The sequence below is a fragment of the Phaseolus vulgaris genome, chromosome 4 (assembly GCF_000499845.2).
Source record: "Phaseolus vulgaris cultivar G19833 chromosome 4, P. vulgaris v2.0, whole genome shotgun sequence".
Taxonomy (NCBI): domain Eukaryota; kingdom Viridiplantae; phylum Streptophyta; class Magnoliopsida; order Fabales; family Fabaceae; genus Phaseolus; species Phaseolus vulgaris.
The window spans coordinates 2,381,332-2,483,624 of record NC_023756.2 but is presented as its reverse complement, the minus strand read 5'-3'; the positions used below and the strand labels follow the sequence as shown (position 1 = coordinate 2,483,624).

Sequence of the window (102,293 nt, the reverse complement as noted above, 5' to 3'; positions counted from 1 at the left end):
GATTGATTATTGGTATTGTTGTTTTACTTTTAACTTTCCGTGACAAATTGATAGTCTTAAATCTAACCGAGAGGTATTTTTAGGGTTCAAACCTGAACAACAATACTTAACATATTTGAGTGTTAAGGATAAACTTGAAATGTTAATTGACATTAACGTCTCAATGGGATTCTAAGTTGTTTTTATAAATATGCAAGGGATCGATATTTAGGAAACATTTTTAAGGATTTTATATGCGAGGGATCGATAAAAATGAATTTTTTATGGCCATCAATTTCAATCAAAGAACTTAATATTAACATCCTAATCAAAATACATGAGAGTGAGAAAAATGAAACCTAATCCCTATTTTTTCAATTCAAGCAACTAATTCTTTGTTTATTTTATTATTGATCGGTGTCAACACAATCACTTCAAAACTCTTTTTATTGTTCTGTTGTTATATTTAGCGAATTTTGTACTCAATAATTCACTTCATTGTTCCTTGTGGATTGATATTCGTTCTTAGGGACAATTATTACTTCTGACAAACACAGTGCACTTGCCGTAAAAAGTCATCAACAACCCAAGAGAACACTTGGAGATTATGCTATGCACCAGAGGCCATCATTTCTCTAGTATTGCAATACCTTCTACCACCAACGCCTTGGAGATGAAACCTGCATTCCTCAGTCTGATAAGTACCCATCAATTTACAACAATGGACCATGAGGATCCATATACACATTTGTCTACATTTTATGAATTGGTAGGAACAATAGACTTTCAATCAGGTGATATTGAAACTGTTTATCTACGTTTATTTCCTTTCTCATTGACAGGAAAAGCTAAAGAATGATTCAAATCACATCCAAATCAGAGCCTTACTAGTTGGAAGGATGTATAGAGGAAAAAAATTTACAAAGATTTATTTCCATAAGAGGGACTTGAAAAATATAAAGAAAATATCGATAAAGAAGGAATAAAGTAGTGAGAATATGCGGTGTAATTATTCTTTTTATTAATGATATATTTGAAAGAGTTTCAAAGTTTACAAAGATAAGCTATAAATCTATCAAGTACATTAAAGGAAAATTAAAATATATCAAGCACTTTGAACAAAAATACAAAGATAGCAAAGACTTTGAACGATACTTTGAATGAAAATAAATTGTGACCGCATAACTAGCACATGGATTAGTTGTTTTCATAACAACTAAAAGATAGGTGTGGTTTAATAAGAATCTCAAGTGGAGTGGCTTTGGTGTTGGCTAATCCAAAGTTTTCGGTCATGTCAATAGGATCAGGTGATGAACTTAAAAATTCAAAAGAGTGCAAAATACTAGCAAGAGAGAATTGCACTACTTCAAGGCCAAAGGATATTCCTGGACACATTCTTCTACCACCTCCAAATGGTATTAGCTCAAAATGATGACCTTTAACATCGAGATCTTTGTAAGTTGTAAGAAACCTTTCAGGTTTGAACTCCAATGGATCTTCCCAAACATTCTTGTCTGTGTGAATCTTCCAAAGATTTGTGATTAGTCGAGTTCCTTTTTTTATATTATAACCACCTAAAGTGCAATTCTCTGTGAATTCACGAGGTGTCGCAAGAGGACCCGGAGGATATAATCTTAAAGTTTCTTTGACTATGGCTTGAAGATATGTTAACTTACTCATATCAGACTCACTTACGCATTTCTCTTTTCCAATATGAATGTCTAGTTCGGCTTGCACTTTTTCCAATACCAAAGGATTTCCCAAAATCAAACACATTGCCCACACAAGAACAACACTACTTGTGTCAGTTCCTCCTGCAATCAGTGTCTGCAAATTAAACAAATTAAGAATATGGTTTTATTCACAAGTTCTTCTATAAAACAAAAAAAAAATCATATATTAAAATCAATTTACATAAAATATTATTTTTAATTCATATATAAACTAATTTTAATTCATAAATTTATTTAATTTCTTCATCTTATTTATTTCTTCTAGCAACCTCTTATTCTCAAAAGTTGTAAAATTATTTATTTCAAATTCAATAATCTAGTATACAAATTTGTATTTTGGATTGTACAATCTGAAATAATGTACAATCCCAAAACAAATTTTAACTTCCAAATTAAATGTCACATTTCGGAATTAAAGAAAAATGCCAAAGCATAATTTGAGTATTTTTTGTATAATGGGATGCAAGAAGAAAGGCATGGAGATGCAGGAAGAATCTACACTCAATCCCTAATTTATATCACCCTCACAAAATTCAATAATGATTTTTTAATAAATGGTGTTTTTTATCTTTCTAAAAAGTATATTTTTTTTGTCAACAAAAAATAAAATTGAATTAAAAGGGACATTTCAAAAAAAAAAAATACCTTAGTCTTTTTTATAATAAAATTTAAAGGTTGTATTATATATATAAATATATTATTTTTCAAATTAATAGTAATAATGTATTTACCTTTAAAAAAATGTATATATTTAATAAAATATTTTATTAAATAATTTATTATTATAATCAAAATTCAAATTTTATTGAAAATCAGAACATTGTTATATTATTTTTTAATTTAAAAATATTATTATAATGATTTGTTAAATTGTATGTATTTTATTTTTGGATGTTAAAGAAATCTTTTCCTTAGAGATAAACCAATAGAATTAATCTGTACTTTTTAACAGGACATATCTATCTAGAATGGGTTGACTCAGATCGTTATCCCTAATATACACTATTCAACCATGCTATACTGTGCCATGCAGAAAACAAAATTAGAAAGAAAAATAAAATACTAGACGGTTGAAGTTTGAAAGGATTATAATGTTCATATTGAAGATACATACCAGTATGGTGGATTTGATAACGGTATCTGCATCGACCCCATCAGTAATTGTTCCATCAAACAAGGAAATCATCACATCAATGAAATCTTTAGCTTCACCCAAACCCTTCCTTTTTCTGTGTTCCTCTAACTCCTCACCAAGAATAATATCCAACTCTTTAGCAATTTCTTTCATAGCCTTCTCATTCCCTCCCAAATCAAACCGTCTCAACCAAGGAACAGCGTCTCCCACTGTGAACACCCCCATCAGACGCATCAACTCCTCCACAGTCCTCACACATCTCTGTGCCTTCTCATCGTCTACAGTTGCTGCACTGAAATATCGCTTCCCTGTAATCATTTGAAGGACCATGTTGAATATCAGATGAGAAAACCATTGCTTCAAGTCCACCAAGGCATAGCCGCTCTCATTCTTGTTGCTGCGCCAAAGGTCAAAGAGCTCCTTGATCGATTCTTGAACCTCTGACTCAAAAAGATGACGTTGCTGCCTCACTTGCTGAGGGGAGAGAATCTCTGAAATTGTAAGCTTTCTTATTTTTCGCCAATAGGGACCATAGGGTGCTAAGGCAAACATGGCTTGGTTGTAGCTCATGAGTTCCACCGAAACAAGCTTGGGGCGACCGAAAACGACTGTGTCGTTTGTGGTGAAGCATTCCTTTGCTATTTCCCAGTTGTTGATTACCACAGCCCTTTTCGCACCAAGTTTGATGGTGAAAATGGGTCCATATTTGTCGGCCAAAGCACCCAAAGTTCTGTGGGGTGACTTTGAACCACTCATCAATGGAAGGTGACCAAGTATTGGCCATGCACCTGCAACTGTGGGAGGTTCTTTCCCTCGAGAAAATTTGAAGAGACCATAGAGAAAGAAACAGAAGAGAATTAGAGAAGCGAGTGCAATGGTGGTTGCATTCAAGGAATTTACAACCAAATCCATTTGAGCGAGTTGAGGCTCTGTGTGTTTCAGGTAGGGTAAAGTAGGAGTGGTTAAATAGATCCTTCATTCCTTCAGAGAGAAGGAAAAGTCAAACTTTTCAAAGACTAAGTATGATTTTACTTGGAAATTGTGTTGTAATTTTTATAAGATATAACTACCACTAATAATAATAATTAATAACTATTTTCAAAGTTTGCTGCCATAAAAAATATTTAAAATATATAAGGTTAAGTTTCAAAATATTAAAATTTAAATTATTATGCAGTGAATTGTAATTACTAATTTAAATCATACTTTATAACATTTTTATACGTGCGTTTATAACTTTGTCACATCATGTCACCACTTCCTCCTCTTTATGTTAATTTAATAAAACAGATCAAATTGTATATTTTTTTTTAAAAATAAGACAAAATTTATTTTTTTTAAAAATCAAAATACTATGAATTTAGGGTTCAAGGTCTAGGTTATTTTTATTAAATAGTATTAAAAAAAAAATTGAATTTTTTTTTTTGTTTAATTTTGTGTGGTTTACATTACTTTTATTTTATTCCATTACTCTGCTACTTGTTTCCACATATTAAAAATGTGATGTTTTGTGTTTAATATAAAACTAAATTGTGATTAATGTAAATTGAAAAGTGATTTTTATTATTTTCATTGAAAAAGTGTTTGATAATTGCTATTTATATCAATGGTGATGATCTTTTTTTTATGGTATATGATGACATGAAAATTACAACTAAAAAAACATGATAAACTCGTTATCTAATAATTCTTTTATGAAAAAATAAAGTTAGTTAAGCTTATTGTTTTACATTAACTATAATATTGTTTTACATTAACCGCAAGTTCATAAGATGGTAAGAAAAATAATAATCATGTCACTTAATTAATAAAAAATTAAAAGATAAAAAATCAATTAAAAAATATATTTTTTAAAAATATTTAATTAAAAAAATCAATTAAAAATAGTTAAGGATATATTTTAAGGATTTGTTGAGAAAAAAAAATATTTTGTTATGAACACAAATATTGACCTTAATAGTTGATATTTGTTGTATCCTCCAAGGTTAATTGATATTTGAGAAAAAAGATGGAAAATAGATCGTTCATTCCTTTATAGAGAAGGAAAAGTCAAACTTTTATTATAACTACCAGTAATAATAATAATTAATAGCTATTTTCAAATTTTGCTGCCATAAAAATAATAAAAATATTTAATTAACAAAAGAGATCAATTGTATATCTTTTAAAAAAAAATAGAAAATCTAGGATAATTTTTTTTTAAAAAAAAATCACTGAATTTGACTGTTGACCCTTAATGGATCAATGAGGTAATCAAGCTTATTTTTTATTTCAAAAAATTATATTTTTTAATTTAGTTCTTTTTTAATTCTGTGTGGTTTACATTACTTTTATTTTATTCCATTACCCTCCTTACTTGTTTTCACATGTTAAAAATGTGATGTTGTGTACTTAATATAAAACTAAATTGTGGTTAATGTAAATCGAAAAGTGAATTTTATTATTTTTGTTGATAATGTGTTGGATAACAAGAAACTATCACCACCATTGTTATTTATTATTTATATCAATGGTGATGATGATGGTAAGGATCCTTTTGTTAGTATATATACTATAAGAAAATTATAAAATAAAAACTAATTTTAAAAACAAAAAATAATTAGTTTTTATAATAGTTAAATTAGAAATCATTGTAGAGGTTAAAAAAAAATTGGTTTCTAAATTAGTTTCTAAATTTGTATTTAATTAGCTACCAATGTTTTAACTACCAATATTATTTAGATTATAAATTTGGTAGCAAAAACCTTAGTAGTTAATTAAATATCATTTTAGAAATCATTTAACAATAATATAAACTAATTTAGAAACCAATTTTTTTTTTAGTTTCTAAAATGGTCTCGAATTTAGTCACTATAGCAACTAATCATTTTTTGTTTTTAAAATTAATTTTTATTTCATGATTTTCTTGTAGTGGTATATGATGACATGAAAACTATAACTATAAGAAAACATGATAAACTCGTTATCCAATAAATTTTTAATGAAAAAATGAAAGTTAGTTAAGTTTATTAACTATAATATTATTTTATATTAACCGCAAGATGGTAAGAAAAATAATAATCATGTCACTTAATTAATAAAAAATTAAACGATAAAAAACAATTAAAAAATATATGTTTTAAAATATTTAATTAAAAATAGTTAAGGATATATTTTAAGGATTTGTTGAGAAAAAAATATTGTGTTATGAACACAAGATATTGACCTTAATAGCTTGATATTTGTTGTATATATCTTCCAAGGTTAATTGATATTTAAGAAAAAAGATGTTCATAAGTGAATTGTGAATGTGGGTAGGTTAAGGTGTATAATTTAGACCAGAATCAATAAAGTCCAAGTTCATGTAAAAGAAATAAATTAAAATAATATAAGGTTCGCATATATTATATATATGATGTCTTCAGCCACAAATATTGAACCACTCAACAATAAAGTAGTGAATGGGACAAAATTGCTCCAGTAATACTGAATAATATTTTTACATATAAGTCAAAATTTTCATTCTATTACTGCTAAGAAAATTCAAAAAACAAGACTTTGTTCCTCGTGGTACATATGAGAAAATTGGAAAAATGCAAAGAATCCCCGACTAAAGATAAGACGCACAAATCAAGAGAAGACTTTTAAAACTAATAGAAAAAAAGTATAGAGATATAATTAAAATTAAAACACGTTATACTAACACATCATTTTGCAGTGTAGGTCATTTGAATATTAATATAATATGAAAGCATAAGAAAATGATGTGTTATAATCGTAAGCTCATTGACCAATGAGGCATTTAATCAAAGGGTACATAAATATTAAAGTAGTACGTGACTTACCTGAAAAAAGAGATGTGGTGCATGTAAAAATGGCACCCACCCGTTGAAGGATTTGCAAAACTCTTTCTATGTGAAACTGTTATGCATCACTTTCTTATTATTTGCTAAGCTAATTAGTGCACTCTGTATTTTGCCTCTGGTTTCCAATTATTGCACACCTTCATCAGTCACGGTTAACCAATTAAGCAATTCATTAATTGTATCGACTAATGTAATCTCTCGAGACTTATCAGTGACCGATCGAGATCGTAATCCACATTAATGAACTGATCGACAACATAAATACAATTACGTTCAAATAGGATTAATCACTTCAATCCGCGATTAAGAATTAAGCAATGAATCTCTAAATACGGTCCAACTCTCTAACCTGACTCAATAAAGAAAGTCTACTAAAAATAATATATATTTGAAAGAGTTTCAAAGTTTACCAAGATAAACTATAAATATATCAAGTACTTTGAAGGAAAGTACAAATATATCAAGCACTTTGAATGAAAATACAAAGATAACAAAGACTTTGAACAATATTATAGAAAAAAAGTACTTTAAATGAAAACAAATTGTGACAGCATAGCTAGCACATGGATTAGTTGTTTTCGTTACAACTAAAAGATAGACGTGGTTTAATAAGAATCTCAAGTGGAGTGCCTTTGGTGTTGGTTAATCCAAAGGTTTCGGTCATGTCAATAGGATCAGGTGATGAACTTAAAAATTCAAAAGAGTGCAAAATACTAGCAAGAGAGAATTGCACTACTTCAAGGCCAAAGGATATTCCTGGACACATTCTTCTACCACCTCCAAATGGTATTAGCTCAAAATGATGACCTTTGACATCGAGATCTTTGTAAGTTGTAAGAAACCTTTCAGGTTTGAACTCCAATGGATCTTCCCAAACATTCTTGTCTGTGTGAATCTTCCAAAGATTTGTGATTAGACGAGTTCCTTTTTTTATATTATAACCACTTAAAATGCAGTCCTCTATAATTTCATGAGGTGCCAAAAGAGGACCAGGAGGATACAATCTTAATGTTTCCTTGACTATGGCTTGAAGATATGTTAACTTGCTTATATGAGACTCACTTACACATTTCTCTTTTCCAACATGAATGTCTAGTTCAACTTTTACTTTTTCCAATACCAAAGGATTTCTCAAAATCAAAGATATTACCCACGTAAGAAGAGTACTACTTGTGTCAGTTCCTCCTGCAATCACTAACTACAAAATAAGGATATGATCTTATTCACAAGTTCTTCTATAACATAAACAAATCATCAGTACAAGAAAATCATTAAATAGAAACTAATTTTATAGACAAAAAATAATTAATTACTATATTGACTAAATTAGAGACCATTTTAGAGACTAAACAAATTTTTGGTTTCTAAATTAGTTTCTATTATTGTTAAATATTTTCTAAATTTGTATCTAATTAGCTACAAAGTTTTTGCTACCAAATTTAGAATTTAAATCATTTCGCCTAACCCGCATAAGCCAAGTGTGAGACAGGTGATCTATCCCCATAATCCTCATTTTTAAAAATTTAAAAGTTTATTTCTTCATCTCATAATTTATCTTGCAGTCTTATATTCGTAAAAAATTCTAAAATTATTCATTTTAAATTCTATAATTTGATATAAAAAATTGTATTTTGAATTATACAATCTGAAATTTTGAATTGTACAATCAGAAATATTGTAAAATCCCAAACACAAATTTTAACTTCTAAATTTTATAAATCAGGAAGTTAACGTGCATATTCCGAAATTAAAGAAAAAATATTTAATAAAAAATATTAAAAGATAATTTGAGTATTTTTCAAAGTATGAAATCTAAGAAGAAAGTGATAGAGATACAAGAAAAAATTACACTAAATCCCTAATTCATAACATCTTCACAACATTTTGGTTATTTAATATTTAATATTATTTGTTTATCTTTCTCAAATTCATAAATGGTTTTGGTTTTAATACCTTAATTTTTGTACAATAAAATTTAAAGTTATAATGTGATTTAATAAAAAAAATAAGATGCAATAAAGATCCATACCAGTACAGTGGATTTGATGACGGTATCTGCATCGAACCCATCAATAGTTATTCCATCAAACAATGAAATCATCACATCCATGAAATCTTGAACTTCATCATCCTTCTCACCCAAACCCTTCCTTTTTCTGTGTTCCTCTAACTCCTCACCAAGAATAATATCCAACTCTTTTGCAGTTTCTTTCATTGCCTTCTCATGCCCTCCAAAATCAAACCATCTCAACCATGGAACAGCATCTCCCACTGTGAACACCCCGAACAGGCGCATGAACTCCTCCACAGCCCTCACAAATCTCTGTGCCTTCTCATCATCCACAGTTGCTGCACTAAAATATCGCTTCCCTGTAATCATTTGAAGGACCATGTTGAATATCAGATGAGAAAACCATTGCTTCAACTCCACCAAGGCATAACCGCTCTCATTCTTGTTGCTGCACCAAAAGTTAGAGAGCTCCTTGATCGATTCTTCAACTTCTGACTCAAAAACATGACGTAGTTGCTTCACTCGCTGAGGGGAGAGAATCTCTGAGACTGTAATCTTTCTTATTTTTTGCCAATAGGGACCACAGGGTGCTAAGGCAAACATGGCTTTGTTGTAGCTCATGTGTTCTGCGGCAACAAGCTTGGGGCGAGAGGAAACGACGATGTCGTTTGTTGTGAAGCATTCCTTTGCCGTTTCCCAGTTGTTGATTACCAAAGCTTTTTTGGCACCAAGTTTGATGGTGAAAATGGGTCCATATTTGTCAGCCAAAGCACCCAAGGTTCTGTGGGGTGACTTTGAAGCACTCATCAATGGAAGGTGACCAAGTATTGGCCATGCACCTGCAACTGTGGGAGCTTCTTTTCCTTGAGAAAATTTGAAGTGGCCATAGAAAAAGAAACAGAAGACGATTAGAGAAACAAGTCCAATTGCAGAAACATTTAGATCCATTATTTTATCCAAGAGAAGATTGTGTATCCCATGCTCTATGTTACACAAATTGGATTTTAATATGTATATGCAAGTGGTAAGGACATTTTTTTTTATTATTCATGTAAGATGTGATTTATTTTTTAATTTTATAGTATATTTTAAAAAAATTATTATTTAATTTATTGTTGTGTTTTTATAAATATATTTTTTTTGTAATTATTATATTTATGAGTTATAATTTGTTATAAAACTCTTTTTTATTATTGTTAATTAGATTATACTTTTGTTGTTGTAATATTTTTATTTTTCATTAGATAGTTTTTAATATTAAAAAATAATATTTTTTATTTATGTAAGATCTAATTTATTTTCTGATTTATTTTTTTAATATTTCAAATTACTTCACTTTCTTTACACTTTCTTCTCACGCACTCACACATCCATTTCCTCAAAATCTTACACATATTTTCCTCTCCTCTCACATCTCTTCTTCAAATCCTCACATATCCCCTTCCAATCTAAGTGTAGGTTTCCGCATGAATACTCTTCATGTGGATAGAAAAGCAAAGAATAATTATTTTTTTTCCTTGTGTCTTTGAAGAGATTCTGGAAAAAATCGATATAGAGTAAATGCTATTACATTTTGGCCCTATGGAAAAGTTTAAATATTTTTCTTCCAAATTGTATTTATTTAGAATTTTTAATAATTTAATAATTTTATTTATATATATTAAATAATTTAGAATTTATATTTGTTAATTTTTTAAAAAAATTAACCATTTTATTTGTACTAAATATATATATCAAAAAATTTGTAAAGTATTTTTACATATTTTTTATTTATTTATACATAAAACAATTTAATCATATTTTAATTTAATTTAATATTAACTAGATATATTTGTAATCTTACACTTTTATTTATTACAAAATAATATTTTATCAATAACACATATCACATCATTCATTAACTTTTTTTAAACTTTTTCTTTATTTCTTATCATCTTCTATTAATCCAAATAACCCCATTTTCACATCAAATCTTTTCAAATCCATAAGAATGATATTAATTAAAGAAAAATAATACATACCCTAATATTAATTGAAGAAAAATAATACTTTTAAAAACCATACATCCATTTTTACAATATTATTACTTTAATATTTTTTATTATATATATATATATATATATATATATATATTTTTAAACAATTTACATTAATAACTATATAAATCTTAAGAATTGTAAGAATATAAGCAACACCAATAACGAATATGAGCATAGCATAGGATAAGTGGCACAGAAAGTAAGGCTACAACTGTACCACTTAATTATTGTTCCGGACGATAAGATTCTACAAACAATAAAGTAGTGAATGAGACAAAAATCTCCAAGAATACTGAATATTTTAAAATAAATAAAAAAATAAATTATTCTATTATTGGTAAGAAAATTGAAAAGACAAGAATTTATGGTTGTGTTTGTATGAGCAGAGGATTTAATGTTTCATTGTCTTTCTTTTTCCTTCTCAAATCAGTCTTTTTCAATCCTTTTAATTAATTGAAAACAAACAAAAACACATTTATTGCTTTTCTATCCTAGTGAACAAAGAATTCCCAAAAATAACAACTTTTTAAATTTAGTAGAAAAGTATAGAGATATAATAAAAATTAAGACATGTTATATTAATAGATAAATTGTGTTTGAATCCAAATTTTTGAAAATCAAACCTAAATTAAGATGGACTAATTTAACAACAATTTCAAAACTTAGCTTTATTTTAAAAAAAATTAAGATACTTTTGAATTTGGTAATATTATATCCATATCTAAAAATCTAAGTCAAATGAAGATGAAATTTAAAATATAATAATTAAATTGAACTCAAAATATCAATAAAAATGTAAAAATATAAGTTTTCTTCAAGGATTGGGTTATGATTTATTGACACCAACATTACTCTGAATTTCTGAGTATATATATAATTCTCATATTTAATTATAATAGATATAGAGATTTACTTTCATTCACAAGAATAACTTAAATAGTTTTTTCAATCTTATTTTCTTAATCTATTTTATAGTAAGTTTTGTGTTGTAAAAGTTTATCATGATGGTCAACTAACGATTTTTGCAAAGACAAAACCATGTTTTTTTTTTCTCAATCTTTATCAAATTGATTACTATTAAGTTTTTAAAAGATAAATTCTCATACAAATTAATCACTACAAGAAACTAACAAATTAATTTTAGAGACAAAAATAATTATTTGTTATAGTTACTAAATTAGAGATTATTTTAGAAACTAACAAATTTTTTAATTTCTAAATTAGTTTCTATTATTGTTAAATAGTTTCTAAATTGGTATATAATTAGCTACCAAAATTTTAACTACCAATTATTTAGATTTTAAATTAATATAAATGAAAGCATAAGAAAACGATGTGTAATAATTTTAAGCTCACATTCGTCAATGAACATTTATTAAAAGGTACATATGTTTTATTTGATTTGAGAAGTAAAAAGTTGAGGGTGTGAGAGAGTATAAATGTAAATATTTGATAAAAAAAAGTGTGAAGAAAGTTTACATTATTTGGATTAGAGTATCTTACATTAGATGGGTGAGGAAAGTTTATTAAAATATGTGAGTGATGTGATAGTTGTAAGGATATTTTGAATTATTTTTAATTGTATAAATTATAAGATTACAAGTTTACTTTTTTTATAAAAAAAGAAATAAATAATAATTAATTTTGTGTATATTTTAGTTAATTAAAATAATTTAAAATTTTAATTATAAATAAAAGAATAAAACAATGTAGAATTAAAATAAATAAATAAATAAATTTTAAAATTTAAATTTAAATATAATTATAATTATATAATTTTTTATTTATTAATTTAAAATAATTTTGTTAGTTAAATTAATGTATTTATATAATTTTAATATTAAAAAATTAATACATTTTAAAAGTAAATCAGTATTTAAAATTTGGCTAAGAAATTTTTTGTGCATCTTTAAAATTTAAAAATATTATGATATATAAATTAATAATATTATGAAATTTAATTATCTATTATATTAAAAAATACAATTTAATGTATTCATAAAAACTACATTAACATGTTAAAAAAAAGTATCATTACATATTATATTACATAAAGTTAATAGTAATGTTAATTTTAGTAGTGAATTAATACCACTATTCCTTATCCTCATTTTGTTTCCTTTCTCAATTTATTATTATTGATCCCTTTTTCCCAATTAAAGATATAATTTCCTAGACCAATAAAACTATTCACATAATATCTCAGTCCATCTAAAATTATTATTATTATTAAAAGATTGTCTCGTTTATTTGATATTTATCTAACTATTTTGGATTTGTTGTGTTGGAAAAAAGAGGATATAATTAAAAAAAGAGTAAAGAAAGATGTAGGAAACAAACCACGGATGACAGGATGAAGAAGGAAGAACAGAACAAAAATCGATTATCTTCTATTCTCTTTCATCCATAATCGATTATCAATTTAAAGAGGTGAGTCAGGGTCTAAAATCAGGTTGAAAGGCATAATCGATGGATAACAGGTGAATATTCATGTACTATCTTTTGTTGGTCTCGAGAGACGGAGGAAGCTAGGTTAATCGAAAGATGGTTACCAGTTCAAGGACGCATGGTGCCCTTGCTTTTTAAGGGTAAGAAGAGGTAGAGAAAATGTCTCGAGCTAAAATTTGAGTACCAGACACTCAACACCAAAGTAATCCATGTCATACTCCTAGAAAAAGCTCGAACGACCTTCAACAAATGGATATCTATACCTGAAACCAACACATATGGGTAAGTAGAGATCACCTAGGACGTGAGACAACTCTCTTTAAGAAACTCGACAAAATATAATTGATTATCTTTCATAATTTTACATATTTATAATTGATTATCCACCTAAAAAAAAAGAAAAACATAATCAATTGTTGATTCGGAGTATTAATAACTCTGATTCCAAATTTCAAAAATATTTCTTGCTGACTTTCTATACTATTGAGAGAGAAGAAACAAATGATCTCTCACTCATTTTTCCATCTTCACACTCTTTTTAAATTTACAGATCAAAACACTGATGATCCCTACTGTTCTGTCATCGTGAAAAAAGATAGAAGGAAACAAAGTACGTGACTTAGTTGAACAAAGTATGAGTACTTTCTAATCCAAATAGGTCCCTTACACAGTTGAATTCTATGCACCATTTAATTATTGTTCCGGACGATAAGATTCTATCAAACAATAAAGTAGTGAACGGACAAAAATGCTCCAATAATACTGAATATTTTTAAATAAGTCAAATTTTTCATTCTATTATTGCTAAGAAAAATGAAAAGACAAGACTTTATATGGGAAAATTGGAAAAAAAATACAAAGAATTCCCCAAGAAATAACACGCAAATATCAAGACAAGACTTTTAAAACTTAGAAAAAAAATATAGAAATATAATTAAAGACCTTTGGATGGTTTTTTTCTTAAAAGCATCATATTCTTTTGTCAAGTGGCTTATTCATGTCCTATCATAAATCTACCATTTTCTGTTAGAAACTTATATAATTATGAATCGTTTGAATTTGTATATTTTTTTTTTGGTTTGGGGTTAGGATCCATCCATAGTTGTTAATTCATCACCAGTACAAAATCTTATGGCCATTGCAATTGCAACTTGTTATTAGTACAATATGGTTTTTAATTCTGCATAATTACGCAGAAGAATGTAGAATTTGGTTTATCTATCAACGCACTGAATTGGGTTTAGCAACTCTAAAGGCTCATGGAGAGTGAAGGGAGCGGAAGAGTGTTGCTGGTTTTTTATGCAGAAAAAGTGGGTGTGTTGGCCGTGGGTTGTAAAGCTATTTAGGAAGCTTAAGCTTGTTACATGTTGTGCTATAAATTCAGCTAATTTTAATTTTAGTTTAAGCTAGCTAATAATGAAATATGTAAAAGGGTTGGAACACTCTTAAAGTGTCCCTTTATCTTAATTTAATTATTCTTTGTCCATAAAAAAAACTGTCAATCCATTCTTTTAATTTTGATATTAATTTATACATTTTCACTCAAGATAAAGAAGTTAACTTAGAAAAATTTGTACCTCCATCATTACTTTTTCCTCTTTCACTTAATTATCTACTCTTTCTTTAATAACAAAGTCAGTGTAATATAATATTTTTTTATAACAAAATATGAAATAATCTTAAAATTTTGAAAAGAAAAAGGTATAAATGAATGGGTAAGTTATATTGGTAAATAAACAAAGCATTTATTTATTTTTTATTTTTTAGTATAAAGATATTATCATGAGTTCTTAATTTTGATAAAAGAGGTTTACATATTTTCAAACCGGAAATGGAAGGTTACCACATGTGTTGGTTTTAATGAAGACAAAAACCTAACATATATATAAATTTTCGCTTCTAATTGAAAAAAGTGTGGTCGTATTTATTTTCTAATTTGTAATAGAATTTTACAAATTTATATTACAATAATAATTTTCCAGTTTATTAACATGACATGACATTAAATTAAAGTTTTATTTTTCTTTTAATTTCTTTAAGATCAGAAAGTGATATATATATATATATATATATTTATATAATTAGTACATACACAAAATGAGGGTGAAAAAATAATCACTCTAAGTGGAACATAAGTACTTACTACCCCTCCCCTTAACCAAATCCAACAACCCCAATAGCCAAACACCTTTACTTTTCAAGCTTCAATTGTGGATTTTGCAGTTTAGATCATTTGTCCTATAGTTCACTGTTATGCATCACTTTCTTATTATTTGCTACGCTAATTAGTACACTCTCTATTTTGCCTCTGGTTTCCAATTATTGCACAGACAACTTCATCACTCACGGTTAACCAATTAAGCAATTCATTCATAGAATAAATCCAAAGCACCCTCGGAAATTGGGAATGAACAACTTCATCTCATTTATTCTTTTATGATAATATCTTCTCCAAAAAATCACAAACCCATACAGTGATACAAATAAATTTATTACAAGATCACATTTATTTCATGACAGCTAAATACGTGTGACATAAATCTGCCTAGGAACAAAACTATCACAAGTTCACATAACTTAGAATAGACCACAAACCATGATTCGATTTGAACACATACAACATATAAGACTCACAAAACCGTAGTTCTAAATTGAAGTTAACAACTGCAACTTCAGCCGCAAAATAAAGGTTTTTCAACTCATCACAATCACTTAGTCCGCATTTGTCCACAATTTCCTGTAATGTCAAGTTTTGCGAGGAAATTGTAACTGCAACCGCAACCATAACTTTGAACCATGGACAATGCCTTACATAAGGATTATAAAGCTTCATAGTAGTTTGGAGATAGGCGTGGCTTAACCAAAACCTCAAGTGGAGTAGCTCTGGTATTGGTAAATCCAAAGAACTCGGTCATATCAATAGGTTCAGCCGAAGGATTCGAGATGTCAAAGCAATGCAACATGTTAGCCAAACTGAAATGGATCACGTTTAAGCCAAGGGACATTCCAGCACAAATTCTTCTCCCACTTCCAAAGGGTAGCAACTCAAAATGGCGACCCCTAAGATCCACATGTTTGTGAGTGGTGAGGAACCTTTCTGGTTTGAATTCTAATGGATCTGACCAAACACTGGGGTCTCTGTGGATCTTCCACAAGTTATGCATCAGTCGAGTTCCCTTTTTGATGTGGTAGCCACCTAAGGTGCAATTTTCTATGAATTCACGAGGTGATGAAAGAGGTGCTGGTGGATACAATCTCAATGTCTCTTTAACTACGGCTTGAAGATACACAAGTTTGCTTATATCTGACTCTTTTACGTGTCCATCTTTGCCAATATGCATGTCAATTTCTTCTTTAGCCTTTTCCATTGCAAGAGGATTTCGTAATAGCAGACTTAGTGCCCATGTAAGAGTAACAGCAGCTGTATCAGTTCCACCCAAAATCAATTCCTGCAAATATGTTCAAGTTTCATCAAAAGGGTCCTCTCATTCAAAACAGAGAAATAAAGTGGAATACATTCAATCTTTGAAATGATGGCAAGTATTTAAATATATTGTAGTACTAACCAGGGAAGTGGCTTTGCATATTGTATCAGCATCAAACCCTTCAAGCTGAGCCCCATTCAGTGCTGAAATCATCACATCCATAAAGTCTCCATCACCCTTCTTCTCACGGTGCTCCTCCAACCACTCACTCAACAGCTTGTCCATTTCCTTAGCGGTTGCTTTCATGGCCTTCTCATAGCCCCCGAAATCAAACCACCTCAAGCAAGGAACTCCATCAGCCACAGTGAAAGTCCCCATCAAATTCATGAACTCCTCTAAGTTCTTCAGAAACCTTTCTGCCTTCTCCTTTCCCTCCACATGCACCACACCAAAGTACCTCTTCCCCACCACCATCCTCACTATAATGTTGAAAGTCAAATGTGCAAACCACTCCTTCATGTCCACCAAAGTAGCAGCACTATAAGATTCATTCTCCTTTTTGTTCTTGTTGTTTACACTAGTATAACATAAATTGCAGAGCTCTTTCATAGAGGTTTGAACCTCTGAGACACGAATGTGGCTGAGTTGCGCTATTTTGCGGTTGGAGAGAAACTCAGAAGTCACAATCTTTCGAAGCTCTCGCCAATAAGATCCGTATGGTGACAACCCTACAAAGGCTTGGTTGTAGGACATGACTTCCACGGCAACGAGTTTAGGACGTGATGAAACGGCAAGGTCGTTGGTGGTGAAGAGTTCCCTGGACATTTCCCAGTTGCTGAGCACCAAGGCCTCTTTGACACCGAACTTGATGGTGAACAAGGGTCCATAGTTGTCAGCCAAAGCACCCAAAGTCCAATGGGGTGTTTGTGAGGCATTCAAGAGTGAAAGATGACCAAGTATTGGCCATGCACCTTTCACTATTGGAGCCTGTTTTCCACGAGAATTTCTCCGATATAGATAGAAAATGAAGAAGTATAGAGAAAGGAAGGATACAATAAGAGTGGTGATTTTTAAGGTGAAGCAATTTAGGAGAAAGTCCATTTTTGCTTGTTATGGTGGAATATATTTGAACTTGTTTTCCTTTCTGGTTTTATAGGGAGAAGATGCGTATAGGGTCTTGTGCATGGCCGCATGGTTGGACCAATATGAGGTCATTTTGTTTAACATGTCACCCCATGTTGGTGTGCTTGATCTGCAAGTATTAGAATCTATTAGTATGTTCTGCATAATGGAGACAAAAATTGTTATTTTAAGGTGGCTGAAACATATTTGTTTTTATTTCATAAAGTTGAAGAATAGTCAATAATTTGAGAACCTTGGTGAGCAAGGATAGTTGACCAGGAAGATAAGATTCTATGGTCACTCTGACTCATGTGGACCAAAAACAAGAGCAGCGCATATGCAGACGGTTGGTAATAATGATCAACTAGGAAGAAAAGGAAAGTGGGAAATTGCTTCCTGCATCCTTTCTATAATTTCTTTATGTACTTTTTTTAGTATAGTAGAAAGATGAAAAAAATGACATTTTAAATCTTTATATTTTTTGGAAAATACAATTTGAAATGTACTTAAAACCTTGGAATTACATATTTTAGAAAATTTATGAAAAAACATACTTACGAATGAAGATTTTGAATGTGTACTTGATTTTAAAATAAAAAATATTAGCATGGATCAATGCTAAATTCAATAAATTTTAAAATAAAAAAACATTATTAGGGTGATGATGAAAATCCAATCTAAATCCAAATCTAAATAAATGGATTAAATTTAAAATTCATAATTATATCAAATTTATTTGAATTTTTTTAAAATCCATTTAAAGTGGATTAAATTTAGATTAAATCCACTTTGTTAATTAGATTAAATTCACTTTATCAATTACATTAAATTTATTTTGATATAGACACAGACTAATTTGGCTCCAACTATGCCTAAGCCGACTCAACTTGGATGCGGACCAACTCGGCTGGACATCGGCCCGGGCCCAGACAACTCGAAATTGGCCCAGGCCCAAACGACTCGACATTGACCTGGGCCTAGACGAATCGACATCGACTTGGGACCAGACGACTCGACATCGGCTCGGACCCGGAAGTCTCGACATCAGCCCGGGCCAGAACGATTTTACATCGACTCGGGTTCTAACGACTCGACATTGGCCCGGGCCCGGATGACTCGACATCGGCCCGAGCTCGCTCGACTCAATATCGGTCTTGGCCCGCTCGGCTCGACATCGGCCCGGACGTGCTCGACTCAACATCGAGCTGGGCCAGCTCGACTCGACATCAGCCATGGCCTGGTCGTTTGGATATCAGCCCGAGCCCGCTCAACTTCATATTGGACCCGAAAAACTCAGCTCGACATGGGCCCGGAACGGGTAGACTAGATATTGGCATGGGCCAACTCGGCTTGATATCAGCCCCGGCTGACTCGGGTCGACTCAATATCGGCCACTCAGCTCGACTTGGTCTAGGGTTGACTCGGCTCGACTTTGGTCCATACCATTTGATTCGACTTGGGCCCGGACGACTAGGCTCGACGTGGACTTTGGTCGACTTTGTTCAACCTGGGCCCGGAGTGTCTTGGCTCAACCTGGATCGGGTCAAGTCAAAATCCAACCCAAAATGCAATTTGGATAATCCAAAAATGTATCCAATCTATATTTAATCCACATCCAGTTAGATAGATTGGATTTAAAATCCAAAAATATGAATTTGGATAATTATGGATTGGATTTCGTAATTTGGATTTTTTGCCCACACTTAAACATTATAGTGTCAACCAAACCAACACTAAATTATTTTAATTAAAAATGAATGACAAATTAGCGTCGGTTACTTAGAGTCTCAATATTAATGATTTAGTATCAACGATTTTAAAATCACACATGCATCCAACTCTATTAGTTAATTAGTGTCTTCTTTGGATATGTTAAATAATAACTATTTTCTTGTAGTTTGTTGTGTATGATTGAAGGAGTTTCATTCCCAATTGATTTGAATGCTGCTTGTGGTATATTATTTTTACAAGCTAATGCTTTGGGAATCTATTTTTTATAAGCTAATACAAACAATGACATTCTCAAGAATAAAAACCTAGGTAAGGTAAAAAAAAAAGTTTATCATTTTTTAACAAACTGTTTGTGACAATAATATAAAATCTTCCAAAGTGAAGTTTTATTGGTTCTTATATAAGAGTTGAAATATCCTTAAAGTGTTTCCTTTTAATTTATTTATTCATTATTGATAAACAAAACTACTTACATTAATGTTGGTGAAATCGACACAATTTAAATTGATATTAAAAATAGTTTTTATATAGTTTGTAGTTCACATTAAATTAAATAAATTTTAAAATAAAAATTATTAGTGAGACTCAAACACACACTAAATTAAATAAATTTTAAAATAAAAAAATATCTTGTGGATAAAGCAAACGTTAAATTAAATAAACTTTAAAATAAATAAAAAATATTAATGTGGGTGAAACTGACGTTAAATTAAATAAATTTTAAAATAAAAAACATTAGCTTTCGACATGGATTTAAATGGTTATGATATATTATTTATACAAGCTAATGCTTCTATTTCATTAAAATTGTCAAACAAGGACCTTTCTTAAGAATAAAAACTTAGTTAAGGAAAAAAAAAGTATATATTTTTTTCCCAAGTCTTCAAATGTGTTGTGATGTTAAGTTTTTTTTCCCTCCCCTGTTTTGACAAATCTACCTCTACACTATCACTAGTTAAAAAACCTGAACACATAAAGCTTCAACAAGAACTATCCTAAGTACTCAAGCTTTAGCAAGTACTCAATCTTTGGGAGTGAATCCATTTCTCCCAAAGATGAAAACAGTGGCAAGGTAGTAAAGGATTTTTTTAAACTTTATAAATCTCCCTAACACCATCAGACCTATTAAAAGCACACTAAAACATGTAATTCCAGATCCAAAAACAGTACCAAGATTACTTTGTTCTCAACTGCACGACAAACCAACACTCAGAATTATGCAGCAGAACTATAAAACTGCATCAAAACCCTGAACTTGGAACTGCTGTTGTTAGACCAAGTACATGCTAGCAAAAGTATGTTGAGATAAATGTGTGGAACAAATATGTCCAGTGTTGAGATAATCTCTATCCTTCACTCACTTCCACTGATAGAAATTCCAATGGCAATCTTTAACAATGTTGAAGATTACAAATTACACACTGAACTGATTTATTGAAACAGATGAAGAGTGATCCTATCTGACAGTATACTGCTACCACATCACAAGGATTCATAATACTTAGAAGACAAACGTGGTTTAACTAGAATCTCAAGTGGAGTAGCTTTTTCATTGGTCATTCCAAGGGCTTCACTCATATCAATAGGCTCATTGGGTTTATTAAGTATTTCAAAAGAGTGCAAAAAATTAGCTAGAGTCAAATGAATCATGTTAAGGCCAAAGGATATTCCTGGGCATATTCTTCTTCCACTTCCAAATGGTAACAACTCAAAACTTTGACCCTTAACATCAACATCTCTGTGAGTAGTAAGGAATCTTTCTGGCTTGAACATCAATGGATCTAACCAGATATTAGGATCTGTTTGGATCTTCCACAAGTTTGTGATTAATCGAGTTCCTTTTTTTACATGATAGCCACCTAACATGCAATCTTGTGTGAATTCACGAGGTGCTGAGAGAGGACCTGGTGGATACAACCTCAGTGTCTCTTTGACTACTGCTTGAAGGTACACTAACTTGTTCACATCTGACTCACTAATGAATCTCTCTTCCCCTATTTGAGTGTTGATCTCTTCTTTTACTTTCTCTAATATAAGAGGATTTTTCAATAGGAAACACATCACCCATGTAAGAGTAACTGTGCTTGTATCAGTGGCACCCAAGATCAGTGCCTGCAATTCAAGTTCAAGTTCTCTAATTCAGAAGAATGTTCTCTAGCAAACAAAAATATACATGACTAGTGAATTTGTAGGTTAAGATAAGAGTAAATATATGTTCCAACAATAAAAAAAAAGGTTTTACAATATTTTCAGTCAAAATTACTTATCCGGAAAGTTATATTCAATTTTCTGATTAAGTAACAGTAAAAATATTTAGTTCCAAATATATATATATATATGAATAGTAAATTCTTAAAGAAATTAATTTAAGTGATTTTTTAAAACTATTAAATAACTAGGGACTAAAAAGTCTAACTTGGATAATAGTTTAGATACTAAAAAATTATTGATGTCTAAAATAATTTTTATTATTAATAAATAAATTTTAAATTGGTATTTATTGTAACTAACAAGGTTTTATCTATTAATATTTTAGATTTTAAATTAGCATGTACAAAATTAATAAAAATTAATTTAAAATATAAAATAGTTAATAGTTTAAATCTGGTTAATAGTTAAATATTAATCTAAAAACTATTTTATAAATTTTTATTAATAATTAAAACTAGTTTAAATATCAATAATATTTTTAGTTTATCAAATATCTTTAATTTAGTTAGTATAATAAACCGGTTATTTTGATTTTTAAAATTTTTTTTTAATAATTTTTTATATTCAAATTTAATTATTTGTAAGGATTATCTATAAAATAAAACTTTTTTTCTAAATGGAATATTGATTCTATAATTTGTCCTTTTTATACTTTTAAATTGGCTTTTGTAAGACTTAGTTTATTGATTGAGGACCACTTGTACCATGTTCTCTTAATAGATTTTTGTTTAGTAAAAATTTCATGTAAGAAAAAAATTAGTTATCAGTTAAAGTATAATGAGGGTTTTAAATTAAGCAGAAATGGTTTAAGAAGCAACAAGAGGGACAAATTTTATATGCAAGATATACCAATGTTGTGGCTTTGTTTATTGTAGCAGCATCAAATCCATCGATGGGGGCACTCTCAAGCTGTGAAAGCATCATATCCATGAAGTCTTGGTCCTCACTTTCAACACCTTTTTCACCTAAACCCCTCTTTTTGCTGTGCTCCACCAACCACTCATCTAAGATCAAATCCAGTTCTTTGGCAGTTTCTTTCATGGCTTTCACTCCCAAATTCATCCATCTCAGAACAGGAACAGCATCAGCCACTGTGCACACCCCCAACATCTGCATGAACTTCCTCAAACCCTTCACACACTTCTCTGCTTCTTTCTCACTAACCACTGCACTTTTACCTAATGGAAAACAAATCTCTGTTTAACGATGTTATCTTTAAATTTAAACAAGAAAAATTATAACAACACTCTTTTAATCATACTTTCTATATCTCTTAATCATACTTTCTATGTTTTATTCGTGTTGGAGAGAATGATGAAACTGAAAACTTGAATCTGTGTGAATTTTACCAAATAATCGCTTCCCAGCCATGGTTTGGAAAACTATATTGAACACCAACTCCGTGAACCACTGCTTCATCTCCACCACCACACACTCTTCACTGCCCTTCTTCTCCGACCAAACATGAAAGAGCTCTTTGACAGAACTTCGAATCTCAGAAACCCTAACGCGGCTTAGAAGCTCCGTTTTGCGGTTGGAGAGGAACACGGTCACAATCTTCCGTATCTCACGCCAATAAGGACCATAGGGTGCGAACCCAAAACTTGCTTGGTTGTATGCCACGTGTTCGATGGCCACGAGCTTGGAGCGAGAGGACACAACGGCGTCGTTTGTGGTGTAACATTCCTTCGCCATTTTCCAGTTGCTGAGAACCAAAGCGCGTTTGGAACCGAGCTTGATGGTGAAGAGGGGTCCGTATTTGTCAGCCATGGCTCCCAACGTCTTGTGGGGCGTTGGTGAGCCCCCGAGAAGCATGAGGTGGCCTAGTATGGGCCATGCACGTGAGGCCATTGGAGGTTCTCTCAGATCACTACCAGCTTTGGAGGGACGACAGAGAAACACAGAGAAGGCTAAGAGTAATGTTAGGGAAAGGAGAGCAAGTGCAGTGTTGTTTAGGGTACTCACAAGGAACAAATCCATTTTGGTTAGTTGAAGTTCTTGTGTGGAGAGTTGATAGGGTTGATGGAGGAATGTTATATGTTTAGAATGTGGAATAATGCGTACCTTCTTATATACAATATCATTATTATAATTAAAAAGAGAAATAATCTTTTATTGACATATGAATTCTATATAAAGTGATTGGAAAATTGTATTTTACTACATTAATCAATCATTCGGAGAAAAAAAAACACTTTTCAAATTTTAAGATCCCTAAGTAAGTAAGTAAGTGAGTCAATAAGGTTGTGAATTAAATTTGAGATTGAGTGTGAATAACAGTTATTAGTAAATTGTGAAGACATAAAAATTACAAGATTTTTAAGAATGGAAAGATAGATCATATTGAAATCTTTATAATTATACAATTGAAGGTATGGTTGTGGATTTTAGGGTTTAGATATAGTCATGTATTTTTTTCAAGATTCGTTTAGCTAGTTTTTCTTATTTTGACTGGTGTCTTAAAGTCGTTAATTTGTATGAAATCTATCCAAAGTATTAAGTAGGATAGTGAAGACTTAGGTGGTTGTTTGTTTTGAAACTCTTTCTTATATGTTAGAAAGTTTGAAAATCTTGTTTGTATAAAAGTTGAGATATCCCTAAAATACATTTGTTATTTATTTTTTTAACCGTTATTTTTTATCAGTTTAATTATTTTGTTTTTCTTATTTTAAGTTTGGGTCAATATAATAGTTAATGGTGCATTGCTTTTAAAAAATTTCAAATTAAAAAAATCAATAAATAAAAAAATAGCAGTTCTTTTGAAATTATTGTGGTTCATAACACTTGCACCAGTACTTTAATAAGAATGTCACTTTTGGTATTTGTTCAGCAGAAGTGTTGCAGACTGAAGGATAAGACATCTAAACAACTGAACAATCCAAAACAGACAAATAGAGAAAGAGAAAGAGTTGTTCAATGCTTATTTTAAGCTTAGATTAGATAGATGAAAATAGTTAAGTCGGCTGAGAATAAAATGCATCAATAGAGACAATAAAGAAGAACAAGATGGGAACAAAAATCCAAAACACACAAGTTAAACTGGGAGAATTTACCTATGGAGGTGCTGTTTCTAAGCAGAGGGATTTAGTTTTTATATATCAGATTTTGAATTTTAATTATCATAAAATAGCTGAACCTTCCATAACTCAATTATGCAGCAAAGATTGATGCAGCACTGTCATGTACACAACCAATCGTTCTGATTTAAAAACAAAATGGATATTCCAATAATGCTTTTATTCATTTATTTCTATGATATGTGTTTGATTTATTTTATATAATTAATTCTTTTGTTAATTGATACTCTGTTGCTGCATGTATAAGTTGAAAGGTTCACATTATTTTTCTGATTCCACTACATATATCAGTAAAGGATCATTTTGTTCTTAAATCAGAGCCTTCCATTTTCTATTTTCTTATTCACAATAATAAATAAATTGATTAAAATGGAACATCAGGTCCTTCAATCTATTTATACCATGTATATAGTTTTTGTACGAAGGAAGTCAAATTTTTTCCCAAATTACAATTTTAAATAAAAAAATTACAAAAAATGAGTAAGCATTAGTATGCTGTATTTACCTTAAAAATTCATATGTAATGTCCAGTTTTATTTTCACATCTCAGCTTTAACAAAATGAACTTTTTTTCAGGCATAACATATATTTAAAATCGTGATAAAATGATTTTTAAATTATAAAATATTATAATATTAAAAAAATAGTAAAATATTCAAATATAGTTAAGAAAATATTTAATAAAAATAAATTCAATGTTAGTAAAAAATTTCTTAACAAACTAATAATTATTATAATCATCACTAAATGAATTGTGTTGTTGGTCATAATTGTTGTCATATTAGCTGATTTGTTGTTAAGTATTTAGTTTGTTGAAAATTATTTTGTGTAACTACTACCGCTTGAACCAGTAGATTTTGAATTATAAAATTTTAAAATGATTAAAACTAGAAACTCATGTATTGAATAATTTTTGTTAAATCAATTTGTTGATTAGAAGATGCTTGCGTTCGTTGTAAATAACGATCAAGACAATTATCCTAACAATCGAGACATTCAATCATGTATACTCATTTCTTATACCTCTAACCTACGGTTAATAACCAACAATAATAATTTTTTTAATTTTTCCTCCTCAATATAATCTAGTGGAGTGCATAGCTGAGGTACCCATAAAAGCTGACTCAAATAACACTTTGAGAAAATTTAATTTCAAAATCTTCCTATTCAAATAAAAAAATATTTGTTATAAAATAGTAAGAAATGTACATCTAAAAAAAGTTGAAAGATTGTTGAACCAGTTGGTGTGAATACAAAAAGTGTGGCAAACAGTAGAAATGTTTGAACAGCGGAATGGACCGAGGCTTTTAAGAAAGGTGTAGATATAAGAACTATGGTGCAGATAGTAAAAGTGTTGGGGTGAAAATATTAAAATGACGAGTCTGAAAAGCAACTAAAAACCATGGGACCACAAACCAATTGCATGCACATTTAGTTCCAATTCATACCAAATAAATGTGGACCCCACAAGCATTTAATGTACATAAATATTTTAATTCTTTGATACAAAAGAACAAATAAATAAGTAAACGATTTATTTGACATTTCAAGACACAATTTGACTATTTCAAGACCGGCAGCGGTGATATTTCTACATCATACACAATAATAAACATATACAGAATATATAATAAATATATACTTTATAAATAATTAATTAATTAATATTTTAATTATATTTAATTTATTTTTTAATTTAAAATATTATTATATTATTAAAATAATTTGTCAATTATATGTATTTTATTTTGGTGTTAACAAAATCTTTTTCTTTCAATATAAAACACAAAATCCTAGAAAGAAAGCAGAAGCACAAAAACCAGATATGATTGCATGTTTGGGAAAGAACTGATATAATTGAATAATGAATAAAATTAAGAGTCAGCAAGTATTGATGAGAAATAGAGATCAAACAGACCAAATCACAAATATTGACAAATATACGATAATCAACAAAACCATATTCTAAACTTAAAAGAGACTTATCTTTATCTTCACCATTTTTTTTATCAATGAATCACTTAAAATGGGTGATCAAACTCATTAACAAAGAAAACAATAACAACATAATTGTTTTTGCTAAATTAAGAGAAGAGTATTTTGGTGAAATAGATGGCAACAGGCATGGTTAATTTAGTATAGTTGGAAATGATTGTTATTTTAAGCATATTGTAAACACTAATTGTTTCCTAAGCTAAATTAAGAGTTTCATAGGTAGATGTAAATGCTTTCTGTTTTTGAGTGAGATGTATTTATTGGTTGGTTCATAGTTGTATTTATTTTAGTCCTAGTACTTTCATTTATTTTTTATAAAAAAATCAACTTACTTATTGAGAAGGTAAGTTCCTCTCCATTATGGCCATTTGTCTTAGTAAGTTATTTATTTAAGTTACAAGTATATATCTTTGACCTAATTATTTAATTAAAAGTTTTGAAATTTTGATAGGAAACTTTATTTTGTTAGGGATATTAAAAAAAGGAAAATTAATTATTTCATTCAATAAGCTTTTCCATGCCAATGAAAAAAAAATGAGAGTTTAGGTTTGATTTTCATTTGTTAAGAAGTGGACTTTAAGCCTAACTCAACCCCATAAAACCGACTCAATGAGGTGAGGTTTGCACCCACTTATATACTATGAAAGACTCTAATCTCTAGTCGATGTGGGATCTCCAACATCATTTCCTATTTCCTCTTTAAATAAAGTTTTTGTTCCTAAAAGAACTTCGGATTTCCATTATTCTTGAATTACTTGACCTAAGCATACCAAGTCTACTTATTTGTGCAAAGGCATCACTATTAAAAGCAATACATTATCTTCCTCTTGGTTTGCTATGGTCAGAGTCATTTCTGTAATTACATTTTATTTTTTTATTTTTTTGATAAGCAATGAATAAATAAAATTAAGGGGATACTTCAGGGGTATCCCAACCCATATACAGTAGCCCAGAAGTGGACTTCCTACATCATCCACACAAAAGACTCTCCGCAGAGCAACCTTAAAGTGAGACAACCATACCCAAAAAACAGCCAACAGGTTACCTTATATTAGCAAAAAATAATGTAATTAAAAGAAGACATTTCAGAAGTATCCAAATCTTTATACAAAACTAATCCCAGAGTGATTACGTTTTGTTAAATAAAGTTATTTTTGGTTTATGTTGCTTCATGATGTATTATTTATTAAAAAAATTATTTTCACAAGAAAGAGTAATGCATTAACCAATTACTTGGTAATTCATTTAATTGGTATAATAGGTTTCCATCTAGTCTGTTCTTAAAATTATTTATGAATAAGTATAATTTACTTATATATCGTTTTTGTTAACATATCTGTTTTGGTATAATTCTTCCATATTTTTTTATTTATTTTGTATTTCATTTAATGACAAACAATTATTGTTACCTGAGGTGTCAGTATAGCAGAGATGTCAAGTTCCATAATAACGTCTAATATGAAAACTTTTATATATAAAAAAAAAACCTTGGCAAAGGCCATTTTTTATTAGAAGTGTGTGGCTTATTTAATTATTGCTTAATACATGCAATTAACTGGTTTGAGCATCAAGTAAATTGACACCTTGCACACACATGCTACGCTTATTCTCAAGTTCTAGTATATCCTAAAACCCATATAGATTTTTCAAACCATCCTTATCATCTTGGGCTAGACTTCGTCGTATCCCTGGATATATAGGTTCCATAATAGCGCCAGCAACGTTACTGTGTCCAAGCCCTAGAATGTGACCAATTTCATGCAAACATACAGTTTCAAAATCAATGCCTGGCCCATTAGTGCTCCACCTTTCATCTGCATCATAGTGTAATCTTCCATCTTGTGGGGCAAAAGCATGAGCCAGAACCCCACTTGGCCCGTCAAACGGATACCCATCACCGTGGTTTCCACGGTGGAAGCCATACACTATGTCAGAAGCACGACTGACTTCAGTGAAGGTGAACCTGTTGTTGTGTTTCCACGTTTGAAAGGCATTCGCCATTGCTTGTCTCACAGCATTCAAGCTGAGGGGACTTGGAACAGATGAACTGTATCGATAGGTTAATGCAAATTTCCTCCATCTTGGTGCCCCTGGAAAGTAACTGTAGTTTTGAGCAGCATTAGGGTTAGGGTTAGGGTTAGGAATGGTTGGGATATCAGGCAATCCACAACGTGGGAGGCTCATGGTTTCGATAGTTTTGTCATCCACCACACCACTGGTTGGCAAGTGATGGAATGCTTGGTAGTGTTTGAGAGCAGATTCAACGTTTTCATCGAAGTTGTTGGAAGAAGATTGTTCGTTTACTTGGTAACCTAAATGTTTGAGGTGGCTTCTGAGTGTGCCTACGCCATTGGCGTTTTGTCCCTTGCGAAGGCCCCTCAGGTTTTGGAGAGTTCTGGTGAAGGGAGTTGCAGAGGCTCCTGGCACAGCAGAGGGAAATGGATTCACCAGACAGAGTACGAGGAACAAGATTGGATATTTTAGAATATTCAGAGACATGGTTGAAAAACAAATGGAACTAGGGTTTTGGTTTTGTGAAGGTTTGATTTGATGTGTATTTTGGTGCATGCATGCATGGCAATTTATAGAAGGAGAGATAGGCTATTTTAATTGGTGTGGTCACCTATTAAGGAGATTTTTTTCATGTAAAATTTAATATATCCTTGGATCATAATCACTTTGTAAATCCACAAAGTCTAATATTCTTTTAACATGTTGGGTCACACCTAAAAATATATTAGGTACGTCTAAGACAATTTGGTGATATATTAAACATGTAAATTAAACTTCAGAATTTTATAAACATCTATTTACAAGTTTTACGATTTGAAAAATGTTTAATTGTTGTTTAATTTGATCAAGGTAATTTTGATTTAGTTAATATCACTGCAATTACAAATGTTGATTAACTATCAGGAATAAATGTGGATTAAAAGAGGATGTAAATAATGTTGACCAAACTCATAAGCGGATGCAAAGAAAGTAACATGCAAAAAAAAAAGAATACAATTTTTAAAAAAATAAGTAATGTTTTTATTTGTGCGACGCAAGAAATAATACTATTTTTAGAGTTTTAGATAGTATAGTATTAGTTTTTGTCAACACAAAACTAAAATATAAATTTAATTAAATATAATTAAAATAATTTAATTGTTGATTAAAGGGTTAAAAGTAAATTGATGTATGATTATTTTTTTATATAATTAAATAAGAAGTTTCAATATTACAATTATTTAAAAAAAATATTTGAAAAGGTTAAAAAGGAAATGGAAAAATTGGGAAATAATAATTCAGTAAAGAAAAGAGTAGGTAAAACGAGCATTTAAAATAAATGAATAAATGAGTGAGAGAAAAAATTTGAAAAAAATTGGAATATCATTAAAATGAAATAAACATGTGGTGATATTTATAAAATTAAAATAAATAATTATAACTTTGCAAATTTTATATAAAATACTACCCACGTTTTAGAGATGTTAATTTGAGATTAATTGTTTAATTTAACGATTAACTTTCAAACTTAAAAATAAGGAACGAATTATCGCGATTTTTTTTATCAGTAATGAATTAATAAAATAAAAGTGAGACATTTAAGGGGTGTCCCAACCCTTATATATACAAACGAATTATGGTGGTAATATAAACAAATCTTGGAAAAGAAATAGACAAGTAAAACCTTGTTTGGGTAATTATTTTTAATATGAATAATGTAATTAAATCCAAATTTAAATTAAATTCATAAAATTTGTTTAATTTTGTTATATAGTCACTCTTGTTGATTTAAAACTTTTGTGAAAAATCTTTCAATTTTAATCCACAATAAGTGATCATATGCATAACATGAATAAAAATAAGAAAATGAAAGAAATTAAAAAGGAGTTAAAAGAAATTAGGAGTGAAATCTTTAAATTAATTAATTTCTTAGGTCTAGTCCAAAAGATAGCCTCATCCACTACTCCTTTCCCTATATCCAAACTCTCCTTAACCTAAACCTAAGAGAGTCCAATTTTGTTTTATCCACTAAATTCTACACATCAGCATTCATTGAACTCTTCCGATATCATGACCATCAATCTTTACAAAATTATTCTAATTCAAATTTAATTTTCTAAAATCTTGATGATAAAAGTTCGATACTCCACCTTCATTCCATAAGAGGAAAGTTACAATACTAAAATATAAAATATAACATATCTCACTATCACATACTAAAATATAACATTTCTGATTCTTTAAATTATATATAATGTTTCGTGTACACTTCGTAATCGATGAAATACGTGTTCTAATTACTGTGAGAAAATCGAGTTTAGGATTACTCATATTTTTCGTGAAAGAGATGTGTGTGCTGATAAGTTAGCTAATTTTAGATTTATTCATAAAGAATATTTTCATTGGTATAATAGGCTACCATCTAATCTACCTACGTATCGTTTTTGTTAATATATGGATTTTGATCTAGTTCTCCCATATTTTTGTATTTTCTTTCTTCTTAAGTGTCGGTTTTCATCTTCTTATATTTATTTTTTTGTCGATGTTAAATCACGTTTTTTTTTTGTGATATTTATAAATAAAAAGAGTTGACAAAAATTACTTTATGAAAGAAAAAAATTTGCGTATTATTTAAATTTAGGTCGTAAAATTGACTGAATGTTAACAAAGTTCTCACTTTTATATAAAATAAAGAAAACTGAAATTTTGTGTTAAGCCTCAAAATTTTTCTTCAACAATAAAAATTTAAATTAAATGAGTGTTCTAATCCAATGTTTATATGTACATCGTCTATATACAAATAATAGTACCAAAAAATACATAATTTTTTTTTCAGCAAAGTTTTTTTTTTCAGCAAAGAATTAATAAATTAAAGTGTATTTATTTTAAAGTGTAAATATGAAACTCAATTAAAAAAAAATTACGTCAAAAAAACTACGTCAAAATTCAGTACACTTTCATCACCCTTTCTATCCTTAGCCACCTAAAGTCAATAGTTTTGCATATAGTGCAACCAGCCGTTGGCATTGAATGGGAATAGAAATATTTTACTTATAATTTTGTTTAACTTAAAAGTTATTGATAATGTATTGAATACTCTATACGTAGTCTATATTCCACTATGTAGTCTATATTCAACTTTGTATCCAACTTCTTCAAGTTGGGACCTTGTGCCCTAAAATTTTACAATCTTTTTATAGAATTAAAGTGAACCTTAAATCTTATTTCTTTTTATAAATAAACACCATAAAATTTGCATTCACTTTATTCATTCTTAAATTTTTATCATTTATGCAAATAAAGACCTTTTAACTTTATTTTTTAGTATGACATGTATCTTTAAAATTTATCTTTTTTTTATATCCAATTATCAGTACAAGAAAAAAGTTTTAACAGAAGTTATTTAGCGGAAGTTAATATAATTTTAGGAATTAATTTAATTAGTGGAGTTTTTTTTTAACATATGTTAAGTTTCAAATGTTATTCTAAAACATCAGCAAAATAACAGAGGTTTTCTTATACCTTCATTAAATTTTAAAGGGTTTGTTTAACTTTCGTTAAATTCTAAAAGTTTATTTTCAAATCGCAGCAAAATAACGAAAGTTTTTTTAACTTTCGTTAAATTTTAAAATTTTATTCTAGAATCTCAGCAAAATAACAAAGATTTTTTTAACTTTCTACTAAGTTCCAAAGAATTATTTTACAACCTTATAAGTCTTTTTAACATTTCTTAAGTTTCAAAGATTTATTCTAAACCCTCAACAAAATAAAGGAGGTTTTTTAACCTTTCTTAAATTTCAAAGATTTGTTGTAGAACCTCAATAAAACACTTCAATTTGTTCAAGCTTCAACAAATAAATTTAATTAAATCTATTTATAAATAAATAATTAGAAATTATATAGTTTTAATACATTTTATATATTTTATAACTGAATTTTATAAAATTTTGAAAGTGTAACTTTACATTACAAATGAGATTTCTAAAATTTCTAAAATTATTTTAAAAGCAAAATAACATTTGATAATAAGGATTTTAACAACTAATCTTGGATAATAAGTATTTCAACAGTAATTGCATATTTCTTATGATTGATGTAGTTGGTTTATATAATTCTTAGTTTTTTTGTTACAAGCTCATACTTCAAAAAACTTGACTTATGTTGTTTTAACTTTTGATGTACATATATTTTATGTACAATTTTAGTTTTAGTTATAGTTGTTGATATTTAATTCTCATAATTTTGAAATATTTTAAATTAAGGTTTGTATTTTAAAATGCATTAAATAATTAATTCACTATGAAAGTGAGAATAAAGTTAATTTCTCCTTGTAATACATTCTTGTAATCTTTGAAGTCATCGTAGCCAAGAACACACATGGCTTTGAATCTCACATCTGATAGATAATGCAATTATTTAGGATATATAAAGTTTGGGTAATAAGGTGATGGAAGAAGCAATATTGGATTAAGAAGAAGATAGTGTCTTATTTAGTATTTCTTCTCCTTAGATATAATAGACATAAGTGTGATTGAATTGTGATTCCTTGATAAGACTATTGTTGGCAATCATTAAGCCTGTGCTGGAGAGCAGTGTGTTTATGGTGGAAGAGAGAAGTCAGGAGGATCGTTAGAGATGATAACAATATAATGACAATGTCTTGTGTGATGTGGTCCCAATGGAGGCAACTCACATTTTGTTAAGGAGGCCATGGCAGTTTGACAACAAAGTTATGTGTGAGGATCAAATAAAATTGAGAAAAAAGAGAGTTCAAGAGAAAAGAGAGATGAGTGAAACACCTATACAGAAGAAGAGCGAAACACCAAAAGTGAGAGAAACACATGAGAGAAAAATGAGTGGATTACTGAAAGTGAATGAAGTGAAGAAGTTGCTACTTTCTAGCAAACCTCTTTATTTATCGTATTGCAAAAACAACACTTTGATTACTGACCATTCTAACCAAACTAATTTGCTTCCTAGTGTTGATTCTGTTTTGCAGAAGTTCCAAACTCAAGTTGAAGAATTGATGAACAAAGGATGGGTACAAGAGACCATGAACCCATGTGCTCTTCCAGTAATTTTGGTGCCTAAAAACGATGGTTATTGGAGGATGTGCACAAATTGCAGAGCACTCAATAACATTACCATTAAGTATAAACACCCTACTCCCAGGTTAGATGATTTATTGGATGAATTGTATGGTGCTTGTATATTTCCAAAAATTGACTTAAGAATTAGTTGCCATCAAATTAGGATTGGGGGGAGTGAATGGAAAACTGTCTTTACAACAAAATATGGATTGTATGAGTGGCGTGTGTTGCTATTTGGGCTAACAAATGCCTCAAACACTTTTATGAGATTAAGGAACCATGTTTTGAGAGAATTTTTGGGCAAAATTGTTATGGTGTATTTTGATGACATCTTGATTTATAGCACTACTCTGGAATTACATGTGAAAAATTTGTGTGTTGTTGTAAATGTTCTTAGAACAAAAAATTTGTATGCTAATCTTGAGAAATGCATATTTTATAATGAACAAATTGCATTCTTGTGTTTTGTGGTAAGTGTCAAAGGAGTTCATGTAGCACTACAAAAAAAAAGTGTATATTGTGGCGGTTATTTTCGTATAAACTGGCATTTATAACCGCCACAATATACGCTTGTGGCGGTTTTCCAAACCGCCATAGAACTGGTCGCCACAAAGTTTAATGTGGCGGTTTTACTCTACCCGCCGCAACACCCGCCACTTTAAACATGGTGTAAATAGTGGCGGTTTTTATATGTAAGTAGTGTCAGTTATAACTGTCGCATTTTACATTCATTGAAGAAGATTCTGGCGCCATAATATAAGTAAGTAATGACGTTTTTAACTGACGTAATTTTAATTCTGAATAAATAAAATTTAACCATCACTTTTTATAATCTTTTTTATAATCTGTTTTATACAATTATAAAATTTAACCACCATTTTTTTAATCTTTTTATAATCTCTCTTATACAATTATAAAATTTAACCACATTTATAATCTGTTTCATACAATTATAAAAATTAACCACCACTTTTTCATAATAAAATAAAATAATGTATAAAGTTATAATCATCCATTTATTTCATTGAATATTAAAGCACACATAATAATGTTCAAAAGTTTATATGTAAATGAAAATTAAAACACATAAAAAGTTCATACATCCCTAATCAAGTTTAAAATTACAACACATAATTGTTTAAAAGTTCATACATATCCCTAATCAAGTTTAAAATTAAAATACATATTCTTAATCAGTTTTGCTTCCACCACTTGATTCTATTATTTGATTAGGTGATGGAGCACCACTTCTAGTGTCTGATACCTGAAATAAATAATTTTAAGTAAATGAATTTGAATATTACAGTAATGAATATATGTAAAAGTAACATTAAGAGTCCATTAAACAAGACATAAGAAGGGGGAACTCACCAATGGAAACAGATCGAGTGCATCTAGCATATCTAACAAAACAAAAACATCAAATTTAGTATCCTGTCTAAAAATGGGAACACGGGAATTTGAAAAGCAACGCAAACGAACTTACGTGTAGCAAAGGTTTTTAGTAAGAGTTTGCAAAGCATTTGCAGTAAAATTGTTTTCACCCACAACACGTGATAGTGAGTAGGACGGCTTGTACCCTGTGTAACACATGGTTTACATCAGTGAGGATGTAATTTAACATAAAATTACAAGTTATGAGCAAAAAGAGTAAAAGATCTCACCTGTATTCTAGCATGGCTATGAAGATAAAAGTCAAACTCTGTTGGATGGCAGATTTTAAAATCAACAATTGTGTCTGCAATATTTTATAAGTAAAATTATTTACCACCATAGTTAAACAAGTTTCTTTAAAGGATATGGCACCAAATAGTGAACTAAAGTAAATACCAGGCAATATGTTGCCACTCTTGTCAACACACTCTTGTCAACACACTCTTGTCAACATAACTCTTGTCATGATGGTTGCTAGCAAAGAGTCTTGGGTGATGACGCTTTTGAACTACAACAAATGTCACAGGATAGTGTCTTCATTTATTTGAAACAAAATCGAAACTTCAAAAAAAGAAAAGAAGTTAGTCCAAATGTGTTGAATAAATTAAAGTTATTTCAATGTAAGTTATTGAATAAACATGTCCCTATTTTTCATAAAAAAAAATATTTACCATTGCAGTATTCCTGCAAATTAGCAACTGCAACTTCTAAGCCTCTGCTAGCAGTTGCATTTCCCATAGCTGATGGAACAGGTATTCCATGTCTTCCAATATCTTCTTCAGCAAATAACCTTGAAAATAAACAATATTAGCATAGTGTTGACATAATTAGGTTAAAGCATTATATAAATTAAAAGGCATATCAATTCTTACGTAATTTATGGGCAACCGAAGCAGCCTCAACAACACGGCTATCATCAGAAAAAAGAGGTGAAAGCTCCATCAAATCACATGGGCTGCTATTGAACTCCATTAAATACTGCAGAAATAACCAACCATTGGTAAACTTTCCTAACATAAATAATGGTAAAAACCACACGAATCAACTGAAATACTTTTATCAACTCAATTGTTTGACTAGTTGTTTCTCGCTGGGATTATATTTCAAAGACAAAGGAGGAATTGATCTACCAATAAAACATAAAACATATTAATAAAGCTCATTATTATTCTGACCTAGTTAGATACCAAGGTATAAAAGATCTTCATTCTGAAAAAAGAAAAATAATAAAGCACAAAAGAAGGAGCTTAGAACTAACAAATGTAATTTTTAAAAGAAATAATTACTATATTGCAATTTATTTTGGTTTGAGACCATGTTTAATATGACTACAGTGAACGATAAAGTTCTTCCTCTACAACCAAAATATACCTAAGGCTCAAACTCTAGAAGACCAATTAACCTACAACAACCTCACACCCATTGATCCAAATGCTCAGCAAGAACAATTGCAAATTTTAGCATAACACAAACCAAGTAGATTCGAGACTCACCTCAGAAAGTGTCTTTCGATGCTTAGAGTCTTGAACTGAGACATCTTTCTTAAGATTGTAGAGTCTCCCATCAATCTTCCAACCAAAACACAACAACAATAAAATCAAGACCTTAAACAAATTAAAATCAAGACATCTTTTTATTTATATTAATAATTATTGGCTGCATCGGACGACACTCGGATATGCCCGTTCGGCTCGCCGTCGTCCGCTTCCGCTTCCTCCAATTTGAAGGACGGAAGAAGCTCGCCCACGAGGTTCCCGAACAACGCGTCAAACGAGAAGTCTCCCTAACACATAAAAAGCAACAACAACATCAAGATCAACAACACGTTCCTTCAATCGAAACCAAAGCTAACAATGGTTTCTTTATTAGTTAACTTCCCTAACACCTTTTCCATGATGATTCTTTTACCCAATTCACATTGTCGAAGGTGCATCATACAACACCAGTTACCATCATACAATGGTCCTATTCTCTTCTTTTTATGACAATATTTTGAGCTAAGGGGATTGTCTCCTTCACAGTTGAACAATAAGAAATAAACAGAGGGATTGCTTTCACTTAAAGGATTTTATAATACAAAAGTAAAACCATAAACAGATATGTATTGCATATTACAAGGTTAAGAAAACAGAGAGATCTAATTTTGTCATATTATGGAGGGATGAATGGTGGTTTCAATTATACAGTCAATTTTCTATTCAATTACTTCTGTTGCCATCTGAAGTAATGCTAAATGTAGCACATTTCTTGCTGACAGCAAAATTTGACACTCCAAATTCTTATCATAGTGTCATCAGTGGCATACTTTTTCTGTCTTAATTCTGATTCTCATATAATATGATAGTTATATAAGGTGAAAAACAACTTTAACTGTAAGCGATTCTAAATCTTATTCTCCTAATTCTAAAGATGTGTTTTTCCAACGAAAATATTAGTTAGTTCTTTAATTTGGAAATAGCTGCAAATTTCGACCCTAAATTTTTTTCTTACTACTAAATTTGTTTGGGGAAACTGGAAGTACAATCACAACCAGACACAGACAGACTAAAAATTATATGACCATAGAAACCACAGGAGGAGCTGACATTCATGTTACCTGCAACATCTCAACAAGAAGAATGATGCGCGGGTTCGTGTGGAGGCAGAGAGCGCGGGTTCGTGTGGAGGAAGAGTGTGTTAGGGTTCATTGCATAAAACCTAAAATGTAAAGGACAAAGCAGCATATGAAAAACTAGATTTAACAATGACAAACTACCATAAGTATAAGGAATGCACAGTAGGTTAATTACCTTCAAATCGGTTCCGTGTAGAGGCAGAGAGTGCTAGGTTCGTGTTGAGGCGAAGAGCGCTAGGTTCGTGTTGAGGCGAAGAGCGCTAGGTTTGTGTGGAGGCAGAGAGAACGGGTTCGTGAGAGCGTTAGGGTTAGGGTTCATGTGAGGCAGAGAGAGGGACGAGAGTGATGAGTGTTAAGAGTTAGGGTTTTTCCAAACTGAAATTCAAAAAAAAATTATTTTCTTAAGTTTTCAAAAAGAAAATCAATTTTCAAGTGAAAATCTGAAGGATTTTTAAATCAAGTTAAAAATGTAAATATAAGAATAAAGGAATAAAAAGTTTTCTCTGAAAGAAAATTATGACAGTTGAAAATGACATAATTTGAAAGCTAATTGTGGCGGTTAATGAAATGACGTATTATGCTGAAATTTGTGGCGGTTATTAATAACCGCCATATTAAAACCGCCATTTTTTACACATTTTTTTGTAGTGTAGATTATGAAAAGGTAACGGCTATCCAAGAATTATGTTTACATCATATCGAGTTTATTTACAATATGGTTGGTGATAGCACAACGAATTGTTATCCATTCACAGGCTAAGGTTGACTATATGAGCACAACACAACAGGCTGGGAATATTTAAAATAAAATAATATTATTATTTTATTTGGAGTTAGGATTTGCACTCAAGACCAACTACAAAGTATCAACCTAACCACTGGGACAAATGATCATTTCTTGAACTATAGGAATTGTATTTTTATTTTTTTTATTTACAAACGAGTCAAGACCTATAACTCAATGTGTATTTATATACTTTTGGAAATCAGAATGGGGGACGAATATTTTGGCAATTTTAAGAGAGAGTATTTCTCTGCTAGGGTTTTCCCCTGCATCTTGCGATCTTATCAAGAATCCACCAATTCTTGTGGCAATCATCCTTAGGCTTATCAAACTTTGTTTGTAGCGCCTTCCTTTATCCATGTTTTTATTGTTACTGTTTTTTAATTTACTTTGTTCCGTAACCCTAAATTCTCAATTTACTGTCATTTCTAATTTGGATTCATATCAAGTGTACTAGTACGTTGGACAGTCACCTAGACTCGGTCAGTATTACAAATCATCTGATCACTCACTTGTGATAACAAAGGCCACGAGGTAGCACGTGACCGACCAACCCATGACGATGAGTCATGGGTTGACCAAGTCAGCAAGGTTAACCCATCATTAAAGGTTATTTAGCGCAATCCTAAACACGAACTAATCTCCTAATTCGGCCCACCAACAAAAGCCTATTAAGGTAATATAAATAGTGCAGATTCCAAGAATCAGGTACGTCATTATCTACAGTGCTCTGACAACCGAGAGTCGAACCCTTTACTGACTTGATCGTCGGAGTATCTTCTGCAAGTACCATCCGAGTCTGTGTTCCCAAGGGACAGTAACACGAGACGAGAAGATGAGGAAAAGTAGTAAGAGAGGAAGATTGAAGGCTGGAGTGACCGACATGTGCATCAAACAATAGTTCTCTGGGCCCCAATACCCGAACGAGAACAGGAAGCAAAACACGGATGACAGGGATGAAGAAGGAGGAGTCCTTGATAGTGGCACGCACAAAAATAAAAATTGAATATCTTCCATATTCTCCATTATCAAATTAAAAAATATATAATGGATTATCTTTCATTTTTTTACCTATCAATAATTGTAATTGATTATTTACTAAAAAAAACACATAATCAATTCACTTATTCCAAGTTTCAACACTGGTAACACTAATGTCTGAATGTTTTCATGAATCTTTGAACCTCACATACTCACATGCAAGGTGTGCTAAAAAAAATAATAAATAACAATGAAGTAAAAAATTATTAATCTACACACTTTACTCAACTTTCTAAACTGTTTGAGAGAAGAAACAAAATAATTTCTCACTCGCATTGTCATATTTACACTCTTTCTTAAATACACAGATGATTCATACTCTTCCTTCATGGTGAACAAGAAAAAGGTAGAAGCAAAGACACTCTAAAGTAGTATGAATAAAGCATCCCTTACACAGTTTCATGCAGTTGAATTTTAATTGAGAGTCTGGCACAACTGCACCACTTAATTAATGTTCCGGACGATAAGATTCTATCAAACAATTAAGTAGTGAATGGGACAAAAATGCTCCAAGAATACTGAATATTTTAAAACAAGTCAAATTTTTCATTCTATTATTGCTAAGAAAATTCAAAAGACAACACTTTATATGAGAAAATTGGAAAAATACAAAGAATCCCGAAGAAAATAACACCCACAAATCAAGATAAGACTTTAAAAATTTAGTAGAAAAGTATAGAAATATAATTAAAATTAAGACACATTATATTAATGAATAAATTATGTTAGAATTCAAATTTTGAAAATCAAACCTAAATTAAGATGGACTAATTTAACAACAATTTCAAAACGTCTTTATTTTCAAAAGAATTAAGATATTTTTAATTTGGTATATTATATCCATTTCTAAAAATCTAAGTCAAATGGAGATGAAATTTCAAATAAAATAATTAAAATGGATTCAAAATATCAATAAATATGTAAAAATATTAGCTTTCTTCAAGGTTACAACTTTTTTTCCAATAGTTGCTTGGCTAAGAGAAATAGGGATTGGCAAATATTTCTAGATTGGATCAGGATTTGTTAAGACTAACATTATTCTGGATTTCTCGGCTTTATTTGCAATATTTTAAATTCTAATGTACATGAATCTTATAATTTATGATTCTCATATTTAATTATAAAAAAAATATTTATCTTGATTCATAACAAATAATGTGAAGAATTTCTTTAATCTCATATTTTCAATCTATTTTTTTATTTATTTTTATCTTATCATACTCTTCCTTAATGGTCAACTAGCATATTAATTAGTAACCTTTTATAAAAACAAAACCTTGATTTGATTATTATTAGGTTTTTAAAATATTAGTGTTCCAAACAATAGTATTGACAATTTCAAGTGAGTATAAAATATAATGAGTGTACGGTCAAATATGAGTTGAAAGTGGTCTTATTATTGACTTAATTCAGTAATAAATGTTGTCTCCTATTTAAGGCTGATTATTCATAATCTCTTGATTTACGTTGATACGACATTAATGTCTTTAAATATAAATATCGGTAGACAACCTCTTTATACACAATGGTCCATGACGATACAGCCCCCTAACCTCAGGCATAAGCCAATGAGGCTAAAAGTCAAGTTTACTCCGACAATCTCCAATCAACCTACATATCTCTTAACATCAGGTTTGGCCCATAACGCTACAACCCCCTAACCTCAAGCATAAGCCAATGAGGCTAAAAACTGTGTTTTATTTTGCTCATTTTTTGAATATATACATCACTAATATACATATTATGAACATACTTATGATGAAAATATTGTCTTTGAGGGCACCATAGGGAGTTAGGACCCTTCCATGGTTTTTTCGATTAGTAGTGGACTGAGCCTCTAGCTCGGCACCATGGAGGGTAAGGACCCTTCCATGGTTTTTGGTATTTGATCGAGACAATTGTTCTTGGTATTTGATCGAGACAATTGTTTGGCACAATGGAGAGTTAGGACCCTAACATGGTCTTGGTATTGACCTGAGACAATTACTCAATGCCATGGACCCTAGCGTGGTCTTGGTATTGGACTGAGACAATTGTTCGGCTCCATAAAGGGTTAGAACCCTATCATGACCATGTATAAACAATCTTATTTTCAATCAACATAAATTTTAAATAAATCAAATTGTACCAAATATTAATCAGACAAATCAACAAAAAAAATTACAAATATTTAATTAGCTATAATAAAAACGTAGATTAGCCACGTTCCATGATCTTGATATAAGTCTCCTATCCAATAATTTAGAAACAACTAAATGAAGGTTCTATAACATATCACGATAAGAGAAAAATATTCAAAAACATATATATTTTATATTTTTTTGTAACTGCTATTTGTTAGTATACAAGAAAAATTTTAATTTTTGAATTTCGAAATTTTTAAGGTAGCTTTTGAGTTCGATCATGCCTTTAGCCCTTTGTCCCCTTTTGATTCCCCTTAGGTTTCGGAGAGTTCTGGTGAATGAATGCTCCGAACCTTCTATGCTTCTTGGCTCAACAATGGGAGATGGCTTCACTACAAAGAATAGAAAAAACAAAATGGAAAATTTTAAGAGAATAAGAGCCATGAGTGCTACTAAGGAGTTTAGGGTTTTGTAATGGCTTGTGGGGATAGAAAATTGCATCCATATGTGACTATTTATAACTTGGCCAATGATATTTACTTACAAATATTCATTTTGTGTATTTTTTTTTATCACATTCTAATATATATATATATATATAAATAAGTATTATTTATTTAATATATTGTTATTATTTAATAGTTTTCAACTTGTTGCGTATGTTTTAGAAATTAAATATATTAAACATATTTTCATATGACACGCATAGTTTATTAAAATTACTGTATGAAATTAGTTACCAAATTTGCTAATCCAATTAATTTTAAATGGTTTAGTCGCATAGAGTTACTATTCTTCAATGCCAATATTAATTAGTCTATATGACACTATGCAGAAGATATTGTATATATTAATTAAGCTATATAGTATGCTAATTACTAGTAATTAAATTTCTACATACATAGCCCACAATGTATGACTGGGTGAAATTACTAGGGAACTGAACATGACTTGCATAAGCAATTAAAAAATTATTATAAGTTGAAAGTTAATAAACTCACTTATGGATTATACAATTTTTAAATCGTTAACTTCTATATATTTAGCATTTATCTTTATTTTATTTGTATATATTTATCTCTCATTATATAAAAGTATAACATTCATACAATTTAAAAAACACCTAACATGGATTTAATTTTGAAGAATTAGTAATTAAAATATGAAATTTATTATATAAGAATAATTGAATATTAATAGAATCCAATAACATTAGGCACATTAGATATTGTTTTAAAATATTTGAAAACAAACTTCTTGTTGATAAAACAAAAAAACAAATTATGATAAATATAATCTAACATTACTTATCAAATTTTAGTCTTTATGTGTTTATTGTTCAATAATTTGATTTTAAAATTACGTGGTGATAATGATATTTTTATCACTATACTTTGTGTGAAAATATTTAAAAGTAAACTGAATAATTTATAATATTAAATATTAACTGTTGACTATCTAATATAAATTTACACACACATTAATTGATAAATTTCGGGAAGTTCTTATTAATTGCTATAATCTCTTTTCGGTTTTTTAGGTAGATGATTTTTTTTTACAATGAATATTTGTTTATACAAAGAATATATCTCAACAAATAGTCGAAAGTTAATTGTGTAAAAATTGAACTATTTGTCATTAAAATCTAATTCTTTCAAATACATAATAATTCCTCATAGCATGTTTAAAAAATTCAATAATCTAATAATTATGTTGTACTTTGTCAGGCTAATCAATAAAATTATTATATTAAGTAAGACGCTTAATGAGTTTATAACTTTTGTATTATTTTATTTATTTTCTTTAATTTAATAAAAAAAAACTTACATATTCTGCTAAATAAATTCCACCCACTAATAAAGAATCTTTAATTGACAGTGCCCACCAATCAAGTCAAAAGAAACATCCACAGGAAAGAAAAAAAGTCCAATAATAATTAAAGTTTCTTATAAATTCACAAAAAGATGTGGTCATGTCATGATTCAAAATTAAGAAAAAAAAAACACCCTTAATTTAACCTAACAATCTAAAATCCATGTAACCTTCTTTGCCCCTTCTAAGAAGGCACTTAGGCTTCGTTTGGATCCAGGGGTGCCACTGTTGGCGACGACGGAAGTCACAACAGCACCCCGTTTGGATCCATGCATGCTTGCGGGTGAGTGTGGAAGGAAAGATCAATTTGAGTGAAATGTTTATCTGTGCAAAGATGAAGAGAAAGTTGCACTGTAGAGTGGGAGTGCCAAGTCATCCGAAGCAAGTTACAACGTTACCCTTTCTTTTGCTGGAATCAAGAGAAACAGTGCCCCCTGCCCCCTCTGCATGCATGCCACATGAAGCCATGAGATTCCTGACTTGGCTCAGGAATCGTTTGCCTCTGTGTGAATCTGTGAAAGGAGAGTGAATGCAGTGGGTGAGGGGGTGAGGTAGGTGGGAGTGAAGCTGGCTATATAACAACATGAAGTTCCTTCCTCCATTCACAGAAAACCAAAGAAACCGAGCCATCAGAGAGTGCATTGTAGTGTGGTTGGAGAGATTCCTATAAGCCATCTGCGTTTCTGTTAGGATACCTTGTTCATCTCACGTCCTGGGGTTGTTCTTGTGATTCATCTGGTTTAATCTGGGTTCATCTGGTTTAATCTGGGTTCATCTGGGTTCGTGTGAGGTGAGAGCTTTTTCCTGCAATGGTGCATAATCGATTATGCCTCAATTAGAACCAGTCAGATAATCGATTATGGGGCAGATAATCGATTTTTCAAAGAACATAATCGATTATCTGTAAAAATTTACAGGCATAATCGATATTGTGTGCCATAATCGATTATGTTGTATTTTTGCCTACCAACATAATCGATTATCCCATGATAATCGATTATTCTCTGTGTATAACTGATAGCATAATCGATTATGTTCTATATTTCTTTGGAATTCTATGTTTCTTAATTTTTTTTATGTGATTTTCAGGCAGTGTTCTTCATCCTAAGTCATCCTATTGTGCTGTTGTTGTTGTTTATCTTCAGGTTTTTAATTTTTTTTATGTAAAGTTTTTATTTATTTATTTCTGTTTTATATTTATGATTGGATGATTATGGTTTTGTAATATAATTTGTTTAGAATTTATTTTAGTTAATTATGTTAAGGAGTTAGTAAAGTAATGTTGATTGTAATATAATTTGTTTAGACTTTAGTTTAGTTAATTATGTTAAGGAGTTAGTAAATTAATGTTATTATTTGATTTATTGTTTTAATTTTTGTAGATAGTTATAATTTTCGTAAGATTTTAAAAAAATATTTATTTGTATGAAATGAATGATTTTCAGAATGAAAACAAAATTTTTTAAAGTTTAGGTGATTAAAGAGAAGTGAATTTTTAAATTTTTGTATGAAATGTAAAAAGTTATTATTTATTTAAAAATGAATTGTTTATAAAAAGATTTACAAAATTTATTTTAGACAGAATAAAATTCAAAATTTTAAAAATATTTTTGTAATTTTTGTTATAAGATTTAATTGTTATAAAAAAAATAAATGTATTTAAAATGAATAATTTTACAAGTGGAAATAGAAATTTGTAATTTGTAGGTTTTTTTTTATATGATATTTTAGAAGTGTTATTTTTAATTGATATTTTAATTATAAATGTAGAAAGTAATTATTTATTTCAAAATGAATTGTTTATGAAACAGATTTAAACAAATTTATTTTGACATAATGGAATTAAAATTTTTAAAAATATTTTGATAGGGTTTTATTTTTGTAGATTAAACATAATTTATTAATGTTATAATAAAAAACATTATAAAAATGTTGTATTAATTAAAAATAACAGTAAAAGTTTAAAGTAAAAATATCATTTTGAGTTATTTTTTAATTTGTATTTCACATAAGTTATTGGTGTTAGAATTAAATGTTAAAAAAATGTTATAGTAATTTAAAAAGTCAGAAAAAGTTTATTTTAGGATTATAATAAATTATTACAAAGATAAATAAGTTTACAGAATCCAAATAAAAATTAATAATCTGTAGTTAATATTATTTAAGATTGTACATAAATTATTACAAAGATAAAAAAAATGTATTTAAAATGAATATTTTTACAAGTGGAAATAGAAATTTGTAATTTGTAGCTTTTTTTTTATATGATATTTTAGAAGTGCTATTTTTAATTGATATTTTAATTATAAATGTAGAAAGTAATTATTTATTTCAAAATGAATTCTTTATGAAACAGATTTAAAAAAATTTATTTTGACAGAATGGAATTAAAAATTTTAAAAATATTTTGATAGGATTTTCATTTTTGTAGATTAAACATAATTTATTAATGTTATAATAAAAAACATTATTAAAATGTTGTATTAATTAAAAATAACAGTAAAAGTTTAAAGTAGAAATATCATTTTGAGTTATTTTTTTTTAATTTGTACTTCACATAAGTTATTGGTGTTAGAATTAAATGTTAAAAAAAAATGTTATAGTAATTTAAAAAATCAGAAAAAGTTTATTTTAGGATTGATAATAAATTATTACAAAGATAAATAAGTTTACAGAATCCAAATAAAAATTAATAATCTGTAGTTAATATTATTTTAGATTGTACATAAATTATTACAAAGATAAAAATAAATGTATTTAAAATGAATATTTTTACAAGTGGAAATAGAAATTTGTAATTTGTAGGTTTTTTTATATATGATATTTTAGAAGTGCTATTTTTAATTGATATTTTAATTATAAATGTAGAAAGTAATTATTTATTTCAAAATGAATTCTTTATGAAACAGATTTAAAAAAATTTATTTTGACAGAATGGAATTAAAAATTTTAAAAATATTTTGATAGGGTTTTCATTTTTTAGATTAAACATAATTTATTAATGTTATAATAAAAAACATTATTAAAATGTTGTATTAATTAAAAATAACAGTAAAAGTTTAAAGTAGAAATATCATTTTGAGTTATATTTTTTAATTTGTATTTCACATAGGTTATTGGTGTTAGAATTAAATGTTAAAAAAATGTTATAGTAATTTAAAAAGTTAGAAAAAGTTTATTTTAGGATTGATAATAAATTATTACAAAGATAAATAAGTTTACAGAATCCAAATAAAAATTAATAATCTGTAGTTAATATTATTTTAGATTGTGCATAAATTATTACAAAGATAAAAATAAATGTATTTAAAATGAGTATTTTTAGAAGTAGAAATAGAAATTTTAGGTTTTATTTTTATTTTATTTGTTTATATTTATTTGTTGTTTGATTAAATTATGTTATTGAATGATATAGTAATTTTGATTAATTTTTTTATTAAAATTAATTAAAAGTACGTTTTAGGGTAATTGTATTGGTGTACTTTTACACCGATACGGTAACCGCGTTCGGTATGAATTCGGAAAGAAATTATGACGAGGCAGAGATGGTACACTTTGAGGAAACAGTTGCAATTTATAACGATCTTGTTGCGGCGAACATGAACTTAATTTCACAAATCGAAGAACAAATAAAAAATAATAATGAAGGTGCATCAGTCATGATTCTTTGTATGATTGCTTTTGGATTGAAATTGTTACGCACAATGCCTACTACAAGCAACTGTATCAGTGAGTCCCAACCACGAAAAAAGTGTCGCAGACAAGAATTGATGGAGTACTTGGTTCACACTGAACAATCTCGTCACATTATTCGCATGAGACCGGAAGCTTTCATTAAATTATGTGAACGAATACGGGGAACTGGACTTGTTAAAGATGCATATCGATCAACTGTGGAAGAACAAGTATAGCGAAATTTTTGCACATTATTGGGCATAATGTGAAGAATCGAAGTGTGTCATTCTTTTTCCATCGGTCTGGAGAAACAGTTTCCCGCCACTTTCATAATGTTTTGAGTGTCATTTTAAGGTTGGAGGGGGAATTCTTAATTCAACCAAATGGAACGGTTGTAGAACCACACATCCTTAACAACAGTCGATTTTTCCCCTACTTTAAGGTTTGTTAATAAAAATATTACTTGAAATTATGTGTAATGTCTTCTGTAGTTTGTGGTTAATTAAAGTTATGAATTTTTGTTTACATTAGGATTGTTTAGGGGCCATAGATGGGAGTCATGTACGTGCTAAGGTTGCACGTGCTGATGCGCCTCGTTTTCGAGGGAGAAAAGATTGGCTAACCCAAAACATATTTGCAGCCTGTGACTTTGACATGAAGTTCACATATGTCTTAGCCGGTTGGGAAGGAACTGCCTCCGATTCAAGGATATTGAAAGATGCTTTAGTACGAGGCGATCCTTTGGTTATTCTAGAAGGTTAGTTATAGGGGATTGGGTGTGCAGAAAAATTAAAAGGTTGTAGTAATATATACTAACCCAGTTTTCCACAATCTTTGTAGGAAAATACTATCTTGGTGATGCAGGTTTTATGTTAAAACGAAATATAATAACACCTTATCGCGGGGTGAGATACCATTTGAAAGAATATTCGCGAAGAGGGCCACAAAATGCAAAAGAGTTGTTTAATCATCGACATTCATCACTTAGGAATGTAATTGAGAGAACCTTTGGAATGCTTAAAAAACGTTTTCCAATTATAGCCAGTGCGACTGAGCCACATTATGATGTGGATATTATGACAAAAATTGTTTTAGCTTGTTGTATTCTGCATAACTTTCTACGCGGGATCGACAATGATGAGTCTCTGCTTGAAGAAGTAAATAATGAATTGTTAGAACAAGATGTCCAATCAAGCACCACCCATGCTCATGAACATGATTACAGGATAGGGTGTGATATTAGGGACGCTATAGCAAACGAAATGTGGCAAGATTATGTAAACAATTAATTTAATGAAATAATATATTTTCTAGCATTTTTCAATGTTTGTCATCCTAACTTTATTTAAGTTAATTAGATGGATCGCGGAAAAAATGTGGCTTCAAATTCATCAGGTTCTTATCGAGAGTTCACCAAGTGGACGGCGGAGATGGACCTAATTTTGCTCAATGCAATGATTGACGAGGTACGAAAAGGGTGTAGAATTGATGGTAGCTGGACCACTCAAGGATACACTAACATAGTTATGGCTTTAAATGAGGCTGGTTTATCGGGTCTTAAGAAAAATAATGTGAAGAAATGACAGAAAAGCCTGAAAGACAGGTGGAGGGAAATCCATGATTTGTTTGGTGGATTGAGTGGTTTCGCATGGAACCAGACCACCAAACTTTTTGAAGCCGAGGACGAAGTTTGGAGTGAGCTGATTAAGGTACAATGATAACATGAACATTTAACTTCACATTTTGAATGATATACTAATATGTGAAATGTATGTAGGCCAAACCATCTGCGGCAAAATGGCGTTTCAATCCCATTCGCCATTATGACCTCATGGACGAGTTGTGGTCTAATGATAGAGCCACGGGAAGTCGGGTGAGGACAGCCCGTGACATGAATTCACCTCCTGACATGACCAATTTCAGTGTCAACCTTGGGGAGAATAATATGGATTATATCCCCGAACCACCGAACTTTGAGGAGGCAGATGACTACGTCCCACGATCACCTGCTGCTCAATTCCAATCTAGTGACACTCCTTCAGACACACCATCAAACACTCCTTCTATGCTGTCTGCTGACTCTGCGGGCACATCCTCATCCCGAGGATCAAAGAGAAAAGGCCCCACTATGTACGACATTGATGAACAATTTGCAATGTTGAATACTAATCTTCAACAATGCGTGTCATCAATGAAGGATGGAAATGAAAATGCCTCTCAGTTGGTTAATATTGCTCGTGCACAGGCAACGACAACTCAAGATATAGCTGCCGAAATTAGACGAAGAAACGACCTATATGCTGAGCATGTACACCACCATTGACACCATGCCTCATACCAGTACTCAGAGTCTGATATTTGGGCAATGCTCGTGGAGCTAAACATTCAAGATGAACAACTCATGGATCAATGCTATGAGTTTTTATGTGACCATCCCGGAAGAGTTAAGCAACTATTTGGGATGCCATATGAGCGTCGAATGACAAAATTGTTTGGCTTTATGACTAGGCATTGATTTCATATCTCTGCGTGGGGGTTACCTTTAATTATTATTAATCTAATATTTGATTGTCTTTGTTAGTAGCTGGACATGTAATATTTGACTCTCTTTCTTAGTTATTGGGCATGTAATATTTGACTGTCTGTGTTAGTTATTGGACATCTAATATTTTGTTTTGTGAACTCCTACTTTCATTAGCAATGTAATATTTTGGTTTTTGAACTTGCATTATTGCTTTATGATATTATGTTAACTTCTATTTAGTTATTTATTGTAGTAATTGCATTATAGATGGCATCATCATCCCACAAATGTAACAGAACCCGTAAGGGTAAATCTCCAGCAGAAGATGTTGATGTTCCTCCTCCACCAACAAGGATTCCAGAAGTTCTTGATTATTCAAGATACTTCAGTACCAGGCGTCAAATGGTGGTTTTTGAAAAGAACTTTCACGCAAGAGCAGTATTACCACCAAAAGTGATGCATACTCCATTTTTTGCTGGTCCAGGATTTGAATTCCAAAATCTTCTGAATTGGCAAGGTTTACAACCTTTCCTCGGAATTAATCTTCCATATTATGAGGATTTGGTAAGGGTTTTTGTATACAAATGCAAAATTCACACCTGCTGGTCACCTTGCCATTGAGATTTGCAGAAAAATGATACACATCAAAGAAGTGGATTGGATGACCATTGCTCATCTACAGTATGACGGTCTTAAGTTAACCCCCGGGACGATCCCTGAGGAAGTGAATTTTGATCGAGCACTAGCACTATCCACCATGATTCGTGAAGATGTTCAAGGTGAAAATCTGAAAAATGTTGGTAGTTTGAAGATGAATGACCGACTGTTGCATTACACATGGGTGCATATCTTGTGCCCTCGAGGAAGCAACTATGCACAACTGCTGAATGAAGATATTTTCATTATGTGGTTAATCAAGAATAATGTACGCATTAATTGGCCTCATTACATAATGCATCAGATCATCAAATGCCGGGATAACAAGATGCCTCTCCCATATGCAAATTTGATAACGAGGATCTTGCAGGTGTATGGCTTTGACTTGTCCAATGAACAAGCAATAATGCTAGGCTGGAATCATTACTTTGGCAAAAAAAGTATGACAAAGTTAAATATATTCCAGGTCAATGGCATATGGCAACTTGGTAGACCCCAACATGCAAACGAAGAAGATGATGAAGAGGATGAATTGCCACCACAAGATGTTGAAGGTGGTCAACCTGAGGAGGAAAACCCCACTCAAAGGGAATTGTTAAATCAAATTTTGTCCGGCATAGAAAAGATGAATACCCGAATGGACAGAATGGAGGTTACTCTGGCTGACATTCGACGTCATCAAGGCCATTGAGTGTGTTATTATTATGTTATTGTCATTGTTATTTTTATTTCTAAGTTTCATGTTGAACATTGATGAATTGTGTTTGTTATTTTTTACGTTGACATTGTTATTGTTAAGGTTTTATGCTACTTATTTACATAATCATATTGTTTTTAATGCAACTTTTTTACCATCTTATTACTTCGACAACATTGGTTAAGTGTCATTAATGTCTGCGTATCACAACACGTCGTCATCTAGTTGTACTAGTTGTAGTGTGCAAAAACGTGGTACTTTTACCCATGCTACTGGGACCACAAGTGCCTTCGTTGATCCTATTTGTGATTGTGGACAATTTGCTGTTTTGAGAATAACGACAACACAAAAAAATGCTGAAATTTTTTTTTGGGGTTGTCCCAACTACAAGGTAAAATTTATTCAATTAGGTTTCAAACAAACTTAAGAATGTTATTTTAAACTTATTCATTGTTTAATTTTATTGTTTTCTTCAAAACAGATTAGAAGTGACATGGTTCTAGGCTGTAATTTTTTCAAATGGTGCATTGAAGACGTTGCCGATGAAAAAGATGAAATTATTATCATACAACGGAATAAGATATGTCTTCTAGAAAACCGTTTGAAGGTCTCCACAAGAAGGATTCAAATGTTATTACTGGGAATGTCTTTTCTTTTTCTAATTAACATTATTATGTTCTTCATGTAATGACTTTATATTATATATTTGACACCTACTTAATATTCATGTTATATTCTAAATTTCTATTTTTTTTTAAAATATATTCATTTTGCTATTCATAATAATGAAAATTATTATTAAAATTAATTTTATATATATTTGTATATATATAACATAACATAATTTATAAAATCATTTATAATATTAAAATTATGTAAATAAATTAACTTAAATAAAAAAATAATTCTTAATTAATAAAATGTTAAATAATATAATTATACTTTAATTTTAAATTGCAATTAACTAAAATATGAAATAGGATTAATCATTATTTATTCTTTTTTTATATACAAGGGTAAAATTGTAATCTCACAAACTTTACTATTCAAAATAATTTATAATATTCTTACAACTATCACATCACTCACAATTTCCAATAAACTTTCCTCACACATCCACTCTAACATACCCCAATCCAAACAACCTCAACTTTCTTCACACTTTCACTCCCACTCACCCTCAACTTTCCACTCCCTCACACCCTCTAATCCAAACACACCCTTAGTGATGATAACATTATGGAAAAGGTCTAAAATATATACTTATGTTGGTCCCAACAAACTTCTAATGTAGAACCTTTGGGATTAGACCTCTAAACCCTCAACCACATGTGTGCAAACACAACAAAGAGGAGTCCAATTAGTTCAAAAATACCTTTTGCAATTTGAAGCAAGGAGATAATTGTCAAATTCATTATAATTCTTAATTAGGTTTTATTCATAAACAACTATTTCATTGGTATAATAGGCTTCTATCTACTATATTCTTAGAATTCTTTATGAATAAGTATAGTTTACCTATGTATCAGTTTTGTTAACATATGAATTTTGGTATAGTTCACCCATATTTTTATATTTTATTTCTTTTTTATTTTGTTAAAAATATTTTTTTCATGTGATGACAAATGTTGTTGTTGTTTGAGGTGTCAGCCTAGCTGAGATGTCAAGTTATATAGTGATACTTGAAAACTTTTATAAAAAATATCTTTATAATTCTAAAAAATATCTTCTAAATCGAGGTAGTCATATGTATAAATAAGCATTGAAGCTGCCAAATTTGATTGTTGAAAGCCACATAACTCTCTCTTATAACTATCCCTCTTTGCTCAAGTTGAAGCTTGTTCATTGAAAAAAAAAATGACTTAAGAAAAATGTGATCATCACGAAGTTTATACCTATGCTATAAATTTGATTTGAATCCAAAAAGGTTTAGAGCATATAAACCTCGCAAAAATGAAGTATGATCATTTAAAAAAATTAAATTTATGTTTGAAATTATCCACTTAAATCCTTGAATACAATAAACAAGAACCAAATGTTAAGACACTAATTTTCGTACAACATTCTCTCTATACTCCAAAATTTGCATAAATCTCTATTTCATTCGAATTACTCAGTGCCTTGGTACAATGAAATTTCAAATACGATATATGTATATACACAAATCATGTAAAAAAGAAGAAAAAGAGAAAAAAAAGAATACAAATGAAACAATTTATCATTTACTATTAGAATTGAAATCAATGTGATATGTAGATAGACAACTCATCTAATAAGTGTGAACTTATTTACAAAATTATAATCATATTTTTTTATATCTTTTTCTTCTTAATCAATAAAATTCCATTTTTTTTACCTTAGACTACATTCATTTTTTTTCCATAAAAATCACAAACATTTGAGACTACTTGTAGATGCTTAGCAAAATAGGTGGTATTATAATAAATAATTCCGTGCATAAATTTTATTCTAATATTATGATAAAATTTATCTTAAAACCAAATTACAATTACAATTGTTTGACATATAGTTTTCATGGTTTTTATTAATACAAAATTTATAAATTAAAAACACATTTTTATTTGTGGATTATTTTGTTTAGGTTTACAATCTTAAATATTGGAATTTTAAATATGTTATGTATTCACAAGCGGGATACAATTATGTTAACTATATGGTTGAAATATTACGAATCTAACATATTAATGGTACATGTTTGATGTTTTATCAGAACATATATATAACATAAAATTAGTACTAGCTTTTAGATATGATATAAGAAAATCAACGTGTTTTTTTTTTTTTCAAATAATTCTTTCGATGAAAGATGTTTTGGGAAGAGCAATTAACTAAAGATAAAATAATTTTTTTCACAGACTTTATGTGACACTCAAATCGCTCTACTTGAGTTTGGAGACAAATGTACTATCATATAGTTGAAAAGGTCAATATGACAGAATGTCCAAGAATACTGAATGACTCTCTTAATCCAAACATAACCCGTAAATTCACAGTTAATCATAATTAAGTCAATTTAGTTGTAAATCGTGATTAAGACACGATTGAGCCCTTTTTTGAACCCTCGAGCAAACTCATGACATCTGAGGCCTATCTAAAAGGCGTAAATATCAAAGGAAGCCAAACGCTAAAAGTAATGTTTTTCTCTCGACTCACTTGCATATTGAACTTGGACTGAGTGCCTTTGCAGGTTCACCCCACTCATTCGCCAATAAAAGACCACTACATGAAGACCGAAAACCAAAAGTAGAAGACAAAAAAATCACTCTCAACAAAGTTCAACCTTATAAAAACAAAAACATAATAAAGTTAAAACTAATTAGAAAGAATCATAACCGTAAATAATAAGTTTGCATAAAGAAAAATATGTATGATGAAAATTACAACATTTTAAAAAAGTAAATTGTAAAAGAAATAGAAAGCAGATAATATAAATTGCAAGAAAATAATAAATGCATAAAAAAATTTTTTTTTTTTATTACGCACAAGAATTTTGGGTGCAAAAACGTTGCACATGCTCCACATCCATGAAGTAACAAACTATTACTCAAATGTTGCTTCCTGCAACTCACTTCCACTCCTTCTACAGTTTTCCTCTTCCTTCTTCTTCTTCTTCTTCTTCTTCTTCTTTGCACTTTTTCCCTTTTCAATTCCCCAAAACCAAAACCAAAAGTAAATTCCTAATTCGTTGTTCAACTACCAACTATGAAACCCGATCCCGTCGCTCCTCCGCCATTGAACAAATTGCGGAAAAGCTCCGCAGCCTCGGCATCACCGAGCAACCTCCTTCCCCCTCCGGCGGCGAAATTCGTGTGCTGTTCCCTCACGAACTCCCGAAACAGCGCGAGGGGAAAATGTTCGAGCCGAGCTGGAGCACGCCGCTGAACCCGGTGCCGGTCCCTGGGAGCGGCATCGCGGTGCTGAGTGCGAGGGAGGTGGAGAGGCGGAGGAAGCGGAGGGAGGAGGAGTTGATAAGGCGGAAGGAGCTGGTGCCGACGCTGGCGGAGCTGAGCCTCCCGGACTCCGAGATTCGGCGGCTAACTACGCTAGGGTTCTCGGCGAGGCGGAAGGTGCGGCTTGCGAAGGCTGGTGTCACGGAGCGGATCGTGAACGTGATTCACGACCTGTGGAAGCGCGCCGAGGTGGTGAGGATCTTATGTGAGGAGTTTTGTAGATTTGACATGAGAAGGACTCATGAGTTGTTGGAGGTAAGTTAACAAACATCACTGACACTTTTTGTATGGAAGTTCTGTTTGTTTACACAGTTTTCTTTTGGCTTTCATGGATACTCATTCGTGAAATTGGATTAAGCTTTTCAAAAAATTTGTTTATCAACACTATGTTTGAACAGAAACTAATAAGAAGAAATAATTAAGTCTTTTTTATTAGGTCAAATCAATTTATGCAGTTAACCTTATAACTTTTGTTAAAATTATCTCATAACTTTTAGGAGGTGCATAAATCAATTTTAACTTCTGTGAAAGAAAATAACATTTATTTAAAATAAACTTATGTACTTAACTTTTGACACAGTCTCTCATTTAACCTTTTTTTGAAAGCTGTGATGTATAAATTGATTTAATTTATGGAAAAATTCAATTTGCATTCTTAAGATACTGAGTGGATAAACCTATCTACAACGCTTTGGAAAAAAAAATTGAAACGGTAAAATGAATTGGGTTTCTCATACAAACAAAAACAACATGTGCACTTCTGTAGAAGCTTTTTTAATTTAATTTTGCAAAAGGCTAAGGTACATAAGTTGGTATTAAAAGAGCATAACTTGTTTTACCTTCTTATTTTCTTGTTCTGCAAGTTTTCGTAGAGAAGTTTATTTAAACTAAGACTTTATTTTCTTATCCTACAGGAATGCTTCTAGAGAAATTTATTCAAATAGAATTTTTGTTCAGTGAAAATGAGATTTGGCTTTGTAAACGACATTGTTGTTTATCTTTTTTACTCAGTTAAAATGTTAGAAAACCACTTCAGCCATACAAGTAAATGTAGGAAAATCCCATGTGGTTCAGAACTCAACAATGCTGCTCCTGAAGTTGTTAAACATAAGTGTTCATGAGTGAATATTGAAAAATCCCATGTGGTTCAAAACTCAGCAATGCAACTCTTGAAGTTGTTAAACTTCTAAGTAAGTTTTCTGCCTGTACACCAGTGAATAATTGACACCAATTTGCAGGGTTTGATTAAGTTCCGGGTTCTAGTTGTTAAATTTTGCATTTTTTTTTCCTATAAAATTACAACAATGTTACCTTATTTTCAGGTTGTTTCTAGTTTACAAGATATTGTTAAAGAAAATAAAAGATAATAATTTGTTGTTTTTATTGTTACCCGGGCAATTTTTTTGAGTCAGGTGGCAAAGTGGAAATAAAGTGTTATATTTATAATTATAAGTTAAAGCATATAAAGTGGAAATAACCAAACTCTGCCTAAGTTTGCAGTCATAGGAGCTCTTTACCTCCCCCTCAATAACCAATAGTTGGAGAGCTATCTGCATTTTAGCCTTTTTCTCCAGTATGATATTATATTATGGTGTCCCCTGTATAAATGATTTGATTGTATCGTTTTTTTTTTCCTTTCATTGTCAGAGAAAAACTGGAGGCCTCGTTGTTTGGAGATCTGGAACTAAGGTAATACTATACAGAGGGACTGATTATAAGTATCCTAACTTCCTATCAGATAAAGTTTTGAGACTAGACAACACTAGTGATGATGCTTCGCAACTTGTCAACGTCGATGATAAATCTTTTGATGGAAGTGAGAGTCACGTATCTGAATCAAAATCAGCAGCATGTGCTGCGGAAAATTCACATGACAAAGCAGCAAAACCTGCACTTATACTAGGTGTTGGTACTCCCAATAAAGTACGATTTCAACTGCCAGATGAGGCAGAGCTAGCTGAAGATACAGACAGCTTGCTAATGGGGCTTGGGCCAAGGTTTACTGATTGGTGGGGAAGTGACCCTCTGCCTGTTGATGCTGATCTTCTGCCTGCCATTGGGTCTGGTTATAGAAAGCCTTTTCGTCTTCTTCCATATGGTGTGAATCCTAAACTAACAGCTGATGAAATGACCACTTTGAAGAGACTTGGCAGACCTCTACCTAGTCATTTTGCATTAGGTAAGTTTGTGCTACTTTTCTTACCTGACCAAAATTAGGTTTAATTACTTTTCTTCTTTTGTTTCACAGGGAGAAACAGAAACCTTCAAGGATTGGCTGCAGCAATTATTAAGCTTTGGGAAAGATGTGAGATAGCCAAGATTGCTGTGAAAAGAGGTGTGCAGAATACCAGCAGTAAGATAATGGCTAAAGAGTTAAAGGTCAGCTATTGTTTTTACTGATAATTTTCAGATTTTATAAAATTTAGCACTTATAGTATAAATAATTTCTTAGAATTTAGGTTTTAGACTTAACTCAATTTTATAAAACTATCTTTTAAGGTGATACAAGTCAATATGGTAATAAACCTCCTCCTTTTGAGTTTACAATTAAGGCAAACTTTAAAGAGGTCACAACTAAGGTGGGGTAGGTAACTGTAATTAAGGCTGGTTTTCAACTCTCCCCCTCATGCTCAAGACATTCCCTGGAGTATGGCAAGATCAGTTGGCCCAACACTCTGGTACCATCTTAGAATTTAAGTTTAAGCTTAACTTAACTCTACAAAATTAGTTTATAGGGTGAGGTTTTGCGTCTTGTTTCTATATATAACTAGTCAATGTGGGGGCTAAACCATTAGAATTTAAGTTTAAGCTTAACCTAACTCTACAAAATTAGTTTGTAAGGTGAGGTTTTGCATCTTGTTTCTATATATAACTAGTCAATGTGGTACTAAACCACCACTCTGAGATTGCAATTAAAACAACTCTGAAAGAGGCTCCAACTACGGCGGGTTAGGGGTGATGACAATTAAGGTGTCTTTCTAACATAATTAAATATGATAAATGGAAGTGTATAGCCTCTTAAATTCTATGACTTCCTTTTCTTGTACCATATATTGTGTGGGAATGACATTCTCTGCATTTAACTGCTATTATTGACTGATTAACCAGGCAATGCCTCTCTTTAGACAATGTCAATAAATTAATGGTCATGATATAATGTTGACTGATCAACCGCCAGATGGAATTCTTTACTAATCATAAGTTGCTAAATAGTTCTTTTAGTGCTTGTGATTACTAAAGATTGTAATCACCTTGAGATGTTTTATTTATTTATTTGGTGTATAATTAAAATAAGTAAAATATATCTTGTGAAAATATTCGTATTGTGTTGACCTCTGGCATGACTCTTGAGGACAGGAGTAGTAGACCTGTAGATTTGAAACTGATAGGGTTGGCTTTTTACTTATCTCTTTTATCTTTTTCCTGATATGAATAAAAAGACACAGATCCACTATCATTTTTGAATTTAATATTACATCACTGATCTGCAAACTGTCAGAAGAACCTGTTAAACATAGGCTTTGTAGCAATAGTAAACATATATTTTATGTAATAGTAATATTTGAGGTGGTTGATTTTAATTACAATAGAATACCAAAATGATATATATGATACCATATCTGCTTCTCTGCAGCGTCTGACAGGAGGAATTCTCCTTTCTCGGGATAGAGAATTCTTTGTTCTGTATAGAGGGAAGGACTATTTGCCAGCTACAATGTCTTCGGTCATTAAAAGGCACAGGAAATTTAGAATGCACGGACTGAAGGCTAGAAACAGTTCATCAGCTAAAGTCACTCCAGAACAGAAAGGGGGAACTATAGAGTGTGATTCTGAAGTAAAGGTTACGAACTTCCAGAAGGATACTAAACGACGAAAGTTGACAAAGGCTGAGTTAGCTATTAAAAGAATTAGCATCCAATTGTCGATGGTATGATTTCATTAAAAAGTCCAAATTTGCTGGTTTTTAGATTTTCTTTTTGAGTTACAGATGGTATAGGTTTGACATACAGGCAATAGAAAAGAAAGCAAAGGTGGAAAAACTTCTAGCTGATCTGATAAATGCAGAGAGTCCCCGAGAACAAGAACTTGATAAAGAGGGTATTACTAAAGAAGAGAAATACATGCTGCGGAGGATTGGTTTGATGATGAAACCCTTCCTATTACTAGGTGATTTGTGAAGATGATTTTTGATGTTCACAACCATAGATAGTTGATTGTTCTAAATTTGGAATAAAAAGCTTGACATCTTTAAAGCTACTTAAAATACAAGATAACCTTTTCTTATTATTCTCAGGTAGACGAGGAATTTTTGATGGAACGGTAGAAAATATGCATCTTCATTGGAAGTATCGGGAGCTTGTGAAGATAATATGCAATGGAAGGCTGGAAGATGTTCATCAGATATCTCTGACCCTAGAGGCAGAAAGTGGTGGGATATTAGTGGCCATAGAGAGAGTGAGAAAGGGCTTTGCAATCATTGTGTATCGTGGAAAGAATTATAGTGCCCCTCCTTGTCTGAGGCTTCAAAAGCTTTTAAATAAAAGGCAAGCTTTGAAGCGTTCTAAAGAGGCACAGCGCCGTGAGGTAACATTGTCCTCATCAACCTCTATTTGAGTAGGAGTTTCAGTTAGTTAATTTGTTTCAACACTTCCTTTGTGAAAAATAAGGGTAGGATGGGGCAGAGGTTTATTGCCTGTTAGCTACATTACACCACATGTAAAATTATAAGTATAGGTTGGTTTTGCACGAGCTTTCAGAAAATTATCTTTTCTGTGAATTTTGTTTTCAACATTTCCTTTGTGAATAAAAAGGGTAGGATGGGGCAGAGATTTATTTGCCTATTACACATGTAAAAATGATGACTGTAGGTTGTTTAGCACCAGCTTTCAGAAAATGACCTTTTCTATATATTTTTTTAAATACCTTCATAAAAAAATGGTTATTTTACATTGGATATGAAATTTGAGAAGCACTTTTTTTATGTTTGAATTGAACAGAATCTTTAATGTTGTAAAAGTTATCTTTCTTTACAAGCACACAATCCTTCGTTAAAAAAACATTTTGTATTGTTTTCAGTGCTTCAGCCCTTTTTAACTCATATGAACCCACTAAAATATATATAATAAATAGATTCTTTCTTATCTTGGAAAAGCACGTTACGGTTGATGCTTATTTGGTAGATATCCGGAGTTAATTCTGTTACTAGTGGTCTTGAAGGTGACCACTACACTGTGGCATGGATTTCCTTACTCACCATATATATATATATATATATATATATATTGGAAAAAGGAATTGACTGCTAATGCCTTTTTACTCATTTCCTGCAGTCGTACAAGCGTGGTATTTTGATGCTAGAAAAGAAAATAAATGAACTGAAACTTCAGATGGTAAGCGGTCCACATTTATAGTATTGTGTTGATGAAATATTTCTCCCCTTGATTTGAATTATTCAATATGGATTCTTCACGTGATTAGATTGAAGATAAAGAGGCTGACAGTAAGCAGATAGTTGAATGTGTCAATGGTATTTCTTTTTTTAGTTGTTTTTCTGCAAGATTATACTGGTGTAATTTTACCCTTTTTTATGAAAAGAACAACAGCAGCATACAAAATTCTCAACAACACCCAAACATGAAATTCTTGTGTAGATTCACTTGTTTATAGTCAAATGACTAAAACTAGAAGACACTCATTGTATGTGAAGGACTATATGTTACGGTTTAATGAAATGAAAAAATGTGTTATATGGTACTGAATTGTCCTAATTTAATACTTGTGTGAATTATTTTGGCCATGATTTAAGCACTTGATTTCAGAGAGTTTCTTATGTTGTAATGAAGATGGACAAAATGAAAAGTGATAACGGTATGGGAGTATTTGACTAGTAGAAGCTTAGTAAGAATTATTATTGCATTGTTGTTACTGGTATTAAGTCTCTAAAATAGTATCTGAAATAGTTTATGGCTCGATTCAAGGCTACAGGCAAACAAGAAACTTATTCAAATTCCATAAATTGGAATTCTCCTAAAGAAGCTTCTGTTGACAATCAACAAGCAATGCAGGAGCGGCCAGTTGAGCTGATTGACAGTGGTGAAGTTAATCAAGGTGAACAAGAAAATTCCTTAAGTTGGAAATCTCCTAGAGAAGCTTCTGTAAATCAACAAGCAATACAGGAGCATCCAGTTGAGCTGACTGATAGTGATGAAGTGAAACAAGGCGAACAAGAAAATTCTATAAATTGGAATTCTCCTACAGAAGCTTCCGTTGACAATCAACAGACACTACAGGAGCAGCCAATTGAGCTTATTGATGGATGTGGAGCTCATCATGGTGTACCAAAACATTCCATAAATTGGAATTCTCCTAAAGAAGTTTCTCTTGAAAATCTTCAAGCAATACAGAAGCACCCTGTTGAGCTTATTGATGGATGTGGAGCTCGTCAAGATGAACCAAAAAAATCCATAAATTGGAATTCTCCTAAAGAAGCTTCTGTTGACAATCTACTAGGAATACAGGATCAGCCAGATGTGCTGATTGATAGTAGTGGAGCTCATCAAGGTGAACCAGAAAATTCTACTAGTTGGAATTCTTCAATAAAAGCTTCCATTGGCAATCTGCAAGCAATACAGGATAAACCGGTTGAGCTGATCGATGGTGGTGGATCTCGACAAGAAGAACCAGAATCCTGGCCTAGTTTGATTCACAAGGAAACACAAGTAAGCACACAGCTTTATAGATTAAAATTGAACTGTTGACTGCAATTATCTCCTGGATTATCATCTGCTTTTTCCAAGGTTTTCATTTGACTTGTTTTTGGCTTTTTCTTAATTATTGATTTGGTAAAACTATCGTGGATTTCAGTTGGATGAAATGAGTGATTCTGTGGCTGATACTGAGCATTGCATCTCCAATAGCAAGGCAATGGAGCCATCAAACTCATCATCAAAAAATGATCCTGAATCATCAGCTCCAGTGATAAATATGAGTTTTCCTTCTAGATCTGTGCATCTTTCAACCAAAGAGAGGCTTCTTCTACGGAAGCAGGCCTTAAAGATTAAGGAACCTGTTGTTGTCATAGGTATCGTTTTCAGCTATACTTTCTTTTTGCCAATATTCATTGTTCTAGGCTGTCGGGCGAGGTGGGGCGATGTTCCGCTTTAGAGACATAAACTAGTTTTGACAAAAACTGTTCGCGTTTCCTTTCTCACCTTTTCAATTGATGTCAACATTTTGAAAAAAAATCATTTTGGATGATTAGGCTCTGGAACTGCTGCCTATTGATGTGTCTTGTGTTGTATTTCTTTTGTATTTTCCTGCGATGATGCTAACTGGGAGGAATCATCTCTCCTTCTCTCTCTTTTCCATGGCCATACAATTCTCAGGAAAGAACGATATTGCGTCTGGTGTTGTGCAAGCAATTAAAGTTCATTTCGAACGGTACCCTCTTGCTTTAGTTAATGTCAAAGGAAGGTCAAAGGGGACCACAGTTCAGGAGCTGGTGTTCAAGCTAGAGGTGCGCATGCTTAAAATTCCTCGTTGAATCTTTCTTTCTTGCCTCGATCAATAAATACTCCCTTCATGCTAACTTCTCTTTTCCCCTGTTATTCTTGCAGCAAGAAACAGGTTCCCTTCTAGTCTCTCGGGAGCCCAGTAACATCATTCTTTATAGGGGTTGGCCAACAGATAAACCTATCCCTGCAACATATGTTAATAAAATGAGTAGAGAGGGAGGGACAAAACCACCCAATATACACAGGAGCTGGAACACCAAAAGAAGAATAAGTATGATAGGGAAAAGAAGAATTGGTACTAGGATAGGGAAAAGAAGTATTGGTGGGAGAAGCTCTAGGTCAAATTTTAATTTTAGGAGAAATTCAAACCCCATCTTTAGCCCTAGTTCGTAACATCCATATTGAAATTTTTAGTGGGAAGAACCCCAAACAGGAACTGAAAAAGAAATATTATAAGAATGAAGCCTCCACTAATTTTGAACCCTTCCTTCACTCCTCAAAGTGCTTGGTGTTTTGTTCTGTCAAACGTGTTTTTTCCTCTGGGACTCAACTCACATCTCCCTCCCAGGAACAGAGTCATAATGTTCAATATGCTTGAATCATATTTGGTGCAATAGAAGAAAAAAATGTTAAAAAAATAAGAACATGAAAGAGTAACTGTCTTATAAACATAAAGGGGTGAAGTGAATGTTTATTTCAAAGTTAAATAAAATATGAATATTGTTTTAGTAAAAATAAGGGGGATGAATGTTTGTTTAAAATTAAAGAGGAGGTGAATGCTATTTAGTATAATGTGAGGGAAAGTAATTACAATTTTTCCTAATAAAATGAATAACTGAGTGGAAATAAAAGAAAAATAATTATTTTATTTAATTAGGTAAAGGAAATATTAGGTGATAACAGAAAAAACAATTCTAGACGCATAGAGTATCTTATTCAATTTGATTTAATTTTTTACTATTATTTAAAATTTCGTATTGAGATCTACTTTCTAATTATATTAAAAAAATACCATTTATTGCTGAGAATAGAGTTCATAATATTAACTATTATCTGTTAAACATAAGAATTAAAAAAGACAATGAACGAACCCTATTATTTGTTAAACATAAAAATTAAAAATTAAAACTTTTAAAACTAATTGGTTTAACAAATGTCTTCCTTTTTTAAACTAAAAGGAATATTTAAACTCCAAATAATTATTTAACATCGTAACTAAAAGGAATTAAAAAATAGAATTATAATATATTAGTTATGATCAATGCCACAAAATGACAGATTATGTTAACATTCCGTATTAAAAATAAATTAAATAAAAATAAAAAAGGGACGAGCGTGAATATAAGTAAAAAAAAATGAGAAGACTTGGATTATTAAAAAAGGGATTATCATAAAAATATTACTTGTTTTTCAACCTCACTGTTTTCTCTCTTTTCTTTTGTTTTTTTCGATACATTTCCTTTCTTAATTTTTTTTTCTTTCAACCTCTCTTCCTTGTACTTTAATCCCCTCCAAAATTGTAAAAAAAATCCCTCCCATTAGTAAGATATATCATACCTAGAGACAGATGAAGTATTTTTCATACAATAATTAATCATATTAAAAATTTATACAGCCATATTGATACTTTCAACAACTTCTAAAACAAAGTTAACCATATTTATAAATAGCTAATCACTTGTAACAATTAAGGGTTAGAAAGTTAGTCATATTTACGCATGTGTAGTAGCTAAAACCTTTCCTACATTATTTAGCACATGAAAAACCTATTATTAAATATTTCAATAACTCCATAACCTGCTTAATTATATAGACAACTCTCCTGATCATACATTATAACAAAATACATTCGTGGAAAAAACAACAATTTTTTTTAAAAAAAAACTTTCAAATTTCAAGATAAAAAAAACATTAATCATGATATATCTTCTTCTTTGTTTGGGTGGAAAGTTGATATTTATTGAAACACGATATAGAGTATCGTTATCCATGTCTATCTGTGTGTGTGCATGGAGTAACTAACTGCTTCTCTCAAATGTTGCTTCCTGCAACTCACTTCCACTTCCACTCCTTTCCTTCTTCTTCCTTTTCTTCTTCATCACTGCACATTTTCCCTCTTCAATTCCCCAAACCAAAACTCAAATTCCTCATTCGCTGCTCCGACACTGAAGCGGAAACCCTCCCCGACTCCGCCATACAGCGAATCGCCGAAAAGCTCCGCAGCCTTGGCATCGACGACCGGTCCTCCGCTCCTGTTCCCGCTCCAGCCTCTGGCGCCGGCGAGATCTTCGTACCGCTGCCGCAGCACCTGCCGAAGCGGCACGTTGGGCACACGATCGACCAGAGCTGGGACAAGCGGGAGGAGCGGGTGCCGACGCTGGCGGAGCTGAGCCTGTCGAATGCGGAGATAAAGCGGCTGACGACGGTGGGGTTGAGGCTGAGGCAGAAGCTGCGGGTGGGGAAGGCGGGGATCACGGAAGGGATCGTGAACGGGATTCACGAACGGTGGAGGAATTCGGAGGTTGTGAGAATCGCGTGCGATGATCTCTCTAGGTTTAACATGAAAAGGACTCATGACTTATTGGAGGTAAGTAAACAAAGCAAAACAGAAACCCCATTGTTTCTGCTATTTCTTCGAAGTTGCTTTCATTTCAAAATGTAACCCTGCAGTGTGTTCAAAACAGTGTGTTAGAGAGTATTTTTGCTTGCATTTTTTCCTATTGTTTGTGCTCTATGGAAATAGCACAAGGTTTGGAGTTGAAAGCCCCGGAAATGTCCTCAGAATTAAGAATCATAGTAGCTAGAATTTTGGCTATATTTGGATTATTTTTTTCGGAAACACGTGCAGGAGAACAAAATAGTAGCTAGAATTTTCTTTTTCTTTTGGTAAATTTCTGGGTAATCACTTCTTCGTGAAGGAAATAGTAGTTATGAATTTTGGTTGTGTGGATAAATTTCTCTAGAAGTACTCATAGAAGATGAAAAAACCCAAGATGAATTGATTTTCTCTCTTATGTTAAAATAAAATTATAGAACGTTTGGTTGGACGTTATCAACCATTCACCCACGTCCTTGTAAAAAGCATCTCAATCTTGCTTCTACTATCTTTTTAGGATTTTAACGTGTTTTTATCTAAATGTACGTGTTTCACAAGATTCCAGAAACCAAACATACACTTACGCACCTTGGCTTTTCAGTCCGGGAAAAACTAGATGAGATCTATAAAAGTTAAATTTATAAGTTGATTTTGAGACACTTAATTCACTTTAATTTCTTAATTCAATCTCTTATTAAGTGTTTCTTAACAAGTTTATCCAAACAAAACTTTCAATTAGAATTCCCTTCTTAGATTGACATTCAATCATGCATGGGAATTTTTTTTTCCAACTATCACAGACGCAAATGAAAATTCTTCAGAGAGAACACCAAATTCTGACATTTGCAAAGTAATCCTTGCTATTATTGTAAACAAAAGAAATTTTTACTGGCAAGTGTGCTGGTTGAGAAAAAAAAACCCATGCATGACTTGTCTGTTAACAACTTGTAATTATTGATTTAAAAGTCGTATCTATTATCGTTGGTGATTTCTGTTGGTTGACATTGACAGGGTAATTTTTTTTAATAATGTCAGGTCAATAGCTAGTTCCAAAAGGGGTTGGTGTTAAGGTATTACTTTTTTCTATTAGTCCTAGGAATGTGATATTCAAAGAACTAGATGAAGAATGGAACTGTGAATAGCACAGTGACCGAATATTATTGAATACTGAGAGAGGGAAAGAATTACAGAGAAGAGATTGAATTCACAAGTCTGAACTGATACAAAGAGGTCAGTCTTGCCTTATATAGCAAGCTGACTCTCACCCCACAACCCTCAACTAACCAGCCTAGTCACTTGGACTAACGGCTTTACAAATTTCCTAACAGTTGGAAATCCAATTCTTGCTATTTGCAATCACATCTGTGTATAATTTATCTTTTTTTTTTCTGGTATAAAGTTAACAATTAATACATGACTACTTCAAAATTTGTGATATAGTCGTATTGTATCAGGATGGTAGGGAATCTAACCAAGTGATCAACAAATACTTCTAAAGAAACCAATAAGAACTTTAAAGTTTAAGATGTGGTCGTGTTTTACCCAATTCATGTACCTGTGCATACTAAGAAGTTCCGTTCAACCATAAGTAAATGCAGAAATTACTGTGTGGTTCAAAGCTCACCCTTTAATTCTACTAAGTGAGTTTTCTGCCTTTGTGCAAGAAATTATATATACATTACTTTGCATGGTTCGCTAAGTTCAGAGATGAATTCCTACGATTGGATTTGTTTAATTTTCCATTATCAATTGATATGATTTTATCTATGGTTTTTATGAGAATACCATTGAATTTTCATGTTGTCCTGTGTTTTCAGTGTATTCCTAAAATGGCAAAAACATAATTTTGGTTTTTTCCCCTAATCCTGTTTTCTTTGCAAATTCTTGAAATCAAGAGATAAAGTGAATATGTGTCATTTGTATTTATTAGTGAAAACGTGTGAAATTAAAATTGAAATAGAAAATAAACCTAACATTACCATGGTTTGCAACCACGGGAGGTTTTCTAAAATAAACCTATGACTGAAGGGGCTATCTGCATTTTATCCTTTTATTTACTCCAACGTGATTTCAGTGCCCCATGTGTAATTATGTGATTGTCACTGTCAGAGAAAAACTGGAGGCCTTGTTGTCTGGAGATCTGGAAGTAAGATAATATTATACAGAGGGCCTGATTATAAGTATCCTTACTTTCTATCTGATAAAGTTTTGAGAGATGATCACAGTGGTGATGTTTTGCAACACATGGATGAGGATGATAAAAGTCGGGATAAAAGAGAGAGCCACTTGTCAGAAAAGAATTCAGTGACATACACTGGGCAAAGTTTAAATGCCAAAACGTCAAAACCAGCTTTGATACAAGGCATTGGGACTCCCAAAAAAGTAAGATTTCAACTGCCAGGTGAGGCAGAGCTTGCAAAAGATGCAGACAACTTGTTAACAGGGATTGGGCCACGGTTTTTTGATTGGTGGGGATATGACCCTCTGCCTGTTGATGCTGATCTTCTGCCAGCTGTTATTCCTGGATATCGGAAGCCTTTTCGCCTTCTTCCATATGGTGTGAAGCCAAAACTGACAGATGATGAAATGACCACAATGAGGAGGCTTGGCAACCATTTACCATGTCATTTTGCATTAGGTGAGTTTGCCTTACTTTTTCTTATATGACCAAAATTAGTTGTAATTGTTTTTCATGGTCTTTGGTTTCCCAGGTAGAAACAGGAAACTGCAAGGATTGGCTGTTGCAATTATTAAGCTTTGGGAAAGATGTGAGATTGTCAAGATTGCTATAAAGAGAGGTGTGGAGAATACTGATGGCGAGGTAATGGCTGAAGAGATAAAGGTCAGTTTTTTTTCTTATAGTTTTTAAATTTATGAAATTTGGCACTTATGATTTAAATATTATGGTAAATGGAAGTGTATAACCTGGTGTATGTATTGCTGTCAACCACTATCATTCATTGATATCATATTGTAAATTATTTGAGATGATTAGCAAGTATATTTCACCCTGGATAGTAATTAAATTTACATATTTGCTGTCATTTTTATTTTCATTCTACTTCTCATGCTTGAACATTTATGACAAGTGGATGCTAGATTTGTTTGCATTATATCAAATTGTATCGGATGTTTCCAATCATCCTGTAAGTAAAATTTCGTACTGCCTGAAAAAGAAATTCATAATTCTGGTTACTTCAGCTTGCAAGTTCGAAATGACAATTAGACAATTTATTTTAAAAAAAGTTGTTTATTCACTTTCTCTTTTCCTTGTGTCGTTTTTGCTTTGTTGAGATTATTAGTCATATTTTGGTGGAAAACATCTGGCATACTATATTTAGAGTGCTCTGATTTATGAATGTGGGTCAAAATGTAATGGAATAATCAAAAGATCAAGAGATGTCTTGTAGTACAATCCGTAAGAATGTAATTAATGATTAAAATTCAGGTATTTTGAAGTAAGCTGCACGCAATACCACTCAAAGAAGACCAGCAACAACCCAATCAATTTCACACTCAACAAAACCGACACTAACCAGAAAATGAACATATAAACAAAGAAAGTAACGCCTCCTAACTCCCAGAGTTATGACTTTGTAAGCCAGATAGCTGAATTCCTTTATAACTTCCTCTCTACGCCCATTCATTTCCATGCTACTTCTTATAATGAATGTTTACCACAGTAACAACCTCTTGTATAGCATAATGCCCCTTCTCATTGCTGTCATGTGCCCCTCTCCTCCTAACTCCCAGAGTTATGACTTTGTAAGCCAGATAGTTGAATTCCTTTATAACTTCCTCTCTACGCCCATTCATTTCCATGCTACTTCTTATAATGATTGTTTACCACAGTAATAACCTCTTGTATAGCATAATGCCCCTTCTCATTGCTGCCATGTGCCCCTCTCCTTCTCTTCATAATATTGGGTTGGGCCTCTAGTGGTTGTCCAGCAATTCATCTTGGGTTAATTCTCCCTGCACCAGATCAATTGTGATTTGCATCCAACACCTGCTGCATAAGAAATATCTATTTTGCCCTTAATCTTTTAGATATCCATATCCGTAACACAAATAAGAGAGTTTCGTATATGCAAATCCGGAACTAAGATGTGTCTTCCAAATATAACCATCCGCTGTCTTATTTGCACACAAAAATGTCTTCCGGACGCTAAGATCCGGAAGCTTTTTTTCTCATTCCGGATGTGGAAATCCGGAAAAGGTGAAAAGGGCAGTTTAGGGTTTTAAAATAAATGTTGGGTCACAATTGATCTGGTGCAGGGAGAATTAGCCTTCATCTTGATGATATTGGATTCCATCATATTGCAAACAACTGGCTTCTGCTGATTTTGGGGAATTTATGTATATTAGGAATTTCATATTGTGGTGTTGAATATTGACTAATCACTGATCATCCAGTCAATGCTTATTTAGACAATGGTAGTAGATTGAGGAGGTCAAGATATCGTGTTGACCCATTAACTGGAAATGGAAATTCTCTATTAATTGCAAGTTGCCAAATGATGTTCTCGTGATAAGTTCATTAAATCTTGTGATGTTTCTTTAATTTGGTGTAATTAAAAATAAGTAAATTGAATCCAATCATAAAATTTATCTTATGATGTTTCTTTAATTGGGTGTAATTAAAATAAGTAAATTGAATCTAATCATAAAATTCTTGTCAATTTTGACCTGTCTTGACAACAGGAATGGCAGCCCTGAAATCGTGTGTTTAAAACTCATGTAGTTGGCATTTTGTTTTATCTTGTTTTCTCAACATTTGTCCCGTGAATAGAAGAATTCAAAGATCCACTATCAGTTTTATATTGATTGTATTACTGATTTGACCGACTGTTAAGGCAGCTAGTTAAAGTTTTGTGGCAACATGGAACATAACATATTTTTTTTTGTAAATACTTGCTTGTGATAGTTGCTTTAAAGAACTTAAATAAAACCAATTTTGTTTATGAGCAAAAAATATAAATATAATACTTTTATATCAAAATTTCAGTTCAATAAAAGGATATATTTCTCTGCAGTATCTGACTGGAGGTACTCTCCTTGCTCGGGATAAAGAATTCATTGTTTTCTATAGAGGAAAAGACTTCTTGCCAGCTGCAGTGTCATCAGCAATTGAACAACGGAGGAGTATTGGAATGAATAAACTGAAGACTGGAAATAGTCGGTCAGTTACAGATGCTCGAGATCTGAATGATGGAACCAGAGAGTGTGATTCTGTAGTAAAGGGTATGAACTTCCAGAAAGATACTAAACCAGGAATATTGACTGAGGCTGAGAAAGCTATTAAAAGCACCAGCATAAAATTGTCAATGGTATGATTTCATTAACAAACACCAATTTGTTGCTTTTCAATTTCTTTTTTGGAGTTACAGATGGTATAGTTGCTTTCACTTTCAGGCACTAGAGGAAAGAACAAAGGCTGAAAAACTTCTGGCAGAGATGGAAAATGCAGAGAAACCCCAAGAAGAAGAAATCAATAGAGAGGGTATTACTGAAGAAGAGAAATACATGTTGCGGAGGATTGGCTTGAAGATGGGTCCCTTCCTACTACTAGGTGATTTTGAAGATGATGTTTGAAATTCGTAATTATATATTTGATTGTTCTGAATTTGGACTGAAATGACTGGCTGAGGCCTCTACAACTTCTTTTCCTGATAAATCCTCTCTTCTTTCTTAGGTAGAAGGGGGGTTTTTGATGGAACGGTGCAAAATATGCATCTTCATTGGAAGTATCGGGAACTTGTGAAGATAATATGTAATAAACAGACATTAAGCCTAGAAGATGTCCAACAGATAGCGAAGACCTTAGAGGCAGAAAGTGGCGGAATATTGATTTCAGTAGAAAAAGTGGGCAAAGGCCATGCAATCATTGTGTATCGTGGAAAGAATTATAGTCGACCTGCAAGTTTGAGGCCTCGAACACTTTTAAATAAAAGAGAAGCATTGAAGCGCTCTAAGGAAGCACAGCGCCACGAGGTAAAGTTGTCATCATTAACTTGTATTTGCAGAGGAGTTCTGTCAGCTGATTTTTTTACATTTTTTTGTGAAAAAGAGAAATGGAAGAGCAGGTAGGAGAAATTTATTTACCTGTATATCGCATGTACAATGATTATTAATAATAGTTTATAGATTGGTTTTGCATTACCTTTAATAAAACGGATCTTTTATATGTAAATTATTTTGAGTAATTTTCTTTTGGAAAAAAAAAGTTATTTTATGTTTTGATGTAAAATTTGAAAAGTACTTATTTTTTACTTTTTAATATTTCAGCCGGTTTTTCAATGTTGTAGACATGATACTTTATTACAAGCACCGGACTCTAGCTTAAAACATATCATTTGATCTTTTTTCAATGCTTCAAATTTTAAAGAAGGGCTCATCTGAACATACTAAAACATACTATTGGTGCTGGACAACTGAACACTACATGTGGCATGAGTCTTCATCCTTGTCATTCATTTACCCCATCATTTGAAAAGAGAGTTGATCGCCAATCTTATATGGCATAAATATCACGAACTTATTCCTTTCTCCTCACTTTTTGCAGTCGTTGAAGCTCCACGTTTTGAAGCTAGGTAGTAACATAAACAGATTGAAACTTCAAATGGTGAGTGCCCCTTGTTTTCTTTATTTGTTCCTGCAATACATTTTGATTTCAATTAAGGGATATAGGTCATTCACCTTATTAGGCTCAAGATATGGAGGTAAACAGTAAGCAGACTCCTGTTGACAATCAACAAGCAATAAAGGAGCAGCCAATTGAGCTGATTGATAGTTGTGGAGCTCATCAAGCTGAACCAGGAAATTCTATTAATTCGAAGTCTCCTTACGAACCTTCTGTTGACAACTCAATACAGGAGCAGTCTGTTGAGCTGGTTGATGATGGTGGAGCTCATCAAAGTGAAGCTGACAATTTCATAAATTGGAATCCTAACAAAGAAACTTCTGTTGATAATCCGGAAGCAATGCAGGGACAGACAGTTGAGCCGATAGATAGTGGTGAAGCCCATCCAGGTGAACCAGAAAGTTCAGCGAATTGGAATTCTCCTGAAGGAGCTTTTGTTGACAATCAGCAAGCAATACAGGATCATCCTGTTGAGCAGATTGATGGTCGTGGAGCTCATCAAGATGAACCAGAATCCTGGCCTGGTTTGATTCCTAAAGATAGAGAGGTAAGCAAATGACTTTCACTGATGAGAAACGAACTGCTGACCTCAATCCTCTCCTGGCTTATAATCTGTTTGTGTCATGGCTCCCTTTGACATTCTCGTTCTTGCTTCTTGTCTAAATATTGATTTGGTAAAATTATCTTGGACTTCAGTTCGATGGAGTTAGTGATTCTTTGGTTGATACTGAGCATAGCGTCTCAATTAGCGAAGTAATGGAATCATCAATCATGTCATCGAAGAGTCATGCTGACCTATCAACTCTGGTGAGAGATATGAGTTCAAACGAGTTACCTTCTGGATCTGTATGTCTTTCCAACAGAGAGAGACTTCTTCTGAGAAAACAGGCATTAACAATGAAAAAGCGGTCTGTCCTTTCTGTAGGTATTGTTTTTGGCTTTATTTTCCTTTTGCCAATGTTGTTGTTTGTTCTAGGTTGTCTCCACACTTTCCAAGTCTATCTAAGTTTATGCTATGCAGTCTTACTAAGATTTGTTTGTTTTGTAGCTCTATCTTGTGTGGCTTGCCACTTTCTCTTTTCTTTTTCTTCCCTGGGGGGTTATTAATCACAGAAACTATAGTTTGTTTCAGCAAAGATAGCTGCTAACTAGCATTCTAGGTTTTGGTCCTTAAATAGCGCTTGGCCTTGTTTTTTGGGGGCTTCCCCTCTCCTTGTGTTTGGTGGTGAGGATGGAGAGCATATAATTAATATACGTTGTTGTTTGGTAGAAGAGAAATAATTTTAAAAACCTACCAGACTTATTGAACTACTTCTCACTTATTCTCATTCTTTTAACACCTTTTCTATTTCTCTTCAACCATACTGTTTTAATCTGTACTTTATTTTTCCCCTATTTCTTTTTATTCATTTGATTTCTATCCTACTTTTTTCTTTCCTCTTGAACAACGCAATTTTTAAAGAAGCGATAGAAAATAAATGTGGCTTTAACATTTTTAATCAACAAAAAACAAAAACAGAAACTTCCAGAGAGAGCTAATTGGAGGAGCTTCTTGCCTGAGAGGACAAGCTAAAAGGAGTACTTTAATTTTAATAATATCTTCGTTCTAGTTGATGTAAATTTTCAATTCAATTAATATCAACATCTTGAATGGTATTCATTGTAAATGATGTATTAAGTACTTTCTTTCCACGTGGATCTGGAGGCTGAAGCTGCTGTTTAATGCTTTGCCTTATTCCTTTGGTATTTTCCTGAAATTATACTAATTGGGAAGAATGTCTTAATCTCTTTATTGTTTTATGGCTTCAACTTCTTTTCAGGAAAGAGCAATAGTGTAACTGGTATTGCGAAAGCAATCAATGCTCACTTCCGGAAATACCCTCTTGCCGTAGTTAATGTCAAAGGAAGGGCAAATGGGACCTCAATTCAGGAGGTGGTGTCCAAGCTAGAGGTGCACATGCTGAAAAAATTCCTTCCCTTTTTCTCATCTCTTCCTTGTTGAATTTTTATTTCATGTCTTAGGCTAATATCACTCTCTAAATACCTGAAATTTGTTTTCTCTACTATTCTTGCAGCAAGAAACAGGTGCCGTTCTGGTTTCTCAGGAGCTTCACAAAGTCATACTGTACAGGGGCTGGGGGGAAGGAGAGAAACCTAGCACTGCTATAAATGTTAAGAAATTGGATAAAAAGGGAGAGGCAAAGCCCAGTGTCTCTCCTGAGCTCTTGGAAGCAATCAGAATTGAATGTGGATTGCAGTAACAAACGTAACACTGCTGCTCATTACTGATCAAAGTTTTTACAAACATTGCCAATTTTCTCATCAACACAACACTAGGATTTATAGAGATAGAGCTACTAAGGCAAAAAAAATTGGAAATTGCTGTATTATTAATATTGAAAATTTTAGGGTATCAGAAATATTTGAGTGTATATTTGTACTGGGATGGAGAACACCAACAAGAATTGAAAAAAAAATAGGAAATTAACAAAAGGAAGAGCTTAATTGCCTAAACTTCTGTCTGTTTAAACTCATGTAATGGCTCCCTGATCAATTCAACCAGGAATAGGTAAATGTAGAAGTCCGTGATCAACCATCAAAGTGAATTATGGCGATGTGGCAAGTGACGTTGGATAGTTGATGTGGGCAGAGTGTTGAATGTTAGCAATGTGGTAGGTTACTTGGCAAAGCAGGTGCTGTCTGTGGTAGATGATTGGACGTGACACAAGTTTTGCATTTGTAAGAATGTACGTTATCAGATAGTCATAAAATTTTGCGTCTTAACACATTAAAATATTCTAAACAATGTGTTTTCTGTGGTGAGGTCCCAAAGTATGAGGCCTATTGTTGGGATGAATACAAATTCAAGATGGTAAGATTCCTCAATAACAATAAGGAGGCACTTTCTTTTTACACTCTAAAAATCTTGAATAACACCTTTTTCATTCTTCATTCTGAAATAGATATTTCGGAATGTCTTTTTCAGGATTTAGGATTGGATTCAGTACTCATTTCTGGAGTTAAAGTGTTGGACTCAACTATTTCTCCTTTTCAAAAGTCTCCTAAAAGGTATCATTTCTATTGTTATGCTCTTTCAGAAAGTGCAAATACAGACTGCTAAGTGAATGCATCAAACTGGAATTGAATGTTAATTCATACATCATTTTCTTATGTAATTAAATGTTAATTGATACGTCATTCTCTAATTCTGTAACTTCATTTTCAGACATTTATCTAGCAACTAATTAAGGATTCTAATTCATCATATAAATAAGGATTATCATGTCATATAAATTAAATGTTAGTTGATACATCATTTTCTAATTTAATCACTTCTTTGACAGCTCGTGTCACTTGAAAAGTTTCTCTCAATAGATACATGAATCATTCATATTATGAACAAGTATGTGTACTTGAAAACAAAAGCAAGTTTTCTTCTGAATAAGTAAATGTTAATCGGTCATCATTATTTACTTTGTATAACTTATTTTACAGCTCTTGACACATTAAATAAAATTAATTATGGTAATTTAATAACTATTTTCACAATAATAAAAGCATGTGGGTGTATATCATGATAAAACTTAGCATACCACTATACAAATTGTGATAAAATCATCATTCCTTTTTATCATTGCTCGTTGTAACAGCATCATAAATTGGTTATCAATAAGAAATATAATTTTGTACAACACATAATGTATTAGTGTCTGCCACTCATAATTGAACTTAGAAAAAATATAGTAAATAATATTATGATTGTTTGTAAGCAAGGTAATGGTTTGGACAAGTGAGACATGTAATAGGGGGATTAATCTTAGATTAATTATTTAACAAATATTTATTTAGAGTAAATTATGTCGATATTTTTGGATTACATATTTTTTTCTTTTTAAAAATTTTTAACAATATTTTTTATAGAATAATACTGTGTACTAATTTTCAATTAATCAATAAAGTGTATATAGTATTCCAGAGTGTCAGTGGAATGGTTTTTAAACCATCATGATATTTTTAGGTCCTGAAAAAAAAAAGTATCAGAAAAAATCTGATGAAAGAGATTGAGATAAATATACATTACTTTAATAATTTATACAACTTTATTCTCTTATAATATTATTACTGAGAAAATTGTCCTGGTTAAATAACACTTTAGTTATCCTTAGAGCATAAATATAATTTATTAAAAGAATAAGTGAAAATGGTAAAGTAATACATTGCATAATATTAGCATTTAACAATGTAATTTGTTAAGGAGAATTCTTTGAATAATTCAAAACTATTTTCAAAGTGTTAACAATTATACATTTGAAGACTACTAAAGAATTGAATGTGAAAAACTATATATTATAAATTGATAGATATACAACTTTGATTTGTGGTAAACAATATTGTCATTCATACTGAAACAATTTATTATTAATGTTGTCCCTCAAAACCATGATGATTTTGGACTTTGAATTTTCAAATGGAATTTTAAATTATTTTTTAACTATTCATAATATAAATATTATTTCGTTATATACATAAAGACTATGAAATTTAATTAATATTTAAACCAACAAGGGTTAGAAAACACGATGAAAATCATGAAAAAAAATCCATAAACAATGAAATATATTGACACCACATGCTCTTTAGTTTTTCAATTTTGTTTAAAAACGTTCTTTTCATATGATTTGTGTTGATTAGAGTTAGAGGGCTTTTTAGTGCATACTTATTGGATTCGATAATGTTTACATGAATGAATATAGTGAAACAAATTTCATATCTTAAATCAATATAAAGAAAAAAATAAATTATGCATCTATTTAAAAATATTAATATTAACTCAAATTTAAAAGGTAAAACACTAAAATAAGTTTTAAAAAGATAAAAATCTATTTTTTTTAATAAAAGAATAAGATTTAAAATGACTTTAGTTTTTTTCATCTGACATAATTATTTTTTTAGTTTTTCAGAAAAAGGCAGAAATAAGTTGTATTTTAAAAGAATAATAAAAATGTTTTTCTTATTGTTTTGAAATAAAATTTGTAAAATGTAGTCTTAAAAGACGATATTATATTTTTTATTCTAATCATTATATTATTGTTATGTATAAATTCACTTAAAGTTAATTTCAAAAAATACTATCATAAAACTTCTGTTTTATGAGATTGACAAATTCATACTGTTAAATATGGTTTTAGACATGATACAACTTATTAATTTTTATAATTTTTTTATTCAAAATCATAATTTTTGAAAAAAATTAAACTACTCTCGTCTCGTGCAACCGTTAAACTGCTGACACATAATATTGACCTATTTCTATCCATTTTAATAATATTTATTCTTGTCTACGTGTCAAATAAAGAACACATCATTAACTATCACATGTAATTAATAAATCTATAAATCTATTATAAAATAAAACATGCATAATTAAATATACCAGCTTCTATTGTTATATTTTTTTTAAATCTATAATACCGACGAAAAAAGACACCGCAACTTTATTTTCTTTAAATAATAAAATTGGTTGAATGTCAAAAATCATGTGCTCACAGATATTTTAAGGATTAACAAAATCTATAGATTTAAAAATCGATTATATTAAATTAAAAATATATTTAAACCAATCAAATGAGATATTAAAAATATGTTAACCTCTAGAAATAACAAAACTATCTGAACGTTATTGTGAAAGTAAAAAAGAAATCTTTTAATAAAAGAGAACTGATTTTATATATTTTATATGTGTGGTAAAAGGAAAATGAGATAAGAAATGTTTATGAAACTCAAATATAATATTCTTAACATGTTTTTATTTTTTTTATTTTTTAAAATTCTCTGTTTCTTACATATTTATAATCTTTTAAATAAGTAAATATTCAATTTTACTTCTTCTGTGCCAATCTTTTTAACTTTTTTTTCTATTTTGTTTTATTTATTTCCTCTTCCATGTTAGCATTTGGCAAAATCTTTGAGTTCTGGTATCACAGTGACAGAGTACAATTGAATTCAACTTTTGAGTTCAGTCAAACTTGTCAGAAAGAGAGAAAAACAGCACAATAGATTACATGTACATGTGTACTAAATCTATATCTTCTTCTTTTTGTTTTCTTTTATCACCATGGTTCTTCTTCTGGATCAACATGAACATCAACAAAAAAAACTTCAATGTTGGTTTTCCATGAAACAAAAATTATACTGATAAAATTTTCTAAATTTATACTCTTTTAAATTATATTAACAAAAAATAACAAATAACTATTTATTATAATAATGACTAAATTAGATATTATTTTAAAAATTAAAAAATTATTGGTTTGGAAATTAATTTTTATTATTAATAAATAGTTTCTAAAATTGTATCTAATTAGCTATCAAGTTTTTCTATTAAATTTAGAATATAAATAATTGATAGTTAAAATATTTATAGCTAATTAGATACTAATTTAAAAATTATTTATCAATAATAAAAATTAATTTAAAAATAAATTTTTAAAATAATATATAATTTAATTAATATAAAAATTAATTATTTTTAGTTTCTAAAATTGACTCCTATTTAATAATTTTCTAGTATAGATGTTCAATATTAACAAGGCAGGATTATCTCAAATCAAGAATATTTATGAAATTAATAACACAATAAATATATTATTAATTATTTAACAAAGTTACGAGAGTGTAAGCCAATAAAGTAATGAGTTTCAAGAATGCAATGTTGGTGACATTAACGTAGACAGTTTAGCTATGTATATAAAAAAATATATGAAAATAGGGAAAAGTTGGTGGAATGTTTATCAGTTAAGGATGGACAAGAAACCTATAATTTAATATATTTTATAACTAAATAATTTTAATTTTAATATTTATACTTATCATTATAATTAGTTTAACAAATTTTCTCAAATACCAAAAAATAAAATATATATAATTTTTCTAAAGTAATTTATTTAACAATATATAAGTACATAATGTCTAATGAGCATGTCAATTCATTGAATTACAAATAAATATTAATTTATTAAAATAATATAAAAATATATATTAGGTCATGTCTTGTGTGGTAATTAACCCAAATAATGAATTGAAATTTAACCTAACCCAAATATTAGGATATATAGGAGTTGCTTTTGTTTGAGAGATTGGTGAAAACTTGATTAGATTAGAGGCACAAAAAGTTGAGTTATATGTTATAATTTATAGAGAACATGTTTGATGACGTGTCTATGTTGAATTTAAAAATCAAATACAAGGTCATCACACTATTTTGGAGTTATCGTTATGTGACTAAATATATTTATCATTATGGATTTTTTTTATATATGATTGGAATATTCTTAATATTTATAATTTATTTATTATTTTTGTCGACAAAAAAATTACTATTTTGAAATTATTATTTTTAAGAAAAATCATCATCTTTAATTTTGAGAGGTAATCTATATTCATGAAAATGTAAATTTTAAAAGAATAACCAGTGCTTAAGGTGTAGTTTTTTTTATATATAAATAAATTATCATATTAATTTAGTCTTTATAAAGACTAATGATTAATTTATATAATATTTTGTATGAATAAAAAATAAATTAGGAGGAAGGAAAAAAAATTAAGAGAAAATGCATTGGTTTGTTAGGTCGACAAGAGGAAGATGGGATGTTCCACGTACCAACAAAACTTTACATTTTTTGCTTTATTCGGTTTCAAGGAAAAAGAAAATTGAAAGAGAATTTGAGAAAAAAAGGAAATAATATGAAATTTTGAAAATAAAGTGTATGAAAAAACAAGAAAAACTGTTATTTTTAAAAATAATTAATTAATTAATAATTAATAATTATCACTATAAAAAATTATTAAATAATAATTAAATTTAAAAATAAAAAAATTTAATCATTATATTAAGTAAATTAGATATTAATTTAAAGACTAAAAAATCATTCATAAAACTTGATAGTTAATAGTTACATATCAATTTAAAATTATTTTATAATTTTTATTAATAATAAAAATTATTTTAGATACATTTATTAAACTTAGTTAATATATTTAAAATTAGTTTCTAGATTTTCGTGTATAGTCACAAACATATCAATATATTTATTATAAAGAAATGAGAGAGTGATAATTTTAAAAATAACATTTTTCTTTCGTTTTTCAGTGTTTTATGTTTTTATGCAAGTGAAAGATAAAAAAAATGCAAGACCTAGTGGAAAGTGTTATCATTCTTTGTGACTTTCACTTGGACAAGTAAAATATTTTTCCCACATTAATTGTCTTGTATCACTCACTTTTCATTATATGTTTACTTCGTCAAACAAATATAGCCTTGAAGTAAAATTAATAATGATATTTTATACACACCAAAATTTTAAAAATATTGTGAATAATAAATCTTTTAATTATTTTTTATAGTATAATAAGCCATCTTTTTATGTAATTATTTTTTAAAGATACTTTTCTCCTATTTAAACAATAAATTTGTCTATTTTACTTAAACCAGTAAATACTTTTTTACTCATTTAAATGATTAATGAGAGATAAATGAAAAAACTATATGAAATGTTTTTAATAATCACAAGTATCCTTCACTAAAAACAGTCCTCAATTGAGTGAAGTGTAAGCATTTTTTTCAAGTCAGAACAACTTTATGTCAATTCCAAAAGTTGATAACAATACAATATCTAACACAATTTTTTTAACACGTTCTCAACTCTTTATTTTACATTCTTTTACCATGTCATAACCTTCAACAAATAATTTTTAATCAATAGTATAAAGTTTATTAATAGTATTCCTATGAAGGTTTTATGAAAAATAAAACATTTCCTTCCCAACAAATGCACATCAACCACCTTAATTATGAATTATTTCTATAGGACAAAGATTTATGAATTCTTTTATTAAAAAGACATAATTTTACTTATTAATTATTAAAATAGATAAAATTTTAAAAAAATAAGTCATGTCACATTATAAAGAAATTGTGCTAAAACAACATAATTTCAATATATATTTAAATAGAAGTCGTATTAATATAAGACGATTTTATTATACTCAAATTTTAACTAAAATAATATTTTTTATACTATTTATTTATTTTAATAATATTTTAAAATTTTACTTATTTTAATAATTATTCTATGACATCACATTTCAGTGGTAGAAATTCCAAATTTATGTTTCTAGATGCTTAAAAAAATTTAATATAAAAGATAAAAAAATTATTTTTTTCTTGTAATTTATAAAAAGGTCTCTAAAGACAAAAGTGAATGGAATTACTAAATTTTAAACTAAAGAATACTTTAAATATGATTACTAGTCTTAATATATATTTTTTAATAAGTTAAAGTTAAAAAGAGTTGCAAATACACTAGAACTACGAGAATCATGTATAAATCTAAAGATACGTTAACTATGCATATACAAATCTAGAAAGAAAAAGTTAAAATATATGCTTAAGAAATTGTTGACCATGGTTAATTGAAAACTTGATAAGCATAAATCATAGCAAGAACATGTTACACGCAAACTTTTTCCATAATTCTTGCTTCTTTTTTCCACGCATGCAAAAGGTAAACCAAGGGTTTCCACTTAGAAGACAAAAGTCATTGAAAATATCTTGTATTATACAACTTTTAATTGATAATATTAAAAAGGTATTTTTCTTATTTTATATTTTAGATTATTACGAAGTGGATTTTAAGCTGTCAATTAATGTGTGAGATTATATATTATGGATGGTTCGATAACAGTGATACGATATACCAACACAAATAATCGCTAGAATAAGTTCGAAATGACTCTGATATCATATTACGAAGTGAACTTTAAATTTAACTCAACCCATAAAATCAGTGGATAAGGTTGAGGTTTCACCCATATATATATACAGAAGACTTTAATTAAAAAAATTATATATATTTTTGTGATTATTTTGATTTGAGTTTAGAGTGGTAGAGAATAGATTAGTGTAGTAGATGGTAGCCCTGATGAAGCACATAGGTTTCATAAATGGATCCAACTCTCTAACATGTCAGAGATTGATACAGATAGAAAGATAGAAAGATAGAGAGATAAAGAGTCTCTTCTGCCTCTGTTTCAACGCCACAAATCATCATGTCCCTCTGCTATGTTCTCTATCGCCATCATTGTGCCCACATCATCATCACCATCACCCTTCTTTTCTCCTTAGCCCTCAACCACCCCACGAACCTAAACCCACCACCATCATTATTACTCCTCCTCCACCTCCTCCTCCTCCTCCTCTTCCTTCTCCTCCTCACCATAGTCATGAAAAAAGCCAAGGGAATGAAGCACAACACCACCACCACCAACAACGAGATCTCAATCACACTCTCTTGTGTTTGTGTTTGTGTTGCTGCTGTTGTTGTTGGTTGAAGAAAGAAATCACAGCAACAAGAGAAAGCCTGAGCTACATCCAACACCATCACTTTCTTCTCTCATACTATTCTTCCTAGTTTCTCACTGGAGAAAGTGTGCTACTACTCTTCATTCTTCTTCATCTCTCTCTCTCTCTCTTTCTGGGGAATCAAGCGTTGTGGTCCGATCATTAATTAACCTGCTTCATCAAGCAAGTTGATTTCTCTACTCTACTTTACTGTTCTTATAGCTTTTTAGTTTGCAAACCCTTTTCCTTCATGTGGGTTTCTTCTCTTTCTCCTTTTCTCTCGTGTTTTTACATATCTAGGGTTTATGTTTTGTTGTACCTGAAAAGTGATCAAAAGTGAAAAGTTTGCAAGCTTCTTATCTTATGTTGATCTTTGTTGCTTTCAGCTAGGCTACTATATATATATGTTCTGGTTTAACTTTCTTTCCTTCTTCTTTTGTACGAACTCTCTTCTTTCTCTATGTATTTGTTTGGTTATTCATAAATATTTATGTTCATCCCTTCAACTTTTTAAGCTTGTAAGAGAAAACATGTGTTATATATTCCAATTTTCTGTTAGATCTATGTCATGGATTTGGTTACAGTTTAATATCTGAGATTACTTATCTGGAAAATCAGATGGATGTGAAGAACAATATTGAATATCTGATATTGATACACGTTCTTGAAGTTCTACAAAAGTTTCTAACCCTTTTTTCTCCTAGCTAGTGTGATTTTTTTGTGTGATTACTAGAATTTTCCGTTTGATTATGCTTAGGTTTTCTTTGCACTTGATCTCTACCAGTGAGGTTCATTTTCTGAATGGTTTTGAAAGGCATTGAAATGAAGATCCATTGTGTATATTTTTTACTGATAACAACCAGATCGATCGATGGTGTTTTGTTTGTTCAAATGTTACTATGTTGATGTCGAATTTGTAAATTTTATACAGTTAAAACTGATTGAATGATGTACTTATTTTATGTTTGCATTATAATTAATGCATCAGAATAGTTATACTATAGTTATATGGCAGTATATTGCATGCTTCATAATGACATCTACGCAATTTAATGATCTTCATGATTTCCTTTTTCTCGAAATTCGTTCATGTCATTAATACTTAATAACTCTGATGCATTCGTAATTATTCTCTTACAATTTCAAAACAATTTTTTTAATATTTCAACCTTGAGTTTTTCATGTCTCTTCACATTCAGCTACAGTGTCTTTTTAATTCATTCATTTACTTCTTCCTTATTTTCATTACTATTTATATGTATTGCATTTGTTACTCTTTTTACCCTATTTCTATCTCTCTCTCTCTCTCTCTTACGTATTTTTTATATTATAAATCAAGTGATAATTCTTATTAATATTTATGCAGTATTTGAATTAAACAAGAAGAACAAAAAATATCAAATATAGTATACAAATTAACTGGTTGTTATTAGTTCAGTATATATCTTCAAGCAAGATTTCATGTTTGAATACTCAGATTATTGAAAATAGAGACTCCTAATAAAAACCTCAAAATTTAGAGATGTATATTCAACTAAATTTAGAAAATCACTAAATAACAACTAAATTAATAATTATTTAAATTAGATACTATTTTAAAGATTAAAAAATTATTGATATAACTAAAGATAATAATTATTATTATATTATTAAATTAAATATTATTTTAAAAATTAAAAAATTATTAATATTTAAAGATATTTAAATTAGCTATAAAAATAAAGTAAGTAAGTTAAAACATTGATATTTTTATTAATAATAGAAACTATATATCAATAATTTTTTTAATTTATAAAATAATTTTTATTTTAATTAAATAATAATTATTTTAATTTTTAAAATTAATAATTTTTTAGTGAAAATATAGGATATAAATAATAGAGACAATTTATTCATAAAAGTTAGTTCAGATTAAATCTCAATTTTAGATTGATTTTTCAAAATTTAGTTAAGATTAAATCCAAATTTTATAAATATTAGAGTCTATCTCAAGAATTATTGTTGTGTCTATCTTATTACTAGTTATTCACAGGAGATTTATCTGAGATATTAATGGAATTATTCATTCATTCTAGTAGTTCTCTGATTCTACATATTATTTAAGCCAAAATGATGATGTTTATACAGAAGATGCTACTAGTAAATAGTAATAATAATAATTAAATAGTTTAATGGTACTAGCTTTTTCAAACACAAGAATAATTCTTGTACAACTAATATTTTGAATTAGGAAATGGAGTTTAACTTTAAGTTAATTTTACAACATCAGTTTTAATTTTAGTTGACACAAAAAATTTAACATATCAAATTAGTTTTATAAAATCTGTTTTATTTTTAGTCAACGCAAAATCTTTAACACAATATCTTAGAATAAATATTTCAAATGTAAAAATTAGATGTTTGTGGATAGTTTCATAACGATCTGCATAAATTTTAAAAAATAAATTATGATGTTACAGTAAAAATAAATATTAAGTATAACTAAACCTCGTATAACCAAATTATAAAAAATATTTCATGAGGAAAAGGTTATTTTGAAAATTTGACTTGGGTCAAGTCAAGCTTTCTGAACATTAATTGGTATGATTTGGAAAATAAGGAATGTGAATAGAAGTTCTACTTTTAGTAAAAATTGTAAAATGGGTAATATATAAATAAAAATACTTACAAATTCTTTTTCTTAAACTTTTAAATTTGAAGCAGTATCTTACTTTCTTATTGGAGCTTGTTTATAAATTTATTTGTGTGAAAAAATTTCAATGTTTTTTTCTGGAAGAAGTAAAAAAGTGGTATCAATTCAACAATGATACTTGTAAAAAAACACTAAACTAATGTACATATCATAATTAATAGATAATCATATTTCTTTTTTAAGTATTTTTTTTAAACAATAGTCGCCAGTTTAATTTCTACATTTTTGTGAGATAAAATATTTATCGAAAATAATAGTTTCTTAAATAAATTTTAATTAGTATGTTAAAGAGTAATCATTCACTGTATATCTTGATTAAGAAAGTCAAAGGTATAAAAAATAAATAAAACATATTAACACGAATTTCCAAGAAAGTGTGCTTGAAATTTTGCTCTGAGACTGTTCTAGATCTTAGAGTTAGTAATGTTAAACATGTTCAAAATTTTGATAGAATTTAGACTTAATTGTTGATTTGTAATTGGAGATAATTGGATTATTTAAATTAGTGATGCTTAAACTACAAATCAGTGTGCCAAATTTGAAGAAACCACATGCTTCTAACCCTAAGGAGTTGGTCATAGGTCTTCCTATAAGTAGCAAGTTTGATTTTCCAATAGTGATTTTTTAAGGTGTTTGGTATAAAAAAATATAGTTTATGAATATTTATTCATATTTAATTTTTTTAGAATATGATATTATAATAAACAATGTCTTTTGTGAATGCTTTTTGCTATATTTTCACGAAATTATTCTTGGGGATGAAAATCTAACCTTCTTGAATTAAAAAATACTATTGGGCTGAAACTATTTTTCAGTGAATTGGAAAGATAAATAATTAAAATTTATAATTAGTCCAACATAATTTTAAGGAATTATGTTTTGGCAAATTTGTGATTAGTAGAAATGAAAAAAAAGTAAGGTGAATATATTAAAATGTTTTTTTTTTTAAAACTAAACGTAGACATAAGCTTTTTTAAGTGGTTTTGTTGTGATATACGTTAGAAGATGGCTTTTTAATGTGTTAGACACGAACCTATTAATAGGGGTGGCAAAGTGGAGCGGACCGTGCGGGTCGTTCCGTGACCCGTTGCAAAAAACGTGAGGCGAATTGCTTATTTTAACCAGTTGACCCGCTTAGGTCCGTCCCGCATAACCCGCAGCCCGCGCGGGCCAAGTGCAGGGCGGGGTGGGTTGACCCGCATAACTTTAAAATGTATAATTGTTTTTCTACATCCCTATATTTTTTTCATCTAGTCTCATATTTTACATTTCAAAACTTTTAATAACATGTTATTATGCATGTTTCATGAAAATAATATTATGAAACCATTTACCTAATGTATCTAAATAAAAAAAATCAAAATTTATATTTAAAAAATTATTTTTTAATAAATATTTCTTATACAGGTTGGCCCGCAGGCCCACGGGCCAATCCTTATACGGGACGGATTAGAAAAATCAGTCCACAAATTTTATGCGGGACGGACCAACCCAACCTATTTTTTGTGGACCAAGTGCGGGGCGGGCCAATCCGCATTGCCACCCCTACCTATTAATGATCATATAATGTACCAACCTATTAATGATCTCTCCTAAAAGAAAAATAGTGGGTATTTTCAGCTAAAAATCTAAACTATGAACCCAACCAAAAAAAAAATACACATTAGCTGAGTAAATTAATCATACTTCCCTCTTGAATAAAGAAAGCAATAAATATTGTTTCAATTATTTTATTTCTGTATAATCAAAATAGTAAAGTTTGAGAACACATAAGTTGTCCAAATTTCTTAAAAACAAAAAAAAAGATAGAAGTGAATTAAAACAAAGAAAATCATGAAATCCTCCTAAAATTTGCAAAAAATGAAACTAATTAAAAAAAAATACATAAACTAAAAATAAAAGGAGTAATAGTAGGATCTAAGTTTGGGGTGATCCAAATGGTGATGAGGTGGAATGTGGATAAGAAATTGAAGAGAGGCAAAGATGAATATTGGTTGGATTTGGAAGTTCAAAACCTTCAACATCAACAACCATTTAGATATTTTCACAATGAGTGGCTTCCACTCACTTCTCCAACTTTTTTTATTCCATAATAATAATAAATAAATAAAATTGTACCCCAATCTTATATTCCTTTCATTTTCAAAGAAAAAACAAAAAAAAAACAACCTTGTAAAAAAAAAGGAACAAACGAGATATTAACATAAAGATTTAAATTTGAGATCACTTATAATAGTGTGTATAATTTCATTTTTTGGACATTTTTTTTTTCATTTTGCAATGGAATTTCTGAAAATTAACTAATTAGCTAGCTTTCCAAACATGTTCTAAAACATATAAAACTAAAATAATGTCATAGAAGTTAAGTTTTATGTGCATGGATCAAACATAAAAAAAAAATTAATTAATATATTTTACCTAAAATAATAAAGATAAAAACATATAAAACGCAGAGCACAGATACTATTTGGTTTGGTTTTTCCTTCTCACACAATCTGGGAGCCACAACAAATCTTCCCCCTTTTCTCGCTCAACTAAATCTCCGCCAATGACCACCCAAGCTTCCGCCTTCTCCCTTGGCGTTCCCTCCGTCGCAACCCCTTTCCGCCGCCACCGCAATCCCGTCACTGTTCGAGCCCGAGGTAGATTTCATTCCAATGCAGTGCACTTTCTCTCTCCCCCTTTCAGTACCCAATTGCATAGGAATCGTTTCCCAACGCCGCAATTGTGTGTTTATGTGCCCCAATTCTTCTCTAATGTATGTGTAGTTTCATTGCTGCGTTGTCCAGAAAGTGTTTGTGGAAATGCTCACTCACTAAATCCTGAAATTCCGAGTTTTTTCCCCCTTTGTGTGTTATTATAGGGAGAGTTTGGTAACATTTGAATTGGGTTTTGGGGTTGAGGTTCGTTTTGTTCAAATTTGAAAGCTTGTTGGATTTTGACAGAACTTGGAACAGGTAGAATAAATGGTTATCAGCTGCGTGTGGGTAGATTGTGGGCGTGTTTATAAAATAAATCATGTTTTTTTTTTATATTTACTAAATTTGATAAACTATGTTACCATTTTTTTGTTTCTTTTTTTAATTTATTTTTGCTTTCATTTTTATTACCGGGTCTGCAATTTTTTAATTCTGCTGCGTAATTTTGCAGTTGTTTGCTTTCAATTTGATGATTTGTTAACATTGCGTTTCAGTTGAAATAATTTTCTTGTTCTTTCAGCGGAACCTTCTGATAAATCCGTTGATATTATGAGGAAGTTCTCAGAGCAGTACGCTCGTAAGTCAGGAACATACTTTTGTGCTGACAAGGGAGTAACTGCAGTTGTCATCAAGGTACAGTTTCTATCTTTGGCATATTATTTGCTTATTAATATGAATTTTAGTTATTTTTATCCGTAGAGTACCTTTTAAGTTGATTAGAGAGTATTGCCAAACAACGTCTTATAGTATGATCCTTCTGAGACAACAAGTCTTTTGACATGAGGAAGTTGTGCAATTTCGTAAGAAGTGAAAGTCATTGGCGGTTTGTTATTGTTGGCATTGGTGCATTTCAAAGTAAATTCATATTGACTGTTAGGATGTTTTTTAGTTATTCATCATGAATTGGGCTTTTATGTCTTGTGTTTACGATTTAGGATTTAGGGTACATGCATTGAATCAATGAGTGACAAATAAAGTTTTGTAATAATCAAATAGGGTAAGTTTACAAGTGTTTATTCAATTTCTTCATTTGGCAATTTAAGCTTATATGAATTTTCAATTTTTTTATGAGAATTGGGGAAAGAAGTGTAAAAATAAGAAAAATAATGAATTGTTGAATCAGATAATTTGAATCAATCACACTATATATCAATGATTCATTCATGTATAGTAAGACACAAAGTTATTTAAAATATATCTTATAATTTAAATTATTAGGTAGCTTAAGTATATCGAATTTTACTATTCGAATCATGAATCATAAGTTGTGATACCTATGATACTTGGTGCTTCCTGCATTACTCCTGTAACCTGATTGTCGAATTCATTTTTAACACTACAAATTGTGCTGGAATATATTCCTTCCATTAGTAATTTGTTTTTCTTGTGATGCTATAACTATTAGGATTCATAAATAGGTTTCCCATCCTTCCAATCCCCCATCTATCCAATTTGAAACATTTGGAATGTAGAGGTCATTGATACGTAATTTACTTCAGATGAAAATGTTGGGAGGTGTCAATCTAAATCTTGTTTATTAAGATGAATCTTACCTGTTAAAGTTTTATAAGTTCTAACATAGTATGTTTCTAATGGGGTTTTCCAAGTATTGTAAATTTTGTGCATATTTCATAGTTAATTATTTTTTCTTTTGCATTTAAGAAGAAATTCATAGAAAATAAGTGTTTGGTTGAATTTGTATTTTAGAAAATCAACTTCACCTTCCTTCTCTTAGATGCTCACGATTTTCCTGTTTTAAATCAAGATTTTCTAAGTTGGTTTTGTATTTTTTAGGTTTACATGGTTCATTTTATCTTTTCTTAGCCATACACACCCTTAGTACTATGATAGGAAGAAGAAACAAAATGGGCTTCAACAGAGATGAATGGGTCAAAGGAGTAGATTGGTGTGAATGTAGAGGAGAGGGGACATAAAGAGGGGATTGTAGAAAAGATCTGCAACAGTGAGAAAAGACAGTCTTTTTAAAGGGAAGATGGCATATGTTGATTGGTGGAGGAATGATTCTGGTATCATCAAGGGATAAATGTGAGGAAGTTGGTCTGTGGGGGAACAAGGGATTAGGCCATGGTTTAGGCAATTGTTGAGTTAATTTAGAGGCTAGGAGTTCTGTCAGCATTTGGGACCCTTGTGACTACTGTGTTTGTGTTTTTTTCTCTCTTGCTGTTCCACTTTAATATACAGGGCAACCTCTGAATTTCAGAGTTACTTTGGAAACATTTTCACCAAAACACTCGTTGCTTTTTATATAAAAATATTTTGGCATTTAATTACTAAACTTGATATTTTTTATTAAATTATTAATCTAAAAACAGAAAATTCTCAGCTAGACCTTGCTGGTCTAAGTGGCAAGGATCTTGGTTCCTGTAAAGTAAGGTCTTTGATTTGAATCCTTTGAGAATAGAAAATAGACACTTCTCTCCGTTTATTTAGGTCCACCAACTCCAAATATTGAGTGCGTAAGAGAAAAAGTAAAGAAGCATTATCTCGCTATAGTTCGTTTTAAACATTATCATATTTATGCCCCTTGTCATAAATGTTCTTTCTGGTTTTAATGCACCTGATTAAATTATTGTTTTCATCTTTTTTATACAAAAATGCAACTTTTGCATGTGGTGGGCAGCAAATTACTAAGAAATGAACTTGGAACTGAAATTCAGTAGGTTGCATGGTTTGAAATGCGCAATATTTAGAATAGACAGCCAAATAAGTTATCAAGCCTCATTTATTACTGTTGATGCATAAGATCACATTTCTAATCTAGAATCCGCACAGTTGAAAACTAATTGTGAAAATTGAGGTACATTCTGACAGTGATCATATAAAGGCTTTATGCAAATGGAAAATAAAGGAAAAATAATTTGGACGATGGAGATTAACTGGGAATAAAGTTAATGTAGCGAGTCGGAAAATGAGTTTCTCAGATTATATGATTCGAGGTCATATTAAGCCTTTCTGAAAAATAACTTGAATGGAAAAATTGAACTACCAAGTTGACATGTTGGAATGAAGTTACACAGTTTGAGAAAGAGTTTCACAGACTGTGATCTGATGGACTATATTATATTTCAGTAATAAAACTTACTTCAATTGGAGACTGACGTAGTAATTTTCTTGATTAATTAACCTTTCTTCCTTATATTATTTCTATTTTGATACAGGGGTTGGCTGACCACAAAGATTCATTGGGTGCACCACTGTGCCCTTGCCGGTAGATACTTGTTCTTTTAGCTTGTCAAGCAGAATTTGTCTTCATAGTATAGTTCTGGCAGTGTGGCTGCATACTTTGATCAGTATTGATGTCTTCTAACTTTCCAAGTCTAAGCCCAAACAAAATCATTGTATTTTAGGCATTATGACGATAAAGCTGCTGAGGCTGCACAAGGATTTTGGAATTGCCCTTGTGTTCCCATGAGAGAGAGGTATGTGTATCTGTTAGTATAGTATTACTACTTGGAAAATAATATCCCTTCTTTGATGTCAGTCTCATGAGGTTTGAAGCTCCTTCTATTGTAATGACCAAGTTTTATGACAATTCAGGCTTATGTTTGTTTCCATTATTTTAATTCAGGATTGTATCGTATAATTAATGTTTTGAAATCCGAATAGCACAATGGCACCCATCATTCTTGGCAGATGTTATGCATTGATTATAATACCAGAAGCTTGAGACTTGTCTGTACCCTTGATGACTTTTTACCAATGTGGAATTTTTGTTTAACCTTTATTTTTTTTCTATTACGCATAAAGAACCATGTCACAGAACATTGTAGACATGATCTTATTTATCTTGTAAATACCTATTGAACAGAGGTAGCTTGTTTAGCAAGTATGCTAAAAACTGTTGTGAGGATATTGTTATCAGGTATAAAACCTGACTGCCTTTGTTTATATTTTTGTCAGATGCAGTGTAACTTTGATTCTTGAGTTATATACTAAATAATATCTCCACTGGCCTGTTTTTGTGCTATGAAAACGCTTATATATTGTATTGTTTTTGGTTATGAAACATGGATGAGGAAAAACTTAAGTCTTAAATTGTGCCTCTTGGGTATTGATTTTCAATTCGTGACCTTGTTTGATAGGAAGGAATGCCACTGCATGCTATTTCTCACTCCCGATAACGACTTTGCTGGCGATGAACAGGTAATTCTTTAATTCAATTTCTTCAAATTGTAATTTTACCCTGTTAGCTGAAAATGCTATTTCCTTCATTTAGCGGCACAGACCTAATTGATTAGAACATACTATTTTCTCCTCTTAAATTCGTCTTCTTGCCTTGCAGGCTATCACATTGGACGAAATTAAAGAATCAACAGCTAATATGTAACACCCAGAATATTGTGTATTGAGTTACTTGTTAGTTGTTACGGGCTGTATGCTTTCAAAGACAAGTCAAAAGAAAGGTGTAATGATATGTAGGTATTATATTTGTATTTACTAAAAATCATTTGTAATTTCTATATCTGCATTCTTATCTTACTCTCTATTACATATTTCATTCACCTCATCATTTCTTTTATTTAGTTTTTGCTGCGCATGCTAAACGCAGCTACGATTTCACCAGTTTCATATCATATGGTAAACCTACACAACCAATGAATCTGGTGTAAACAGATAGAAATCTGTCGTTAACTAGGAATATGACAAGTAATATACAAAGCGAGAAATATGAACTGAAAGAGATAAAACCATAAAATAAGGCCAATTTTTTAGTATTTCTGCTGATAAATAAGGATGTGCATTGCAAAGGTGCTGTTTATGACATCAGTTTAAATGGGAGCAATGATGTATGCTACTACATGAGATCTAAATATAAAAAAAGAATCCCAATATTGTATTTTATGAAGTAATTTTGAACATTCAATAAAATAATCTTACATTGCCATCAAACCATTCAAAAATCATAACATAAAGCAATATATTCAATGGACCTTAACAGAAGGAGTTGCACTAGTTTATGGCCTTTTCTGTTGTTCTGTTTTGAAACAAAAGCAGCTAAGAAAATTCTTCCACCCACCATCAGCAGCAGAAGCTGAAGCAGAAGCTGAAACTCCTCTGCTACAAGCATGATCAGAAGGAAAACGGTGTTTGAGGCACACCTTCAGGTGGCAAGTTTTACATGTGCTGGTGTTGGATATTGATAAAATCTCCTTGCACCCCTTGACAGGGCAAATGGTTTTCTTCTTCTTGTTGGTGGGATCACAGTTCCCAGACTTGTGGTGCTTCTCCAAGATTGCATCTTCGTCTTGTCCCACGTAGCCGGTGGTCTCAATGGACATGGAACATGTTTGGCAAACAATCACCTTTCTGCTTAGGTTAGATTTCGCGCACGCGTGAGACTTGTAAGATCTGTGCTCCGAACAAAACACCTGCCATTGTTGTCATGTTAGTGCTGCCCATGTCACTGTTTTCAGCCATTTCAGATTACTGTGAGATTACTTATAATCAACATAAAATAGGGGTCAATGCCACTAAACATAAATTGATTTACAATATAAATTATTTTCTTACAATTTTAATCTGACTGAAAATAATTAAATATAATCTACCCATTTGTTTGCAGTTATTTTTCTAATAAAATAAACAGTTTTCTATTTTTTAAACCAATTCTATCACTTTCTACAGTGAGTAAATTTTTAAAAAGTTATTCATTTATTTAAAGTTTGCCTTTAGGGCACCGATATTTTGATTGCAGACATCCATTGTTAGGTTAATTGTTAAGAAAAAAAAAGGATTTCAATTGCAGAAGTGATGAACAAGGTGTTGTAATCAATTTGGAAGCGATGAGAAGAGAAAGATGAATTACTCGTTGGCAACCGTCGCAGATGTAAGGAAGAAAATCGAGGTGGTTGCAGTCGCGGTGCTGGCAGTTTTTACCCAAATCTGGAAAAGTTTCGGTTCCACCTGAAGCCATGGATATACCAATAGGGTTCTGAGTTTTGTGAAAGATCGAAAAACTGATGAATAATTTGAAGAATATTCAATATAACACAGTGAATTCAAATAGAAGATTCTAGAAGCAATCGCGGATTCAGAGTTTTCCAACACGACGACCACACGCCATGGTATTTTTTTTTTCTTTTTTTCCCTATATATATATATTATATGTCATTGTTTATTTTTTTGGTTAGATAAAAGTATATGACATGTAAGTAAATATTAATATCTTAATTATTAAGGTATTAACTTAATTTGTAGGGTTGGTCGAAATAACTCTATGTTAAAAAAATCATGGATTAAAAAAAGGAAGATCAAAATTGTATTTTAGTCTAGTAATTTGTATTCTATATCCTATTCAAATAATTTTAATAATGGAATCACTCCAATCTAACCTAAGGATCACAGATCCTAAAAAAATGACATGAATTGCACTGAAACACCAAAGGTATTCCTCCATTTCTCAAATAATGAAGGCACGAAAAACTTGTATTCACTCTCAGATGTCACATACTACAACTCTCTAGTCACTGATAATTTCAACTAGAAAGCTCAGGAGAATATTATTTATCCTATTTAGTTTCTTCTCTCACTCTTCTCGGTTCTTAGAAACAAGCTTATTTATGAGGTTTTCTTTGCAAACTATGACTATTAGGATTCATAAATAGGTCCACCCATCCCTCCAATCCCTCGTCTATTCAATTTGAATCTGTTATTGTATAGAGGGGCCGAGAGTATCTTTTACAGTGGAACAATTAACTCCTTCGGTCGGATTCTGCTTCTTTCTTTCTTCGCTCTTAACTCTTTACTTTCGGTTGGAAAGACACTTGTAAAAGATACTTTGATGCTCAAAAGTAAGTGTTTAGTATTCAATGCAATAGATGCATAATAATGATGTATCTTTGTTTTGATTATTGCACCTATTTATACTACTATGATAAGTTCTGTTAGTTGGGCCGAGATTAGCATGTAGAGTATTACCTAATTTTTCGTACGGTTTACTAATTTTTCGTACGGTTTAGCCTTGTTAACCATCCTTATACCTTAATGTATTTAAACATGTCTGTCGGTCGACACTGAATACCGAGACATCCCGAAATCATCTGGTGCCGACCAGGAGAGAAACACTTTGGGTTGAAAATGTTGGGAGTTGTGTTTTAGGAAGCTGATGATTGGTCTTAAATATTAACATCGTTTGTTTTTGATTGGGTTTTCATGGTCTTGAAAATTTTGTGCATATTGCAGAGATAGTTAAGTTTTCCTTTGCATTAAAGAAGAGACCATAAAAAGGACATTGGTTGATTATGTATTTTAATCAATCAACCTCAGTTTTTTGTCTTAGATGTTCATGCTTGCCTGTTTAAATCAAGATTTTCTAGGGTAGTTTTATACTTTTAGGTTTACAAGCTGCATTTGTTTTTCATCTTAGGCAAACACCCCCTTTTGCCCTGTACTATAATAGGAAGAAGAAACAACATGGCCTGTCTTCAATATAGGAATGGATAAATAAGTTGATATAATAACAGCAAACAACTATATTTGCAAGTTCATATTGTCAATATCCAAAGAACATCTGGGAACATTTTGGAATTGCCCTTGTATTCATTCCCATGAGAAGATTCGTATATCTGGTATTACTACATGGGAAGAAATATGCTTTCTTTGATCACATCTTATTAGGTTTGAAACTCCTTCTATTGTAACGACCAAGTTTTATTGCAATTCAGGCATATGCTTGTTTAAATTAGTTTCATTTTGGATTAATATTTTGAAATCAGCACACAGCACAAATATCAACCCAAAGAAAAAAGACAACTCAACTCAAGGAATTTTTTTTCTTCATAGGAAATTACAATTGTATATTTACGAACAAACTAATCACAGAACAATATAGACATGATCTTATTTATCTTGTAAATACCTATTTATTCAATAGGGTAGCTTTAAATAAAGTTGGCCAAAAACTGTTGTGAGGACATTGTATCAAGGTTTGATACCTCACTGCCTTGGCTTATATTTGTTTACGGGTGCAGCATAACTTTTACTGTTTTGAGTTTTACTAAAAATATCTGCACTGGACTATTTTTATGCTGTAAAAGCCCTTGCATGTTGTGTTGTTTTAGTCAAGAAACATGGATGAGAAAAACATAAGCCCTAAGTTTACTCCCCTTGGATGTTGATTTTCAATTTGTGATTTTGTTTGATATCATATCTTTACTAGTTTCATATCATATCTTTACCATCTGGAAAACCAACACAACCAATGACTCTGGTGTAAAGAGACAGTTATATAAATGGTACATATATAAGTGAGAAATAAGAATGAGATAAAACTATTACATTAAAGAAGTTTCAGAACCATCATGAATAGTATGTAACCTTTTAGTATTTGTTTTCATGAGCAAGGATATACATTGAAAAGGTGTTTATGGGTTTAGTTTAGAAGGGAACAATGATGTGTGCTACCACGAGATCTAAATTAAAAAAAAATAAAAAAATCCGTATCGTAGTTTATGCTGTAAATTTGAACATTCAAATTGCAAAGGAACATGCTACAACATTGCCATCAAACCACTCTGAAATCATATGAAAGCAATTAGCATTCAATAGGCCTTCACAGAAGGAGTGCTAGGAGGAGAGGTTGAACGAGTTGCACCAGTTTTGGCACATTCCTGTGCAGTCCTTGAAACTAAAGCAGCCAAAAACCGATTCTTCCATCCACCATTAGCAGCAGGGGATGAGGAAGAAGCTGAAACTCCTCTGCTACAAGCATGATCAGCAGGGAAACGGTGCTTGAGGCACACCTTCATGTGGCAAGTTTTACAGCTGCTGGTGTTGGAGAAAGTCAAAACCTCCTTGCAGCGCTTGACAGGGCAAATGGGCTTCTTCTTCTTGGTGGGATCACAGTTACCAGACTTGAGGTGCTTCTCCAAGATTGCCTCCTCGTCCTGTCCAACATAGCCGGTGGTCTCAATGGACATGGAACACGTTTCGCAGACAACCACTTTTCTGCTATTGTGATCGGAGTTCGTGCACGCGTGGGACTTGTAGGATCTGTGCTCCAAACAAAACACCTGTCAAATTGCAGGCATGTTAGTGTTGTTGGCCTGACGGTTTACAAACATCTCAGATTAAGAGAAATTTTCTGTACAACAATTTTTCTTGTTTGATCCATCTTCTGAACACAACTTATTGCATGTCATTGTAAAAAGAAAGAGATAGTCACAAAAAAATTATGTATATATTGTTTTATGAATTGTTTGTATTTCTTATCAGCCACAAACGACTTATATATGGAAAAGGATAGTAGGATATGCAACCCAAGATAAAAAAAATAAACACTTTAACTACATAAATCCGTGTCAACTAGACTATTTCATCAAAATTACCCTTTTCATATACACAATCTAACAGAATGTAACCCAATTGCGGGAGTACATTACCAGATCAATGAAAACACCAAATATGTGGTTTATTCCTGCACCTATAAATTTCTTGGTCACTTCCCATTCAGTTTGAAATTTTCTGATACTTATTTGAAAATCTATTCCGAAATTAATGAAATGTGGGCAAAAAAATTAATAACCAAATAATACAGTAATCTGCTATATGTAATAGCCTCCATTTATTGGTGATCCCCAACAACATTCTGGTTGCTGTATAAGTATCACATCTAAGAGATTAATTTGAATTTAAAGGTTCTTCCATTATACCCGAAAAAAAACTTCCTACAAACAATTATACACGCAGAATATTAAAAGGTTTACTATTTCGACAAAAAAAAAAAACAAACAAAAGGCTGATAGGTGCACATGATAAAAAAAACACGTTGAGAACTGAAAAACCATATTTAGTATATAAAAGTTGTGAGTATTAATTTCTGAATATGCAAAAACCATCATCGAATAATGAAATTAAACATGTTAAATAAAGTGTTGCAATTAACTTTGATGGTAGAAGAAGAGAAAGAGGAATTACCTTTTGGCAACCGTAGCAGGTGAAAGGAAGAAAATCGAGCTGGTGGCAATCGCGGTGCTGGCAGTGTTCACCCAAATCGGGAAAGGCTTCGGTTCCGCCTGATGCCATGAAAATATTGTTAGGGATTTTGAGTTTTGCGAAAGAACGAAAACTGAAAATTGAAGAGAATGAATTGGGGAAGAAGAAAAGGAGAGAGAGGTATTTATAGGTTTGGAAATAGCTTGGAGCTTAAGTCAGCCATTACGAGACAAAAAGAACATTCTAGACTTCCAACCTGGCGGCTACATACGCGCCATCATATTTTCTTTTCCCTTTTTTACTCTTTTCTATTTTTTATTATAGTAATTAATATTTACAGTGAGTGATTTTTTTTTCAAATAATTAAATTAAAAAAATTAGTTATTTTTATAAGGGTAAGAAGATAATAAAAGAATAAGCAGTTACAAGACATAATTTCAATTTTATACCTATATATTGAAATTCTTATATTTGATAACAAAAGTTATGTTATTATTATTATTATTTTATTTTTATTTATAACATTGTGCGCGACTTAGAAGAGAGAAGGATTAGGTTTGAGAAAAGGGAAATATAGTTATGATAAGTGAGATCTAGCTTTGGTATATGATATGTTGTTTTGAATTTTAAATTTGTAAAAGACAAACTAATTTTTAAAATATTATAAAATTAATATAAATATTAAATTTTAACATATGAGGTTATAAAAATACAAATAAAAGGCTTATACTTTCCTTAATATAAAGATAAAAAAAGATATTTTAATTGTGTAATGCATGATGTAGAAATTATATTTTAAATTTAGAGAGATATTACAAGTGCAGATGTTACAAATTATTAGAATATTTATGTATGTCATTTTCATAAAGATAGTTAGACTTTTTTTTTATTGTTGTCTCATAATAATTCAATTATTGATATTTAAAAAGAAAGTTAATTTTAATAATAATATTTGTTAATTTTTCTTGGTAAATGAGTTTATTTAACTCATCTTCATTAAAATTAGGTATTTAGTAAGTTGTCTAATAAGAATTTAATAAAGATAATATAATAGTTTACAAAGCACTTAATTGGATAGACTATAAATAAATTGGATCTTATCTTATAGTGAACCTCACCAAACTATAATGATCTATATTATAATTAAATTTTATTTTTAATTGATATGAAATCTACAATAATATAATATTTCAACAATATTGAAGTACAATGCTTAACAAGAAATATCTAATCAATTTAAATCTGTAATATTTTTTTTTCATAAAGCACTTCAATATTAAGAACAGAAACTACAAAAGAATCAAATTTCTTAGTATTTGATATAACATAAAAGTTTTTCTTAGAGAAAAAGAAGAGTTAAGTTAAACATCTTTTTAACATAGTAAAAAATAGTAACTTCATTTTTATAAAAAAAAATGTCGCAGCCAGATAATAACGACACAATAATTTTAAAAAATATGGAGTCCCTAACATTATTTCTCCTATTATATAATATATACAATTCATCAATCATAAAACACAAGATCACAAATTTATTATTCATTGATTTTTCTTCTATTTTCGATATGTTTTTTTTTATATGTAATGTGAAAAGAACACATTTCTTCTAAATACAAATATTTTGTATCATTACTTCACTAGTATAGATTGTTAACTACTTAAATGGAAAAAATAAAAATTTATAATACCCTCCCTCAATCTTATCCACAACATTTATCAATAATAATAATTATTAACCACACATAACACATTTCAATATTAATCTCAATATTAATGGCTTATCCCATTGTCGCATAAATAAATAAATAAAAATAGATAATTGATTATATAACTAACATAATCATTTATATAAATCTCATTATGCTCTAAACAATGACAAACATAGTAGATTAGTGATATAAATCCTTCTTATCATGTTTTAAATAAGATTCATTATTCCAATATGTTTTTATGCCAGATTAAAAAACTAACATAAAATAGAAAATCTTAACTATGTCGATTATAAAAATAACTAACATAGAAAGTTGTTTTTTCTCTCTTTATTATAGTTAAAAAATCAGGTATCTCACCTAACTGACATGATGAACACAAAGGTGATTTTGTGATGATCTCATAGTCACTTTTTTTGGAAAAGATTGATGATAATAATAATGTAAGAGGAGGAGAAGAAGAACGTATGGATAAAATTTCACACCAAAATATCTAAGGAGTAAGGCGTAGTAAGTCCTATATTGAGAGTGAACAAAATTGGTTTTCCGAAAACAAAAGGTCGTGACTTTTCTTTCCCGTATTTTCTTTTTGTGATTTATTTATGCACGTATCTCCGTACTTGGATGCAAAAAACATACGAAAGTACTTGTGTGAATTTTTTCAGCGCAATGTGGACCCAGAATAAAATTGCAGAAAGTTCGCCTTGATTTGCACAAAATTTCTGAAAAATTCTCCCGAAATAGTTTTTTCCTGAAATTCCACGTAAGAATCTCCATTGAATTTGGGAAAAAACTCGACAAATTTCAGGTCAAACGGATGAGTATTCACCCACGAAAAAATTCAAACAGTTTCACACACAAACGAACCTTCTTTTCAGCCCTGGCAGTGATGGATTAAAAATTTATTTCCAATCTTGTGGGACGAATCTGGAGCTCAAGTCTTAGCCAAAATTCAATAGACACAGTGAAGAACGTATGGTAAAAATTTCAGAACAAAATACCGAAGAAGTAACGTGTAGTATGTTCGAGACCGAGAGTGAACAAAACTGGTGTTCCGAAAACAAGCGTCATAGTTTTTCTTCCCCGTATCTTCTTTTTGTGATTTGTTTATGCACGTGCCTCCTTACCTGAGTGAAAACAACATATAAAAGTACTTGTATGAATTTTTTCAGCGCAATACGAACCTAGAATAAAGTTGCAGAAAGTTGGGCGAAATTTCACAAGTGTTGGTAGAGGATAACCTTGGTTTGCAAAATATTTCTGAATAAATTTTCCGAAATAGTTTTTTCCTGAAATTCGACGTAATTGAAGAACGTTAGGTAAAAATTTCAGACCAAAATACCCAAGGAGTAAGGTGTAGTAAGTCCTAGACCGAGAGTGAACAAAATTGGTTTTCCGAAAACAAAACGTCCTAGCCTTTCTTCCCCGTATCTTCTTCTTGTGATTTGTTTATGGATGTGCCTCCTTACCTGGGTGCAAACAACATATGAAAGTACTTGTGTGAGTTTTTTCAGCGCAATACGGACCCAAAATAAAATTGCAGAAAGTTGGGCGAAATTTCACAAGTTTTGGTAGAGGATAGCCTTGGTTTAAACAAAATTTCTGAAAAATTCTCCCGAAATAGTTTTTTCCTGAAATTCCACGTAACAATCTCCAGTGAATTTGGGACAGAACGCGACAAAATTCGGGTCAAACAGATGAGTACTCACCAACGAAAAAAATCGAAGAATTTCACACACAGGCGAACCTTCCTTTCAGCCCTGGCAGTGATGAATAAAAAATTTATTTCCAATCTTGTGGGACGAATCTGGAGCTTAAGTCGGCACCAAAACTCAATGGACACAGTGACAAATGTCTGGTAAAAATTTCAGACCAAAAATACCCAAGGAGTAACGCGTAGTCTGTCTCAGACCGAGAGTGAACAAAATTGGTGTTCCGAAAACAAACGTCCTAGTTTTTCTTCCCCGTATCTTCTTTTTGTGATTTGTTTATGCACGTGCCTCCTTACCTGGGTGCAAACAACATATGAAAGTACTTGTGTGAATTTTTCCAGCGCAGTACGGACCCAGAATAAAATTTCAGAAAGTAGGGCGAAGTTTCACAAGTTTCGGTAGAGGATAGCCTTGGTTTGCACAAAATTTCTGAAAATTTTTCCCAAAATAGTTTTTTCCTGAAATTCCACGTAAGAATCTCCACTGAATTTGGGACAAAACGCGACAAATTTCAGGTCAAACAGATGAGTATTCGCCCACGAAAAAAATCAAACAGTTTCACACACAAACAAACCTTCCTTTCAGTCCTGGCAGTATGAATAAAAAATTTATTTCCAATCTTGTGGGACGAATCTGGAGCTCAAGTCTCAGCCAAAACTCAATGGACACAATGACGAATGTCTGGTAAAAATTTCAGACCAAAATACCCAAGGAGTAACGCGTAGTCTGTCTCAGACCGAGAGTGAACAAAATTTTTGTTCCGAAAAAAAACGTCCTAGTTTTTCTTCCTCGTATCTTCTTTTTGTGATTTGTTTATGCACGTGCCTCCTTACCTGAGTGCAAACAACATATGAAAGTAGTTGTGTGAATTCTTTCAGTGCAATACATACCCAGAATAATATTGCAGAAAGTTGGGCGAAATTTCAAAGGTTTTGGTAGAGGATAGCCTTGGTTTGCACAAAATTTCTGAAAAATTCTCCCAAAATAGTTTTTTCCTGAAATTCCACGTAAGAATCTCCACTGAATTTGGGACAAAACGCATCAAATTTTCGGTCAAACGGATGAGTATTTACCCACACAAAAATCAAACAGTTTTACACACAAACGAACCTTCCTTTTTGCCCTGGCAGTCATGAATAAAAAAATTATT

At 30.8% G+C, this 102,293-nt stretch overlaps 10 protein-coding genes and 1 long non-coding RNA gene across 20 annotated transcripts; 3 read left to right on the top strand and 8 right to left on the bottom strand.

The window, feature by feature from the left end:
• Positions 1 to 978: 978 nt before the first annotated feature.
• Positions 979 to 3,867, bottom strand: LOC137836824 (cytochrome P450 82A4-like). Its single transcript, XM_068645581.1, has 2 exons — positions 2,827 to 3,867; positions 979 to 1,806 (listed from the first exon to the last, which is right to left on the bottom strand). The coding sequence occupies exons 1-2, from the start codon at positions 3,757 to 3,759 to the stop codon at positions 1,177 to 1,179; spliced, it is 1,563 nt and encodes a 520-aa protein (XP_068501682.1). The 5' UTR covers positions 3,760 to 3,867; the 3' UTR covers positions 979 to 1,176.
• Positions 3,868 to 7,061: 3,194 nt separating this feature from the next.
• Positions 7,062 to 9,711, bottom strand: LOC137836823 (cytochrome P450 82A4-like). The gene is made up of 2 exons (XM_068645580.1): positions 8,722 to 9,711; positions 7,062 to 7,890 (listed from the first exon to the last, which is right to left on the bottom strand). Exons 1-2 carry the CDS (start codon positions 9,649 to 9,651, stop codon positions 7,261 to 7,263), a joined length of 1,560 nt encoding a protein of 519 aa, XP_068501681.1. The 5' UTR covers positions 9,652 to 9,711; the 3' UTR covers positions 7,062 to 7,260.
• A 5,880-nt stretch (positions 9,712 to 15,591) lies between these two features.
• Positions 15,592 to 17,750, bottom strand: LOC137836822 (cytochrome P450 82A3-like). Its single transcript, XM_068645579.1, has 2 exons — positions 16,757 to 17,750; positions 15,592 to 16,639 (listed from the first exon to the last, which is right to left on the bottom strand). The coding sequence occupies exons 1-2, from the start codon at positions 17,714 to 17,716 to the stop codon at positions 16,010 to 16,012; spliced, it is 1,590 nt and encodes a 529-aa protein (XP_068501680.1). The 5' UTR covers positions 17,717 to 17,750; the 3' UTR covers positions 15,592 to 16,009.
• Positions 17,751 to 20,950: 3,200 nt separating this feature from the next.
• On the bottom strand, positions 20,951 to 23,665 carry LOC137836368 (cytochrome P450 82A3-like). The gene is made up of 3 exons (XM_068645096.1): positions 23,029 to 23,665; positions 22,529 to 22,857; positions 20,951 to 21,580 (listed from the first exon to the last, which is right to left on the bottom strand). Exons 1-3 carry the CDS (start codon positions 23,657 to 23,659, stop codon positions 20,951 to 20,953), a joined length of 1,590 nt encoding a protein of 529 aa, XP_068501197.1. The 5' UTR covers positions 23,660 to 23,665.
• A 4,533-nt stretch (positions 23,666 to 28,198) lies between these two features.
• On the bottom strand, positions 28,199 to 29,307 carry LOC137836833 (metalloendoproteinase 1-like). The gene has a single exon (XM_068645590.1). The coding sequence runs from the start codon at positions 29,248 to 29,250 to the stop codon at positions 28,378 to 28,380; it is 873 nt and encodes a 290-aa protein (XP_068501691.1). The 5' UTR covers positions 29,251 to 29,307; the 3' UTR covers positions 28,199 to 28,377.
• A 5,723-nt stretch (positions 29,308 to 35,030) lies between these two features.
• On the bottom strand, positions 35,031 to 35,706 carry LOC137836367 (uncharacterized). 2 transcript variants are annotated; one of them, XR_011085252.1, is made up of 4 exons: positions 35,664 to 35,706; positions 35,320 to 35,571; positions 35,205 to 35,236; positions 35,031 to 35,097 (listed from the first exon to the last, which is right to left on the bottom strand). It is a non-coding gene; the product is annotated as an uncharacterized lncRNA (long non-coding RNA). The 2 variants fall into 2 exon arrangements; XR_011085251.1 differs by having other exon boundaries at positions 35,320 to 35,700.
• A 19,043-nt stretch (positions 35,707 to 54,749) lies between these two features.
• Positions 54,750 to 63,265, top strand: LOC137836821 (CRM-domain containing factor CFM2, chloroplastic-like). The gene is made up of 11 exons (XM_068645578.1): positions 54,750 to 55,480; positions 56,873 to 57,404; positions 57,474 to 57,604; positions 58,860 to 59,153; positions 59,236 to 59,392; positions 59,520 to 59,809; positions 60,556 to 60,615; positions 61,204 to 61,944; positions 62,090 to 62,306; positions 62,611 to 62,741; positions 62,842 to 63,265. Exons 1-11 carry the CDS (start codon positions 54,824 to 54,826, stop codon positions 63,130 to 63,132), a joined length of 3,501 nt encoding a protein of 1,166 aa, XP_068501679.1. The 5' UTR covers positions 54,750 to 54,823; the 3' UTR covers positions 63,133 to 63,265.
• A 1,410-nt stretch (positions 63,266 to 64,675) lies between these two features.
• Positions 64,676 to 75,184, top strand: LOC137836819 (CRM-domain containing factor CFM2, chloroplastic). Of its 9 annotated transcripts, none has more exons than XM_068645576.1 (14): positions 64,678 to 65,326; positions 67,445 to 67,973; positions 68,047 to 68,177; positions 70,372 to 70,665; positions 70,751 to 70,907; positions 71,031 to 71,329; positions 71,901 to 71,960; positions 72,211 to 72,525; positions 72,675 to 72,903; positions 73,799 to 73,929; positions 74,054 to 74,244; positions 74,542 to 74,725; positions 74,812 to 74,850; positions 74,965 to 75,184. In XM_068645576.1, exons 1-11 carry the CDS (start codon positions 64,775 to 64,777, stop codon positions 74,237 to 74,239), a joined length of 2,883 nt encoding a protein of 960 aa, XP_068501677.1. In that variant the 5' UTR covers positions 64,678 to 64,774; the 3' UTR covers positions 74,240 to 74,244; positions 74,542 to 74,725; positions 74,812 to 74,850; positions 74,965 to 75,184. The 9 variants fall into 9 exon arrangements, with proteins under 9 accessions (XP_068501678.1, XP_068501676.1, XP_068501673.1 ...); XM_068645571.1 differs by having other exon boundaries at positions 72,043 to 72,525; positions 74,542 to 74,717; XM_068645569.1 differs by having other exon boundaries at positions 72,043 to 72,525.
• Positions 75,185 to 87,342: 12,158 nt separating this feature from the next.
• LOC137836817 (ferredoxin-thioredoxin reductase catalytic chain, chloroplastic) lies at positions 87,343 to 92,296 on the top strand. Its single transcript, XM_068645566.1, has 6 exons — positions 87,343 to 87,711; positions 88,289 to 88,401; positions 90,948 to 90,997; positions 91,137 to 91,208; positions 91,872 to 91,932; positions 92,072 to 92,296. Exons 1-6 carry the CDS (start codon positions 87,618 to 87,620, stop codon positions 92,114 to 92,116), a joined length of 435 nt encoding a protein of 144 aa, XP_068501667.1. The 5' UTR covers positions 87,343 to 87,617; the 3' UTR covers positions 92,117 to 92,296.
• A 261-nt stretch (positions 92,297 to 92,557) lies between these two features.
• Positions 92,558 to 93,744, bottom strand: LOC137836816 (zinc finger AN1 domain-containing stress-associated protein 12-like). Its single transcript, XM_068645565.1, has 2 exons — positions 93,596 to 93,744; positions 92,558 to 93,158 (listed from the first exon to the last, which is right to left on the bottom strand). Exons 1-2 carry the CDS (start codon positions 93,701 to 93,703, stop codon positions 92,745 to 92,747), a joined length of 522 nt encoding a protein of 173 aa, XP_068501666.1. The 5' UTR covers positions 93,704 to 93,744; the 3' UTR covers positions 92,558 to 92,744.
• A 1,485-nt stretch (positions 93,745 to 95,229) lies between these two features.
• On the bottom strand, positions 95,230 to 97,886 carry LOC137836815 (zinc finger AN1 domain-containing stress-associated protein 12). The gene is made up of 2 exons (XM_068645564.1): positions 97,705 to 97,886; positions 95,230 to 96,800 (listed from the first exon to the last, which is right to left on the bottom strand). The coding sequence occupies exons 1-2, from the start codon at positions 97,810 to 97,812 to the stop codon at positions 96,330 to 96,332; spliced, it is 579 nt and encodes a 192-aa protein (XP_068501665.1). The 5' UTR covers positions 97,813 to 97,886; the 3' UTR covers positions 95,230 to 96,329.
• Between the last annotated feature and the right edge of the window lie 4,407 nt (positions 97,887 to 102,293).

Coding starts and splice junctions, on each gene's coding strand:
- LOC137836819 (XM_068645570.1), top strand. CDS start 64,775: ATGTTGCTTCCTGCAACTCACTTCCACTTCCACTCCTTTCCTTCTTCT. Junction 67,974..68,046: donor ACCATGTCATTTTGCATTAG/GTGAGTTTGCCT, acceptor TTGGTTTCCCAG/GTAGAAACAGGAAACTGCAA. Junction 70,908..71,030: donor GGGTCCCTTCCTACTACTAG/GTGATTTTGAAG, acceptor CTTCTTTCTTAG/GTAGAAGGGGGGTTTTTGAT.
- LOC137836368 (XM_068645096.1), bottom strand. CDS start 23,659: ATGGATTTGTTCCTTGTGAGTACCCTAAACAACACTGCACTTGCTCTC. Junction 22,858..23,028: donor GGCTGGGAAGCGATTATTTG/GTAAAATTCACA, acceptor GTTTTCCATTAG/GTAAAAGTGCAGTGGTTAGT. Junction 21,581..22,528: donor TAAACAAAGCCACAACATTG/GTATATCTTGCA, acceptor CTTGAATTGCAG/GCACTGATCTTGGGTGCCAC.
- LOC137836821 (XM_068645578.1), top strand. CDS start 54,824: ATGTTGCTTCCTGCAACTCACTTCCACTCCTTCTACAGTTTTCCTCTT. Junction 59,393..59,519: donor GAAACCCTTCCTATTACTAG/GTGATTTGTGAA, acceptor TATTATTCTCAG/GTAGACGAGGAATTTTTGAT. Junction 62,307..62,610: donor GGAACCTGTTGTTGTCATAG/GTATCGTTTTCA, acceptor TACAATTCTCAG/GAAAGAACGATATTGCGTCT.
- LOC137836824 (XM_068645581.1), bottom strand. CDS start 3,759: ATGGATTTGGTTGTAAATTCCTTGAATGCAACCACCATTGCACTCGCT. Junction 1,807..2,826: donor TTATCAAATCCACCATACTG/GTATGTATCTTC, acceptor TTTAATTTGCAG/ACACTGATTGCAGGAGGAAC.
- LOC137836833 (XM_068645590.1), bottom strand. CDS start 29,250: ATGTCTCTGAATATTCTAAAATATCCAATCTTGTTCCTCGTACTCTGT.
- LOC137836817 (XM_068645566.1), top strand. CDS start 87,618: ATGACCACCCAAGCTTCCGCCTTCTCCCTTGGCGTTCCCTCCGTCGCA. Junction 87,712..88,288: donor CGTCACTGTTCGAGCCCGAG/GTAGATTTCATT, acceptor TTGTTCTTTCAG/CGGAACCTTCTGATAAATCC. Junction 91,933..92,071: donor ACTTTGCTGGCGATGAACAG/GTAATTCTTTAA, acceptor CTTGCCTTGCAG/GCTATCACATTGGACGAAAT.
- LOC137836823 (XM_068645580.1), bottom strand. CDS start 9,651: ATGGATCTAAATGTTTCTGCAATTGGACTTGTTTCTCTAATCGTCTTC. Junction 7,891..8,721: donor TCATCAAATCCACTGTACTG/GTATGGATCTTT, acceptor CTTATTTTGTAG/TTAGTGATTGCAGGAGGAAC.
- LOC137836816 (XM_068645565.1), bottom strand. CDS start 93,703: ATGGCTTCAGGTGGAACCGAAACTTTTCCAGATTTGGGTAAAAACTGC. Junction 93,159..93,595: donor TCTGCGACGGTTGCCAACGA/GTAATTCATCTT, acceptor CAACAATGGCAG/GTGTTTTGTTCGGAGCACAG.
- LOC137836815 (XM_068645564.1), bottom strand. CDS start 97,812: ATGGCATCAGGCGGAACCGAAGCCTTTCCCGATTTGGGTGAACACTGC. Junction 96,801..97,704: donor CCTGCTACGGTTGCCAAAAG/GTAATTCCTCTT, acceptor GCAATTTGACAG/GTGTTTTGTTTGGAGCACAG.
- LOC137836822 (XM_068645579.1), bottom strand. CDS start 17,716: ATGGACTTTCTCCTAAATTGCTTCACCTTAAAAATCACCACTCTTATT. Junction 16,640..16,756: donor TATGCAAAGCCACTTCCCTG/GTTAGTACTACA, acceptor ACATATTTGCAG/GAATTGATTTTGGGTGGAAC.